This window comes from Patagioenas fasciata, chromosome 3 (genome assembly GCF_037038585.1).
Source record: "Patagioenas fasciata isolate bPatFas1 chromosome 3, bPatFas1.hap1, whole genome shotgun sequence".
In the NCBI taxonomy this organism is placed as follows: domain Eukaryota; kingdom Metazoa; phylum Chordata; class Aves; order Columbiformes; family Columbidae; genus Patagioenas; species Patagioenas fasciata.
The window spans coordinates 94,461,944-94,606,122 of NC_092522.1; the positions used below are offsets into that span (position 1 = coordinate 94,461,944).

General features: G+C 40.9%; 2 protein-coding genes and 1 long non-coding RNA gene across 13 annotated transcripts; all 3 read left to right on the top strand.

The window, feature by feature from the left end:
• The first annotated feature begins 13,924 nt into the window (after positions 1-13,924).
• On the top strand, positions 13,925-35,424 carry ASRGL1 (asparaginase and isoaspartyl peptidase 1). 9 transcript variants are annotated; one of them, XM_065834800.2, is made up of 7 exons: positions 13,925-14,059; positions 15,743-15,985; positions 20,618-20,760; positions 25,410-25,564; positions 29,773-29,891; positions 31,891-32,001; positions 34,654-35,424. In XM_065834800.2, the coding sequence occupies exons 2-7, from the start codon at positions 15,799-15,801 to the stop codon at positions 34,887-34,889; spliced, it is 951 nt and encodes a 316-aa protein (XP_065690872.2). In that variant the 5' UTR covers positions 13,925-14,059; positions 15,743-15,798; the 3' UTR covers positions 34,890-35,424. The 9 variants fall into 9 exon arrangements, with proteins under 9 accessions (XP_065690872.2, XP_071663013.1, XP_065690873.2 ...); XM_071806912.1 differs by lacking the exon at positions 13,925-14,059 and adding an exon at positions 14,102-14,329; XM_065834801.2 differs by lacking the exon at positions 13,925-14,059 and adding an exon at positions 14,103-14,385.
• Positions 35,425-52,510: 17,086 nt separating this feature from the next.
• On the top strand, positions 52,511-119,778 carry LOC136099607 (uncharacterized). Of its 2 annotated transcripts, none has more exons than XR_011738468.1 (4): positions 52,511-52,642; positions 60,108-60,223; positions 88,181-88,360; positions 108,831-119,778. It is a non-coding gene; the product is annotated as an uncharacterized lncRNA (long non-coding RNA). The 2 variants fall into 2 exon arrangements; XR_010651106.2 differs by having other exon boundaries at positions 118,922-119,778.
• A 5,039-nt stretch (positions 119,779-124,817) lies between these two features.
• On the top strand, positions 124,818-140,267 carry OGFRL1 (opioid growth factor receptor like 1). 2 transcript variants are annotated; one of them, XM_065834019.2, is made up of 7 exons: positions 124,818-125,166; positions 127,065-127,151; positions 127,469-127,550; positions 130,712-130,790; positions 130,883-130,949; positions 131,092-131,237; positions 132,784-140,267. In XM_065834019.2, exons 1-7 carry the CDS (start codon positions 124,915-124,917, stop codon positions 133,541-133,543), a joined length of 1,473 nt encoding a protein of 490 aa, XP_065690091.1. In that variant the 5' UTR covers positions 124,818-124,914; the 3' UTR covers positions 133,544-140,267. The 2 variants fall into 2 exon arrangements, with proteins under 2 accessions (XP_065690091.1, XP_065690093.1); XM_065834021.2 differs by having other exon boundaries at positions 127,472-127,550.
• The last annotated feature ends 3,912 nt before the right edge of the window (positions 140,268-144,179 follow it).

The following is a 144,179-nucleotide window of genomic DNA, read 5'->3' on the forward strand; positions in this document are numbered from 1 at the left end:
CAGAAGCACTTCTTGAACATAGGTTTTGATAAAAAATGAAATTGCTATCTTCTTGTTCAAGTGACAGCTCCTGCCTTTGTACCAGCCTTTTAGAGACTGGAAGAGTTACTGTGCTTCCCTTAAGAGTGTTCTTTATAGACATAGATAGATATATACATATGTATCTCATTAAGGGCTAAATACTCTTCACGAAATGTGTATAGCTAAAGAGTTAGTCAGACACCTGAATGACAGGGAGAGTTCCCCACTCCCCATTTCTACACTGCATTCTGCTGTCTCTTACAGATCACATTTTCTTAAACCTTTGTATTTGTCGTCATCCCTCTGGATTCTCTCGAATGGTGTGTTGCCCTGTAGTGGTCCAGTTGATGCCAAGTAGGGCAGGTCAGCTACCTCCTGTGCTTTACATATGATGTTTACTTAATACACCACAGAACCAACTTTGCCTTTTCAACAGCAGCATCATACTGTCAGCTTGAATAGAGTTTGCTGTTCAGGGCAGTTTCGGTTTGCTTTTCTGTGTTGTCCCAACCTACCAAGGAGGCGGAAGGTGGCAAAGGTATCCTAATACAGAGATCTGTGGGTTGCATGAGATACTGTGAAAAAGGAGTGACACTGAGATGACAGTAGGAAATCAAAGCTAAATTAAAAGCTTGATTATTTACTTCACCAAAAACAGAAGTAGATTTTACATTGGAGGAAAATTGCAGATCTCATGCAGTGCTTAGCGTCAAAGGCTTTATACTCCCTTTGAATTGTATCTTTATGCATACTTGCATGAAACTACTCAGGAAGTTTTATTACCATATTGAATAATAGAGTCCAGAGCTGATAGGAACTGAAAGACAAATCTAGTCCCAAGGCAGTACCTATTACATCTGACAGATATTTGTCTGACCAGCTCATAAACAAGCAGGCAGAGAAGCCTCCACAGTCCCAGTGCTTTCAATATGCCTAAGAAAAATAATGTAATGATAATATTTAGTCTGAATGTTTTCCTATGATTTAAGTCCATTTCATATTTTTCTACTCCCATTAGCCCACAGGACAGGTTATTCTCTCTCTACTTTTAAGTCTTTTAAATATTTGATATTTGTCATGTCTCCCCAGCATGTTTACTTTTTTATAGTAACACAGCACTGTTGACTCATACTACATTTTAGATAAGAATACCATCTAAATAAAGGAATACTTTGAATTTGTCCCTGAACTGCATCCTGATTTTCTCAGACTATTTCTCCACATCATTATTAAACCTCTCTTGGGTGTATTTCAGTCCTTCCAACTTTGAATTGTCTATAAACATGAAAAAAACTGTAATCAATATTGAGAAACATAACTTATGGATATCGTGTATCTGCAAGACATGGCACACAGGATATTTTCTGCTGTTTGACATCACTGTGAGACAAGAATAGTCACACCAAGCACATTTATTCATAAATGAAAGACAGTAGAGAAGCGATTCATGTAAGCGACACTACTCCTAAGCAATTCTAATTTATGTATCTTACATTTACAGAACATGGCAGAAATCCATGCTTCCCCAGCTTTAATGATATGCACAACCATATGCAAGCCTAGCCTTAACTATGTTCCTAAATCGCTTTTCTACAGGTGTTTTAGGCATATTGAATATTTTGTACTTTACTGATATTTAAATTCAACAATTAAGCCACTAGTGTATTTTCCAAATACAATCCAGCTAATTACTATTTCTTGTTGTTTAATACATGTTCACATGACACACTAATAGATCACTAAGGCCTGTTCATATCTTCCCCAAACTGAGGTCCATCCCATGCTGCTCAGTTGAAGGCTTCCTCTTCATCTCTCCTACCATACACACACACAGACTCAGCCATTCAAAAATGCACTGTTTAGTCCTCAAACGCTGTTTTGTAGTTTGCACTTACCCTTTACAAGTTTTTATATAATCATCACAGAATGCTTTTACTTTTCTTTCTGTGAGATAACCATGGAGACCTGAAAGGGCTGACATTACTCAGCAAGGAGGAGTAAAGGCACTGCTGCAGAGTCTTTGTACAGAAAGTAATCCAAAACTAATCCTGTTTATTGTAGCAATAGTTGTTCTACAGCCTTTACCAGTCAACATTGTTCCAAATTTTTAGCAGATTTTTTTTTTTTTTAAATCTGGAAGCAGTTCTAAAAAAAAAAAAAAAAAAAAAAAAAAGAGCATTTAATTGTTGTGAACAGCGAGCAACATGATCAGAAAAACTGCAACAGCAGCTTCATGTGTTGTTCCCAGGCGTGTTAAAGCAAGCTAATTTTAGCAATCCTCATGTATTCTCAGAATATGTGTTCATTCTTTATGAAATTGCGGGATATCTTAGTAGAGGGATTTCATGTAAATTATTTACGATTAATCCTGTGGCTTGGTTTGGCTTATGTCCACTCTTAGTGAAAGAACTTTAAACTTCCTAAGTGGAAGCACGATGTGAAATATTAAACAGAAATATTTATGTGTACATTCTCTTTCTATCTATGGATTTCAGACATGAGATAAAAGGTTTCTATTGTTGATTATTTCAGCTCTCTTGGTACTACTGCAGAGCACTCACTGCCGAGCTTGAAGCTACAGCTTGGGGATTTCAAACTGACAGAGCAATGCTCCAAACTAGCAGTCTCCTTTTGATTTGCCAAAAAGTCGTCTGAACTAGCAACTGAAGTATTCTTCTGGTACGAAAGAGATCAAATGTAATGAATCACATTCATCACCCTCTGGAGAAACAATTAAATTTCTGTATTAAATAACAGCAGTTTGTATGAGGTAATGGTTTCAGGAGTCCACAATGGAGTCTTGCCTGTATTATGCATCACTTCAAGTTTTGCCCTCGATAGGGAGATGTTAGCTGACAGCACAGTCAGGTTTATATTCAAAACCAGAAAACTTCTCACAGTCCTTTTTTAACAGATGCACTTAGATACAAAACTTGCCACACTGTCCAGACAGGTGTTATCTTTAAATAAAAGTATGTTTAAAATGAAAATTAATTCAGTAGCTGCTCAAGTAATTTCCATTGCCCTGTTTAATGCACCCTATTACAGACAAATCTTCTTTATGGAACCATACAGTGACAGATTGGTCTTCCCTGTTATCAGGTATCTAGCAAGTGAGCCTCATCAAACAGCTCTGGTGACTATAAATGATGTTCTTGTTCCCCTGGATACACCCTTGTGTCCTTTGCAATTTTACCTTACTTTGTCTTTAAAACAAGAATTACCACAGAGTAGAATTTTGAACTTACCCGACAGATTCAAGGTTGTTTATTGTCTTGGGTGAATGCATTCACTATTTCTTAGGGTTACCATATTAAAGTAATTTTACCATCTAAGCTCCTTCACTGTAAGACAATGCCAACACTTGTTGTTTGTCTTTTGTAACATGTCTCCTTTTCCTCCAGAAAGTCTGGAAACTCCTCCCCACCCCAGGCAATAAGGCAATATCCTCTATCGTGCTGTTTTCTCTCTGTGTGCAATGAAGATTGAGCAAGGCTGGTCATTGTTCTGTGACTTCTCTTCACCCTTCCCTGGTTTTGTGCTTTACCTATAAACGCAGACTTCCACGTTAAAGGAAAGGAAAGGAAAATCCACAGATCTCAACTTACCATGTCAATATGTTCCTAAGGTCTGTTGATGATTTTTCAAACTGTAACAAATTGGTTCAGCTCCCTGAATTTCTAAGCTCTGTACAATCTGCATAAAGCAATATATAATTGGTTATTGTACTTTCAAAGCTATAGTACGGGTGTAGTGCTTTAGGTAAAGCAGCTGTTGACCAACAGAAGGATATAAAACTCACTGGGCTGTTTGATCCCAAGCACTGCATTCTAACGCTCTGAATGCATTGGTAAGTGAAGAGAGCATTGCAGTGTCTGTGCCAGCCAACGGCTTGGTACTCAGGGCCTTGCAGACACAGAAGAGATTAGAATTGTTTGTGTTCCAACCAGAGAGCACACAAAATGAAGGCAAACTTCCTGAGAAAACCAAATGGATTTTGCTGACCACGCTGGGCATGTGGGGGGTGCTCAGTCAGTTAAGTTACCAGAAAAAAAGTGTAAAAACGAGCATACTACATACATTACATTACATACACGCTACTACATTAACACTGTTGAACATACTATATACATTAAGCATGGAGCAGCTACTTTTGATGCAAGCTAAGCCTGACATTCCAAACTATATTTAAAATATATTCAGAAAAATATTCCGCTCTGAGTTGACAATGTATTACTGACCTAAAAATTATGATCAGGAACAATAAGGGTACTAATCACACTGCCCACTTTAACAGCCTACAGCACCAAGCCAGGCTTCCTCCACGGCAAATACAGAGGGATAAATACCCCAGAGGTTATTTCAGAGGATCCAGGCCAGGCAGCAGAGTGAGTCCCCTGGAGGGGAACCTGAGCCCAAACCTCCTGCCCACCTTTGCTGCTCTGCACCGGTCCCTGGAGGTGCCAACTCCTCTCCACTGGTTACAGAAGGTGCCCAGATTCCTTGCTTAGAAACTGACTTCAGTAACTAAAATCAAATGTTGTGAATATTCACTGAGACTTCATAATTTTCAAATTGGCCAAGTGATGGGTTTGAATTAAATATTAATGAGTTTAAAGCTTATTTTTTGTAAGTTCTGCAAAAAAAAAAAATGTATCTGAAGCAGTAATCAGTGGACAGTGAAGTTAGTGTCATGTACATTCCCCTGCAGATCTTCGAAGTCCATGCTGTACTACAGCAGATACCTGCTAAAGACCTTTCAGTATACAAACACCAAGTGTAATGGATTTTACATCCAGTTCGACTGGTACAAAGCAATTTCAATAAAAAGCAATTTCAATAATGGAAATTAGTGCAGAATAAATATCATGTTCATTGTTTCATAATTCTATGTAATGTAAATGACACTTATCCCTTACCAGTGGGATAAAGTGAAGAAACATTTTTTTTTTCCTTATAGATTAATTTAGTAAAAAATAAAATCAATCTATTTATGAAAGATACAGCTGGACAGAAATGCAAGCCCACCTCTTTTTCAGCATGTACTGCAAGACTAATGGTCTTACAGACTTTTTCATGAGGACTACATACTTGAGCCTCATTTCATTGAAAAAGACATTGGTGATGAGCTCTCTCACACATTACTTACCCATCCAGAATTTAGCTATCTAGGGTAAGTTAGTCATCTAGGTCTCCCTCTGTCGTCAGTAAAGTGGCAGGTACTTCCAGAGGGTGAGTCATCTCATCTATTTTAGACATGTATCTTAGAACAGAATGAATCACTTTGAAAATCCCTCTCCCCACGGCTTACAGAGGAAGCCTGGACAACCAGCTCAGCCAGGACACCCAACTTTCAGCCAACTAAGGAAGGTGCCTGATACTTAGTGTAAAAATAACGTTACTTAGAAAAGAGCGTTTCTTCAAATGTAGATACATGTCAACTGATGGCAATATAGAGACACATTCATGCAGAACTACCAGACCATAACAGCATTAAATCAGTATTAGCCTGCCTTGTTTCCGACCTTGAGGTGAAAAATTCCCTATTCCTCTGCCAACATTTTCCACTAACTAATTCACATTTGAACATGATGATAAGGCAGGTGCAGCTGGGCAAATGCCCTGGCAAGCACCAAGCCCATAAATTAGTGACTGGGGAGTAAATTTTTTCTAGCCAGTTCAGGTAGTCTTTAATCCCTGTTAGTTAATACTGCTTATTGGTTTTATATTCTTCTGATTTAAATTCAGACAGGAATGCTTTCATACAAATTGCATTCAAAATATGCAGTTAGATTCAGAAAATAATGAAGCCTTATCACAGAGGTATATGTCTATTCCTTTTTCCCCTTCGAAATGGGCTGGATAGGGAAAAAGAAATCTACTAATTAAATTACAGAATTTTGAAAGGGTCAAAATAGTGTAGCAGGTACCAAGCTCTAATTCAAAGAACACAGGAAGCAGTGCAATTCAGATTTGTCATCCTTTGACACAGATTGTAACAATGTAGTCAGTTTTAGAGAAACACGCATCTTTTTCATTCTTTCTCTCCCTCTGGGGTCACTGCACTGTGATCTATTTTTACACAGGGGGGAAAAGACAAAAAAAAAGTTTTCATTGTTAAAACAAGTTCGATACTCCCATATCTCATATTCCATCAGAGAGCATTTCAGAAAGCCTAGCGTCCTCCTTTCAATCTGCTTTGAAGCATTTTTACTGGCTATATGCATCACTCATCCACACTCTTTTAACCGTAAAAATCTTCATTTTTTTTCAAAAGTGGGGAAAAAATTGAGCTTCCAACGAATTACAAGTAAATGGTATTGAAATATTTTCTTTAAAAATGCAAAAGCTAAAGAAGGAACAAAAGCAGCGGAAAGATAAGAAATCTAACTACATACCCCCAAATTTTTAGGGATACTGATGTCCAGATATTAACTACTTTTCCTTCAAATTCTGTCTTCATTAGGGTTTGTTTAAGTAATTCCTCTGCAGAAATAGCTCACCAAATATGATGAAAACTGGTATTATCGTACGTTCTTGAATTGCCCATCAACTTGAAATACTAAATCTGCAGTTTTTCCATGAAGCTCACCGTACAAAAAAGGAAACTCAGAGGGGGAGAAGAGGTCAGAGAAAGATGAAAAAGGTGCAAGAAAGAAAAAGGCAAGGACAGCAGTTGTCTTGGAATTGTCGATGTCCTCCTGATTACAGCAGGAGACACCTCTGCATTACCAAACAAGAAGTTTACTTACAAAATCACAGATCACATTTTAGCCATGGCATCTTGAAGACCGTGCTTGGTACACGTCTCCTCTCCACACCTGTAAGACTAGAAACTTTCCAAGCTTCAAAATTAGAGCTGTTTGGGTTGGCCTTGCCGCAGCACCCTGGCCACAAAGCCTATTGCCCTTCTCTGGACCGATTCGACACACAGAACTCAGTTTTTGGTTTCATGTTGGAACCTTGCCCTTGAAAAGATATCATCTGATAACCTCCAATGTTTGGTTGTTTTCATGAATATACATGCCAGGTGTTCATTAGATGTGCAGGCATTTACATGAATAAATAAATCATTCTTTTCTGCAATACCAAGCAAAACCATCAACATAACTCCAACATATGAACGCCCTTAACAGATTAAATGATGATTTCCTTCAGACATTTTAATGACATTTTAAACGGAGACTGTGTGATGAAACAGTATTAAAATAAGGACTTATCTGATAATATCAGAGACTGTTCACAAGTGTACAAAGTAAAGAAGAAGGAGAATTTGTGGTTCAGGAAAGAATTGATTTGCAGTTTACAACACCATGACAATCCAGAAAAAAAAGATTTACTACAAAGTGTCGTGTTTGTGTTGTCCTCATTTCTTAACACATATTTCAGTGCTGAAAAAAGCATAATGGTACCAAAATTTTGATCCTTAGCAATGCTCTTTGCTACGTTCAACACTCATCTTAAACCGGTCCTAATTACATGTGTTCATTTGTTTGCTCATGTGTTGTTAGTACTGCAATAGCTTTAGTCTCTTCAGTAAAATATACTGTGAACCCACTCCCATTCATTTATCTTTCCTTAAAAATCAGCTGATGAATTGCGCCCTTCTGTAACTTTAGAATAACACTTATCCTGGGTTTTCATGTGAGTTTAGAAATTTGGTAGCACCAGCAACATGATCAAATCTTGAGGAAGACATCAAGTTTTGCAGGCATCTAGCAGTCCAGTGTGCATGTGTAAGCTGCAATTTTGCTTACTAGAAGGCAAACAAAGTCTTTTGCTTTCAGCAACTTCAAGAAGCTTGCCAGATAATGGTACCAAAAGAAACAATATTCCCCATGTATGATCAGCACAAGTGACACTACAGAATTCCCTGTACTTCTGGTCTTGAATTCTTCTCCAAGTTCTCATGAAGTGATCACTTTCTGTGCTGCAGTGGGGAGTGAATATCACTGCTTCCGTTCCCATGACTGAGGAGAAATTCACCATACTGCTCCCACTTTCAACTAAATCCACTGGTTCCCCATTTGTATTGCAATCAATAAAAAAGCACCTTTTGTTTCCAAAATCCTTAAATGGCTTACCCCAAGATCTCCCACAAAACTCATCACCTGTTACACTGCATTTACAGCATCATCTTTGAGCAACCTGACATCAGTTCTCTCCATAATAATATATTTATATAATGAATGGATGTCTATGAGGCAGACACCAATTACCTATTCATTTAGCATTCTCATTTTAAAATATACCTTTCCTCTTTTGCCTATTATTTGATTTGTTTTCCCTGCCACCAGCCTTATGACCGACTTCTTTGATTCATACTGGAAAATTTTCTGCTAGCATGCTCCTCATGGCCTACTTTGAGCAGTATTCTTGCATTTTATAAATAATTTGGCCAACATCTTAAAAAATCCAACCTTAAATCAGACTTTGAGGTTGCTATGCAACAATATGGTCTTCAGTTACTTCACTAGAATTGGGGTTCTGAGTCAGGGACAGAAGAAAAATAAAGGTCAAGTTTTCAAAAAAAAACACCCTTAGTTCCTGATGTTTCCTTTGTAGTTATTTGTCACATTAAAAACTACAGCCATAATGATGTCTTAACTCTAAGTTTTCCCAGGTTCATTTTTGATCAATTATTATTACAATACTACAGATACCATATTAGTTTATACTTAGGTGGAAATGAAGAGGGAGAAACGCAGTTCCTTATTATTAAAATACAAAACCAGATGTTTGCTCAAAAGCAGCAAAGACATATGAAAAAAAAAAATTGAACTTTCTTAAGAAACAGATTGATGAAAAACTCTGAAGAACGCCCTTTCTAAATACGTCTTTTGAATCTTGTGTACATTGCACACATTTTTTCTAAGCATTTCTTAATGTTAATGACTACATTAGGATATACATTTATTACAAAAAAAAACGTTTTGATCAAACTAACTTGATCGCTTCAATTTTTATGGTTCTGTTACTGTTACATCACAGCTTTGTACTTCATCACACACAAAAATTATTTTAACAAATACACCAAACATTTGAACTAAGCAAAACCATCATGCCTTTATTTTCTTTTCTAATGGCCACACACAGTCATTACAATCCTCTCGGTACCACAGTAACTGCTATATATATGCATACCTGCAATGTAATGCACTTATGCCCAGAAAACTTCTAAAGCTTAATATTTCCCTGCCCACCTTTCTGCAAAATCAGACCACCTCCACAGGGTCAACTGCAGGTAGTGATGATGACCCCCTGGAGCTGCATTTACTAAGTTTTCACTATTTGAACCCCATTTCAAATCATGAAAGGGAATCTTTGATCTAATACAGGAGCCCTCTGTTTCTCTCCAATGCCTGGCAACTTGGTAAAGTCCTTAAGTTCCTAAAAATTAATTATTTTAATTCCATGACTATGCCCCAACTTAGTTTTATTTTATTCCTATTTCATCTCTCAGGTCTGAAGAGTATCTCAAGTATCACACATACCGTTAGTATGTATCTGCCATGCTGATGCGCTTTTATTTCCTGCCTTCTGTGACATACTGCATTTAGGGTCACTACACATCCACACATTTGAGTGACAAGAAGTTGCAGAGGAAGAAAGAACTTAAACAGATTTTCATTTGTCATTTTACTAATTTTCATCCAGCTCCAACTGGGAGGCAAGAAAATCCTCTAGGAATTATTTTGAACTATTTTGTGATAACTTTTCTCCCCACGGTGTTCTATATATTGACAACACTGCCTAAAATCTTTACCATGGAAACTTTTATCGCCCTCAGTAAGATTACACACATGACAAAATACTTAGAACTGAGCCTTAGTTACTGCTAAGGTGTATTATAAATTTCCCTGAAAATTCCTGGAGTATTTGTAAGTTTGAGGCCTATCTCAAGCAATATTTAAGTAAATGTGTTCTAATGTATTTTTAAAAGTAGTTATGGTTTTACCCAAAACATGGCCTAACCTAAAATCTCTATGTTAATTATAGTCTATTGCATGCTAATTGTATATCATTAAACACAAAGAGAACTGCATTTTCCTAATGTAATCAAAATTTAAAGATAAAATAAATGTAAAAGGCGTGTAAGAGAATTACTTTCTAAATAATGGGGAGTTAAGTCCCTGCAATTGGATAGCTCTGGACTTTGCATGTGTTTTTGGCCAAGTGTGTGGGGTTGAACAAAGCAAGTATGGCTCTTGCCAGCTCTGAGGGTACCATCTCTGAACAGATCCATCCAGAAGCCTCCTGCACTTGCTGGGAAGCTGTAAGCTTCTGTCAGACAGACAGGTTCTCCAACATGCTGCAAAGATGTACTATGCAGATTAGCCAAAACAAGAACGTCTGAAAGAGTTTTACAGAGGGAATGTAAAACTTGGAATAAACAGAGAATTGAGAATAATCTCAAAAAATTGAACCTGATCTCCCTTCTTTGAAGTTAAAGTGCTTAGAGGGGAGCAGGCTGGGATTTACAGACTTCACAGGCTGTGGGAGGGACTTCAAAAGCACAGGGGTGATAGATTAACATGTTTTTTCATGCGTGCAGTGACAAAAATGCAACATGGTTTCAGGGCTCTTACAACAACAGATAGAAAAGAAAAACAAGAGGTTCTAATTTTAGTCTCTGCCAGTCATCCATGATGCAGTTTTCTTGCCTTGTGCTTAGGACACTCACCTTCAGCAGAGCACAAGGCTGATAAATACTGATAAATTCTCGGTAAATACATGTGACACAGAGAAATTAACCACCAGGACCATTTTAAAACTTTAGCTTTGAAAACTGATCAAACCCACCCTGTGCTCAATTCAAAATTAGGATCTGAACAGGGATTTCCCATGACCAGAACTGCATCATATACTGCTCCACCTCCTCCCCCAGCACACAAGTTTCTCAGAGAGGTGCCTACTTCTGTCGCCCTGGTAGGAGCATCCCACTGTGTGTGAAATACATAAATACCGGGAACAGTAAGATGCTGTTACCATCTTGTTTGGGACAATCTGCTAGGTGAAGGACATCTGAGTTCTGGGGCTAGAATCTCCTCACAACAGGAAAATTAACCCATCTCCAATTTAACCTCATTTCTGGGCAGAAGGGGAGAAAACATCATTGCCGTTGGTGATTCTAGGCCCTCCACCAAGAAAATATTTCCAGCTAAACTATTCAACATATGACTCATTAATGAATTTGAGTTGATCACATTTGTATTTTAGTGAACATCACATCTACCATTTTCTGTCTTGCTGCTGCACATTTCACTGCTAATCTTACTGGAAAGTAAGTTTAAGAAATATTGCAATTTACATTAAAAAATTAAACTCTCAGAGGAACTGTTGTTTTTTTCTTTTTTTCCAGCTTATCTAAATGGGAGCATACTCTTTGCAGTAAGAATATAGTAAGAGGGGGTTTACAGGCCTAATTGAATTTTGCATGTAAACAAAGTTACTCAACATGCGTAAGTTTTTGCAGAGCATGATCTGATGCCGCAGTGATCTCCATATGACAGTTCTGCCTAACATAAGATCCAAGTTTGCAGAGTTTTTGAATTAGTATGGTGTTTCTGTATGCTTATGACACTTGCTCAAGCAGCCTTAGCCTTGATCCCACATGCTTCTACGATCCAAGTAATAAATACAGAATACTGCTTTCTGTTCCACATCATGTTTTGAAGATTTTAAAATAGCTCAGGGATAACAGACAAGTTGCTACATTAGCATTTACTCAAAAAAGAAAAAAAAAATACTTATTATGTGTGTGCATTAAAAGAGTTACTTTTACAGTATATTTTACTTTGCTTGTTCCTAGAATTAAACTTTCAAGGAGATTCTAGGGGAATTCTTTCTCTAGAAGCAGGAGGGCCTGCCCTTAATTATACAGGTTCTGCAGGAAAATAGAAGGCACAATTATAGTTGTATATTAGTCATCATAGATGCAGAGTAGACCCTACAATATCAGGCTATTCTCACACCCACACGTGGCGAGATTGCTAACTTCCCTGCTTCAGCCCTCTAGCCCTTACTCACCTCTGGTAACACATTCCCACCTCTTTCAGGTATAGTACATTCAGCCTACAAGCAGGAAAGCAAACCTCCGTGAGGCTGCACATGCAAAAGAACTGATTTATTCTATGTATTTTTTAAATTTGCTTCTCTGGTAATTATAATATGCAAAGATCTCTGAAGAAAATTAGCAAGAATGAAATCAATAGCTTTCTACAGTAATTATTTAAAAGTTTATTTATTTAACAGTTTACACAGCTTCAGGACAGATTCCTGATACACAATTCAATATGTTGATTTTTAAAATATCTACATAAGTTATAAAATTAAAAATAATACTTTGCAGCAAGTTTTGAGAAGCTAAACAGCATTATTAAAGGAGCACAAAATGATTTGACCACAACGGCAAAGAGGGCTTAAGGTAGAAAACTGATGTAGAAACAGATTATTAGGTGCTGATCTCTGTGGTGATCAATGACAGAACCCGAGGGAATGGCAGGAAGATGTGTCAGGGGAAGTTTAGGTTGGACATTAGGAAAAGGTTCTTCACCCAGGGGGTGGTGGAGCACTGGAACAGGCTCCTCAGGGAGGTGTCACAGCCCCAAGTCTGACAGTGTTCAAGAAGAGACTGGACAAGCCCTCAGACACACGGTATGAACTGTGGGGTTGTCCTGTGCAGGTACAGAAGTTGGACTCAACAATTGTTGTGGGTCCCTTCCAGCTCAGGACATGCTACAATTCTTTTCCAGTTCTATCAAGTGATGCTTGTTTTTTTGAATTATAACATTATTAGACTAATATTAAAATTTCAGCTTAAGGTTACTATCTAGTGTTCAGCTGTCCATGCAAAAAAAAAAAAAAAAAAAAAAAGAAATAATTCTTCTTCTAAACTATTTAATCTAACATCAGTTTCCTGTTTTGATAATACCTCTGAGAGCAAGATAGATATTCCATACAAACAAGTGATACTCTCAAATGACTCACATATGAAATTTAAATTCCTCTTTGTTAACCAATCAGTGACAATGAAAAACCATCCAGAGTAGTTTATTTCAATTAAGCCACAATAATTAATTTTAAACCAAGCCTCAGGATCAAAACAGACCTTAAATTGAGTGACTGCACGTTGCCGTAAATCCTTGTCCTTTTGCACAGCCTTGTCACCTCAATTCCTTGCATGGCCAGAGAAAACTGGATTCACTGGTCACCCTGCAGCCTTACCTAGAGAAAAAAATGGAGAAAAAAAGAAGCAAAGTGGTAGTGAACTCAACAGGAACGGTGAAGGAAGAAGGCCAGCTGCTTGCTGGGTAGAGTTTGTAAAAATGTTGAGAAATTTTCGTTTATATTTTTTAACACAAAGGTAAGGAACTTCGGAATTATTTTTTTTTAATTAAGTCTATTTTACCAATATTTTTCCTTTTCAGGAAGAATCTTCTCTATCAGGTCTTTTTATAGCAAACAACTGTTCACAGAATCCCAGAATGTCAGGGATTGGAAGGGACCTCAAAAGATCACCTAGTCCAACCCCCCTGCCAGAGCAGGAACACCTAGATGAGGTTACACAGGAAGGCGTCCAGGCGGGTTTTGAATGTCTGCAGAGAAGGAGACTCCACAACCTCCCTGGGCAGCCTGTTCCAGTGCTCTGTCACCCTCCCTGTGAAGAAGTTTCTTCTTGTTTTTGAGTGGAACCTCCTGTGTTCCAGTTTGTTTGTCCCACCAGCAGTCTACAATTAAATAATAATAATAATAATAATAATAATAATAATAATAATAATAATAATAATAATAATAATAATAGCAAGATTATTTGTTGTCTTTGCTGCCTATCTGGGGTAAGCGTGTCCACACACAGCTTGTCGTCCCCTGCTCCACGCCCACCCGTCCGCACACACGCTGTTCCCACAGGCCCTGCGGCTCCTTCCAGCCTCGCCGGGCAGCCTGAGCGCTGGGAACGGGAGTAACCCGGCGGGAGCAGAGCAGAGGGAGCGGCGGGCAGCCGGGACGCACCGCCGGGTTTCGATGTGGGGCAGAGGTGCCGTTTCTCTAGTTTAACACGGGGCAGATGAGGTGGCGGTGGGTCGTGTCACACCGCAGCTCTCGCCTCCCCCGCGCGGCGGCGGCAGGGCGGCCTCGGCCCCTCCGGGGGACTGTGCTGCCGGGGAACGCGCTCCCCACCTGCCTATAGCTCATGGGGGGAACAACGCCGAGAACGGCACAGCGCGGCAGCACCACTGCCCAGCAGCCTGGGCTGAGCCACTCCCGCCGGCCTTGAGACAGCAGCGCCCGGCCCCTGCCCAGGCGGGTGGGGTGAGAATGGCAGCAGGCCGCCATCTTAACTGCGGGCATCGCTCAGCGCAGGTGGGGGCCGCCATGTCTGCTGAGGGCGGCCGCAGCAGCTGCTCCGCCGGGAAAGGGCTGCCCGCCTGCGGCCGCGGTGCGTGTGCCCTGCGGCTGGGCTGGCCGGAGCCGTTCCGGGCTGCGCCGGCACCGCCACGGGAGGGCGGCCAGGGTGCTGCGCTCGGCGGCCGTGGGTAGCTGCTGGGACGGGGCGGTGCAGCTGGGCTCCAAGGCCGGGTTCCCGCTCCCCGCAGGGGCCGGTGAGGCTGAGCGAATGCGGGGGCCCCAGGGCGGGCAGCGCGGTGGGGCGCGGGGCCGGACCAGGCCCGCCCCAGGCTGAGAAGCCGCCGCGGTGGCCGGCAGGCCTTCATAGGCGGCTGGGGAAAGGCCAGACTGAGCTGTTCCGCTCCGAACCACCTCTCTTGGCCCCCGCGATTGAAATAAAAACTTCAGAGGTCTCGCTAGCGGTATCCTGGGTGGGAATCGGGACGCTCCTGCCCCAGCCGGGGCTGTAACGCGCAGACAGCGCGGGCTGCGGGTCTATGCGGGGCGGACCTGCTGCCCGCCTGGCCCGCGGCCCCGGGAGCAGGAGCCGCTCGCAGGGACCGGGTGGTCCGGAGCCCCGGGGGCTGCGCTGGGACCGTCCAATGGCCTGCGTGTAGGATGAGGAGATTGCTGTTGGGTTTTGTTTCTCACAGCCTCCAAAAATAGCTGGCCCTGAGAAGGCGTTTTCAGGTGGAGTGTTTCCTCTGTGAGGTGTCCTAGATTTCGGTGGGAGATGAGGCTGCTTCTCCTTTGCCTTTTCTGGAAGCAAAAAAGTGATTGCCATCACCAAAGGTGTGTAGCAATGGGAGGCTGTGACCAGTAACAAGACACTGTTGGCTGCCAGGTTTGCACGCCTTGTTTTCCTGCGCAAAGTACAGAGTTTGGCGAGAGATCAGAGGTTTGAACGCTAGGCAGTAGAGCTGGTTAAGCTGTGAACTCAGGGCAGGTCAGGCATTTTTTTGCTGGTTATATTGTACTAAAACAATGAGGCTGTTCATCTAACATGAAGAGCAGTTAGCAGGATCAAGAGTCACTCGGATGCTTTTTCCAGTGTAACTAGTAACGTTACCAGACAAGGTTTGTGACAAATCGTAAGATCAGAAAGTAATTTAGGCTGGAAGGTGCCTCAAAGCAGGGCTGACCTCAAAGTTGCACCAAGTTGCCTGGGGCCTCCTCCAGCCCTGACACGACATTAGGAACTCCTGGGTGTGAGTGCTCAGCTTCCTGAAAGGTAAAACGGTTGCAGTGGAATTGACTGTATCAGTTAACTAACCTTCAGGGCTCTCTCCGTGTAGAAGGGAGCAGATGATAAAGGCTCTTCTTTCCAAAACAGACTGATTACAAGTAACCTGTGTGCACAGCTGAAAGCCTTGAGAGAAATTTGGCAGGATGAAGCCTGTCATTGTGGTGCATGGTGGAGCTGGCCGGATCTTTAAAGAGCGAGAAGAGGGAAGTCGTGCTGGTGTCGTCAGAGCTGCGCTGCAAGGCTATGATATCCTGAAACGGGGAGGCAGTGCCTTGGATGCAGTTGAGGAGGCGGTACGGTCAATGGAAGATGATCCTCACTTTAATGCAGGTAGTTTTTCAATAATTGAGTTTAAAATCATCATGTATTTCAAGTGTTTTGCCTTGATGCTTCTGAAAATGCTGGCTTGCATTTTCTTTGAATTATGCACATTGCAGTGGAGTAAATATTAGTGTCACAAAATAGTTTCTTTCTCTGTATAATAAAATATCATGGTATATACCATAGTTTCTTATGAGTACACTTAGGCAGATGAGTTACTCTTTTCTCATTTCTTAGTGTTTTATACCTGCCATTTCATTCTTGCAGTGCCATATTACTTTTTGGTAAATCTTTTCCTGTTACTATGCTGTGTATTCAGTTTTAAGACATGGGCTCCTTAACAGAGTGTACATTTAGTTAACGTCCATGTTTAAGACACCTGAATATAGCTTGCAGCAGTGTTTAAGCCTTAACACTTGACCTTTACCTATTGCTAGAGAAGTACTGTTCTTGGGGATTTGAAGTGTTTTTCTCTTAACTAATGCTTGCAATTAGTGCTTTTGTAAATGATATTACAGAAATAATGCAGTAATGGTATATGTATCATGAATTTATACAGTTAGGTTCATAACTGAATTTCCTAACAGTTAATGTTAATTAATGTTCATGTCAATAGTTGAATATTTTTCTCCTCTTCATATGACCTTAAATTTATTATTTTGATGAATTTCAGTGAAAATGTTTCCCCACTCCCACCAAGGTATGTTAGGAATAAATGTGGAAAGGAAGACCAGTCAGTGTTCACTGTTTTAGATAACATAGCAATTAGTTTTGTGCACATTTAGTTTGAAGAGATCCTTCTGTTCCTTCTCACCTTGCAATTGAGCGTGAGGGAGAGCTCTTATGTCATATGAAACTTTCAGTGTTTTGTTCCTGACTTGGGTTGAACATTTTGATTTGCTAAAAATCAAGCTGAAATAATGAAGCGGACATAGAGATGTGGTGTGTACTATTATATAATTAACATCAGGGTGGCATTCTCATTTAACTTTTACTTTTCTTCACATGTTCTCTAAATCAGTCACTAGCCTTTAGGACTTTGTTTTGTTCAGGTCAGTAAATCAGTCTCTATTTGGCCTTTGGCTTTCTTTACGCTTCTGAGTTATGTCTCAAAATATGTCTCTGGTGAGATAATTAAGATCTACTATTTTAAAAACACCAGCTACTTCAGGGCAGGAAGAAATCCTAATTCTTGAGAAGCATCTCAAGAATGTGCTATCTGACATTAGGTGTCCAATATTAATGTGGAAGTAACTTCAATATAAATTTAAGCTTAAAGATTGTTACATGTCTGTCTTAATCATTCCACATAAATAGTTGCGTACTTTCTTGGTTTCTTATATACTAGTTTTAATGGTTCTATGTTTAGATGGGAAATATATTTTAGTTCAGTGTGACTCTCAGTGATGAAAGCTTACTTTATAATGATCTGTTTAGGCTCATTTATTTCACTTGTACATAACAGTCTGAAGCATTTGCGTCCTAAGTAGGATCACAATAGCTAGCCATATTCTGTCTTTTGCATATAAGGTTTTTTTGACCTTTATGTGGAATTTTGTCACTAATACTGCTAGTCCTGAGCCGCACTCTCTTGTAACATGCCATCATTGAACTGATACTAGTGAGCAGTGTATGCTCCTCTAAAAATCGTATCATTTGAGGATAGGACCTTAAAGTCTACTGTATACAGTGACTGATACACAGTTATAACTTAACATTTTGCTTAATGTACGAAGTGCAATATTGGTTTATGACACACTTTTTCATAGTCCAAGGTCACATTTATCCTTACTGAAATAGATGTTGAATTATTTTTTGGGTAAAGGTGTTTACTTCAATTTTACTAACAATATTAATACCTTGTTTGTATATTAAACGAGGATATTTTTAGCAAAATTTGCTTAAACTGGACTTGAGCCTTAAGCCCTTGTTGAAGTTTGACTACGCTGATCCTAAGTGGCAAGTAGTCTGGTAATCACTTACAGACACATCTAATTGTGTTAACGCTCATTAGACAGAGCTCCTAAAATGAGCTGGAATGGCAAAAATGAGCTGGAAGCCATGTGAAGAGGGCCCTGATTGGAGTGGCTGTTGAAAACTCACTATGTGGCATTTATCTTTGTAGAAGAAAAATCCATTTTAGTGTAATATTTTCTAGGAAAACACAGACATTGCTAAGAGACAACAATGAAGATTGTGAGGAATGGGCGAAATGATCTAGTTGTATCCTTTTTTCAATTATAGGGTTTAGCTGTACTATGTGAATGCGTCTCGACGTGGGCTTGGTGTAGGGACTGAGAAGCTGTATTGTTGTCTAGAACTACCATCTTAGTGACTTCTGCAGCATGTAATTTATAGTGAAGTCATCATGTTCTGCTTGTGATGAGGAAATGGCCATGGTAATATTTCCTTCATGCCGTCTCTTTGATGATTAGAAGTGTTAACTAGCTTGATCTGAATACTCCAGATATAAGAGCTGTCATTCCAGTATAGTGCTCCTTGCACCCTCTTTCCTCCTCAGCCTTTGCAGGATAATGTGTAGATAGAGGGAACTGGGGTGCTGCTCTCAGCACCCCTACTCTGATTTGGCTGATGTCAAACATGCTTATTGTTTATGTCCCCTTGGACTTTCTGTCTTTTGTTGTCTCTTTTTTTTGTTTGTTTGTTTGTTTCTCTGCCTTGGCTTCACAAGTGAGCCGAACTTTTTCTTCTGGTGCTGCTGCCAATGGATACTGTGGCTTCAGAGGCAGGTAGTCCCAACCCATTGTGCTGGAAGGCGAGTGAAAAGACAGTCTGTAACAACAGAAAGAAGGATTTCTCCTGCCTCAGATAACCTGAATTTTAGCATCCAGCCTTGCTGTGATGTACAAGCTTTCATGGCGATCAGCAGAATGAGGAAGGATGGCTGTACAGCTCTCTAAGACAAGGGGGATGAATTGTTCTTAGAGGGCACCTATCTCCACTGACTGTAAAAGGAGATTTTGGTAGGAAGTTGCCTTTGACTACAAGATCTGTCTGAAACTGTGTGCTGCTCCAAAGATGTTTCCCAGGAGAGGTCTCTGGTAGACATAGTATTAATGCAGTGATGAAGGGGGCTGGTAGAGCTTCCCCTGAAACTGTGGTTCTCGTCACTGATTCCTGAGCAAAGGGTACCCTAGTTCTAGTGGGAATTCGGTGATCATGGGCTGGAGGGCCTGCCTTGTCAAAGGAAGCTAAAAGAGGTTTATCTAAGAAAACAGGACTTATTCCTTGTAACAGCATAAAGGAGAAGCTGGGAAACTGGTGTTAACACAGGTGCCATAAGACAGTTACCTGTAAGCTCTTTACAGATAGTGTAGTCTAGAAATTGCCACATTGGGAATGGTGCAGAGCTGAACTCTGGAATAGTTTATGCAGTTGGAGAGGGGCAAAAAATAATTTTTTGGAGGTGTGTCCGTGTGTGGTGGGGGGAGCTCTGGAGATTATAGGAAGATTACAGGATTTTGTTGCCTCTTGTAACAGGATTTAACTTCATATATTTAGGTCTGATGTACATTGGTACGGAAGTCTTGTGTCAACAGTTACTAACAGTGCTTTCTGATCTGCTTTAATGTTGGTTTAACAGAGATAATAATTTTTTTTTCTCTGTACAATGGTCAAGTCTTTCTACCTGAGCTACTGTGTAATCTGCCATATTTTTTGGTTTTGCTTTTTTAAACTTATTTTTAGGATTTGTATTCTCCATCCTTATTAGCAAGGCTTGTGCACTTGATGGCTTACAACTGATTATTTCCCTGTGATAGTTATTTGCTTTATTAAAGAAAAAAAAGCACCTCTTTGCATTGTCTCATTTTGTATCTCATTAATTTTCAATTAGGTTAGTGATAGCACCGATAATTATAGAACAAAATAACTACCCAACGTTTTATTACTTGATTTTTGGTTTTGGTGTATTGGTTTTTTGTTTTTTGGGTGTTTTTTGTTTGTTTGTTTTTGGGTTTTTTTGTTTGTTTTTTTTTTTGTTTGGTTGGGTTTTTGTGTGTGTGTGGTTTTTTTTTTTTTGTGGTTTTGTTTTTCTTTTTTTAATTCCTTTTTCTACTCTTTTTATTTGGTAATGAATAACTTGTTATTTCAAGCTTTTGCTACACTAGTGAATGGATGCTTGTATTCTCCATCTATTTTGGCAGTTTCTTGGGATGCTATGTGATGTTCATCTGTTGACAGGATTGAACACTATTTTGTTGGGTTCTTCTTTTGGAAGAACTGTAAAGGTAAAATAGTTTTATGTGCACTTGAAGTGAGCTGGAGGATAGAGAATTCTGTTCGTGATTGTTTGTCATTTTAACTTTTGTACCTAGTATATCATTTTGGATGGGATTGGAAGTGTGTTTTTCATCTTATAAAAATAAAACTCTAATTTAAAGTAGATGTACTCTGTGAGACTTCTGTTAATGGCTGGATTTTGTGGTTATACTCAGCAATGTTTCTGCTTGTTTGTTGGTATTCAGGAGATACTTTTGATACATCAGACAACAAACTGGGAAGGAGAAAGTTTGCTTGATGAGATACAATAATTGAATCACCTGATGGTTAGCTCTTAATGACTTTCTTCTTTTTCCCTTCCTTGATTTTTTTTTTTTTTTTGTGTGTGTGTGTCTTTAGGTTGTGGATCCGTTCTAAATGAAAAAGGTGAAGTAGAAATGGATGCCATTATCATGGATGGAAAAAATTTAGACTCTGGAGCAGTATCTGCAGTTAAATGTATAGCAAACCCAATAAAACTTGCTCGACTTGTCATGGAAAAGGTATGCTGAATATGTACTTGAATACGAAGCATTTTTTCATTTTGGAACTTCATTCAGTACATTGATACACCTCAATGATGATGTTTGTGTAATGCTTTAAAGAAGGAAAGAAGAGAGAAATAGATGGTAGTATTTGGAAACTATGGTCATGATCATGGAGAACTTCTATTTTAAGGGTTTTTGAGAGTTATTTATTGAAAATAACGTTCTAAGGAAACAGAAGTTCTGCTGTGCAGTCGGAAGCTCAAGGAGAAATTGACCTATATGTGTCGATCACCTGTAGCTCCACAGCTGGTGTTCAAGATTTTAAGTTGTGTGGTTTTTGTTCACTTGTTCTTTGAAGAGATTTCATGCTGTCACTGAGTCTTCTGCTTGATCTTGCGATACTAAAGTTGGATAATGTACTGTTGACTTTGCAATGACATAGAACTTAATTAAATGACCCAGTAACATACTTGACCATGTGACACAGTCTTTTGTTGTTGGCCTTCTCCACTGTGACCTAGTCAGATGATAGCCCTCGTGCAAAGTCGTGGTCTTCCAGCAGTAAAATATTACATTAGCACTGTGTGATGGTGACAGATTTTCCAAGAGAATCAAATTTATAAGGACAGCGACATGATTATTACTTGACCTTCTATGTAAAATCAATCCCACCTTACTCCACTAAGAAGTCCTTTTGATGTCTGTCACAGCAGATGTCTCTCATCTTTCATAAATGGTTCAACTGCTGTGGTTCAGGATGGAATAGGTCATTTGTGTGATATGTGCATCCATTTTACAATTACTAGACTGTGACAGTGATCGAAAAGTTTGTACTGTCTTTGGAGTTTTTTTTCCAACCTGCTAGGGCAGCTGCCTCATTGTTGAAAAGAGTTAACATTTGCAAAACTACTTATTAAAATATGGGATTTATATTTCTTTAACCTTTCAAAGTGACTTTTCAGGAAACAAAGCCTCTTCTGGTGTCTGTAAAGGTAATTGAAATGTAATTCGTCCTCAACAGCCTCCAAAGAAGATAGGCATTATTTTTGCCCTTAACTGGAGGATGTTCTGTTTTAAAATCAGAACTTTTCACTAAAATACTTTAAAAAATGTGTATCTACTAGAAAACAATGTTAAAACTTGTGATGAATCAGCTTTGTTCTTTCATATGGGGTTTGTGCTGTCATGTAACTAGAACAAATAAGTGTAACTGATAGACAGCTTTGCAAGACCACCTGCTTTGTCTTTCTTGTCATAAGGTCTTTCTTGTCATTGTGTGGTGCTTCTGTGGTTCAGAAATACTGAGGCTCATTTTGAAATGAAACAATAAAATTCAACTGTACAGGATCAAGTATAATGGTATAGCTCTAAACCCATGACATTTTATGGTAAAGTGTATTACTCTGCTTAGATTAAAAAAAAAAAACAACTCTGTGTAGATGACAAAGTACAAATGTAAATGTTGGCCTAAATTGCTTGATATGGCTTGAGGTGAGTTTCTGCTGTTTCTCCAGTTGGAATACCAACTGATGTTACTCTTCTGTTAATCTTGGATGGAAATTTTGGGACACCAGCCCAATCCATTTCACAGTACTTCTCGGAGCATATTTTATTTTGGTTTGCTGTGCATAATTAAAAATATCTTGAACTCTCTGACCCATGGGTAATAAGACTGTAGTTTTCCTGGGGTTTCCCAGTGGTTTTGAGATGCCTCACTGCCTTAAGGAATTTTGAAACATGTAGCTCCCAAAACCAGAAAAACAAATAAAGCAAAAAACCACTTCCCACCCATTTGTAATTTTCTGTATTTCTATTCCTATTATGGAACAATATGGGCTCCATCTGGTGGCCAGAATAGCTCTTCTAGATTGTGGTTGGGCACGTTTATCCTGTGTGCTATTGCCTTCTCACTGGGCTCAAACTTGTCCAAATTCATGGGGTAGAAGAAAGGAGGGAACCAGGATAATTTCCATTTGTGATTTAATACGCTGTTGAACACGGCAACTTCTAGAGATGGAAAGCTTTTAGTACGTGAATTAATTAATTCAACAAATCGTTGAGAAAGCATTTATATCGCAGTTGAATTATTCCTGTTTGTATTGAACAAAAATAGAATGATACACTGAAATGAGGGGGTTTTTTGGTTGGTGGTTTGTTTGCTTTTTTTGTGTGTTTGTTTTTTTGTTTTTAATGGGACATGTAATCCCTCTCAGCTCCAACACTTCGTTAGATAGGCATCTTGTGAAAATTAGAATGCTGATTCATTGGTATACATGAACTGTGTGTGTATTTTCCCTTACTATATCGTCCAATTCTTTACATTAGACGCAGGAGGATTTAGCTGAGAACATAGGCTTCTCAAGGCAAAGGTGCAGATGTTTGCTGTGCTCTGTGCACTGCCAAGCTTGTTAAATGAAGAACAGTGATGGTCTGAATTTCAGTCCAACTGCAGAAATTTGAGGGATTTTCTCTTTTTCCCATGAAGTTAACTAAACTTGCCAACATTTGTTGTTTATTAGTAAGATTTCTGGAACCATTTATTCATTTATTTTGTCCTTTGGATTATTTTGTATTAAATAAATGTGTCCCAGATAAATTAGGCACTTGAGAAAGTCAGCAAACGTATTAATGAAACTGTAGAAGGACAAGACAAAAACGTGCTTTTGGGTGGTTTGGCAATGTTCTAGCAGGTCTTTTGATCAACAATGTATATTGAAGAGAAAAACAAGTTCTGTGTAAGATACCTTACCACAAAAAAACAAAACACCACGAGACTGTCATAGAAGTTTATTGCTCTATATTGCAAGTATTGTTTGTGCAGCTCACAAGGTGGGTATGTTATGAGAATCTGCATATGGGAGGGAACATTTTTGAAAAAGTTTAAAGAAATAACTTCAATTTTCTACAATAAAACTTGAGGGTTTTTTTAAACTTATTTAATGGATGATTTAGGGTTTTAATTGCTGAAGAAAGCAAGTGATGGAGGGCACAGCCTTCCTCTTACGGATAAAACTAAAAGAAAAGTTCAATGCATTTCCTAAAAATAAAGCAAACACCAAAAAAAAAAAAAAACCCAACAAAAAACAAAACAAAACAACCAAAACAAAACAACAACAAAAAAAAACCAACAAAAACCCCCACCAAAACCAATTTGGATCGTATGCTTGTGGTCTTGTGGTGGTTTAGAGGCAGAGGGGGGCAGTATTGCACAAAGTGACTTTTCAAGTTAGAACAACAGAAGCAGGTCTTTTATTGTCTGGTGCCCACACTTGGCATGTGAGCCTATTGCCCCCTCTCGCAGATGCAGAGGGCTCCTCCTTGAAACCCTCACTCATGTTCCCTAAGCCTGTACTCTTGGGAACTGAGGACTTAATTTGTCAATAGAAGGACATCTAAATTCTCAGAAATGTTTGATGTCAGGGCCATGCATGCATGAATGACTGTTCAGGAATGTTTCTGAAGTGTAGTCGCGTTTCCTGCTTGTGCAACCATCTGAAGGAGTCAGAGCAGAGGCTGTAATAGGCTGGAGCACAGCTCAGTGTCTGTGGTTTGGGAAGAGGTTCAGCTCAAATCCTTCAAAACAATGCAGTGCTCTGGGTTGGTGTTGGTGGTGATGGCTCGTCATTGCTTTAGAAATCAACAGGAGCTGATGGTTTGCAGCATCTTAAAGCCTGAAACTTTGAGACTGCAAATGTCCCGTGGAATGCAGCGTGACACAGTAATACCCAACTTCTGAGGTCCTCACTTCAGGCTGAGAGTAGAGTAGGTGTCGCTGCAGCCTCCTGCTTGGCTCTACAGGCTTGCTGCCTCTCGCATTGCGTGATTCTACAGTTTGGACCTCTGCCTTTTGGTACTTGTGTGCTGTGCTGCTGCATGGATGTAAAAGCTTGTTTGAAGTTAGCTGCTGTGCTCTGAAATGACTCCATGCCATATAGTCAGACCACTGCAGCTCCAGAACCTTCCTGTACAGTAATAAGCAATTAACAGCTCCGTAGTGGTCCAAGAAGTTGGTGTTTATTTTTGGACACAGATTTCTCTAATTAACCAAGCTGTACAGACTTTGAAGCATGGAATTAGCTAAGGTTGTTGGCTTAAATCTGGTCCAGGTGCTTTGCTATATAAAGGAATCAAAACAGAGCTTCTCCAAATGTTGTTAGAAGAAAGCAAACATTTTTTGTCAAACCTGTGAGAACAATATCCTGTACTTAGATTTGAAAATCTGGGTCTATATGAGTAGCAGCTAGTTGAAGGAAGTATTTAGAATAAAATGGGTCAGCTGATATTAAACACCTTACTGTATCATATTTACATTTATTTACATTACAAAGTAGTGATTTGGTGATTGGAAACAGTACAGAGAAGCTTCATGCTTATTAGCAAAAGCAAATTTACCTATTTTTCTTTTCCCGTTACAATAAGTATTAAATAGATAAATGCAATTTTTTTTATACTAATGGTGAAAGTTTGTATCTGTGCTTTGGAGAGCTGAAAATCTTTTGAGTTAGTTGAAGAGAATATAGGTATAGAAATCTAAACAGTTTAAAGCAAAATTTGAATTTTTTTTTGTGTGTGGCTACTTCTAAAAATAAAGACTGATTATACAAAACTGCTCTGTATAAAGCAAAGTAAGAATTGTCAATTAATCTCTTATCTTTCTTCTGTAGACGAAGCACATGCTGCTGACTGACAGTGGTGCATACCTGTTTGCTCAGGCCATGGGTGTTCCTGAGATTCCAGGGGAGAAACTCATAACCGAGAGATCCCGGGAGAGGTGGAAGAAGAACCTTGAACCAGATTCCAACCCTGAAGAGTTTCAGAAGTAGGGTTTTTGTAAAATATTTTTTTTCATTTTAAATTCAGGTAATTTAATTTGTGCTGTCAGTTTAAAAAGAAAAAAAAAAAAGCACCGAAACTTGATGGCCTGCGTTCAGACTCCAGGCTGCCTCAGTTGCGAGTATTACATGGTTTGATACAGTTTTCAGAGTGTGTTCTTGATGGAAGTAATGAAAAAAATCAAGCTTTCAATGACTGGAACAAACTTGAACGAACTTGTTGATGCTTAAGAAGGACGTTGGTGACTTTGACATAGGGTAGGTTTTGTGGCATTAATGGAGGACAAAATTAAGACTTGATATTGCTCTTAAAATCACCAGTTAGAGAAGTGCATAGAGTTAACAAACAGAAAGCATCACTTTTTATAGCTCTTTTCTGTGGAGGAACTATGATTTTAGAAAAATCTCCAGTCCACATTTTAAAACAAGTCCATAAGAAAAAAAAAAAAAAGCTGATCTTGGTTAAAGAAATGATCAGATTTGTCTTTGAACTGGATTAGGCAGTTAACATCAGATTTTGACCAGTAATTCCTTCTGAGTGCTGATTGTGGCTGTTGATTATTGTAGATATGAATGAAAAAAATTGACCCAGTTCATTGTAGTGGTGCGTGTGAAAAGAGATGCTACTGGATGGAATTGCACAACAGCAAAATCAAAGTAACTTGAAAAATAAGCATGTTTCCTATGAAGTAGAGAGGAAGGTGTGATGGATGAGGAAGGAAGGAAAATCATCACGAGTCAGATATGTTTTTTATGCCTGTGAGACAGGCATAAATACTAAATTGTTTTGAGCTTTTATTTGTATGTCAGTGGTTGTGGCATAGGAAAATACTCTGATGTTTTATAAATGCTGTGTTACATGTTGTTCGTCTGTTCTGTGAAACAGCAGTAATGAAAGAAGCAGAGCTGAAGAATTTGTAGATCAAAAGGAGGAAATTTCTTCTGTGGGCATATTAATTAAAGTCCATGAAATAAGGCCATAAAATACAAGCTATATGTTACTTTCAGGAAGTTGCTAGAAAGAAAAACAAATTTGTGAGACAAGTGTAAATACACTCTTGCAAACAAAGTGATGTTGTTCCTTGACCACGGTGTCTTAGTCGCAGTTCATCTTGTATCCAACAGAAGTTTTCTTTTGATCCATGGTCTATCCAAGGACTATGTGGTATTATAATTCATTACAAAGAATGTTGAGGATGGTGTAGCCCCTTACTGCCACTTGGTCTCCTGAATATGTAAGTCAGAATGGTGTGGCATCTGGGTCTCCATTCATTCTTTATAACTGGAGTTTTGTTTGTTTGTTTTTCTTTTGTTTTGTTTGTTTGAGGTTTTTTTTAATAACACTATTAAGAAAATGGTGAAACTGAAGATGCCTGTTCTGGAAAATCTGATAAAAGAAGGCTTATGTATTTCTGAAGGGCTCAAGACTTTTTCTTATCTTAGCCACGCTGTTCTTTTTCTGACAACTGGTGACCAAAACATCAGCACAAATTCACAAAGTTGAAAATGGGTCTTTTTTTAATGCAAGCCCATTTGTTCCTGTATCACATGTGGAATGTTCTTCTACCGTGTTAAGTCCACAGTGATTATACAGAAACTTGCCTGAGACAAATAGGCAGAAAGTGAAGTAGTATTAGTCAGAGGCAAGATAATACCAGGTCATACTGGAAATTTGGAGGTTGGTGTGTACTTTGCTACCAGTCCTCTGGCCCTAACACTGTTGGAAACCTTGGGGGCTCACAGCTTTCCAAGCAAAGTTTGGTGTTTCCAGAAGAGAGACCTTTCTCTTCTGCTGGTTAGGAGCTTGCATTCGTCTATGTTAAAAACCCGTGATTCCATTGCATGTACATCACAGCATCTTGTGCACCGTTTGCTGAGAATATGGAGTGGTTTATTTTATTTTCAGTCGCGCATTCCAAAGATTCTGACCAGTTGAGAATTACTAGAGACTGTTTGAGAACCCCACAGAAAGGGAGTTGAGCCTGGCCTTAAGGTAGAACTTGGGCTACTAGTCCCTCTGTGAATCATAGCACGAGAGTAACTCTTGGAGGTATTAAATGAAAGGACCCTGACAGCACTTGACAGAAAACCCTACTTCTGATGCAGTGCAAAGAAACAAAATAGCAGATACTTCATTGATTAAATGGGCATAGAATAAGTGCGTATAATTTCATGGGTACTGGACAGTGAAAGATTTAAACAAGAGGGAATGAAGAAATCCAAGTGATCCATTCTGTATTGCAGTATATGTAGTACATAATAATTATCGATGGAGAAAAAATCATTATTACTAATAGTATCCTCTGATATACTACAGGTACTCTGGGATTCTTACTACTGTGGTGACACAGCATCACTAAGTAATGATAGGTAATTATAATATGATATCTGTACTTACACAGTTTTGCCTGCCTTGGCAATATTTCTGAGTCGATTAGCTGTGCAACAGATTGTTTGTATCTTCTTTGCCTTTGTTCTGAAGGTGAACAAACATGATACTGAAGTAATAAAAATGTTTGAAGGGACAGAAAGAAATTCAGTGTAGTTATCTGTTTGCTCTGCAGCAGATGAGGTATGTTGGACACATGCTTTTTGTTACTTATCACTCATTGAGCTCTTGTACCTGAGCAGTAGCTGCTGTGTATGTGATCTGTGTACTTTCATTGTTCTCACAGTTGCTTAAGGTAAATACAAACCTAGGAAAATGTACATCTGGATGCACCTTTCTTAACTTCTCAGAAGCATCTAACTCTGGTTGGTTGAAGGTGCAATGTGAGTGTGCAAGGAAGTATTGAATTTACTAATACTCTTCAGCAAACCATTTGTAACAGATGGATGGGTGGGAAGCCCATCTGCACCATCATATCAGTTTGAGATGAGGTCTGTCTCCACATAAATGTCAGAGCAGTTTGTAAGGCCTGTGATTCATCAGTCAACTTTGAATTGCTGTGAATGAAGTGAAGGGACTGACAGTATGATATTTTCTATAAGCAGGAGGGAACAGGAAGTTGGTTCTCTGAGAAGTCGACTGTGGGTTTTATGGTACACAAAGACTTTATCTGATGTAATTAGCTTAGATTTTGGGAGGGTCATAGACCCTCACCAGTGCCCAGGCAACTTCCAGATGTATTTCTGTTCCAGTCACCTGTTGGGCAGTTCCTTCAGAGATTATTAGAAATTCTTTTCCTGTGTGGAGAGATGTACACTTTTCTGGCATATGTCTCCTAGCCAGATACTGGTTTTTATTCCTACATGATTTGCCAAAATTGGAATATGTGGACAGTCAAATTGTTGTTTCTCAGTCATGTCTTGCTGCTCAGTGCAGCAACTGTTACAGTAAGTTGCAATAGCTTTTTTCTCTGAGTATGAATACATATGTATATTTTAAGGAGCCTATTATGTGTGACTTTTCTGTGCTGAAGAAATAAAGCAGCAGTTGAGACTTCTGTTTTCTTCAGTGCATAACGTTTTTTAAGCTGCTGTGTGGTTTCAACAGATTCTACTGGCCAAGTGATTTAAACCTCAAGATTGCTTAGCTACAGAGTACAAAGACAAAAATATGTATTAATGATGCATTGTGAACAATACTAGTTGAAAGGCACATAAATAACCTTTTTTTTGTGGCTTTCAAGCATTTAGGGGAATAAGGAAGAGGAAGGAGGAGGAACAGGAAGGAAATGATTCAGTGCATTCATAACATGACTCGCCTTTTCTGTATTGACTTGTTTACATGTATTGTCATTAATAATTCCGGTTTACCTCCCATCGAGACAGTGGAGACAATTCTTGCATTTTTGAGTTGCTGTTTAGGGGAAAGTTGTGTGTTGGGTGTGTCACAGCCAAAAAACTATTGCAGACCTATGATGGCTGGAAATATTTCTGCCTTGTGTGGTTTTGTTTTGTGGGTTTTCTTCCTCCCAAATTCCAATTTTCCATGCTAGGAATGTAAATAAGTCATGGGGGGGGGGGGCGGGAGGGGAGTTAACATTTTCTATTCTATTAAATATAAAGCTGTGAGAATTGTTGCTTATTGCTTGTTATTTTTGTAACAACAAGCATGGTAATAAATAGCTTTATGATGAGCAGTAATTTTTTTGCAGTCATCTCTTTTAAAGCTACCTGGAAAATAAATGCAGCATGCTTTGGCAGGTATGCTTTAATTCTACCTAATTTTGTGAACTGTTTTTCTTGGCAGAGACCTTGGAACAGTCGGTGCTGTTGCTATAGACAGTGAAGGAAATGTAGCTTGTGCAACATCCACTGGAGGACTCTCTAATAAACTCGCTGGCCGTGTTGGTGACACAGCATGCATAGGTATGAGGTGTGGGGTCTTGCCTCTCAAAAAGAAAGATGCATCACACACACGTGAAATGAAACATAAGTACTGGACATCTGAAAGGGAGGTCTAACATTCAAATGTATCAAAACTCAAGCTCCTTAACACAACACAGAGATTGCAAGTAGGAAGTAGGAGCAGAGGGGTGGTGCTGTCATCATCTTTTTGTCTGAAAAATGGGGACTGGTGTTTGTTGTTTCTGTCCTTTTCTGGATGCTAAGTTGTTTCAGTTTTTTTGGTTTTTGGTTGGTTGGGTTTTGGGGTTTTTTTGTTTGTTTGGGGTGTTGTGGTAGGTTGGTTGTCTTCTGTCTCTGTGTTTGTGGGTTTTTTGTTTTTGTTTTTTTCTGTGTTTCCTTGCATTCACTCTAATAAAGCTCTGCTTTTGTACATTCATGCTTACAGCTGAATCAAAAACTGTAGCCTGATCCATACTAAGATGCTTTTTTCTTGATACTTAAGGAAAGTGGTGTAATTGTAATTACTGTTTGTTATATGAGTGAGCCAGAATTGTAAAAAATTACTGGCAGCTTTGAGTAAATTCCTGTTCTTAGAGAGCCCTGATAAGACTGCCTCAGAGCCTCATAGATGCGGTGTGGAATAAAGGAAATATTTTAAGAGATCTATTATCCAAATACAAAGAGACACTTAAAATCCTTTCCCCAGACTTGTTCCTCTCACGGGACAGACTTGCCATTTGATTGCTTCAGGGTTCTACCATACAGTTGGGATTTGGAAAATAATTAGTAAAGCACGTTCCAAACTCAAGCAGCACTGCTTTTAGCAGTACATGATTATTACAAAACTAATACTAACTTTCTCTCACAGTCTAAATTGCTATTATTTTGGTATCCTCTGCATTTTGACTATGATTTTCAGCTTCGTTTCTGACTGCAGCCTTCTGACCATGAATACTCCTCTCTTGCATAGATCACGTTCAGGGCTCCTATGTTATGGGACATAAGTCTGTGAAGGACAAGTGAAACTGGGCACTGGTGAGCGTGTTCCTTGCAACTTTTGCTCTTACTAGACATCTGAAGGATTTGATACAGAAATACTAGCTGTTCCTTTAAATATTAGAGCCTTTCGAAAGCGGACTTGGACAGACTGACTGTGGCAGTGTTTTTCCATGTGTAAATTACGGTCCAGTGAAAGGGTCTAATCTGATCAAGAAAGTACAGGAGGGAAGAAACTTTCATTGCTCTTCTGTGCCTCTTTCCCCTCCCCCAGTACCTTGTTTATAATGCTGTGGTATGCTCCTCCTCTGCTCCTGGGAAATATTTTCCTTAGGAGATGTGCTAGAAACTTGGGTGTTGAGCAAGCGGAAGCTTGGTGGAGAACAGGGTGTGGAATGTGCCAGCAAAACAAGGATGGGAGAGGAGAAAAAAAAAGGGGGGGTAGGGAGTGGGAGTTCAACTGAAGAAGCACTCTGCTTGTGGTGAGGACTTGCAAGATCCTTCAGGGGTGCTTTGTTATGCTTTGCTAGAGTCCAGGCTCTTCAAATGTCGTATCTGCTTTTGCTCTTGTGGATTGGCACCCCTCAAAATTTGGTCAATTCACCAGCGTGCTCATGACATCTCCCTTCATATCTTCTTAATCAGTGATGTGTGACCTGGCATTCTTCATCCCATCACTATCTTGCTGATCCTCAATATACTGTCCCTTGCTGTTCTGGAAGATATTTTTGTCCATACCTGTGAAGTGTTGGCCTGCTTCTGCTTCATGTACCACAAGCAAATCACTAGTCTTCTAGCTCGTAACTTGGCAACTGACTTCATCCAGTTGTTGTTGATCTCTTTCAGATATTTTACTTTTCAAACTGAGGCAGAAGTGAGAAAGAAGTTAGTTACTGACACTTTGCTCCCAGAAAAGCCCAGAAGTGCCAGACCTTTAGGAAGAAATGTTCCATACCTATTTTAAACAATGCAGAGCTTGTAAATTATTTTACGGAATATTGCCTTTTTTTTCCACTCTGAAAAGGAAGTGGGGGTTATGCTGATAACCGTTCTGGTGCCACTTCAACCACAGGACACGGGGAGAGCATTATGAAAGTGGTCTTAGCCCGACTGATCCTCTATCACATGGAACAAGGTAAATTCCAAACTTCCTGTAAGCTCAAATAATGAGGATAGGAAACATTGCGTAATGACAAGTTTCAGTTTGTGTACTATCATCCTAGAACAGTTGGCAGAAGAGTTGCTCCCAGGGGTATGTGGTTGGGTCACCTCTCTGTAAAAAACAAAACAAAGTACTGAAGTATTTAAAACTCAAGTGGACAGAAGTATCTGTGCTGCTTGATGTTTAATCATGCCTTTGATCAATGTACGTTGAAAGACACTATTGTCTACTTTGTCTAACTGAAGTTCTAATTAATAAACTTTTTCCCCAATTTTAAGCTAAATTTTTGTCAACAAAGAAATAGAAAACAAGTAAAAGCAAGATACTTTAAAGAAAGCAGTAGGGGAGTGCTAGAGATGGATAATCAGAGCTGAAATAAGAAAGCATAGAATATTACCTTTCCAATAAACTGAAATGGTTTTTATTTTAACAACACTGATTATAGCAACAGAAATGCTTTTAAGATGCTTTAACTGTGATTTAAATTTTTATTTTGTTTTGGAAAATATACTAAACTGGCTGGGTGGATATGTGTCAAACAGCTGACACAGTATGTCTTCTGTGACTGCAATATAATCTGGCTGTGGGATGACCCTTTGGAGCTTTACCTTCATGAGTTAGTCTGGCATCTAAACCCTTGATTATATTACAGCCTGTAAACATAGCCAGACAACATACTTGTATTCCATGCAGTTGAAGAACCATTAATATGGATATCACCATTATTTTTAGAAAGCCATAGCTTTTGGGCAGTACAGTATAACTGGCTTTGAGATCAACCGAACTGGAAGTATCTGAAAAACTTTCAGTTTACATTTTCTTTGGAGAAGCAGTAAGTAGAGGGACAAGTAACAGCTGAGAATATTTTTGTTATGCTTTTCAGAGCTGTTTGCATATAGTCAGTGCATTTCTCTGTAAATCTCTTGGCTACTGTGATAGTTTCAGCATAAAATACAACCTACAGATTATTTCCCAAAGCTGTAACATGTTACGATCTGCCCTTACTCTCTATATTAAAGTCCCCGGCCATTCAGTTTGTGAATGGTCTTCTAAGCAGTATTTATGTATAAACCAATTTATTTTCTGGCTTGAAGTTAACTGCATTGTAAAACCTATGCATTGATAGCAGTTGTCTGGCTTGTGATAAATCAGTATGAAAGGCAAATGAGGCTTTTTTTTTTTTTTTTTTAAGAGAAAAAGAAACAAAGATAACAAATCCACATATGTGCATGTTTAATGGGTTTGCACTTGTTCACCCTGCCCGTGCTTGCTCTACCTTCAGTCATACGGCCCAGAAGTATAACTCAGCTGCCAGGAAAATACGTCAGCAATAGACTTCCCCCCACCACCCCTCAAAGGCACTGAAAACAAACCCTCAACTTATTATAACTTTTTGAGTCCTTGAACAGCCAACTAAAGTTGCAGACTTTAGGACAACTATAGAGCTCTTTCATAATTCTGTTCAATATTCAGGAATTCACATACTAAATACCTTATTTTAGACCAATGCTGCAAAATTGACTTTGATATTTTAGGGGTGAATTGCTTTGCTAGTCTTTTAACAGCTGTTGGAATCTCTGTCTTATGGTGGCAGCTGTCGTCTTTTCGTAAAATCAGACAGTGAAATTCTGACCCTTTGAAGTCAGTGCCACTGACTCGAATAGTCACAGTGCCACCCGTAATGTCAGAGAAAGGAGCTTTATCCTGTCAGTCACCAGTGCTGTGAATAATTCTGACTCTGCTGGTTTTGTTTGGTTTTAACTCAAAATTTGCAGAGAAGGCATGAAGGTCAGTTTTTGTTCCACAACTTAAGCTGCATAACATTACCAGTGGTGTATATCTTGGAACAATTAGGGTAAGCCAGCTGCATTGCTGAATATATATTCATACATCTATATAGTGAACAAATATTCCCCAGCTGTTACAGGCCTGTGTGTATGATGTACACATTAACTTTGATTTATTTATAAAATATTGCTGTTAATATGGATTAATTGTAATGAAAAGATAAAGTTGCTTTGCTGGTCCTTTCTCTGATATCTAGTACCTCAAGTCCTCCCCTTGCCTGATAACTTTCAGAAGTTTCAGGAAGAGTAACGCCGATGTTTGCTTTTTGATAAAATATGGCAATAGGAAATATGTGCTTTGAGATCCATTAGAGCCAGTGGACTTGGAGCATAGATGATGACTGAAATTTTGGATTGTTTTGATGTGGTTTGTTTGTTTTGTTTTGGTTTTTTTCAAATTGTAAATGCTTGAGACCTAGCTTGTGACAAACCTTTGATGGAAAGCTTGCAGAGTGGCATTTTTCCCTTCAAATGCTGGCATAAGAAATGTATCTCGAACATAGAGTTCATGAGTTAATCTATATCAAGCACTGAAGCTGAATTACAATCTGAAACTATTTAAGACCCGTCTTTATAGCAGCACCACACCATAGCAGCTATTAGCAACTGTCCAGAGCCTTCCTACAAACAGTTCCTTTGCTGCAGTGGAAATTTTTTACTAATTCAGTTGAAGGAGGAATAGGATTTGGCTGGCTCCATGGGGAGGGGTGAAACTTAAGGGAATTGAAAAACTGACTTCAGGACAGATACCATGAAGTTACCTTGTTCTTCTTTTCAGGGTTGTCACCAGAGGTGGCTGCTGACACTGCATTAGACTACATGAAGACACGAGTTGGGGGCTTGGGGGGTGTCATTGTTGTTAACAGTTCAGGAGAGTGGGCAGCAAGGTTCTCCACCAAGCAGATGTCCTGGGCTACGGTAAAGGATGATCAGTTGCATTATGGGATTTATGCCGGGGAAAGGCACACAAAATCTGTTGATGAAGCACTTGCATCTGAGAGGGAGGGATTCTGAGAATGAAGAAACATGGACTAAGGAAGAATGAAGATGTCCAGTTTTTGCTGGAGGACGATGACAGTTGATTTCATCTTTCCGAAAGATTTGTACTCTTGATTGGTTCACAGGCATTGCCACATTTACAGTCAAAATGAAACCTAGACATGGTTCTTCAGTGGTCATGGATATATGTATAGCATTTATTAATACCTTCAGGAAGTCAGGAGATCCTTCTGTTCTAGATAAGAAAGAGAATGGTTGGCAGCATTCTTGGTTAGAGACCAAAACAATGTAGGCTACAATATTTCCAAGTATATGTGGACAGTTAATAGGAAGGATATTATTCACTTAATATCTGGGGTAGTAGTAAAGAAGGTCATGATTTCAATAAATATCAATAAACCAGCAATCCTTGCTAATCAAATACAAAGGTTATAGGCACCTTTTAAGTCTAAACACGTTACAGAGAGACAATGATTAACTGGAAGAATAATGATCTGAAATCAAGTGATAAAAGCAAGTTGTACTGAAATAAAATAAAATTGCCTCTTCAGCTTCTTGTGTGCAGTCTGAAATGTTTTCTGGTGAGGTTTCTTTTTAAAAAGAATTTATGTTCTGCTTTATTTCTGAGACAGCTTCATCATTAAGATTTTGTATCTTTAGAAGAAAGAGCAAAATTTCTATTTTCTGACTTAACTGTATTTTTTTCTTGTGTTTAAAACTGTGTAATAATTTTATGGATTTCAGCTGGTGACTAGATTTCCCCTGAGGACAGATTGTATGCTATAATTGCATGCCATTGTACTGTGGAATGTTCCCCTTTACAAGATAACCAGAATAAACATAGCAAAAATTGAAACTACTCGTACCTCCATCGCAACAACAATATTGGGCTGGCTCAGACAGAAGGGTCAGGTTGCCAAGTTGTCTAACCTGCTCTCTACTTTGATCCATGCTTTATTAGACGTTGCAGATGGCTGGATGGGGACAGTGATGGTTCACAAGTAGATGGCTCATGCAAAACACAACCATGGAGTATTTGCATGCTTTGTTGCACAGAAGATAATGTAGAAGACGGCTACTATCTGATCACTAGCAGTTTATGAAACAATAACAGTGTTTAAGATGTGCTCATCTGTAGAGAGAAGTGGTCTTCTGAGTAAAAAATAATTTCCCCTTCTGTGCGTCAGATGCCAACATAACAGGGCCAGACTGTTCTCTGAAATGAAGCTAAAACAATAACTGCTTTTTTTCTAGCATATCAAGGTAATCAAGGTTTTTGTTGTCAAGATTCTGCTTTGTTTACCTCACCTGTTCCCCAGTGCTCGATCAAATTCAGGACAGGCAATAGGAAATATGATCTCCTCAAGTTCTGCCAAATCTCACTCTGCAGCATTGTTTTGAAGTTGTGCAATTATTCTTTTTAAAGAAAAAGAATCAAATGTGATTTTTTTAGAGCTAAATGGTGATACATGGGCATGAATGTAGGTTATACACAAAAGATAATGAATACAGATTTCTTGTCTTATACCTGTTTTATTAGATTTATTAGACTCTGTATAGGGCACGTTCCTAGTAACTATTCATTTGCTTGAAGTAGCTGGAGAGACGAGCATTTAACACAGTATTACCACAACACTTGGTGTGTCATCTTTGTCAGGCTCTGGTTTTGTTATGTTCTCTTAGTGAATTCAAGCCTGTTCCCAGTTGACCAAAACCCAAGTGATGGTTAGCGTAGCAGCAGGCATAAAGCATTGCACCTGCCGGGCGGTTTGTCGGCCAGGGTTTGGCACTGTGCTCTCCTGGACAGTTGGCTTTTGGTAGCTTTGAACAAGTTCACGTCTCCCCAGAAGGCACCATCAACCACAGCAGCAGTACAGATACAATCTCAGGGCTGTCCAAAGGAATGGTAAATGGTTGCTGTGGTTAAGTCACCTCAGCTGTTATCAGGAACATAATGTAATAAATTGCTGACACTTAACAAAGTGTATCATCCTATATAGGTTTTTCTAGCACTCATCACCAGCCTAGCTGGGCATCTTCCAACAGTGCATTGAACAGTGTGACTACCATCTGGTCTGTATGGTTTGTTCTGTCTCAACCGCTCCTTGCTAGCGTGCTCAATATTCCTGTCTTATGAAAAAGCATCTGGTTTTCAAAAACATGCGTGATGTTATGCCTTTCCAGTTCACATGGGGCTGGGAATGAGGAACTGTCCCTTGCATACGGATTGATGGTGGTGGATAATGTCCAGGCTGTGTGGAGCTTGCTCTGCCGTTCAAAGGACAGCAGCTCAGGCCAAGCACGGGTGCCAGCCGTCGGGGCTATCGGCTTCTCCAGCCCCCTGACCAGTCTGGGCTCCTCCAAAGCGATTTCCACATGTAATTAGGATGGCAGGTACACCTCTTCTAGAACAGTGTTCCTCTTCTACGAGAAGGGGGGTTGACAGCAGATGGTCAGGAATGGGGCAGACCTAGCTTTGGAAGAAGTTATTTTCCTTCTCTTTACCCTTTTGGTCACGTTCTTCAGCTGGAGCAGGATGAGACTTTGTTGCTGCTGATGTAAGAAGTTGCTGGTGTTGCACAGGGCTACCTAATTTTTTAATATGCTTACATGTCCCTTGACCCCTGGGAATATTGACAAACTACTCTTTATAATAGCTTTAGCATTTGACAGCTTTTATAAATATTGTTGAAAGACGCTGAGCTGCAGGGGGATACTGACAGCAGGACGAGAAGTTGTGTGCCACTGCCATGCACTGCTGCTGGAAATGAGCCTCTAATCCAAATGGCTGTGACCTGGATATCAAAGGAAAATTAAAGGTCTGTTGCCAAGAAACAGAGTGTCCTTGGCATGTAGCAAAGCAGCAACAGAGTTTTGATTATCTAATTAAAGTGCGGCATCCCGTTATTATATATCATTTAGAGAGCCAGTTGTGGATGTTGTCCTGTTTCTTTCTTACTGCTTGGTAAAAAGGGTCTCTGACCCGAGCAGGTAGCCACAATGTTAAAAAAAGCAGCAGAACTGTGATCATTGACTTTGCTAATATATTGTTGCTTCTGTGCGGGTTTTTCTTCTTAATCTTTGCAAATTATAAATAATAAAAAATGGTTCTGTAGGACATCAGTGTTTGGAAATTTGGGGTTAATTTTTTCAGTGTTCTACTTTGTCCTGCATTTTAGCTCTGTGTCTCTGGGGTGTTTTTTATTGACTTTGAAATCTCTCTTGGCAAAGTTTAATGGCACTCGCTGTTTTGCTTGTTTCTCTTCTGGTCTGCTTTTCCTTTGATATGCTCTGATAAATATTTGCTGTGGGACAGATTTCAATCTGGGTTACGTCAGTATAACAGAAAAGCGCAGTCACTGAAGTCCGTGATTACACTGGAGGAAGTGAAATCAGAGATGGGCTCGCCTGTCCGAAGCCGGTAGCTCTGTGGGTGCTCGAACAGCGTTTGCTGAGGAGGGACAGAGCAGTGAGGGGACAGGAGCTGCTGCTGGCAGCCACAGCGTCATACAGGGCTCTGCTCACCGGCAGCGTCAGGGACAAGATGATGCCCAGTGAAATAGTTAAATTTGCACACTGGGAAATACAAGTGTCAAATTATTCACATAAATGAATCTTAAGATCACACAGACAGGGTGAGCAAAGAGTCATTTTGTTCTAGACATGTAAACCACGGAGAGGAATCTCATTTTCCTTTCCACTGCACTCTTTTCGCTTGGTTTACTAGGGGCATGTAGATACCCCGCAGCCTTTGTGTAAATGAGCTTTGCCAGATCTGGTCACATGTGCTTTAACTTCAATTACTTTTAACATTCTTGCCTTTTGGCCTTTAAAATTCTCCTTGGTTGGAGTGAGGCTTGTTTTCTTGCAGTTCCTCCCTAAGTCCTTTTCCACTGGGGACAGGATGGGTTCCTATGCGTTCTGCATGGGCTTTAGCCCTCCAGCCCTGCACTTTTGACCCTTTTACTGCTACAGCTTTACTACAACTTAAGCTATGTAAATGCATGGTAGCATGCAGCTTATTAAATACTCAGCTGCTTCCAGACTTAATGGCTCTGCCCGGTGCTGCCTGCCTAGCGGCATAGCAGCCTGCCTGCTTAGCAACCCTGGCTGCCAGGAGCACATCACCCCCCTGCGCTGCTTCCCCTACTGCCTCTCCACTCAACACAGAAATTGTATTTCAAGCTTATTTTGATGGTGCCGAAAACCTTATCTAGGTTCAGGGGTAGCCATCACCTGCCAGCCACAGCCTGCACTAACAACTGTTTTACAACATCACCATGAGGGCTGATTAATATGGGAGGCAAAGTGATTGTAAAATATACATACCAGTAAATGAACACCCTATTGTTTTAGTACTTGCTTTTTCTTAGCAATTTCCAAATGTCAGCTCATAAACAAGTTTCTAGAATAATTAACAAACTGCTTCTCTTTCAGGCTAGAAAAGTTCACAATTTGTTGGGACGTAGGTACTCTCCTGTACTTGGGACTCATTTGCTGCATGGAAGAGGGATGCAGCTGGGATTTCTCTCCTTTCCTAAATTATAGTAGATAATTTGTGGTGGTGTTGGTTGGTTGATTTTTTTTATTTCATTTGGTTTGTTTTTTAAAAGCTGAAAAGGCTTATTGTGTCCTCACTCAGGAGTTTTTACCTATCTTTTGTCTCACCTCAGCTAACCCTTCTAAGAATGAGAATGAGTGCAGCTCAGCTAAGCCTCTAGTAAGATAATCACTTAGAAATGGTGATATTAGGGAAAATGAGTGGAACACGAAACCCAGCATGTTTTCCAGAAGGAATCACAATTATTATCTAGTCTTACTTCCCAAATAAACAGGCCATAGGTCCTTCTCTCTGTTATTTCTGAATTAAGCAAATAACTTCTGTCGAAGTATGGTCTATTCCTGCCACAAACAGAATGAAAATGAGGACACTCCCTGAGAGAAAGCACCTGAACCATTTCTTAAATAATTCTGTTTATTGTTTTAACACATTGGGGAAGCGGAGGGGGGGGGGGGGAGCAAAAACAGAAACAAAGAAACAAAACAAACAAAAGAACCCCACACCACCACCACCACATTATCATGGCAGACACCCCAGCGGCTTTTTGGTTGCCACCAGGCTGCGCTTCAAGTCTCCATGGGGCGAGGGCATCTCCGGCATCTCCTAGAAAACAGACCTGAAATTTCCCATGCGGAGATACATGGTATGTATTTTCCTGGATACAAACCTCCGGAAGTCCTGCATGTAATGGTAATATTTACATAACAGTTCAGGTCTTCAGAGACCTATACAGAAGCTGTGAACTGATCTGCACAGCTCTTCAGTGGAGTTTATTATATTTGAACTGTTTTATCTCTGGTGAGCACGCAGGGAGATTAAACAACTACTCCAGGGCCACCAAATGCATCTGAGGCAGGGCCAAGATTAGAATATTGATTTCTGGCCTCTGCAGTCCCAGGCTTAGTTCACTACATTATGTTGTTTTTACAGATAACGTTTAGACAAATAGATCTTGACATATCAAAAGCTGAGTAGCCTCTCAGTAAATTGAGCAGGGCTTTAGCTGTTCAATTCCTGTGATTTGTGCATGCCTCATGCTTGGTCCCAGTAATCTCAATAGCTATTGTATATTTACAGTGAAACTCACTTCTAGCCTGAAGCATACTAGACTTTTTTTTCCTCTTAGAGCAGAAATAAGCCTAATTATGATACATTTTCTTCTTGTCAGATTGAGATCTGCAAATATGTTACTTCAAAGAAATTCTGCTTCAATCCTCTTTAAAAAAAAATAGTAGGAATAAAAAAAAGAAAAAAAAAATAAAAGAAAACACGTTGGTGGAGATTCTCAGTCCTAACCAACAGTAGTTCGTCATTCTTTCTAATTCCTTTTTTGAGTTAGAAGCCAGGAAAATGGGAAAAGTCCCACAGACCTGAAGTTCAAAATCCGAATGCTTTTAATGAAATCACCACGTGCCACCTGAGGATACTTGGTTTCTGAAATCTGAATGCCAAACGAAAGGCAAGTATGTACTTGAAAGCTGAAATTAATTCTACGCTGAGGATAAACAGGTACATTAGTATTAGGAAACTTGTCTCCCAATATTTACAGTGGTATGAGCATATTGCCATTGCTACAACCCAGGAAAAGTCCAAACTACCTGAGCTTGCTGAGGCATAGACTAGAACCTTTTTTACACATTTCTGAACTCCAGGTATCTCATCTGCAGCTAACAAAGGACACTGCTTGCTCTTAGAGAGCCTACTTGAAGCTTGGCAGACCTACAAAAGCTGTACTGGCGTTTCAAACACGTCAAGTTATCTAACAGCCTTCTCCACCCTTCTTTGTTCCTCGATGCAGTAGCACGATGTCATTTGTCAGAGTGCCAAAACTGGAGACAAGCTGAATATGTGAATACCAAGGAAGTGGTTTCCTTAGCAATAACAGGCATGTGAAAGTCAAAACTTCCTTTCCTCCTCATGTGACCTTTTTCAAAGCAACTCAGCCGGGGGACAATAGGAGTGAATTCCAAGCACCCACAGCGTTCCTGCGCCGCTGGGCAAGGATCTGACAAATGGCAAACTTATCTTACCTTTTTATTAAGGTAAAATTATATTTCTCTTTAGATGTTCCCCACTAGGGATTTGATGTGTTTATATGTACAACATAGTGTTTCCTGAAAGCAAAATTGCCTAACACCATAGAAAGAAATATCTAGAAGGTAAGTTATTTTCTTGCTAAGTAATTTTCTTGCCATTGTGGACCAAAACTTTTGTTATGCATAAAATCCAAAGTCCTTTCTCTGGAGAGGAAACAAGGGCATGAAAACTCTTACCAGTCTGTTTTAGTAGCTGGACATCCCTGATGTCATTCTTCCCATTTCATATAAGGTCAATATCACCACTCCTTAGGAAAACCCCTAAGGAAAAAAAGGAGAGACAGAAATTATATATGAAGTCAAATAAGAGGAAGGTGACATTCATCTCACCCATCCTGCACACAAATGCAGTATCAGTCCTTTGTTGCTATCCTTATCCTGAATATATGGTACAGCCTCTCCTCATCCTAAAGAGACAGGAGTGATAGCCAGAAGTACTTACACGAAGTCTCCTGTCCAAGAATACTGAAGTATTTTCTAGAAGCAGCTACTAAATTTAAACCTGAGCTTACTATCGAGTGAGGGAACTATTCTTATTTTTCCAGCTGGGGAGGTGATACAGCAGCTGGTTGTCAAAAGGGCAGAGAGAATTCCTGTTGGAGCTGGAAATAGTTGTTGAGCATCCTTTCTGTATTGCAATATGTGGGAGATGGGCTTGGATTTCAGAAACTCGAGGAAAGCTCTGGTGTTACAGTTCTCCCCAGCTCCAGTGTTTCTGGGCCACCCATGCACAGGCCCTTGCCAGCTGCTTTGCTGCTCACCTGGCCTGCACTGGTAGTTAACAGAGATGGGTTTCTCTGGTTCTTAGGGACCACCAAATTTTCATCTTGCTTTTAATCACCTGCTGTGGTTTGAGGTTTTTTCACCCCAGCTTCAGCATTTAATCTTAAACTCTAGAGGACTGGAAGTTTTTGAACATAAATGATGCAATGTGAGTAGCCAAGGTCGGAGCCTGTCCTGCCAGGCAGGAGAAAAAATTTGACAGGAGACAATTCATCTGCAGCTTTCTGTGAATCTGGGGAAGGAACATGGCACAGATTTGGAGCCTTAATGTCTGGAGGAAAACAGGCGAGCCATCTGCTCCTGCAGGCACGGGCACATTGATGCTTTGTGCCAGTTACACCAAGGCACAACTTATTGTTTAGCCAAGCGCTGATGTCCAACAGAGTGTGTAAGTACCTGCGGTGAGTTGCCTTATGAAATCCCAGTCCACTTTTGGCAAAATGTCATATCGAGCATGTCCACATTTAATGCCTCTCTGGATACAAGACATGGCCCTGCGCAGGGAATGAGGAGCGGCAGAACCAGGACCGTGCTTCTCAGGGGAAAGCAAGGGAGCAGCGGCCCAGTCATGGCTGCAGCGGCACCACCGCGGCTTGGTGCGAGGTGGAGGTGGGCTTTTTGCCATCAAGAGGCTTAGCAAGCAATACCATAAGCCCAAAGTGCCGTGTTACACAGGCAGTGTGAAGTAGGTACAGACTTGGGACAGTGGTGGAGTTGAAACCAAAGGCAACCATGTGCTCCCAGCCAGTGCCTTGGTGGAAGAAAGGACTCAGAAAAAGGCCCCTGCCTTCTTTTTCTTTTATTTTTTTTTTTTCTGGTGTGGCAGAACAGGGTCAGAGAAAAGGTGCAGGAGCAGCCCAGCAAATGTTCTCCAGCAGAGAAAAGACAGCAATGGGCTGCCCACAAGTCGCCCTCCAATAGTAATGGTATAGACTAGATCAAAGTCAAAGTAGGCAGTATCTTGGCACTCTAGTAATATCCAGTAAACTATTGCAGCACCAAACAATGCTGATATTATTATATGCCAGTGCCTGAACAAGTATTTCAAGATTTATTCAGCTACCTCCGTGTTGCTCCTGTGTGTGCAGCACTTCCCCATCCCCCTGTTACGCATGAGGCCTGTGGGAGGCAGGGGCCAAGGGCTGCTGCTGGCACTGTGGGACTGGAAAGGCACTGGGAGATGCTGGGATGCAGGTGGGCAAGGTGAGGTTTTGTTGGGGACAGGGTTCCTGGCAGCCACGGGAGGACACAGGGCTTGAGGGGGATGGTCCCCTCCAAGCAGGGTTGGAGCAGAGCAGAAGTCCCTCCAGCCCACAGCTTGCCCCACACCAGGGGATGTCTCTAGCCAGACTGGGGATTTAGGAAGGTACAGAACAGCAAGGTGAAAAAGCAGCTTTGGCCAACAGTTCAGCCTTTCAGACACTGCCGGCCCACCACCATCCACGTGTCTTGGTGTCAGCACATGAAGCATTCAAGCACATTTCAAAGGCTGGAGGTCTGCGGGGGGCTGGCTGTGAGGACCAGCTCTGGTGGGACGGCAGCACTGTGCACTGGTGACCCAGACTCCGGGAGGAAGCACAGACTGGTGCAAGACCACAACAGCAGCAACAAAATCTGAAGGACAAGAGGGGGGTGTGCCTGGAGCATGAAGCCTTAGAGGAGCAGAGATGGCAAGGGAGACCTGGCACCAAGCTGCCTGCCTGCAGCGCTGACTGCTGGGGATGGGGGAATCGCTTTCCTATCAAGGACTAATTTGAACATACAGGCTCAGTGCATTATAATTACCCAACTGAAAGCAGACTGGAAGTTGTGTGTCATGTGCTGTGGGAGTGGGCACTACTTCCAAAAATGCCATAGAAGTGTCATAGGATGATACTCTTGGCTACATGTTACTATTTTTTTTTCATTCAGTTTTCCTTTGTTCATGTTAAGACAGGCTTTATTTCTCTTTCTGTATCATTTAGCTTGATAAATCTATTTGAAAAATTACTTCACACATATTTAAGCAAAGATTCTCCCTAAGTATGTGTTCCTTTTGGAGAAAATCTGGCCAAATATCTTCTGATCTGTTCCTTCATAGGAGAGATAATACAGTCAGGATATGCCAGTTCCTCCTGCATAGTCCAGTTATTTTTTTCCTTTCACTCTTGCATGTTTCAATTTTACAATTGCTCCCATGGGTCATAATAAACCAAGATATAAAGAAAATATATTCAGCATATTTTGAAAAATAACAAGCTGCATCCTTTACAGGAAATGTGGGTTGAGGCATACTATGCAAACTTTTGTCATGTCCTTTAATCTCGCTTAACAGGGACATAGTTCAGCCATGCTGTTTTCTCCAGAGCATGTGCAGATACGATTTAATTAAGAAATCACATTTCAGATTCTGTGACTGCTACGAAATGTTCAACAGCAAAGTAATTTTGACTGAGCTGCCTTTCAACATATTATCCTTCTGCTGAAAGATCCCTCAATGAATCCAGTATTTGTCTCAAGCACTGAGGAGAGCAGTGACCCACTATAAGGAGCACTGCCTGGCAATCACAGCTTGCTATCATCAAGTTACTGCCACAGCAGCTCATTCCCAACCTTGCTGAATAAACACAGGTATTAAATCATTCAGCTGATGGAAAAAAAAAACCAGATTCCATTTAAATTTGTGTATTATGATGATTCTAGACTTTACTTTTGAGTAAGTGCATTTTAACAAAACTCAGGCTTCCAGAAAACAGGAATGTAAGCTAAGGCAGTGTTATATGCCTTAGTCCAGAAATTTTCCAGCTATTTCAGCACAACAGTGCTGTCAGTTTAGTGCACTTTTGAAACCCGCTATGAAAGCACTATGAAAATAATGAGAACCAAGCAGATTGTGCTGGATCTTGGAAGAGCTGCTCCAGGTGAAACCCCAGCAAAAGGGAACCTTCAGTGACCAAGAACAAGCACAGGATGCAGAGACTAGGGTGGGATGTGAAAACAAGGGTGGGATGCAAAGATGAGAGTGGGATAAGGGCCTAAGCAGACATGCAGCTCAGGTGAAAGGAGACTTTCACCAAACACCGGTTGCATCCTTCCTCCCAGCACAGACACACAACCTTGCCTCTCCACAGTGCACCTCTAGGCCCTGTCTGAGAGCCATCAGGTGCTTACCACGTCGACTAAATTAAAAAGCATCTCTGCAGAAAAGCAACAGCATGTCTCAGAAATTTTCTGATGATTGACTTGCAAACATACAATTGCCCATGAAGCTCATTTTCTGTTGCAGACAATGGAAGGACACAGGGAAATTCAGAATCCCTGCTATTGCAGCTACCGAGACCTGAAAAACGGGTTCATTACCAGTTCTACAGATGTAGCGGGAGGATATGGATCTCATATCTTTGGTTTCACTTCTTCTTGGTGCCCATCACTTGACCAGGCAGAGTTGTTCCTGTTTCTGGTTCATTCCTCCTTTGCTCCGGTCTGTGTTCCAGGCAGTGTTTGGGAATAGCACGTCTCTCCAGCACTGTTTTGCACCGGCAGATCTCTAAGAACTAGACAAAAAGAAAATAAATGGAAGGAATGAGGCAGATCTGGGGCAGTTGGCAAAGGCAGGTGGTTGGGGAAGCACTATGGATCAATGGCTGGTGTTTGAGAGGAGCTGGTGTAACGGTGTCATGTGAAAACACAGGGTGGTCAGTCCTGGAGTGATCCCCATGTTCCCTAAGTCTTCTGTGGCTGCCACTACTGCTGGAAGCCAGTGAGCAGACCTGTTCTTGTCCTGGTCCACCTACAGAGAGTAAGCTACTGCTACAACAAACACAGGCTGCTTCGAGTGGCTGTGGTTTCTGTGGGGAACCTAAATGTTTTGGCCCCATATGCCAATGTCAGACAAGTATTGGTATGATGCTTTCAGTTTTTTTTCCTCCAATTTATTAAAGAAAATTACTTGTAAAAGCTACATTAAAAGAAAGCCATAAAATCATGCACTCATGTTACAAAATGTAAGAATTACAGTTTCACTCTTTAATTCAGCTCTTTTTTTGTCCATGCCTGGTACAATCTTTAATTACATTCCGCCAGCTAAACTCATAAGAAAAATGCTACTGATTACTTTTACTGGTAATTTACTATAGAAAATAACACACTAACATGAATGACATGGTCAGTGATGTAATATTACCAAAGTAATAATGCAATAAAATATTGCGGTGCTACTTCTTTGCTCCTCATGCTGTACTTACTGCACAAATGTTTCAGTGAACAGCACAGAAAGCCTGGAGCTTGAAAGTATCTTTTGGCATAAAGAAAAAGAAAAAGACTTCTAGTTGATGAGAAAAGTTATTTCAGAAAAAAAGCAAAGGGTGTGGACTAATTACTTAGCTTTCTTGTCCCAGACATTCAGACATTCAGCTAGAGAGAAGAAGCTTTACACACCTCACGTAAGTGTGAACTGAGAAGCTTGTAGTGCAAACCAGAACTGTTATTTTGTGCTGTTTGATGGCACCTTCCCAATGTACACAAGGCCCTGGTCCCTAAAAGCTCATGCACAGCACATCTATTAATGTTACACACATTTACCATCACAAGACCATCCAAAAATAAGTAAATCCCAGTTCTTGCAATACAGTATTTCATGTTCTCCTCTCTTTGTTTCTGTATTCACCACTACTCCAAATTTTAATTGTTAGGAAGTTATACTTCCAGTATGTTCTGGTCTAGTCCTGTAGAAGGTGCAAAGAGCTACAGACATTTACTGTCCTCTTACAATATCACAAATATAACTTGGTCTGAATTTAACTAAATACGTAAGATCTTGTACAAGGAGAACTGCAGTCTATGTCTTCAGATACATTTATTAGAAAGTTAACTAGTTACAACATAATTGTTTGCCTCTGAGTGTTAGATTATTTTTGCTCTTTACTAATATCAAGTGGCACGAACTAAAAATTGTCCTGTTGTTGCCTTTAACAAGATGACCTAAGGAGAAAATTCCTCTGATAGCAGAATGGCGAAACTGGGCCTTTCGTTCTTTAAACAATGATTCAAAGCCATGTTGCCCTTATTGTTGGCCTTCAGTACTAAAGCTTTTCCTCATGCCTGGCTTCACTTTGACTTCATGGCTAAGGTTTCAGCTAATGATGCTATCAGACAACAGCAGAACACAATTCAAAACAACTACTGGCAAAATCCCTACCCTCTTCCAAAGCTGTCAGGTTAGGACAAAAGAAGAGCTGTAATACCCACCGTGAAGCAAAGACAAGCATTGAAGCTGTCAGGCCTATGGCTGTATATAGATTTTCTCACAACACATTTAGGGTTTTGTTGTTTCAAATCTAAGTTGCAAATGGTTTGATAACACGGCCTGAAAACAGAGCGTTTGCAACTTTTAAGAATTCACTACGGTCCTTTTTTTAAAAAAAAATTGTTTTATTTTTTTCAGCCGCAGCCTTACTCTGGAATTAACTATTGCGCTGTCCAATGAAGCTCACCAGAGACAGCAAGCATATGCCATCATGGTCAATACATCATGTCTAGGCATTTTGTTAGGGAATTTGTGTCTCTGTTGCTAGCGTATACTTCTTTTACTACGCTGTCCAGTGTTAAATCACGGTATTAATTATGGAGACAGAAGAAGGCAACTGGCAATACTGGGGATACTCTGGACATCCCTGTGAGTCACTAAATCAAACCATATCAGTCAAGAGAAATATTTTGTTACAGCTGAAATCTGAGGTCTAAAAGTCACTTACTATTACATTGTAAAAGTGTGTTTTCTAAACTGTGTTAATTTTACTTTGAAGTCTGGAGCAGAAAAAATGCAAGACAAAATTCCAGTTACTCTGATGATCGTTTTTGAAGGTTGAACACTACACATCACTTCCTAACTGTAACTCACTGTGCGCATGGTAGAAGTATTGAGTTGAACATCTGCTGTTGTCCTCTTTACTGGCCAGGCCACTTCAAAAATCTCTCTGTTGTGCTTTCAAAGCAACCTGTCGCTATTTCCCAGCACTGAAGGCAATAGTGGAGGGCAAAGAACTAACTCCTCTTGCACAAATGTTATATGTTACACCTCCTGCAGATGAGAAACTGTCATGTAAAGGAAGAAGAAAACAAATTTTTGAACACCATATTTTTCCAAATAATACTTTCGATCAGAAATGAAGTGGCAGAACTGCCCAATCTCAGTATGATTTATTAAGCAGGTTCATTATGGTTGTATCTATCAGCCAACCCGCATCAAATCCTCTTGTGCTAGACATTATAAAACCAAGAGCTGTACTGAAAGTTGGACTACGCAAAAAATGATTTTGTACTGCCGAAATGTGTTGCTTGGAGAAGTGATGAACTTTATGACATTCTAGCACAAACATTTTTGGAGTAAGGAAAACGGCATAATATTAATTTCACCCAAAAGCTTAGACTACATAGACCATTCTACTCAACAGTGGAACATCAGCCAGGACATGTTGCTTGTTTGTGACTGGAAACAGCCAGAGAAGAGGCAAAGACAAGCAGCCACAGCTGCAAGGTAAGGGTGGAAGATGCAGCCTGACAGAAACATGAGGACTCTTTCTTTCTAGTAGAAAAAAAGACTGGAAGAAAGCTAGGAGTACTGAATAAATATTGGATAAGGTATGTTCTTCTACAAGGCTGCAGAACTTTGCCAGTGACACTCCCAACTTTACCCTTGACTTGGTTTTCTGGTGAAAATAATCTGTGAGGCCATGACTATTGGCTCAAAAGGGATTTGGGCCACATTTCATGAGTTTGGATCAGAAGAGACAAGAAGATATCACTGGTTTTGGCCTTAATGTTGCAGTGTGCTTGTCCTTCATTAAAAACTAAAAGGAAACGACTGTGCTTTTTCCTCCTGCAAGCCTCCCACACAGCAGCTCTGCTGCAAATCAGATGCTGGGTAGGGTAGGTACGTCTTCTTTCCAAATGTCTTGTTTAAACTCCTCCTTCCCTTCTGTTCAGCTGCTCTTATAGCACAATAAACCCCAGGCTTTTTCCACCAGTTGTGTGTAGACATTAAGTCCACAACCTTGTTTGTAGTTCTGATGACCTCTGGGGAGAACATATCAACACTTTTTCATCTCACTAGAGCAATGAAAGTGAGTAAAACACAGTTGTTTTGTCTTTGAGCAATGGATTTGATGAGGAACTTACTTAGCTTAGTAATTAAAAAAACCCACCCACCCCCCCCAGACCCTGAACGGCTTCTCTATTAATCACTACAAGGACACCATTGACTTTCTGTATTCTTGAGAAACATGCCCACAACAAAGTAGATACAATGTTTTCCTAATTCAAAGAGCATTTTATTTAGCAGAGTAATAGCTTTCCCTCACAGATATTACACTAATAAACTGTGACTGAAAAAAAAGTTAGCAAATATAACACTGCACATCTTAAACATGTGATTGAACTTTATCTGTTTACCAAACTCTTCTAAGTGTAAAACAGTAATTCTCAGCTCTCCAACAGTCAGCAATATTGGGCTAACCCAGTCTTCTGATCAACCCGCCTGGGCACTACAGCCTGCTGAGAGCTCACCATCAATGGAGTTACCAGACACCAGCCAAGCAGCAGTGCTCATCCCTGCTCTTAACCCATGGCGAAAGTGAGAAGTGATGCTAACATAAACCTCTTCCCCTGTGAAAGTGGCTTAGGAAATGTTTTTCTCACATTTGAAAGAGTTTATGAGCAGGAACACGGCAAATTACCACAGCTCAATCGGTGGCAGCTCATAAAGGCATTGCAAATCACCGACATATTTGTTGTGACCAATGGACATCTTATTTTACCCACATATCGGGAAGCTGGACATAGCTACTGCAGGAGGGAGATATGGAGTATAGATCAGAAGGACTCCAAAATTCTTGCTCTGCTCTGCTTCTGAGATTTGGCTGAATGGTTAGATAACTATTCGATGTGTAAATACTAGATGTTCCTTCAACATATCCTGCATCTTGTTCAACTTGAGCTGTGGATTTCTGGGGGCAGAACTGTCCTTGGTGGGATGATTGTACCACAATGTCATGACTGGGTTCTGTCCCTGGACTTGTGCCCAGCTGTGACAGAAATACAAACCTTACAGACACTAATAATGCCTGAACTTCTGGGTAAAATCCCCAGACACCAGAAAGGTACCAAGTTGGCTCAGCAGATCAGATCTTAATCAAGAAACAGAAATGCAGCAAAAAATGTAAGCTAAGGCTATGTTTTGAGATGCACAGGAGAGGATGCTAGCACCAATGTGCTTATGCATTGATAACTCAGCCCTCAAGAGAAAAGGCTGAGAAAGAAGGACCTCTATGCCACATATAGGATTGAAATCCAAGTTCAGCCAAATCTGTTTTTGTTAACTGTGATATTGTTGACTCTCCTATGGCCACAAGACACAGTGTTTGGCACACAAGCTGGAATTACCCTCTATTTTTCTTCTATCTATGGCATGGGACTCCTACTATGGCAATCCTCATCAAAAGGCAAGAGTCACCAATGTTCTTCCCAGGCAGGAGGCAGCCCATGTGGGGTTGCCACCAGTGTGCTCTTTTTGCCAGCATTCAAACTCAGCAGCAAGCAAACACAGATTACTTGTCTGCCACCATTAGTCACTAAGGGTTGAGAGCAAACATATAAGGGAAATGTAACAAAACAAGTGGAAAATGAGATAAAACGCAACAGGGCTTTGCCAAAGGTAAATCTTGAGAGGCAAGCCCAGTACCTTCTGTGAGAAGTGAGGTTCCTGACTAAGGAGAAGGCAGGAGATCCATCATGACTAGACCTCGAGCAGCATTTGGTACGTGACTTCATGGGAAGCTGGCGTGGGTAAGAAACTGACAAGGGGAGATGCCACGGAGGGAATGCTCCCACTGAGAAGGAAGCTGCAGAAGGATCAGGCATTACACCTACCTAAAGTCTGACAGATTAATCCACAAACTTGGCACTCAGTTATGGGGCACACTGGTGAAATTTCCTGATGGCGTGGTTGGGAGAGAAAATAAGGACCAGGATAGCCTAAAGAAAGATATGCCTTAACTGGAGGACTGAAAGAACATGACGCAAGTTCAAGCAACAAGGTTATGTATTTTGAGATTAAACAACAGAACCACTGGGTTTTGGGGTGTGTAACTGCAACTTGTTGGGCAGGACTGAGAGGAGTATACTTATGAGCATAACATAGTCGTGGGATACAGCAATGAGACCCCACAACAGCGGCTTTCATCTCCAAATTGTTATTTTTTTATTTCTTCTGCTTAGTCCTTGGGTATACGAGGGAATTTGTCCTCTTTAAACTCCGAAACTGACAGAATGGCTAAACAGAGGAAGCTTTTGTCCGCGGCACAGACAATCACAGACAACACTTCTCAGCCTGGAGGCTGCTCCGCTCTGCACCGACTCGTCTCTCGGGATCTCAGGCGGGATGTCACTCTGCTCTGCCGCAAGCCCTTTTTGCCTTCTATCCCTCCCACCTCACCGAAGAGCACCCGGGGAGGCAGGGCTGCCGCGCCGGGGCGCTGACGGGGGACAGCAGGCCCTGCGGGCCTGCGTGCCCTCCGGCCACGCCGCTGAGGGGACAGCGGCCAAGGCGCGGCGCCGGCCGGTGGGCCTAGCAGGGACGCGTCGCAGTGGTCCCGCGCACGCCAGGGCTCCGTGAGCCGCCCCCGCCTCTCCCAGCGCCGTAGCCTCGAGCCGGGCCCGCGGCGGCGGCAGCGCTGACCCCAGCGCCGGTACCGGCCGGCGAACACCCCGGCTCCGCGGAGGCGGGCCTGCCCGCCGCTCCCCGCACCATTGGCTCACCCTGGGGGACTCTCAGAGCTCCCCGGCGCCTCATTGGCCGGGGCTGCCCCTTTCCCCCTGAGCTAATTGGCGGAGCAGGACGGGATCCCCTCCGGCCGGGGGGGCGGCGCTCGGCCGCGGGGCGGGGGCGGCCGCTCGGTCACCTGCGGCCGGGGCGGCCGCGCTGCTCTGGCCCGGCCGCGGCGGGAGGGGGGGCCCGGCTGGGGGGAGGCGGTGCCGCGGGGCCCGCGGCCGCGAGGGGAAGCGGCTGGGGAAAGCCGGAGAAACAAAGAACATGGCGAGGGGAGGAGGAGCCTGCGCCCTCTCCCCCGCTGGGAAGGGCGCCCCGGGGGCGGACAATGCCCGGCCCGGCCCGCCCCGGCGGCGGCTCGCCTCCCCCCGCCCCCTTTCCCCGCCCCTGTGGCAGGGCCCGGCGGGAGGCTGGGCCCGGCTCCTGCCCCGCGGGACGGGCTGGAGGCGGCGGCCGAGAGCGGGCCCGCTGTCTGCAGCAAGTTTCGCCCGGAGTCGGAAAGTTGGGTACGGCGGGACCCGGCCAGGTAAGGAGCGGGCGCGGCGGCCGGCGGGCCCCGTGGCCGGCGGGCCCCGTGGCCGGCACCCAGCGTGTGCCAGGCGGAGCGTGAGCGGACCGGGGCACCTGCGGGAGGGACCCCGGGCTGGGCTGCCCGCCCCGCCCGCCGCTGCCGTGGCCGCAGGTGCGGCGGGACGGAGGGACGGACGGAGCTCTCGCAGCCGCCGGGTGGGGGTCAGGCAGCCCCCGCCTCTGGGAACTTTTTAGAAACTTTGAGTGTTGCCCGCCCTGACCCGTCGCTGTGGGAAAAGTGCCTTCGTGTCGCTGCCTGGGGCACCTGGCCCCGAAACCCGGCAGGGTGCCGGGACGGGTGCCTCCCGAAATACCCTTCTGAAAATTGCGTGGTTAGAAGCGCTACCTGTGGAGAGGTGCTGGGACCGCTGCACTTGCGCTCGGAAAACTCTGCAGCCCGTTTTCTTGCAGCTGTACAGAGCGTGTCTCTCCGCTGGTCTTTCTCAGCCTCAAATCACTTTTTAGCTCTGATCTTGAATAAATACCGCCTATGTCAAAATGATTGTAGTAGTGATATGAGGCCTTGGTCAGGGTTTTGATCCTTTCACTTTGTACTGAGATGGAGACTTTTTTTTTTAAAACTATCTCGTGGTTTGAGCATCCAGTTTGAGAGACGATTTAAATGGATCTGTACTAAGTGTTCAGCTTTTCAGCATTAGTTTTAAGATGTCTTGAGCTAGTTACCTGAAGTTTGGATTTCCAGAAGTGTTCAGAATTGAACAGACATATCTCTGATCTGACTTAAACCATTATTAATGTGTTCATAATCAATTCTGCAACAGTTCCCCCTGCCCCTTCCTTCCCTAGTTTTACATCCAGGCACCTCAATTGCATATCAAAAGCCTCTTCTCATTTTCACATAGTAAATTATTAGACTTGCAAACTGTTTTAACTTGTTTTCTTCTCCCTTCACTCACACCCTGAACAGTTGAAATGAAATTTTGGGGAGAGGAAGAAGAGTGTCTTCTTGTACCTGGTTAGACATAAGTCATAAAAGAGAGTTTAGCTGTAGGAAAGCCAGGAGCATAAATAGCTATTATCTTCTATCAAAGGTTAATTAGTTACCACGTTTATACCTGCACATGTAAGTATAGGATGGGTAGAATTTTAAGGCGAAAGTGGCACAGCAGCTTTGGAAGGTACTGTTACACATCGCCCCAACTTAAGAAGAATATCTCTTTAAAATGTGTTGACATTTAATTGACCTTTGAAAGTTCATTCTGTTAATCATACTCAAAGCGCTAAAGCTATGGTTGACTGATCTGGTGTTCGTACATTCAGCTGTGCTCAGCATATAAATTCTGCAGCATAATTGCTACTTATTGAGCAAGACTTTCCTTTCTTCTCCGAAAATGAGAAAGTTTTGCTTCGCCTCCGGCTGGGTGCTACGGGTAGAATTGTGAATCCAAATGCTTTCCTGCCATCAGTTGTTGTGGCGGGTGTGGCCTCCAGCCAGGCAAGAAATTCCTTTGCTGAAACTGTGTTTTTCTCCTTCCTGAGGCCGCAAATAGGGCAAGGTAACCTTGAAGGTTACTTCTGTGTCTACTGTGAGTCAAAACACAATGGCTCACTTTTCTTTTTTTCTTTTAAGGTCTTCTAAACTCCAGCTGTTTGGGTGGAGAATGCTGAGTTTGAGTAGGTTAATTGTGGAAGATAACAACCCTCTCCAAAGAAAACCCTTGGCTTTTAAAATCAACTTAGTACACCCGTGTTACAACACATGCTGCCTGCTTTATGGCTGTTGTCCATGGCTTTGTTGTAACCAAAATTCATACAGGTACTGAGAATGGAAGTGCTACATGGGAGGTTGCTGTTGAAAGATCTGGGTAAAAATTGATTTCTGTTATATTCACTTGCCAAAGGATAGGTTTCCTGGTGAGGTTAATACTGCCAGTAGTATTTTTGTGTGTTGATATCTCTTGTGCTATATGTGGAATTTATAAGTCGATCTGTTTCCTTGTGTGAAGTGAGGGAAATACTAAATGTTAAATGGAGCGTCTGGGTTTCCTGATAGATCATTAGCTCTTTGCTGTTACCATTGAAAACTAATTAATAGCTCTTACTCTTAATTATAAATCCACTTATAAAGTTAGAGCCCTGACAGTGCTGCTGTACTTTTCTAAGCTATTTTCTCAATGCTGCTTTTGTAGCTGGAATCCCCTTCCCTAACCACGAAGTCAGATGTGATGTTCAAGCTGTGTTTGCAGGCAAGTAACTGCCCTGCCACTCCATAGGGTGAGGAGCTTGCCCTGGGGCGGGGGGGTCATCTGGGGGAGCGTTTTCATGGGGCTGCCTCCACCAATGCGTGAGTGCTTTGAATACCAAAAAGAGATCCTGTGGTTGAGTTTAGTTTATTTTAGTACAATAGATACAAGTGCTGCACGTGATTCGTTTCACTGAATCTTTAGAAATCTATGATAAATATGCCAACAGCATGTCTGTACTTTCTGTACAGCTGACAGAAGGAGGAGGCAAAACAACTCAAGGTAGCCTAAGGGCTGGAGTGTGCAGATGCCCGACTGCAGCTGCTCTGATGCTCAGCAGCCCAGAGCTGGTACCTGCTCCGTCCATATGACTTACAGGGAAAGGCCATGCAAGGTGTCCTCTGGCCAACTGAGAGAACAATGAGCAGAGTACCTTAGCTGGCCAGCAGGACATGTAGAGAGAGATCTGCTGTACAGGTCAGCTTTCATAGAGGCTCAGGTCTTGGGTCTAGCTGGGTGGAGGTGTCAATTCATGCATTATTATTTGGAATTGCAAACACTGTCCTTGAATGAGATGCCTGATCAGGATGCCCTTTAGGGCTGCTTTTTAAGTTGTCTTGGTGATTTGCAGGAGTGATTTGAACGTGTTGCTCTCCTGGGTGGTAGGAGCTTCTGGGCTGAGCCTCTCCCATTGAGATCACTGGACAAAGCATGGATGGCACCACCACAAGGGCATAGGTGTTCAGCTGTGGTAACAAAAGCCAGGTGTTGGTTTGTGACCTGAGACACACCTAGGGGAGATTTCAACTTGAATGCTTCTTGTCCTAATATTTGTATTGTACAAAAAAGTTTCTGGTGCAGCTGGTCCATTCCCAAACTCCTGATTTTATTTGTGTGATAAAGGACAGAACTGCATTTTGAAAAGCTCATTCCTGCATTATGGCAGTTGAGGTGGGACGGGGTGAGCAGGGGTTTTGAGAACCACGTGGAGGTTTGGATGTGTGGTACAAGCAATGTTACAAAGACTTTAGTGTTAGTACACGTACCCACTGGCAGAAAGTTGTGTGCCTGACGGCTAATAGCAGCTGAGCGCAGATGTTTGAAGTTTTATTCATATCTAAAACTCTGTCAGGCACCTAAACCCTTGAAGTTGAGAGAGTCTTAAGACGGGAATTGTTGATGTTCTTTGTATCTGCATTACTAGATTTCTGAGGAGGTTACTGTGAAGTCATTCACTGGAGATTATGGCATTGCATGAAAGGAACGTAACATTGGTCCATAAATCAACAGAAACAGGAAAGCACGTTCTCTTATCTGGTTTGTTAATCCAACTGTTTGCATATATAACCCTTAGCACCAAGAACTTGTACTGCATAAAAGTACCTTTTATAATAACAGAACCTAGCACAGCAAGTACATTTTGCAAATAATATTCCCCCTTTTAAATTCAAGTGTGTAGAAAGTAAGTTTTACATTAATCTCAAAGGCTATTTTTACCTTTAACACTTTGCGCTGAATGAAGCAGGTTGGTAGCATGGTCTTGATCATCATTAGTCCCACAGATGCCTTTCCTCTGTAACCATTTGAAATTTAAAAGAATCACGAGTTGGAGTGCAAATGCATACGGGTTTAGTTGCATTTTAACATACTTGCTGTCAGGGTGAGCCCAAGCCATCCTAATGTGACATGATTGACATAATCCAAAGGGGATTAGTTATTAATACCTTTGAAAAATAAAGACTGGTCTTGCTTCAGTGTTTTTCTTCAATGACAGATGTTCAAAATTAAAGCTTTTGTGGCAAGTTGATTATAAACTTTCTGTGAGTCTAAGCAACTGAGAGCTGTTCTTGGACCTGTCAAGTTACGTTCTAATAGCTCTAATTTTTAGCTGACTACAGAAGCTATATTTATCCACTGGGGATTTTCTTTGCTAATAAACATCAGAAAAGATTTTTTTGTATAGGAAACCATTTCCTGTCCCCTTTTCTGTAACTTCTGGGCAATTATTTCTGCTGATCAGGAGCAAAACAGAGTTACAGCACTTGTTTGTGTCTGTAGAAGGCTGTGTAGATGTAGTACTTAGTCACTCTTTGTGACTTGCACTGGAAATTTTGAGGTGAAAGTGAGGAAAGAGGATAATTTTAATTTCCCAATGCCAGAAGCTAACAGTAGGGTTTCTCTCTCCTTGTGCCCTTTTCTTACCTGTCTCTGGGCTCTTGCGTGAGGCTGTGTTCTAGCTGTTTCAAACCGGGGTTCAGTCCACTTTTTTCTCTTGCAGGACTTCACAGTGTGTGCGCTCTTTGCTATGTCAGTGTTGATTTCTGTGTAGTAGTTATTGAGCATTTTGATGCTTCCGCAGTGGCTTAGCTAGGACATTTTTGCCGGTAAGCCCTCTCCCATTCCTTAGGTGGTCCATCTAAGGCTTTCTTCTCTCTTTGTAGGACTGAACTGTTTTTAACTTGGTGGATGTTTTTTCCAGGTACCTATTAGCCTCTTGCAGCTTCTGCTTCTGGAAAGCTGGGAGAAAAAACATTTTCACACTGATGAGAATACAGGTTAGGAGAAATTTGGAAGTGTAACATTAACAGGATTCAGGTTCGTGGCCCTGCCAGCATGATGTCAGCATTTTATCCAATAGGTCAAAGTATTTAATTACAAACTGTGGGAACAAGCAAGTGTTTAACTACCTTGAGGCTGATGTTCAGCCTCATTCTATTCCCTCATGCCATAGGCCTGGTCATACTCGGGGAAAGGGTCTATTGGAAATAAATGAAGAATGAAACTTGAGTAGGTGCATTGCCCTGGTCTGTACGTGTGCAAAGGTTAATGCATTTGCTGCACATGAACTCTAGTTTTGTTCTTTAAATGTTGCTGTTATGCTTTACTTGTGTAGTGCTATGAAGAAACAAGCCTTTTCTAAATTACTTTAGTGCATGGTGTTGTTAACGAAAGTTACTTTCTGCACACTTCTAGTGGATGTGTTACTTAACATAGTACCCAGAAGGTCTCTTGCATCTAGCACTAATTTCTAGAAATGTTCAAGTACCTTTGGGACAAGAGTAATCAATGCATTGGACAACCTCATAGGCAAGAAAGTGTAAGCAGAAGCCTTGCAGACTCTTCTGCAGCATCTGGGACTTCTGCCGTTCACTATGGAGCACACTAAGTAAAAAGTTTGTGGTCTGAGGCTGTATTTTTTTTTGATCTATTCAAGATGAAAGACAAACATTATGATTGTGCTAATTATTCTGAGAGTCTTTATGTCCCCATTGTGTGTTTGAGCTCTGTACAAGAGAAGTGATGGGAAGAGATGGGATGGGTGCTGTGTCCTGGCTATGGGCAAGCAGAACTGATTCCTGCACTGATGACCTGACCCTGGAATCAGAAATATGAGGGTAAACTTGTAGCATGGGAGGTGTGGTTCACGGCACCAACACAATGGTCAGAGTTCAGGTCCCTGCTTTTCTTCAGGAATACAGAGGGTATAAAATACATTCCCTAGAGATATGACTTGCAAGAAAATGACGTGTTTTGAATAAAGGACATAAGAAATGTGGGTTAGGAGGAAGTTTGCAAAATACAGGACGAAACCATCCTAGAAATTATTGGGGGATGTTGCAGCCAAGTTTTGTGTTTGAAGATGGTTCTGGTCAGCCCAAACAGCTCCTGCATGCAGGAATCTTGAATATGGACTACCTGCTGCCCATGTCCCTTGTGCCAAAAGCTTGTTCTCACTGCAGCTGTATTTTGCCTTCCCTTTAAATAGGGACAATAAGATTGAATAAGATGTCTACCATAGGTGGTTTGTTCACCATGTTAAATTTAAGTAAATGTTCTTTGCTAAGCTTGGAATCTGGTGTGTTGAGCTGTCTTTGGTCACACTTCTCCCAAATAACCATGAAGTGTTATTGCCATTGAGGCTGTTTTCTTGTCCAAGATGTGCTCTTTATTCTTGTGTTGGCCCAGTACGTGGTCTTCATGTTTATCTGAAATGGAAAACCACTGACTTAAGTCCTCTGTGCTGGGAACTGACACAGTGATGCTTACTTACGCACAGTTTTGGGCCGATCACCTGCTTGACTCCGCGGTGGAACAGCAGCGCGCACAGCGCTCGGCTCTGCCAACGAGCAGAGTGATGCTCTGAACCCCCTGGATGTCACCCGCTTCTGCCAGCAGACCTGAAAGGACAGCTGAGCCTGTTGCACCTTCCGTTCTGGCCAATACTGAAGGTTTATGGGCTTCACAGTGATGCCCTCGTGACTCTGAAATGTGGAGTTGTAAACACTATATAAAATAAAATAAGACTATTGTTCATTTATTCTATAGCAGAGCATAAATATCACTGATATCCATCCTTAACCTTCACTTGTTGCTGGAGCTGGTTGATTGGCAGAGATGATCTGTTTGTCAAAGGCATCCTCATTTCATGTATTCACATACAGAACTGGTTTAGGTACCATCAAAAGGTGTCAGGAGTGCAAATCAATAAATAATATATTTTGAGTAGATATATTTCAGTTAATAAGCCCTACCTACTGCATTTCTTTTGTTTTTGTGGTGTACTCATAACTGAGATTTTGGTACTGTCGTGTGTATCCTTCTGCTTCTAGAGGTTGGTTTACTTTAGTTCCTCTTGTGTTGTTTCCGTGCTCTTCTTAATATCTCTCTGTTTCTTTGATTTTTCTCCTAATAGTCTGGTTCTGACTTGTGGGTCTCTCCATCCATCCATCTGCAATGGGGTTCTGTATGTCCCTTTTCCTCCAGAGTGATTGCATGAATAAATCCCTTCTGCACCTTAAAGGCTTAACTAGGAGGCCTCTGGGGTTTTTGCTTTCTGAAGTGATGCTCAATCTCAGATTTATGGTATGGTTAGTTTTCCTTGTGTAATCTGTGTGTTTAAGACAACAAAGAAGAGAAGTTGTTAAGCTTGTCTCTGGTGGGAAATTTAACTACTTCAATATAGGTTCTGAATACTTATGCTGCCTTAGCAGTTAACCTTTATCTCCTCTAATTGAGAAACAGCTGCATTCAGGAGTAATGTGTCACTTTAAACACATTCTGAGTTTTAAATGACTATACCAGAAAAGGGCATGGTTTTAATAATGGTTGTTAAAAGCTATCTGACTTTTTGCAGACAGTCCTAATAATTAAAAGTACGTGATCTGAACTACCGAACTTCTGGAATTACAATAACTTCTGTTGATGTGTGCATTACAGATTCCTGGAAATCTGAGGAGCAGTTCTTTGGCAGCTGAAGAATGCAATTCTCTCCAGAGGTGTGGGTATCTCGAGTGAAGGGGATGACTGAAGTAGCATCAGCTGGTACCCAAGAAGTAAGTTCTTGTTTTTTCCCCAGATGTTTTTCTTCTGAGGTGCATCGTGGTATTCATTCACCTAGATGGATTAAAAATTGATTTAAGGTCCCCAGTGATCAGACAGCAGGGAGAGACTCTTGGGAAGAGGTTCAAGAAAATGCACTACACATTGTTCATACTTTTTACCAATATTTTTGACATGTCGTTCCCAAATGTTTGGTGTTCTGTATCTTATTCTGTGCGTAATTTCAACTGGTTGTCTGCAACTGCCTACTCTGTGCAGGGGAATCCTGCTCCCTCAGGAATTTTAGCGTGAGTTCAGATGCAGTTGGGAGAACCGGGTTCATCGGCAACAGTTGGAGATACTCATGCGGTGTCATAACAGCTGTGAACTTGAGTTCATATAAGTAATATGTGCTTAATCTTCCTATGCTGCCAATGACGGGAAGAGGAGGAATAATTTTTTCCCATATTTAATGATGATCTTAAAGATTTGACAAGCAAATTTGAAAATGTACACTACAAAGCAAGTTAGGAAACAATTGCCATCAGTTAAGTTTTTTTCAGGTTCTGTGCAGCTTTGAATTTTCACTTTTATATGCTGGTATTCCGGTGTTATTCTAATACGATTAAAAACTAATTTACCTGTCTGAGTTTGCACGTCACCTCATCTGTGTGGAAGGTAATGGAAAATGCAGAGGCCTTGTTTTTGAATTCTAGAAGCATTTGGAAAATCTTGTTTTAGTTGCTTTTTTGTCTTATTTTTTTCCCTTTTTTTCTCTCATTTGGCTTGGAAATTTCAGGAGAGTGAGAGGAAAACAGTTGGATTTTTATTTAACTGAACAATGCTTCAGTACCACCACTTTTTCCTTTTTTCCTTCTGTGACATGAACTGTTAATTCATGAAAACATTGAAAAGTTAGACTGTTGTTCCTTTTTTCTTACCTGTATTTGTTCAAAACATTGTCAAGATCAGTGTGTATTGATATTTGAGGCTTGGACACTTCATTCCTAAACACTCCTATAAGAATGCTGTACAAATGAAAAAAACAGCAGTAAAGATAGCTGACTGCATTCTCTTGCCATACCGTGTGACAAAATGCCTCACAGTTTTAGACTGACCTTGCCTTGACTTTCATACAGATATAATCTGTTTGATGTCTTTTAAAAGTGGAAAGGAAGCCATACATGGAGTGGAATTGCACATTGTTGCTGACATAATGTCCTTCATCGAATTAATTCAAAGCGGTAGGATTTTGTAGTCTCCCTACTTTTTTCCCACTGTAAGTTGTAGATTTTAGGCTGGTACACTTACAAATAAAAGGCTAGTTTCTGCACTTTTTGTTTCATGACCAGGTGTAATTAAACTGAAATATTTTCATTCGGCAATTACGGATCTAAGGATTTTTTTGTTGCCCCCTCTTTTTTTTTTTTTTTTTTTTGTTTTACAATCCATACAGATTGACTTTTTGTGTTTTTCTTAGCTGTCTTGTGATAAACAAGATGGAGGTTGCCGGAAGAGGAGCTATTTTTTTGCTCTTCTTCGAAAGTGTCATTATGAGGAAATACGTTTTCTTCCCCTCGTGTCCTTCAGTAGACCTCACGCAGGGATGTCCGTACCTCCTCGTATTGGCAACTCTGTGAAGTTGGGCACCTTGCTGCGAGTTTCATAGCTTGTTGCGATAGCTCTGCTGAGGAGAGGGCAAGTGGATCCAGTGGCTCTGGCGTGGTATATAGATGCCAAGTGCTAGGAATTCCTGGAATGTGGAGTTGTGCGGCACTGATAAAGTTCGCTTTGTTTCCTTAGTGACTTGACCCATTGAGAAAATGTGGTTCCCTAGGGAAGCTTTAATAGCTCAGAGTTGGTACTGAATAAAGTGAAAGGCCCCAACATAATTCTGCTTGTTTTCACCTGCTGCCTGAAAGATTAATTTTCTTAACCTTAGTATAGAAAATATAACCCTGAGTTTTGAAAGTGATTTATAGCAATCCTTTACACTAATCAGTTTGAGTGAATGCGCTGCAGGCTTCTGCGTTCCAGCTATGGTCTTTTCATAGCCTGCTCGGTTTACAGTGCGGTAATTTCATTTGGGGACAAGAAAGTTTTTCAAGGAAAAAACACCTTCTAATTAGAGTGATATAATCACCCTGCTTGCCTGCTGTGGTTTCATATGACTTCAGAAAAATAGTTGAGTGATTAATCTTTAATTTTCCCCATCATTAACTTAATAAGGAAACAGGAGATAGAATGAAAAACAAACAGCAGAACTGTACAACTAGGATATTATTATGCCAAATCTTTTTGGCTTTTTCATTTGGTGAGAAATGCCGTTCTGACAACTATGTGAAGAGTAACAGCAACTGGTTAGCTCAGATAATTTGTAGAAATCTTCCAACAGGTTTGAACTTTATTGGAGCCTTTGCAGAGCTTGCTATGCCACTTCCTACCTCTTCCCCACAATGCCCTGTGGGCTGGGTGGTTTTTTTCCACGGTTTTATTTGGAAGCAAATGTTGCATAAATTAACTTCTAATATCAGATAATTCCCTTGCATCCACTTTTCTGTGGGGAAGAAAGACATCCCAGACATTGTAGTGAAATCCCCTTGTAAAGGGTTTGGTTCTATTTTCGTGCCGTTTGCTATCGTTAGTCACTGTGCTGCTGATAAGTGAACTTAGTTGTGGAGTAGAGCATTTTTTTGTCATGAATGTGACAGGATTGCTGTAGTCTCCTGGAGAACAAAACTATTGCAATGCTGGAAGCAAGCTGCTCTTTTTCGTACATCTTTATTTTAATTTTTAGCGGATGTAAAATAGGCAACATAAATCTAGAAGTGTAATGCTTGAACAGAAAATATGCTTAGCTGTTTGCAAATGTTCCTCTGGAAGTTGTACTTAATTTCATGTGTAAATACTTATGAAGACGGTCCCATGTACATCTGCTGGCAGCAACACAGCAACAGAAGTTGTAGCGATCTTGACTAACCTGCTCGGAGGCCTCTGCATGTTAATAACATAAAGTAAACAGCTGAGGAATGTGTATTGCTGTTGACAGTGAGCGACTGTAAACATCCTCGACTGGAAGCTGTGAAGCAGCAGATGGGGCTTTCAGTCGGATGTTTGCAGCTGCCAACTGCCACAGACGTCAAGAAATGTTTGACACCTAAAGCATAGTTGTCTGTTTAAAACTTCTATTTGGTGTATCACAGGCATATGAATTTAGGCCAAACTTTTCCATGTGCTGCTTCATCTTTCTTGTGATGTCTGAATATCTAGAAGTCACCTAGTCTATGGCAGAAAAAAGAGCAAAAATGAAATCAATTAAGTTGTATTTTTAACTGCAAACTCAATTCTAAGTTTTCAGAGGTGAGATTTCGTGCAACTTGCTTGGCTTCGTTTCTAGACTCTGCTACAAAGTTTTTACGAGATTATCACACACATTTAGCATCTCTGCAATGGTTCATTTAGAATTTGAAATCTTAAGCCTTATAGGAAGCAATCGCTTACAGGAGTTGTGGAAACTAGAAATGTACCGATTATAGCAACCATGGAAAAAAATTTAAAAATTCCTGGAAGAGGCCCAACCATGCAAACGATGAGGAGGTCAGGGAGATTTCATGCAACTGAGTTCACCTCTGACATATCACAGCCACTCAGCTGTTTGAGGTTCAGTGATCCTCCTTCTTCTCCCGCTCCTCTTGTTCTCCTTCCTGCCTCCCTTCCAAAAAAAAAAAAAAAAAAAGGCGGAAGTGGTAAAAGCTGATTCATACTTTTTTACAAGTTAGTTGAGACCTTTTTAAGACTCCAGCCCTGCGAACTTGCTTTATGTGTGAGTGGACCCCTGTGCTTAAATATGACCCCAGGACATAGAGAACAGCTTCTGTGATTTAACAATGATTGTTATCCTACCAGAAAAAGAGCAGTGAGGTTGGAGCACATAACTGATTTAAGTTGATATGGAAAGCACTAGCGTACTCACTCTTGAGAGAAGATATGCATCTTCTTGGTATATATGTTAAATATCTAGCCTTTGGTAAAGAGAGTTTTGTTGTTAACTTGTTTTTTCTTGTAATCAGTACCCTTCTCTCTCAAATACGTATATATGTTCATATAAAAATGTGAGAGGCTATAATCTAAACAATCTGTCCCATTACATTTCACCTAAGATGCAAATAATTTAAGACTCTGGAGTTTCTGACTTTTTTTAAAGGAGCTTATGTCCTGGTCAGCATTCTTATAAAACATCATTGACGTGTAGGTAGCTAACACAGTATCTGGAATGTCAAGAAAGCATGCTCTGTGTTTGAGGAAATGTCACTAATCCATGCTTTGCAGATAGCTTTTGGTGTAGACTTGTACATTTGCCATAGATGCATAGTATATTGTATTTCAGTAGTGCTTGAAGGCTCCTGTTAGTATTAGCACTGTGCGTCATGTTGTATGCTTCACTGTTAGTAGTAAGGTATGAGCTCTCCCAATGAAGAATTACAATCTAATTGAAGACAGTGGCATCAAAGTGGAATGTAGATAATGTGGTCAGAGGGCAAACGGGAAGAGTGAGAGGAAAACCACCAGGAGGACAGAGGGTTGGGCTCAGTAGTAAATGCCTGTGTGTGCAGGTGGCTCTGAGTTGTTTGCTTAATTAAAATGGAGGAAGACAAAAGACGTATCTTCTCGGCCAGTTGTTTGTCTGGCTATAAATATCTTGAAAGATGATGGCTTGGTTGGATGGTATGTGGATTTGAAGTTAGGACAGACACTGATGAAGCCATGTTTTTAGGTTGATGTAAGAGCGAGCAGATAAAATGGACAGAGGTTTCCAAAAGCCTTTTCTTGCAAATCTAAGAAGCTCTGAAAAGCTTGTCATGAACTCAGAAGAGTCAATATGAATGCAATATTTGACTTAAAACCATTGCAAACTTAGTGACATACTGACCAAGTTCAAGGCCAAGATAGATGTCAGAGTTAGGGCTTAAGTTCATTGTAGAAGCAGCTGAATTTTTGTGATTATCTATGGCAAAAGACAAACAAGAATTACTGATGATAGTCAGGTTATATTTCTGAGTTATAGAGATGGGTGTTACTGTTGACAAAGTAGGACAATAATAGAGACATGTGGTTCAACACATAGCAAGTTCTTAAGTGAGTGCTCCTGCAACTTTTCTGGGTTTAAATCTGCCTTTATTGCCAAACCAGAGAATGTTCTAAGTGACCTTGTAATTAAATTCATGAAACTTGGACACACTTGCGAAACACTATCTAGGCAGAGGATTCTTGACATAGTCTTCTCATCTGGAAACCTTTCTATATATTGGAAGAAGAGGATTGAGCAATAGGAGAGAACTTGCATAGGCAGAGTATTTAATATCAAAAGCATTAAGTACCTCCTGTGAAGATTTACATATTGATAATATTTGTGCTTTGACAGGAAATTCTTTCAATACCCATTCTATTACTCTTCTTCCTGAATTACGTACCGTCTCGAAGTTCCGCGTGTTTCCTCTTGGAAAATGCAGTAGTATGTTTGGACTGTTTTACTCAGCCTCTAATCTTACTACCTGCACATGAGGAGTTTTCTTCCAGAAAAACAGCTTCAGACACATAACTTGCCCTTCTGCCAGCTATCTCTTAAAACCCACTAGGGCTAAACTTCAGCAGAACGTTAGAGCAGTGATCCTTAATTTCTGCCTGTGGTCGAAGCTGCTTGCTGGCCTTGTGTTACCCAAAATGCTGGTCTATGTTGTCTTACCTAGTACTTGTTGAGGTCACTTTCACTTGGAAAGCAGCCCTTTGCTTTTGGGCCCTGGCTTCCATATTTGGGTGGGTCAAGTCAAGCCCTCTACACCCCTCTACTGAATTAATGGAAGTATTCTTAGAAGGGCCTCTTCCCTCCCTTGCCGTGTTTGAAAGGGAAGAGCAGTTCATGTCTGAGCGGTCCCTGTTTTGACTCTGCTGGCCAGGAAGGAGGCAAGAAAAAGGGCAAAGTCAAGCAGCACCACTTACCCATGTATGCTGTTAATGGAAATCATCATTAAAATGACGGAGCAGCTGTTGGAAAAGGCACAATCCATCTGCCTACATATGCACTTGTTATGAGGAGAATACAGTTGATGGTGTGAATAGAAAGCTTTCAGTACTGAGCTGACGTTCCTACTCCAGCCACACTCAAAACAGATATGTGCTTTAAATCTTTGCTTAAAAAGTGACAGCGTATAACAGCCACGCTTCTTGGAGAGTTTTTTTTTTAATGATATGTGAAATAGGCGTTACACAATGTGCTTGTTCTGTTTAAAAACACAGCCGAAGAAGATACAACGAATCTGAATTGGAAAGGATGACTTTTTTCGAAGTGAATTTGACACATAACTTTTTTCCCTTTAAGCAATAACTTATAAATTTAGATGCATGAAGTAATTCTCTTTTTTTCATTGTACTGATATATGCAGACTGTTCTGTTTTTTTCCTAAAGCTTCAAACAGTTATTATGAAACAAACAAATGAACAAAGGATATGAGAAGGAAGCCACGTGCCGTGCAGTGACATAGTGTTTTTCCAGATGATGGCTTGAGGCATCTTTTTAGCTGTGGATGTAAACGTAGCTTCTTTTATTTAACAATGCTTCTCTTGATTTAATATGGATAGGCAGCATTTTGCCTCAATTCAGACTTCCTGTCATTGGTACTTGATTTTTTCTTGTGAGTAAATTGGAGATATTTTCAGTAACTTTTCTTTGTTGCTGAAGACTTTTTTTCTTTCCCCCTGCCCCGCCCTTGTATGCCCTTTGATTAAATACATACCTCTTTGATAATGCAGAGCATAGAAAATTAACTCCAGAGCTTCTGCCTATAGCAAGGCAAGAAGATCAGTAGAAGAGAGGGACATTGCTCAGAGGTGGGTTTTTTGCAGTCTCTTCTGGGCATCCAGGTGTATTTCAGTCAGCAGTTGGTCTTTCAACGCCTGCGTGCCGGAGTTCTGAGCCTCTTAGTTGCACTCCTTTCTTTCTTCTTGCCCTAAGTGCAGAGGATTTGCGTTTAGCTGTCCAGAATGCTGTGCAGATCTCCTGTCCCTTTGCTTTCACCAGATCACTCATCTCCTTGCTTTCCCCTGACTCGCCTTTCTTTATTCATGAGATGCAACTTAAACTGCATGCTTTTGTTTTCAAGGCCATCACAGCCTATACATGTATTAACTCTCACATCCAGTTGTCCTGTAATGTTATTCTCCCTTACCAGCTTGAACTTTTTCAAACTTTTCAAAGTTTTTTGCTCGATTTCAGAAATAAAAGGCTAATCAGTCAGCAACCTTTCTAACTACTTTGCTGTAGTAAAAGCTTTGAGAAGAGTTTGTGCACTCTTGTGAAGGCCATAGGCTGTTCAGAGATCTTCTTACAATAATGTTTATAATACTTTGTTTTTTCCCTTGCCCTCATCACCTTCTGTATCCTTTGAGAGTAGGATTAATATTTTCTTATTGCAGTGTTGACTTTGCAGAGTTGATAGCCGCATTTCTGACATGTGCTGCCATTTCTGGGGAAACTGCTTTATCCTCTGCAGAATGGTGAAAATATTTTACTTCTTCCAGAAAGGTTTTAACCAGTGCAACATGTATATCCTTTATGTTCCTTTATATATATTTTTATATATCTACATGTACTTGAAACAAATTGTATCAAGAAATTCTACTATACAAGGCTGATAGACTCTGCCCTGTATTTTTGTGTGTATACACACACACACACGTGTACATGTATTGGGGAAGAAGAAAGAGGCAAGGGAGACTGTGCAAATGTCTCAGGTTTTTTTCCACCTGTTGCCTTGATGTGCATGCTCAGCACAGTAAACCAGCCTTGTGTTCTAGAATTTCTTAATACAATTAGTTTCAAGCACTTTAGCTGTGTTTTATTTGTGACATCATTCCATGAAATATGTACTCATCTGAAGGTCTTGAAAATTATTGATTTTAAAAAAAAATAAAGCAACTAAATATCTAGTCTGTTTACATTAAGAACAAGTGTTACTGTTCCTTTAGAGCAAAGATCTTATTAGTGTGTCAGCAATTTAATGTATGTAGGCTAGATTGGACTGCGAAGCTCCTGTTTTGATTGTTGAAAGCTATGTAACCTTAAATCCTTTCTGCATGTCTGATGCAATGCTGGGATTCGTAGCAGTGATTAATTCTATAGCTATAAATGCTCATCAGCAGCATCCTGAAGTGTTTTCAAAACATATGGGTTTTTTTAACAACTTGAACTAAGTGGTGAAATAATGGAAAGCCTATGCGAGACACATTTAGAACAGTACTTAGTATCTCCTAGAAACTATACCTGCAGTGAGGGGTTTTGGTCTTTAGTATGGATAGTGATGCCCTTTGAGACATCATAGCTGGTAATTGAAGCTTCTGTGTAATGCGTGGAAAGCAGTGAAGGGAAGGAAACTAACTTAGATCCTAGACATACGGGGGAAGAACCCAACTACAAGCAGTGGGGAAAAGAGCATGAAGTAACACTCAAATGGCTCTGCAGGGTTGGCACAGTGTCCTGTGTGCTAAACCTTCTCCAAGAGTTTTGCATGTGCAGCAGCATCTTCACAAATACGTCAGAGACACAGATCGAACACACTGGAAGTGGCTGTACATATTCTGCAGAGCTTGTTAGGTGAGGCCCAGGGCTGTGACCCTGCAGGTGTACAGCTTTGACCAAAGGTGACCTTGGAAATGGTATAGCAGCCATTTGGGAGGTCACATAACTACAGGTATCTGTGAATCAGCTAAGTACCTCAAATATGGTTACTTGCTTATTTTCTGAGCAATTAAACTTCTTCACAAAGAAACAAATAGGAATTAACATTCTGAAAGTAAATATGGTTGTGTTTTAATGTGGAAGAAAACGCTAGATATGCATTTTCTTTGTTCCACAGTAGGTATGTGTGGTTGCCATTACCTTTGAATACTCTGTGAGCATCTAATTGTTCCCGAAAGTTGGTAGGAAATACCTATGAAAAGGATTCATATTGCTGAACTTACTACAGCTGTGCTGTAGTTAAGTATGTCTGAGATGGACTGTTTAAGGCTTAAGTTAATAAAGAAGGAGAGGCCCTTTTACAGGATAACTTATATAATTTATTTTAGATATGTATTTAGGAAGAGGATGATTTGTCCCCAGCCAACATGCTTATTTCTCTCCTTTATATTCAAAGTCAGTCCAGGATAACTAGTTCAGGTGTGGGTACCATGACTTACAGAAGTCCCTATGTGGTCGGATGAATACAGTCTTTTTTTCTCAAAGGAGGAAATTCAAAAGGTAGAAAGCTTTTGAATAACACAAGGTGAAAGATGAAATATGAACAGAAAAAGCGGAGCACTTTGGAATGGCTTAAAACAATGTTAAGAGTTGTGGAAGAATCCACAACCAAGGGAGACAACAAAGATAAAATGTCTGAGAATAGAGGTGGAAACTGCTCTTAAAAATATTCTTTCCCTTCCTTCTGCCACCAGAAATCTATAAATAGATGGCTGTCAGCTTTTATTCCATGAATATAAATTATCAGATAATGAAGCAATATATAAAATTAGTAAGAAAATTACATGGATGGAGGGAGGATAGCTGGACAGTCAGAGAAAGAGAGATTTTTATTAGAAACAAAAGTCACTTTAATGTTGGTGCTCCAGGTAGAAGTCATAGAGCAGTCCTTCAAGACGACAGTACTAAATAGATTTGCCAGGTATGTGGTTACAAAGCTAGATTTTAGTCAGATACAAAAGTTGATGGTGTTCTTCCCACTTTAGCAAGCCAGGAGGATGTTGAACGGCAGCTTTTAAGATATGACATAATTTAGAAGATGCAAATAACTTGTATCAAGGAGTTAGAGAGGAGTAATGTGAGAAACTCTGTGGACTGCTACTCTAAAATTAGAGTACTCCAGATTACAGATAGGAACTAAGTTGTGCCAGGACTTAACTGAGTAGAGTACACAATTTCTTATAGGCTATCAGCTTGGTATGGTTTTGGACAGAAGTACTGAAAGAGGACTTGAACCAAAGTAGGTGGGCGGAGTAAAGAATGCTGGGAAATGGAACTCATCTGCTGCGTCATCTTTTTATTTTATTTTGTATTAAGTCAGGAAGATTAGCAGCCTCATACAAACACTAGCCTTTATGATGTATTTCAGGGTATTTGGCAACACAAACATCCTGATGGAAAAAATTGAACTAGTAAAAAGTCTAGATAAGATGTATCAGAGGGATTAAAAGTTGGTGAATGAATTTAAAACTACGATTATCATTGAAGAATTGTTATTGAGTGGTATGTTTCCCTGGGGTGGAGAGAGGTAGGCATTGATTCTTTATCTTCTCTTGGTTTATTTTTTTTTTTGTTGTTTTATCTAGAGAAAACCAGAAGTATTCCTGTTAACTTGGAAGTGAATTAAATATTGGAAAGGTACAGTGAAGAGGGGCACAGGTCATACAGTGGCCTACTTGTATCTCTTAGGAAGCAAGCTGGTACTGTTCATCTTGAATGCAACCAAAATGTATATATACACATTTAGAAATCAGAAATTTAGGATATGTTTATCCTTGATTTTTCTGTTTGTGAAAAATACATTGTCTTCTGAAAATCAGGCCTTTAGGATTTATCTCCACACAGTCAGCAAAGAGTTCCAGTTTTGTCACAAAATGTAGTTGTGCTCTTTTAACTCCTAAAGAGGATCTTCAGGGTCATCTCGCAGCTTGTGTTGGATGATATTTTTGAAAGGAGTAGAACTTGGCTATATAAAAATAACATGTTAAAAGTGTTGTTTGAGAGTTCAGGGAGTTGTCTGGTCTCAGACCTGAAGTAGCTGAGCTACAGGTCAGTTTTAACACTTTAACCCCTATGAACTGAGGGTAGCAGATCAAATTCCTTAGTCAATCAGTCTCTGATTTGTTTTTTTCTTAAGTGTTGTTCCGGGTGTTCAAACTAGCCAAATTCTCTACAACAACAAATGTTTCTACTCCTCCGAGCATACTGAACAAGTAAATAAGTCCAGTAAAATCCAAATGCAATCTGACAAGCCAAGATACTGGTGGAAATACTTGCCAAAATGGCCTTGGCAAAAGCTCTTCTCTATTTTCAGTAGATTTGGAATGAAATCAGACAAGATCTCAGCTCTCTCTCCATGGGAATCTTGTGACTCTCTTAAATATTCTTACTACTGGGTGAATTTCGTGTAATGAGTATAGTTATAGAAGCACTGGGAGCAGGGTAGTTTCCTTGCATAGAGCGTCCCTCATCTTTGAGCTGTGAGAACTGGGTTTATAGCTACATTAGCAGAATCATTCCAATGCTTGTTAAATAAATGGGAAAGGAGAACCATGTGTGATTGTAAATGTTACAGTGAAGGGACAATGCTTTCTCTGGTGTTTAAAAGTTAGTAGCGGTTCTGTCCAAGTCTGGCCTTGGTGAAGGTCTGTAGACAGCATGCGTCAGGAGGGTTTCTGGGTTAACAGCCAGGAGATTAATGTTCTTCTCTTGGAAAAATATCCCAGAAGGTGGAAGAACCAAATAATAATGGAAAGAAGTCTATACTAATACCCTCTAGTGTAATTTTTTTTTTTCCTTCAAATTTCCTGTGGTGCTGGTAGTAGCACAGATACATTAGATTAGATGCTATTGTTTCAGTTTCGGCTGTTTGCTAGCCGTCGGGAGCAAATGGTTTGGGGCGTTCATTAAATTTTCCAGGTGTACATGACAATAAGAACCTTTAGGGTAATGGGAAACAGCATTTTTACACTTTGTTCCAACAGTAAGCAGGTAAAGAAAGATAGATCGATAACAGCAAACAGTAGCATTGGGGGCAGGGGATGAATAAATTGCAGTCTAAAGAGAGCAAGAAAACTGCCATGGAATTTGAAATCTGTCATAGGTCTTGTTTCCTCTCCTGTTTAATTTCTAATTTTGTATTCCTGACCTGACAGTAGAATATTCAGGCTGTGGCAAGATGCTGGTGTGCCCAGTAATGATGCCTAAGATGGATGTTCTGAGCAATTTAAATGCAAAAAATTAGACAGCATCTCCCTCTGGAGGTCTTTAAAGGCATCTCTTGTCTGTGCAGGGAACTTTGTACTTATTTTAGTAAGACTACATCATTAAGTTCCTAAACCTTGGAATTATCCTGGATACTGTAGTCACTTCTACCCCACTCAGCACGCATGTTCAGTAAAAATGCAATATATGGCAGAACCAGACTGGTCACAGGCTGGATGGGAGAACTAACATGTTCTGTATGAGTGGGTTTTATGCACTGTATTAAAGAAAAGGTGGTTAAGAGAGTTCATGCAGGCAGGTTATATAGAAGACTTTGGCATAAAGGTTCTAGTCTAATCTTCTGGCAACTGAATCATGGATCTAGGCAAGAAATTACATGTGGCTCCTTCTTTAGAAGATGGGACCCCAAAGAAGTCACTGCAAAGGCCAAACCTCTCACATAGCAACAAAACCCCAATGATGAAAAGCCTAACACTATTCTACAAGTGATAGCTATATTCTTGTCACTTGGCAAAAGAATAAAGGATGCATTCTGTTCATGACTGGTGAAGAACATCTAAGTTTTATACTTCTGCACCGAGTTTCTATGTTCTTTCTCTCATCCTAGTCAGTGAAAATTTAGTTGATAGAGTCAGTGGGGCCTGGATACCAGTCCTCTGGTCACCTGCCTAAACCTAGTGCCAGTTAGGATCTCTAAACCGTTAGTAAAAATTGCATAATACTAATGGATACAACCTGGGACCTGCAGGGTTTACAACAGAGGCAACTTGAAGTGAGGTGGAATGCCCAGGATGTTTAAACTGACAGCAGGTACATGTCTAGGTACCTGAACCACATCCAAAGTGTCTGTTGTAGTATAAGCTGAATCTTTCTGTAGGCTTTTTGACTGTAGGGGAAGTTTGTGTCTTTATATGGTTTAGATGTCTTACAGAGAGTTGAATCCTACCCTAAATGTCTTTGTCTTATTCTTCTCTACTCTGTAAATAGCCAGGCATACCTGTTTGGATGAAACCTTTGTAAGAAGCTCCTGGAAGAATCAGAATTTTGACAGAGAATGTCTAAACAGTGTATTTTTTATAAGTCTATGCAGTGTTATTATACATTGTGGTAAAGTGTTGACAGTGTTCAAAGATAATCTGGCATTTCATTCCCAGAGTAAGTCTCATTTCCCTTGAGTAAGTCTCTCAGGATATAGTATGGCTTTTATTATTTTTGAAACTATATTGTCCCTCCTGTCTGTTGTCTAATCCACATGGAAGTTTTTCCTCTAGATGTATGTAGAGCACGTGGGAGCTCTTGTAAAGTTGCTGATGCTGTGTTTGTCCTCTGCCATCTGACAGCCTGAGAGAGGAAGCTAAGGGGTTTCAATTTCAAGATGGATCAAGTAGAGCATATTGGAAACCTATAAACAAGGAGTCTGATCTCCTATCTTTTTCCTTTTAAGTCTGCACCATAGCAACTATCTACACAGAAGGATTTCATGTCTTACAGGAGGAAATCTGTAGAGAATCCTTGTTCTTTTTTTTTTCATTTCTATCACAAAGATATGTTATATGAACATTATCTGGTACTGTCTTGGAAAGTTAGGTGTTTCATTCCTGGGAGGAACTGACTGCAGATATCAGCGTGGTTAAAAGATCTTATTTTTATGTTATGCTTCCCTCCATGTCAGTATACTGAGTTGAGAATCCAATGGTAAGGGACCTGTGAACTCATACTGAAAGGTAATGTGCAGGTTTTCTAATATAAGCATTTTTCCTTCTCAATGGGAAGATCTGCTGGTTTTCCACGTTAGTTGAATGGAAGTAAATTTGTAGCTTTAGGAAAAGGAGAATGTGAGTGTTTCAGTACAGAGTTTGAATAATTATAATTTGAAACCGAACACATTTTTGCCTTGGGCTTTTTGCAGTTGTTACTTATGAGGACTGTTATTTTGGAATGATTTGGATCTTTTGTCAGTATTGCTGATTTAGGATTGGTTTAGCCCTTATGTTGCCAAGTAGATATATGTTGAAGTGAAGAGGGGCAACTGTTTCTCATTAGGACACAGACAAAAAGCTTCAACCATAAAATAAAGGTATGGAAAGCATCTTCCTTGCAGTAGTGTCAGCTGGACCCAGTTCTAAGCCTGTCTGTCTACTGCCTTCCTGTGGTTATACATGTGGGTTTGTTGGTTGTTTGGTTTTTTTCCACTGCCAGCTGCCTGTTTGGTGTTGGTGAGAGTGCTTGCACAGTGGGGCTGAAGCTTTACGTATTCCTGCCTGGGTGCTCACCCTCAGGTGCACGTGGTCTGCCTGGTTTTCAGAAGTGCTTATTGTCTACAACTTCTCTTGACTGAGTGTACTCATTCGTTGTAGCTTAAATAGGTTTAAAATGCTTCTAGGAAGGGTATCTGGTGCTTTAAGCCCATCAGACTTAGGGCACATGCTGTCTGATGTCTTGGGACATGGGTGACAAGACTTGGTTGTAGCACTGTCAATGCTTCTCTTGCAGAGAAGCTTTCTAAACCAGTGGCAGACTACACTTGCTAGGTGTATTGGGTTACGAGGTAGTGTTATAGGCAGATATGCATTCCCCTCCATGAAAGCTGTAGAACAGCCAAATGCTCCTAACGGCACCTGAAGGGTGTCTGCTGTCTGTTTTAGATACCAGTGAAGTGTCTTTGTTCCTAGAGATGCAGTAGGTCCTAATAAAACTCTCGCTGTTCAACCTCTAATGTATGACTACAGGATTTTTGCTTTAAAAGTAAGTAATTTTAAACTTTTTGAAGATGTTTCCACGGCTGCATCAAATCTGTTCTGTCGTATGAGGTGAGTGGAAACAGCATGTGCTAAAAACTGCATCATGAACTAAGTCTGGGTTGCGACATACATCATATAGTGAGAAATAGTTTGTATTGAATTTTGGTTGCTTACCGAAAAGGACACCTGAAGGTATAAATCCTCTAATTTTCATTGTAAGGAATAAATAATCTCTCTGATTTCCTTGCATTTTGCCAACATTTTGCCTTATGTTTTCTCCTCTTAGGAGAGAACTGTCAGCTGGTGAGATGAGAGTTTTTTTGAGCCAACCGAAAGGTATCTAATGTACCTTGAATGCAGTAATTCTTGTAGGCTAGCATATTATGTTTTTCTACTATTTGTTTCAGAGCTCATTTTAAATTTCCAGTTACTTTAAACTGAATGAGAGTAAAATGTTTGCATTTTAGAAAACAAGGTGTATGCTTTCAAATCCAGTCAGAGAAATTACTATTGTTGCAGTAAATTCTGCTGCAGAAAATTTGTATCAACTCCTTACTTTTCTAAAGAATCTGAAGACACATGATGTAAAACTGAACATCATTTGTTCTTCACTTCCACATTTATAATTTTAGGATGGTGGATTTTGTTGTTTTAAAAATTAAAATGTGCACCTAACTTAACTTTCAGCTTCCTCTTCGGTTCCCATTTTAGCATCTCTTGACATTCCTCTTGTCCTGGTGCCGTGTCGAGAGGTGTCGTGGTGCTGGGCTCTCCAGAACAAAGTTTCCTGCACTAGAATGAACAGCACCAGGACAGATTTTCTGTTATGAAGAAGGGTGTATATGTTACCATGCTGCTTAAATTCAGTTTTTGACCTCTGCTGAAGTGGCAAACGGTGGTGACAGAATTGTTTCTGATACTGTCCTGCAGTTGCTTCAGTCAGTGCCACTTGTGCAGCGTGATGGAACTGTGAGCAGGCAAATGTCAGTCGCTGCAACTTTGAAGAGGTTGTCTTTGTACCTAGAAACATCAGAATAGAAGGAAGACATCATGGCTTTTTTAATCTCATTACAATTATATTTAGTGTAGAAGGTAAAAATCAGGATGTTGCTGAACCCTCCTGAACATGTTAGTTGTTCAGAAAAGACCCGTAGAATTGCAGCACTGGTCAAAAATATCTCCAGAAAGGAAGTACCCGAGCTGCTTACGTCCCTTTCTTCTCACTTTAATATTTGGCAGGCTTTCACTTAGCTTGGTCAGGAAATTAATATGGGGTGGTAGCTGGAGAGGTCACTTACATCGAGCAATCTGAAATACTAACTGCCTGCTCTCATCTTTAGCCAGGAAGGGCACAGCCAGAACTGTAGGCGGTCACTTGATTTTTTTTTTTTAAATTTTTTTTTTTCCTATGCTGCTTCTAAGATTCCTGAGTATTGTAAGACTTGGGAAAGAAACTGCTTAATATCTTGCAAATTACTTTTAGTGAGAAGTAGTCTGCTAATTTTTACAGCAGGGGAGAAGCTCTGGAGGTGAGTGGCATCATTCCAGGTTAACACGATGATTCACAGCCCAGAGCAGGGTAACAGGATGCGATTTAGCAGCCTCCATGGGGGAGGAGGTATGGAAACTTCTAAAAAAATTATTTCCATTGCCAGGCCATTTACTTAGAAAAATTATGTGCCAGAACCTGTCTCTGCTCTTATCTTCTGCTGCTGACCCTTGAGTTTCTTCCTGCTTCTTGGATGCAGTCGGGATGTCCATGTTTGCTCTGACTGATGCTTCTTTGCCTCTTGCTTCCTAGCAGCCATGTGTGTCACAGTCGGCAGTTGGGTTGTAGGGCTGAATGAGGGAATGAGAAAAAACACATGATGCATTGTTCTGATTTCAGCTGGGTTAGACTTGATTTTCTTCCCAGTAGTTGTTACAGTGCTGTGTTTTGGATTTAGTTTGAGAATAATGCAAGTAAACGGCAGCGTGTTTAGCTGCTTGCCAGGTTAAACCACGACATGGATTTTTCTCTTATGCCTGCTTGCCTTGTCTTACACATTAAGATTTACAAGTCTGATTCATATGCAAAGTGCATGCTGAGAGCAGCTTTCTGCTTTACTCCTGTGTTGGTAACTGAAAGATCAATCACCAGATGGACTGGGTTTCCCAAAAGTTATAATTCTCATGAACTTTGTGAAGCTTGGAGTTTGTATTTATATATCCTACTCTTGGATTATAGTTGCCTGTATTTATTTGTTTAAGTATGGGTACAGCGTGTACTATTTTCATGTACTATTTTTGATCACTGTATTGTTCCACTTCCTTAAAATAAATAAAATAAAAATAGACTAACACTTAGCAGCATGCTAAGTGCTGAAAGGTTGATGCTAATTAAACAGGGTTGTAAAAGTGCATGTATGAAGAAGTGCACGTGGTGCTGAACCTTTCTAAATACTTCAGCTACTGCTGCCTTTAGGCTGCCCAAACTTTTAGAAAATATAAAGTATTTCAGTGCATTAAAAAAAATAATCAAAAAAATACAACAAAAAAGTGTTCCTCTATTTTATATTGGCCCTGCTTGGGCCTCTCATTTGTACATGCGTAAGTTAGGCAGCAAGAGGAGAGGTGGGGATGGAAATATAGAACTGTTGCTAAATCGGTACCTTTCAGTTCCTTTGTTCAGCATAAGATTTACTTCACAGTAAAATAGATGTGGTTTTTAAAGAAGCCTCCATATAAAATAACTAAAAAAAAATCAACATGTGACTAATGCTTAATTTACTCCTTTTTCATTAAAAAAGAAAAAAATTGCCTTTTTTTTTTTTTTTTTTTACTTTCAAACTATTTTTGTTCCAAAGTATCTGAAACTCTCATATTGGTGACATTGCTATTTCTGTAAACACTGTCCCTGGGCTGGCTCCGGGACTGTGTTTGTTCAGAGCGTGAGTTGGGAGACTCCCTTCCAAGGGAGGAAATGGGCCGATGCGCTCAGCTCTCGCTGGAGATTGTTCACATCCACAGGAGCTGGATCCTCTGCAGGAAAACAGAGCTTGGAGCTGTGCCACAGCGTGTCCGTGATGTTAATGAGTGGGAGAAGCCATGTGCTCATTGCCTGCTTCAGCAGTAATCTGCTAATTCAGGGGAGGAGGGAGAAAACAAAGTGGAGTTTGACAAAATTTAAATGCGATACCTAATCCTGTTAGCACAGGGAGGGAAAAGCTTTGTGTTGCGACGGTGCGGTAAGATAAGCTATTGAATTTACCTGAAATCTATGCATTGGGAAGAGCCAGATCAAATGGGATCTGGATCCATGCCTTGTTTCAAATACATCGTCTCTGCCAAACAGAAACCTCAGCTGGGTTTCTGTAAAACTGAAGCCCTGCTTGTTTTCATCCCGCAGCAACTGTTGTTTAATACAGATGAGCAACTTGATCTTCTTGGCCTGCTCACATACCATAGTGATGAGCCTCACCAAAAGACTAATAAAGAAGTTTTAAGCTTACTGCCTATTTAGGAGAAAAGAAAGTATGTTCAGGTGAGATCTGTTACTATCTTTACGTTCAAGTGCAAGTTTATATCCTTGTTTCAGTTTCAGGCTTGCTACTTCAAGTAATACCTATTACTGCTCTTTTTTTTCTTTTTTTTTTTTAGATGTTGGTAATTTGGTAGCCTGATCTTAAAATGTGTTGGCTGAGTGTGTAAGCTGTCAGTCAGGTTGCTGGACGTGGCTGCAGCACGTGGTGGTGCTGGGCACGGTGGTTTGTGTGAGCTCCCTGGTGGAGTTTGGGATCGCAACGGGTGGGTGCACTGGGGGGAACACGGGGCAGGGCAGCACTGGTGGGTCTGGTAACCCAGCAACACCAATTTGTTGCTTAAATCTTTTTCTGTAGGCAGTGTGAAGAGGAGAGGAGGAAGGAGGACTGTGAGGGAGGCTATGGGGTTGGAAATTGCATTTAAGACAAAATGTAGAGGAAAGCACAAATGAGGCTTAATAGAAAGTGTAGCGAGTGGGGCAGAGGCTGACATTGTGTTGACTGGAAGTAGAGAAGATGTCTTCATCGGGGGAAGGATTGTTGTAGACCTTGATAGGCCTAGACCATGACAGTAGCTGCTGTTCAATGCAAGTGAGAGAGGGTAGCCATAAGAAGTTGTAAAGGGGCGACTTCTGGCAGTAGTCTTCTGAATGTGTTACAGTCACAGCAATATTTTTGCTTTTCCTTCATTGGAGAACGTTGTGTGAAAAAGAACCTGGAAGAGGAAGAGTCACCGGATGGGATGGAAATGTAAGGATCACTTGAAAGGCCTGCAGTTTAGATTTTCTGCATAACGAATCTGTAGGACTGGGTGTTTGGCTGGTTCTGTGGAGTTGCAAGTATTAATGATGTATTTGAGTTGGCAAGCTTATTTTTCTTCGAGTGGAGGAGAAATGAAGAAAGATTTCATATGTAACAATGGACAGATTTGGAGTAGAGGCAGTTTTCTGGACCGTGTTCACAAAGGTGGCAATTTTTCTAAAATTGAAAAGTAGATCACCCAGAGACTGGATGTCCAGAAGAGCTTTTCAGGATCTCTGCTATAAAAACAAATGGAGGATCTTCTGATAGAGAAGAAAACAAACAAACAAACAAAAAGTAGCTGAATAACAGGACTAGGTCTGGACTGTTACAGAAAAGATGACCGACAACTCAAAATGCAAGGGGATGAAATAGTGCAAATATGTTTGGACTTTGGCAAGAACACTGTTAGCTAAGTTAACCTGAAGAAGGTCTAGGGTGGAAATAGAAAAGTGAAACTTGAGGCAGCTACTGTGCTTAGAGATTAAATGAAAATCTGGGTGGTGAATGAAGAGGTAAGGAGATTGAAGGATCTAAGATGGGGAAAGTAGCTGAAGGATGGAAATGCCCTAATAATGCATACTCTTCCATAAAACTTACTTGTAAATCCTTAAAAAAGGGATGTCATTAAAAACACATGAACCAACAAAACTCTTTTGCCATTGTTATAGTAACCATAAGTGTTAAGCAATGCAGGAAGCATTTCCTATTGCTAATTCTTGCTCTGTGAGTTTGGTAGCACTCTTAAACCAATAGCAGCAAGAAAAATTGACTGTATGAATCCTTTAAGCATTGTGCCAAACCTCATTCCTGGTTGTCTATGTAAAAATGACAACAATTCAGGTCGGCAATTTCCCTTTTTTTAAAAGCATCTTTATCTAGAACTTCTTTTCAGTAGAGGAAAAGAGATGCAACCATCATATTCTGCTCAATCGTGCAAATACTGTCTTGTAACTATTGAACTGCCAGGCTCTATCAAAGTCTCACAGCTTGGATGCCACTTGTCGCCGTACATTCAGCAGCAGAGCTGGCTGCCTGGTGGGTGCGGAGGAAAGGGCAGAGGCCAGCAGAACATAGCGTAGGTAATTTAGAGAAAGGTGCAAAGCCCCTTTTGATGCCGAAGGCTGAACTTTTAATTTAAAGATTTTAGGAAATTAAGTTGTGCTAAATAGTAACTGACTGTAAGCTGCTTTCTATTCAAATTTTGCTGCTGATGTGAAGTAATAAGTAACTTTTAAGTACAGCTTTGCAGCTTTGTTCCTGCAGAAGCTGAAATTCTTCTTCTTAAAACTTTGATTTTGAAGAGGTTACATTTCCTAGGGAAAAGGGGCCAGCTATTCTGTTATTCTGACGTACTGTGGAAGCTGGCTGTTGAGTCATGTACTCCTGATGCTAGTAATGTTCTTGAGATTTACTGAAGACGGGATGACTGGAATAGTACTGGTCACCTGGATGTATCAAACTCAGCCTGGGCGAGCAGTGTGTGTAAAACAGAGGCACTTGGCTTTGTTTTAGCATGTTTTGAATGTGCAAAAAGTGGGGGGGAAGGACTTGCTGTCATAGAAACAAGTGTTTACGCGTAGAAAATTTGGGGGAGAGAAGTTAACAGAGGGAAACTATGAGCCTCGAGGGTCTTTGTTACAATTAGAGCCAAGATTCATGAATTAAAAATTCCAGTTTAGAGAGTGCTTATAAATTACCTCTTGTTTTAACCTGACAAAGACTTGCGAGTTGTATGGAACAAAATAGGAATTGTGCAAAGGTTTCCTGATGAAACTCAAAAGCAAGGTGAAACATGCTTGTAGGTTTTATATTTAATTAAGCACTTAGTCAGATTTGCAACAGAACTTGCCGTCCCTCTGGAGTCTGTGATCAGGCTCCTCGGAGAGAAACTCCGGAGACTACATTGCTTGTCTGAATCAGAGGGAGGTTCCAGGGCTTAATTTAGGTACAAAGTTAGAGGTACTCTTCCTTCGGACACAATTTTGATACTATGGGGGTTTCCTGTGAAGCAATATACTTCAGATTCATTTTTTGCGGTTGCTGCTGCTCAACAACTAAGTAGTTTGTACTTCATCTCCCCTTCAGAATTATAGAAGGTGAATCTTCTAGGGTGTTGCCTGCCTCTCTGCTTTTTATTTCTCCTTTACATAGTAATATCCAAGTTGTCCAGCATTTATATTAAGAAAATAATTAAGAAAATATAAATGCTCCACAAAAGTCTCTGTGTATCTGTATTTTTGCTGCTCTTCCAATTCTATTCACCTTTAGATATGAAACCATGCAAAGGAAATCTAAGAGTGTGGTAGGCTTAAAACTTAAGTTTAAGCCTCAGAGCTGTACTAAAATCACCCTGTAAGTCATGACAGAGGTGTTTCAGTAAATTTGCTTCCTGGTCATCAGCCTAAAAAGTTAATTTTCTGTTCACAGGTTTTAACATAAAGTTTCCTTTAATTATTTCATTTTCAAAGTTCTTGACATTGGACTGTAAGAATGTATGTGCACTGAGTTAACTGCATTTGGTAAGAAAATCGAAGAGGTTTTTTTAAGGTCATGCAATAAGCCAGTATTATGACCATAAACCTGGTTTCTTGTATTACTCTTGTTCCTAAGAAACGAATTTAAACCAAAGTTCTCCTAGTCTAAAATTGCATAGGTCATTGTATGTCTATTGCTTTGCTTTACCTGCATATTTTTCACAAAACAACAGTCAAGATGTCACCAACATCCAGGGGTTCTGTGCTAAGCAAAAATGACATTAGATAGATTTCGTAATCACTTCATAATTCTTTTATTCATTTCTACAAATTCAGGTGTTCTCTTAATACCTGTTTTTGTTTCAGAGTGAGACTTGTAGATCGTGGTAACACAAAAAGTTCTATCTACAAACTAGCAAAGCTGAAAATTCATGCTAAAATTAAATAACAGAAGTTATGTTTGGGATGGGGAGTGGTTTCATGTCTTAATGTTTTTATCTCTTCACTAATGGTCTAAAATAAGTCCTACCCTTTCTTTAAGTAGCCTGTGAAAATTTTCTAGTTAGTAGCTTTAGTAGCAAAGTATGTAACTGAATTTGAACATTGAGCCCCAAACACGTGTTGTGTGATGTCTGTCTTGCTTGAAACTACTTTGTACCATTAAGAAGTTGTAAATTTTGAGATTTATTTGCATGAACAAACGAGATAAATGCTACTGTTAGAATTTTCTGAGTAAAATCACGTCAGCTGGAGATGATCCACAGACATTTACCTTACAACTCTTATCAAAAGTCAAAGAGACAGGGAGAAGGTGGCAGGAGCCTCCAGTGTAGCACAAGGACAATCATGCTAACACTTCTTTTGCAGAAAAGCTTTATTTAGCTTAGCAACCTCATTGCTAAATATTCCCCAGTGCTTTGCAGTGTAATCTAAAGAGACTAAAGCTATTTACAAACAGAGGGAATGCAAACATGGGGCAAAGATGCATGCCATAGCAAGAGAGTTGGGTGAGCATGAGGGAGAAAGGCATTGAACCTTAATTAGACATTATGTAATATCAAGCTGATTCTTGATGTTGTGCAGCAGTAGAAACTGATGCCTGTTCTTACAGCTTTGTATTTCAATTTTTGCATATTGATAACATGCAAATGAGGTCATATGGAAAGTCTCGAGCTGCTTCTCCCTATGAAAGTGAGACTTTCTGTTCTGTGTGACTCCTTCCATTCAGGACTGACGGCAGGGCTGAATTTGTGTACCCGGACAGCTGCGGAGGTGTTAAATAAATATCCTTATCAGTCTGGAGTGCAGGGTTGAACTGGCATTTCTCTAGGCTGTACTGACATCTGGTGGTGGTTTATATATTTATATAGAATTTGAAATGCTTTTCATTCAAACATGGGGCAATTACTTATCTACGGTCTACTTGCTTTTGCATTGTGGGCTGTTCCACTCTATTTTGTGGCTTCTCTTTGGTGGCTGTTCTCCCACTATCTTGCTTCTGACTCCTAGGAGAAAAAAAAATTAAAAGGTTTAAAACTGCTGAAACTGTCTCTTTCAGCTAGTTTAACAGTGTATTCAGAACTTTCAGATTTTTTTTAATTCTGTGTGTGTCTTGTAGCAGGTACATGGAAAAGGAAATGTTTTTATCATGTTTTTTCCCTCCCTTCAAAGTGTTGCAAGGTGACTATTTCATGAAGGAAATTAATGGAATAGTTTTCTCAGAAGGCAAAGGCACATACAGTTGCTAAAGGAGAGCCCTGAGATCCACCTCTATTTTTAGGTCTTTACCCTCAGACAGAGACCCTGTGGTTCATCCTTACATACCCACATGTATAGAATCATTTTGGTTGGAAGAGACCCTCAAGATAAATGCATGTATCCAAAAACGTAACACAGAATGATCAGGACAGGAAGAATCATAAAATTCATTTGCGTTGGCTTGAAGTAATCTTACAAATGTGTCAGGGGGTTTTGGAGAAAGTTGATAATGAATCGTTGTTACCGTGACCAGAATTTGTTCACTGAAGTTGTGCAGCCTTCCAGGAGCAGGCAAGTGAGAAGAAAATCTTGGCAATTTTGATGAAAATGCTGCTTTGTGTAGTAGGAAAACAGCAGAAGTGAGTGATTTGTGGTCTTCACAGCTACTGCCTAAGGATGGAGACATACAACAGGAACTCCACCAGGCTCTAACTAAGTTCTAAGGATGCCTGCCGCTTTGCCTGCTCCTTCCCAAGTCCAAATCTCAATTCCTGCTTCAAAATGACACAGCTGTTGTACTTTAGATGTTGCTGGTTGCTTTTTGAGGGGTGGCAGGTCAGTGAAAGAGGTAATTTGGGATATATCTCCAGATGTAAAGACCACACAGCCTTTACTCCAGTATTCCGCCAGGCAAGGAAGGAAGAATTTGAAATACCTTGAAGTCTTCCCTGGACCTGCTGGTTTTTAAGCTGTGTTGAGGAGGGGGATACAGCACATTTGGCCCCTCAGGTGGGTCACTGCAAGTGGCTCAGGGCACAGAATCATAGAATGTCCTCTTTGTAGGCTGATTAGAATCCCCATGTGCATTGTACGTTATTTTTGAAGGAGGTTTTAGAGACTGTTTTGAACTTTTTTCATTTATATAAGAAGGTTTGCTATGTAAATAGTGCCTCATTAGTTTTGCTGATGCCATAATATCCGTAATGTTCAGTGATACTTTCCCCTCTTTTATTGGTGTGTCTGATGCAGAGGTAGCAGAAAGATAAGCTTTTTCAGAGAGCCATGAGTACATGGAAAGTAGCAGGATGTCAGCTTGTATGACAAAACTGTAAAGCTGTTACACCTGACACTATATATAATTTTCTTCCTATTTACAAACTGAGGGTCATTTTTCTTTATTTTCTGGCCATCTACTCTTGGGTGATATAGTTGAGTGGTTCTTGACTGCAACAAATATTCTGCAAAGTGAGCAGTGAGTAATTTGTGTGTGTTGGCACCCAACTTCTTGTCATCACAAGAAATTAAATACCTAACTTGCTAAAGAGAATAAATTTTCTTTTCAGTCCTTACATCTAGTGCTTTGTTGTGAGATGAAAGCAAATGAACTAGTGCGGTCTCTTTATTGTGTGACCTGTATTGTCCAGTACAGAATCTGTTGCTTCCAGGTGACGGCAGGGCAGTGCTTCAGTTGGGGTTTGGGGTTGCTGGGTTTTGTTATTGCACTACCTTCTTTTAGAAGCTGTTTCTTTCGTAAGTCTCTGTATTATTCTTTTTATGGTCATATTGCTCGAGTGGAGAACAATGAAGCTGAGGGGGAGAGAGCAGATTCTAGGGTCAGCTAAATAACTGTTTCACCAACACTTCGCCTCTTGGAGATCCAGGGGAGAAGACTATTTTTGCAGCAGTTTATCCTCACTGTTGTGATAGCCACATGGTGATCATGGTCTCGGCAAAGCTATCGGTGCAGGTGGTGCCTTCCCTTAATTCCTTCAGCTGCAGAATTTCAGTCCAGCTTTGTGCAGGACTTGCTGGCAAATCGCCAGCTTTGTGTTTTCTCTGGCACCTGTAGAAGGACATGCTTTGCAATGAAAGCTGCTGGTTTGTTTTTCTGCTGCTATTGGGATACCTAGACAAGGAACTGTGCCTAGCGAGTGGTAGGCATCTATTTAGGCAGAAGGATGTGGTGTAATTTCCTACCCCTTCCCAAGAATCTCACCTTAGAAGCATCATTCAGACTTAATAAATATTGGCTAAAATAAAACAGTCAGTTCAAATGATTTGGAAGTCAGTAGCGAAGCACTGGAAACATACTGGACCTGGGCTTAATGTAGTTATTTCATTGGTGTCATGTTCTCCTGTTTCTTGTTTTGAATGTAGGCCCTTCAGAATAGGAATTACTGTGTTGAATATAAATGCAGTTCTTAGCAGAAGACTTCCTTAAATTGTTTGAAGTTGTTGTAACTATCTGGTGGGAACCATATCTGAAATATATATACAAAACGGGCTTTTAAAGTCCTAAATCACTTGTATCATTCAAATGCTGAAGCCAAAGATTGTATAGTAAGTCTCAGAAGTGCTTGGGATTCCGTAATAGTATGAGACAATAATACATTGCTTATTTTTTATTCTGTTCTGGATTTCTGGATTGTTTTTCCTTCATCTGTTTGAGTTTTTCCTTGTCACTGCATCATTTGCCTTAACAAGTTTTCTTCCTTTGTGTGCTGACAGTATGTTGCCTGGCTCTCATAAATCTTTTAGATATGAGGCCAACAGCTCCCATAGTTCACAGGCTTATTTTGAAAGCAGAATTCTTTGTTGCTATAGAAAAAAGCCAAAGGAGACATTTTGAGTTTTTTCCTGCTACTTATTTTTTAGCAAAAACAATATCCATATTCTCTGAATTTGATAGCTTGGGGTTATTTGCCTTAGGGATGTACTGGATTACTTGGGGTGAGGCAGTTTTTTTGTTTTCATTTAGTTTCCATTCATTAAACATGGGAAAACTGTTTAAATGTTAGACAATCTAACATAGGTTAACATTTTCAAAGTCAACTGTCTGATTTTAAGCCCTGAAGTTTTAATTATACGGGGAGAATAAAATAATAGTAAATAGAAGTAAACCAACAGTGATAAGAGATGCGAATCAAGATGGCATCATGATTGATCACCCTTAGATGGTCAAAATAGGATCTGTTAACAATAGAAACGTCTGTCTGCAAAAGGTTGAGAGTACTGTGGTAAATTTAATCAGAGACTTACACAGTATTACTTTTCTGCCTTCTCTTTTAAGAGGTTGAAGTGACTTCTGCAAATTGTACTTAATCTGGAAAACCTTGAATGAGCAGTATAAGGTCTGTAGCAGCTGTTCGTGTGGCGCTTTGAAGCTGTCCCTGCCTCTGGCAGGGGCTGGGACTGGATGGCTTCCTGAGATGTGTTCACACCTGGATTATTCTGAGATTTACTCCTTCTGTGTGTTCTGAGGATGCAGCTCTGTGATTTTCCTTCTGTGCTTTATGCGCTTGTTCGTCCTGCTGGATTTGTTGTGGAGCCGATGCCAGGCTGTCCTGTGCCTTGCAGAGTTACCTGGCACTGAGCAGCTGGGTTGCTGGATTAAAGGACAGGGATTTCCCTCTTCTGCTGTGTGTGTTAGAGAGATCCAACCCATCGCCCCGGTCAACATATAAAATTGGTGGAGTGTTCTAGGAGAAATACATCCTCTGGGCATGGAACTAGGGTAGGTTGTTCAGCTGCAGATCAGAGAGATGATTTCTGCATGACGGACAGCTTGAGGAGGAAACCCCTTCTTGCAATTTTTGCCGCCTTTGCCCTTGTGGTTTATATTATTTTATAGAGGACTGGAATGTGAAGGTGATCTGGACCTTCAGATTTATTTCAGCTTTTCAGGCTCCTGCAAATCTCTAGGCCTTCTAATGAATGGTGAAGTGGGGCATGCCATTACACAGTCCCCATCTTTCCCTCTCCTGCTGCTGTAGTTCTTTGTCTTGACCAAAGGGATCCACACTGGGGACTTTTTGTGACTGAGCTTTTAGATATGTGGCCTGATTTTTCAGACATGAATGAGATGCAGGTAACAGTAGAGGAGAAAATAGTACAGTAACTTGGGTCCAGTTGGAACATACTTCATATCCAAAGGAAAGCTGTTTCTTCAGAAAGCCTGCCAATATACTGGGCTATAAATGGTGTTCAAATAATGGTATTGGGCCAACCCTTCTATGAATTAAGCTCTCAGATGAAGCTCCTCTGCCTTTTCAATACCAAATCAAATTTTCTTCAAGTACGTTGCTGTGATTATCTAATACTATTCAGGTCTCCAGTCACTTGCACGTTTTCTTGAACTTACATGTGTTTTTTTTTAAAGTAGAAGCTGTTAATAATCTTGTCCCAAAGTGTTTCTTATGTTGTACTAAAACCTGTTTAACTGGAGTTTTTGATCTTCTGAGGATTTTGGCTTTTGTTCTACATGAGAAAAACCTTTTTGTTATTTATGACTAGATTTATATATATATATACATATATATATATATGATTTTCTTTTACTTTTCCCTTAGTGGTGGTTTATTTAAGGAAACTGAATACTTAGTCTATTTGTGAGGGGAAAACAATCTCAAACATACCTAGACTGCTGTTAACTCTTAAATTTACCAAGGTGTGTCTTTAAACATATGCTTTGCCTCACAGTATTCAAAGATGGCCCAGAACCATAACTCCTCTGATAATTAAAAATAAACCAGATATTGTAGGCATTCCTCTAAGCCAGCACTCTTAAGATGTTGCTTTAAAATTGTGTTAAAATTTCCTGTGGAAAAATTACATGATGGTTTTTACTTGTGGAATGCAAATGCAGTTTTTCTGCTTGATTGTTTGTTCATGTATTTGTGTGCACTCGTTAAAATGGTGAATTCTCTCTTTTCTGCAGGCACAACTTCAAGACAGTCAGGAGTGCTTTGGAGCGAACTGTCAGGAGGCCTTGCGGTGCCCCGGTGGCCATAGCGGTGGCTGATCTCTGGAGATGCCAAAGCTGCTTTCTTATGCCTCCCAGCTCGTGCACAAAGGACTTAACGCTGCTTTGGATTCATGTGGTATAAAATAGTAATGGGTATGGGTTTTTTCCTCCCTTTACTTGACATCTGCATGTTTCTGGCAGTAAGTGATGAAGCCTGTACTCGGTCTGCTGACATTTGGCCTGTTTTTGAGAGCTCTGAGTGACAGGTACTGTAAACATCCTACACTCTCAGCTGTGGAAACTAAGAAAGCTGGGAGAAGGCTGTTTACTCTCCCTGCCTTGGAAATCATCTGGAGGACAAGGATGGAGTATTGTGGGCTCTGTGTTGATTGTATTTCTGACAACCTGTATTTTATAATTTACGTTATGGTGTCAGTAAGTAAATAGTAGCATTATATCATGTCAAGTCTTGTGTTCTAAAGTCAGAAGGGCCTTGCAATATGCTTTAGCTGCACTGCTGCCTTGAGGAAAACTTAAATAGTAGCAATAATACATTACAATACTTTCATCCTTAAGCAGTGGTTAAAACAGCCCTGTCCTGCTGTTTATTTAGAGGTGGTGTTATGTACAAGTTAGAGTGTAGACAACCTCAGGTTGACACATCAGTAATGTATTTAGTCAAAATAATCCTTAAATGTTTAGTTCTTGCTTTCTAGGAGCCACTCAATTCTCGTTTCCCACTTGAAAGGGCTAGAAACAGGAGTTAGAAGACAAAAAGGTTCTAGGAGACTTCAAATTTGAGTTTATTTTCAAAGAAATTCAGAGGTGCCAACACTTATTAACTCCACCTCCATATTAACTGAATTAAAGGTACAAAGGTATTTAGCTTATGTTTTCCATTTAAAGTTCCCTACCACTTATCCCCACCCCCCCACCCCGAGACTGTAGTGGTCATTGTACTTTGTCCTGGCAATCCTTTTCTTCCTCCTCTTCCTTGTATTTCTTTCATTCTATTCGCTGTTAGACAGGTAGAGTTTCTCTTTTAAATGTAGAATAAACTTTACTGTCATGATTTAAATCCTTAAAGTGTAGTTTTGCAGCTCTGCTTAAGCAGTGACCTTGGCAGAAGGGATATGGTTCCTCTCTTTTTCTCTTATTTATGGGAGAGAACACCTTTTTTGCTCTCTAAGAAATTTTTCATAATACAGTTGAATGCAAAGATCACCATCTAGCTCCTTTTGCAATAGCATTCTTCCTACTTCAGATCCTACTGCTTCAGCTTTTTAGCAAAGGCATTTAAATATAAAATCTTTGAAATAAGGGCTGTTCTAAGAGATTAAATACCAGGGTTTGGAAAGGGATGGGAGTTGGAAGATAACAGGAGAGTGGTAAAAGATCACGTAAGGATTTGAAGTAGTGCTGCTACAAGACAAGAAAGAATTCAAACTGTTAGGCAAAGCTAAAAAAAAAAAAAGGTAAATTATTTGAAGCAATAATTATTTTTCAGGCTCTGGCTTGCCTTCCTTTTGGAAAAAGGAATTGGAGGGTAAGCCAGAGTCACAGGGCCTGTTAGATTGCTGTGGCCAAGAAGTAAGTTGATGAGTGAAAAGCATATTGAGGTCTGGCTGTGCAGGAACAACCACCAGCGCTTCAGGTTTGTGGGGATTTAACGCATGATTTGTGTCGTAATTTCTGAGAAAAGCAGAGTTGGCCTCCTAGAATTGTCATGTTAAGGAGACATTCCCTGTTCAGAGTAGTCAAACGATAGAGGGTAGCATTTCCTAATACACGTGGTTCCCTTGGCAGAGAGAGATCTCTGAGGGTGGTGGAGCACACAGTTACATCCTCCACTATGTGATAATACTGATCATATGCTCTGCTGTCAAGGAAATACAACCTCCTGAAATGAGGTAACATCCTGAATTTGTGTGGTTCGATTTTTATGTTGTTCCTCTTTAGATTAGCTTTAGATTTGGAATTGTTATTTTGTGTCAGTTGGAAAAACTTCTTGATATTTTGCATTGCCTGTTTGTGCATTTAATAGAGAAATTCCATCTTCTGTTTCATCAGTGGAAGTTGGGACTGCTGGAGTCTTTCTTGTACATTCTTCCTCGGCCACGCTTTCCTGCCCTTTTACTTGTGCTGACATTAATGTTTGTTTAAACTGCAAGCTTGACCCCACTGAAAACTAAATAAGCAAAACAGCTTTTATGTGGATCAGCTGAATAGTAGCTTACTCCACCACTGTGCTGTGGCCTAAAGTGCTTCTGAAAATGCTCATTCCTTCAAATATGGCCACTTTCCTGAAGAGCTAGAACAGAGTTTATTCTAAATGAAATCTTAAAACAAAATAACTGTGAAATTATGGGATTTTGGATATTTTTGTATTTTATTTGATATTAAATTATTCTGTTAGTGCTGTTTGAATGCATTTGCAAGCATACTGCTAAAATAAATTCAGATAAATTGTTTTAATTAAAATTTTTCATTTTCTGAACACCATTCATGTTTCTCTTTGAAAGTTTTGTTCATAAAGTCTAATAACTAAATTGTGTGATAATAGAGAGCAACCAGTAATTTTGCTACCTCCAGCCCTTTAATTGTAAAGGTATCCTGGGGTGTACTTGCACCATACTGAGCGCTGTATAAATTGCATTATTTCTAGATCACAGAGTTTTTTTTCTCCCAGGTATCACTTGCCAAACCAAAGGCAAATGTTATGTCATTTTCTCTTGTTAATCTCAGACTTCAAAGAGTTTAAGATTCTTTACAGTCTATCAATTGCATATAGAGCTTTCCCATTGTGAAAAAACATACAGGGCTGTTTCAAAAGCGTGTTGCCAGTAATGAGCTTTGGATTGGGTCCATGGAGAGGTAATGTGGATGGCTCCCACAGCAAGTCTTCTGTGGGAAATTGCTGATTGTAGGCATGGGCTGCTTTTTTTCCTTTCTCTCCTTGAAGGTTGGTTCTGCTAAGATGCAGAAGTGACTTGCTCCAAGTGATTCTTGGCAGCACCCAGGACAATATCATTCTTGCATATTAAGCTCAACATGCTGTATTGCTTATGTTTTTATTGGGTTTTTTTAGCAAGGAGGAGCAGGATAGTTCTTGTTATCATGTTGCCTTACTTCTAATCTTAATTTTGGTACTGTAATTTTCTCCCTGTAAACTCTTAACACAGAGGAAAAGGAAAATTTTTCTTCCCCCCCCGCCCCCCAGTTACATTTTTGATTACATAGTTCCTCTAGGTAATTGCCTAACATGCAGGTTTGGTAATATATGGAGTGACTGTGATAAGAAAGAATGTGTGGAAGTTCTTGGCCAGAGCTGTTGCTTGTTTGGAGATTGCAGCCTGACCTTGAGGTTTTCAAGTGGAATATTAGAAAAACATTATATTAAAAGTTTCAGAGAGCTGCTGGTGAGGGAAACAAGAGGTGAAGGGGGAAGAGAGGTGACTGACTCGTCATCCAAAGGGGAAAGAATAATATACTGTTGATTTTAAGTGTAAACACTTCCTTGATGATGCAGTAAGAGAGCAGCAATTGACCTTGATGCTTATACAAAAATTGAGTTTTTATGCAGAGAATCTCACTGTCACTGATTCAGATTTGGTGCAGGAGAACTTAAAGATCTGTGACAACCTTTTCTACTTTGAAGACCTGTATCTAAATTGAAAAAAGACGGGAAAAAAAGAGTTTGTTTTGAATGAAAGGGAAGAAAAACACAGTATTTGTACTTGGGTCATAACTGCCCCTGAAATGACAGCATGGGTTCCAGATTGGAATTTTCTCTATGCTGTGACTGAGGAAAAGAACCATGTAAAAGCAGCTGTTGTTCTGCAAAATGCAAACAGGTGTGGAACATCTGTAATACAAATATTATGCAATCATATTCAAACAAAGATTTTAAAGCTTAAAAATACATTAACTTAGTTAAAATCTGAGCAAACACTTTTTCTTCAAGCTTTCTTCAGAATTAAGCTCTGTTTTTTAAAAACGTTTTTTGTAAACTGATTCTCTTAAAACTTTTAATTAAATAGAATGCAAAAGCTGAAGCTGCTTTTATTCTTGTAGGAGACTTCACTGCTTGTCGGCCCTGGGTTCCATCCAAGACCTACTTAGCTACAGTTAGGCTTTTGTTTCCTTAGTTTTGGCCTCCGGTTTTAAGGATGTTAGCATGAATTAAATGAAAGTACGCTTTTGTAGCATCCACTTTATATAATATAATAAACAAACTTCAACTAAGCATTGCAGTCTATAACTACAAAGTACCTCAGAAGAGAAGCCGAGGGCTTGCTTATTTTAAATAGCGTAATATGATAGCTAAATTATACCTTATTTAACTCTCTGAAAGGGAGAGTAGAGTAAGGCTGTGTTGAGTAAGGCTTACATTTGCAACACTGATTCCACTCCATAAGGGGATCCGGTTTTGTTCCTGCTACAGTTAATAAGGGATTTTTGTTGCTACCTTGCTCCTGTTATTAAGCTGTTAAAATAATATTGCAGAAAGATAGACACTAATCCTGGCTTTGGACAGAATCTCTGCACTTCTTCCTTTGTGAAAGAAGATGACACTCCCTCTGTAAACACAGAACCCCATGTTGTTTAGGAGTCTCTCTTTTGCAATGAAGCACGTTACACAAAATCACGCCATCGCAAGTCAGTTCGTTTCGTTGTGCTCCAGCCTTTCCCTATGATTTAGATGGATTGCACTGCTGGGGATGTGGAAAGGGTGTGTTTATTACATGACCTAATGCTGGGTTACCATCAGGGCTGCTATTAAAGCTCTGTCTTGTGCTTCTGTTGTGCTGCCATCCTCCCACAGGTGCCAAACAGGCACACGGCACCTCTTTGAGTGGGGGTTTTAAGTGTGTGCTCACAGGGCAGCCCAGGTTGGACAATCACACCCGGGCAGCCAGGGCAGCACAGAACTTGGCTCCAAGCCAGCCTCACCTTGCTTTCTGAGACCCTGTGTGTATTCTTAGACTACAGGAGGGTCCAGCTGACCCCATTTCATTACACAGATCAGCAGAAATACAATGAGCATCTTCACCAACTCAGGACTTCTGGGCTTTCCATCATTTGAAGGCTGCCTTTCTCTGCTGGTTTCTGTACAGCCTGAAGCACCTGCTGGCTCAGCTGTTCTGAAAAAGTGCTGCTAAAATAATTCAGCTCTGATGGTCAAGGGATAGGTTGATGTTGACAAATGAAATAATTCCAGGATCTGTGAAATTCATGTTCTGTTCCTTGGCTAGAAATAGACAGCTCTGTACAACTGTGAACTTTGTAAATAGTTGAACTTTGTTCAACCTGACTGGCTTGCGAACAATTTCAGTAAGGATGTTGAGATGGCATTAGATTATGTTTAGTTCACAAAGTACAGTTAAAATATGTACAGTGGTAGATTATTTTTTTTTTCTTAGCAGCGACCATACTTACTGCATTGATATCAATGGAGCTGCTTATTAAGATCCTGCAGCTTGACTGTGTGCGTTTGATGAAATGCTACAATATTCTTTGTGCTGCCTGCATGGAAGAGCAGATCAAATCTAAATTGAAATACATCAGTTACCTTAGGGTAATTGTGTGTAGCATACACCCTTGGAAATTAAAAGTGACAAAAGCAGTTGTATCTGTTGCCACTCAAAGTAGGTGTGTGTCATAGTGTATACGTCTGCAAAAACAGGAGTTATCAAACTTTTCTGCCTTTCACTGAAAAGTCTGTGCACTCGTGAAAAGTCCCACAGCCACTCATGTTCGTGGCTAGATCCTGTTGTGTTGACTCCTAGGGACACTGGCCCTTCTGATGACCATTGCAGTAACTCCCCTCAGACCACAGGAAAGGGCTCTCCTGAGGATGTTTCTCACTTGCGTTCCTCATTGAAAGTATAAGCTGCCTTTCATGATCGGCCTTGCTGGAGTTTGCATACTGTGAAAGTTCAGCAAATATCCAAACCGAGGGATGCTTGGTGATAATAAACCTTATGAGACAAACTCTGTTGCTAATGAAGGTCTGTTTTCTGATACTTCCAGTGGCAAACTTTATTCTGACAGCGTTTTCAGCTAGATTTAATGTTTTGTCTGTCCTGCAGAGATGTGTGCGTGTGTAAGCCCAAATGCTCTTCAGTGGGGTTTTGCTGCTCTTTTGCTCAGAGGTTTGGTTAGAACTGTGTGAACTCACAGCATTGTATGGCTTTGTTTGGATAGGAGAGGAGCAGTTGGAGGATGAAAAACATAAATGAAAAATATCTGGTAAAATATTTTTATGCCTTGCTGAGCTCTTCCAAGCGAGGGGAGGAAAAGGATCAAAAATGAAGAACATTAAAGACAAACTTAAGTTGGTGTCTGAACTGTCAGTTCAGGAAACTCCAGAGACAAACTGAATCGAAAGTTTTCCCTGAGGTCCCCATGGAATTTTTAAAGACAAATCTAAATGGAGAACAGCAAGGATTTACATCTTTGACTACAGGAATGGAATAATTATTGGCAGCCAGAAAAGAAACTCTTGTTTCTTGGCAGAAGAAGAAAGAGGTCTGGCTAAAAGACTTGAACTGAGTTGATTTAAGGTCTTTCGTGGGCAAATGTAAGTTTTTTATATGTATGATAGAACAAATCTGTAGAAATACCGAGATGGGAAATGAGAAATGTTGGTTAGGGCTTGAAAATATGTATACCTATATCTGATTTCTCTGAGTATTTTTTCAAGCTGCAGTGATGTCTGAACATATGCCAAATGCATTGTTTATAACAAGGTAATTACCTATAAAAGAATATAGAAGTTCCTGCTTCAGATTGTGGTCTGTCGCTGAATTTTAAAAGCAAGACTTATTTTGAGTATTTTCACAAAAATGCAATTTCTATTTCACATTTTAATCTAAAAATGAGAGGAAAGGTGGTTGATGCTGTCATCGTCTCCCAGTTTGAGCAGTCTGGAAAAGATATTTGGATTGTAGGTGTGTGAAAGTTCACAGTGATTTGTTGATTGCTGTAAGTGGTTTGGTTTGGGTTTTTGTTGTGGTTTTATTTTTCTCATAGATCATGCTGCTCTTTTGATCTGTGTGATGTTGCTGGAATTGTTCAAGGTGGTGTTAGGCTGGGGTTACTCCTCTCCCTTCCCCTCTCTCCAGTCTGTATTTGTGTCTAGTGAAGATGGGAAAGTAAGAATTTAGCTTTCGTACATTTGAGTCAAGATTTCTGTGCAAAGATTTTTGGTGAGGCCTTTTTAATTTTAATTTTTAGGCTTTTTAATTTTGCTGGTGTAGTACCATCCTTTTGAGGTCCCTTTCAATCCCTAACATTCTGTGATTCTGTGATCCTCTAGTTCTGCGGTGAGGTTAGAGAGAGTCACAGACTGGGTGCTCTGGGGCTTGTACAATGAAATCCAGGCAGAACAGGAGGCTGGATTTCTGTGTCCTTGGAGCCTTCCCCTCCAACTCTCCTGCTCAAGTTTTGCTATTGCTACTGCTTGGCTTGAGAGGACAAAAAGTCATCTGTAAAGAGCCTGGTCTGTGGTGGTGTATTCCTGTGGAAGGAGAAGGCCTTTGCTCTGGTCACTCATAGCCAGAGCCCCTGCACCAACAAAGGAAGGTGCTGGGGACAGCAGGGAATATGGCCTGATTCTGAGAGGGAGACTTAATTCATCACAAAATTATCTTACCCAAACCACCTGCATCAAATCAAGCTACTTTGAGAACTTGTCTTCTATCAACAAGTGATTTTTGGAAGGCCTCCATTAAACATTTTCCTCCTCCAGAGCAGCATTTTGGAAGTAGCTCTGCAGCATCTATAAGGTTCATCGAGCGCTGTGGTACAAAATGGGAGCTGCGTGTCCCTGTCGTGGCTGATGTGAGGTGACCAGAGCCAGGGCTGCAAGAGCAGACTAGAAAGTAAATTTGATAATGTGGATTTATTTTGGGGGATTTTTTTTTTCTCTTGCTGGAGGCTGCATGGATGACAGAGGCAGGGGGCTGCCTCCGAAATGTTAAATAATAATAATAAAACAGTCTTCAATGCTACTGCTGGCCTGGTATGACACAAATTTGCTTCTCTCCCTCAGCACTCTGTTCTCTGTCCAGCTGAAATACAATCTAAAATCCCTACTCTGAGAATTGGAAGAAATTGTTTTCCTCAGTCCTCCATGGGGCCTGTTGGCTGGACTGACGCTGGTAGGAGGCCATCGCTGAGGGACGCGTTCCCCGGCCCAAACACGTGAGATTTAACTGTCTTAAGCTACCTTGAGGAGAAGCTGGAAGTAGTTAGAGGTAATGATCTAGTAATAAAGGCCAAGTCTTAATGAGTGAGGGCATAGCCTGGCTTAATAATTCCTTTTTCCTGACTGCCATTTTGTGTTTCAGGACAGGAAAAGTGATTTTTGTGCTTTAATTCAAGATGGATGCTCTATTCTGCATTGTCTCCCTGCTCATTCAGGATTTAGGCAATAAATCTGAAATATTTTTGCAGCTAGCTAGTCCATGAATTACAGCAGATTTGGCTTATTTTTGGATGGGTTTGAGGCAGAGTTGTTCACAACAGCTTGTAGAAAGGATAAGACTTGCTTTGTAAAATTCTCCTTAATATGTTAGCATCTGGGCACCTCAGTCTCACTGATAATCAGACTGTAGCTTTCAGAAACGTGAGGGTTTTTTGCCTGTCATGTCTCTTGTTTCTGGAGATGGGGAGAGGTGAGGCCTTCAAACCTAGCACAAAACTCTTGTTTGTGTTTTCATATGGAGCTCGGGCTCCAAGCTGCGCAGTTGACAGAAGCCAGCTATGGTTGCATCTTACATCTTGCTAGCTCTTTTCAGTTGATTTGTGTCAGCCCACAAGAGCCACCTTCTCTGTCCCACTGTATTCCAGAGCAAATCTTTGAGGGAAGATGGCAAAGAACAAGATGATAACATTACACTATCTGAGATGGCTTTTTAAGGATGGTATGAGAATCTAAATCATTCTGTTGGTTTCTTTTGTTCAAAGAAAACCCGGGAGATTTAGGAAATAGTTTATTTCACATTTTAATTTTGCTGATTTAAGACAATTTTTTCTATCAAATTTTCTGTATATAATTGGGTGATGAAGTCAGTGTGCTGGGGAGCTGTGGATGGCTTCACTTTCTATGGTTCTTACAAGAAAACATGAGGAACTGGCAAGGTTTGTTAATTTGCTTTATGAGAAAGCCCAGCGTACCAGCTTGTGTATCCCTGCAGTATTTCACCCATCTGCCAGGCTTTCTGTCTTCATCTGACAGAGCAATGTGGCTGTATTGATTTCTGCCTGCACCACAGGGGGTTTCATTGGACAAGTATTACCTTATTCAAGGTCCAATCATCTTTATGACATGAACAGGGGAAAAAAAATTCTGAGTGTGTGCCTGATGTCTGCTGACATGCAACTTGTCCTGAAACCAGTGGGAAAGCATGGCTGAGTCAGGCTTAGCACCGTGGTCCTACTGCATCTTACAGCACAAGTACTGGGTTTTATTGGCTTTTAATTGTAACTTGTGTTTGTGCAAAGGTGCTAGCTTGACTTTTTTTTTTTTTTTAATTTAAATTACTCTTGCAGGAGCTCCAAGCTTTTGCTTAGGATAAACAACCAAACTGTTCTGGTGAGTGCTGCACTTTAAGCCTTCGCACCTGAGTATGGTCATACTGATGAAATGACCAGCTCTGCTGACAAAATCTGTCATCTTGAGACACTTGTAACTAACAGAGTGGTTAGACAGTCATATTAACCTTGTGCCGATGTTAAGCCAACTATAGGACCAATGAAATGAGCATTTGCAACTTGAGAAAATCTGGAATTTCAAAATGCCTGCTGTATCATCCCAGGCATGACTTGGAGGTAATTGCTGTAGAATATCTAAATTAAGCAATGAGGTTTCTATTGTGGCAACTGTTAGGAAAGACTTTGCAATGCACATCAATTCCTCCAGGACCCAAATGCACTTTTCTTTTCAAGGGGGAGTTGTGGGCATTCAGATCCTTGCAGGCAAGCTACTGAGGCCCTAAATCAGCCAAACGCTTTTAAGTATATCCTCAAGCACTTTGTGGATGGAGGGGAGACATAAGCTCTCAGCAAAACACTTTTAAGCATATCCTTAAGCACTTTGTTGATGAAGGGGAGACATAAGCTCTTAATTATCTGTGCTGAACAGGGAGCTGGGAGGCTCCTTGAGTATCTTTTGAAACACTTATACGCTGGCTGTGCCCTGAAATGCAGAGCCCTAGAAGCTGCTGCCTCACCCTCCAGCTGCGCTTGTGTTCTGTGAATGTGCTCACTAACCTTCAAGTAAATGGTGCTTTACATCTCAGCTTTGTGGGAATTTTGCCTGTCCTGAGTGCTTATCGGTTTATAAGAACTGGCATAATGCTGTATTCAGCTTTAACTGCAGCACTTTTGATAACAGTCCATTTTATCCAAATAACTGCTGAGTGTGGGATTATTAAATAATCTGAAGGACAAATGGAGGATGAAGCCAGGAGAGGAACTGACTTTGTCCTTTATATGTTTGCATCTGTAGCATAACCAGACATTAGCAGATACTTGAGCCCTGTCAGTGCAGCCAGCACTTTGGAGTCCTCTACAGGAGGCAGAAAAAGAAATAAAGTAACCCCCCCATAACTCCCCCCAACACAGCAGGCAATTGCAGCTGTTCTCAAGGAGAAGGTTTGTGTCAGCAGATCTTACACAGCTATGCTCGGAAAGTTTGTGTCAGCAACCATAAAGCTGGCCTGTCAGCATTTCTGTTTTGTTCCATACACCAAATGGGTATTACTGAACAATTATGCGAAAGACCAGGAATATTTCTTGATAACGCAACTTGGAAGTAGCGTCTTCCTGTGGGAGTGATTCCTGTCACGTGCCACGGAAATCTGTGCGGGTTTAGATGCAAATCCTTGTTGCTGGTCCTTACTGTAAGATTGTGTTGGAAAGCAAGGCATTTGGTGTTACATCCTGGCCAAGGTAGTCTTGGCCTGACGCAAAGTCCATGCAAATTAGTGAATTCCTGGTAATTACAATGAGCTTTCAATCATGCCCCACAAAACCATATTCATTATGAAGCTTGGTGATGCTCAGATTTTTGCCCTCCAAATTCTTCAGAGAATATGTAAACTGCATGCTGATTTCAGAGTGCTATTGGGATCTAGCTGCTATAAAAGGCAGGACAGAGAGCTGGGATGAATTTTAAATATGGACTAATTTACTGCATTAATATATGCTTATTGTTCTACCTCAACCACCATTTAACTGTGTTTTGGCAGTCTCCATTAAGAAAGATATTTTTATTCCTCCATTGTTAGAAGTCACAGTTCAGAACAAATGCTTCATAAAATAGTAAGTGGAGAAACAGAATTAGGTTTTAATTTCACTTTTTGTTCAATGAACTTTGCTTTTCTGTCCTCATCTCTGCTTACTGACAAGCACAATTTCCTTAAGAAACAAACAAAAACACTCAAGCAAAAAGTCGTGCTTGGACTAGTTAAGGAAGCAGGAGAAGAGGAGCATAAAATCCCCAGACACCCATTGTGAACTTGATCTTTGTCTAAATACAGGAGCTTGACTAATCAATGACATGAGGCTTCCAGTCTGATTTCTGAAACTAATACATATCTCTGTTGGGACACTGGTGATCCAAGTCAGCGCAGAAATCGCTGTGACACTGAGATCTACCTTGCCCACTGCCAGCCTCTCCGCCGCACAGCAGATTTTAGAAAACCTCCTCTTCTACACAACCTTCAGTGGGATTTATGATATGTCTGGATCCCTGTGCAGAGTAGTGAAGGGAGCGCAGGATCGGTGTACCCAGAGGTGTGGTGCCAGATGCGAACCTCTGGCTGGGGAAGGGAGGATCACCTAGCAACTTAAAAACCAAAAACCACAGCAACAAACTGGCACCCAAACAACAAAAGAAACAAAAAACCACAAACAACAACAACAAACAAACAAACAAAAGCAAATCCACAAGCATGGTGGTTTCCTTTCTCTTTCTCCTTTTCCTTTCTCTTTCTCCTTTTCCTTTCTCTTTCTCCTTTTCCTTTCTCTTTCTCCTTTTCCTTTCTCTTTCTCCTTTTCCTTTCTCTTTCTCCTTTTCCTTTCTCTTTCTCCTTTTCCTTTCTCTTTCTCCTTTTCCTTTCTCTTTCTCCTTTTCCTTTCTCTTTCTCCTTTTCCTTTCTCTTTCTCCTTTTCCTTTCTCTTTCTCCTTTTCCTTTCTCTTTCTCCTTTTCCTTTCTCTTTCTCCTTTTCCTTTCTCTTTCTCCTTTTCCTTTCTCTTTCTCCTTTTCCTTTCTCTTTCTCCTTTTCCTTTCTCTTTCTCCTTTTCCTTTCTCTTTCTCCTTTTCCTTTCTCTTTCTCCTTTTCCTTTCTCTTTCTCCTTTTCCTTTCTCTTTCTCCTTTTCCTTTCTCTTTCTCCTTTTCCTTTCTCTTTCTCCTTTTCCTTTCTCTTTCTCCTTTTCCTTTCTCTTTCTCCTTTTCCTTTCTCTTTCTCCTTTTCCTTTCTCTTTCTCCTTTTCCTTTCTCTTTCTCCTTTTCCTTTCTCTTTCTCCTTTTCCTTTCTCTTTCTCCTTTTCCTTTCTCTTTCTCCTTTTCCTTTCTCTTTCTCCTTTTCCTTTCTCTTTCTCCTTTTCCTTTCTCTTTCTCCTTTTCCTTTCTCTTTCTCCTTTTCCTTTCTCTTTCTCCTTTTCCTTTCTCTTTCTCCTTTTCCTTTCTCTTTCTCCTTTTCCTTTCTCTTTCTCCTTTTCCTTTCTCTTTCTCCTTTTCCTTTCTCTTTCTCCTTTTCCTTTCTCTTTCTCCTTTTCCTTTCTCTTTCTCCTTTTCCTTTCTCTTTCTCCTTTTCCTTTCTCTTTCTCCTTTTCCTTTCTCTTTCTCCTTTTCCTTTCTCTTTCTCGTTCCAACCTGAAATCAGGATACTCTCAGAAAAGAGAGGAAAAAAATAAAATGATTATGTAAACAGTATTTTCTGGTTGTATTGTTGGTTTTTGGTTTTGGTTGGTTTTGGGGGTTTTTTTGTGTGTGTGTGTGTGTTTTTTTTCCCATGGGCCTTCTAGCAGTATTGTATTCAGTCAAAAAAAAAAAAAAAACACATTAATTTTATCCATGTCAGAAACAATTTGACATGCTTCAAACTCTGACTATTCTCTAGCTTAATATCTTTTTACATATTTTATGTATATAGGGTTTGTTTCCACCGAATGTGAACTATTTGTTGTTTTCCCTTGTGAGTCTGAGAATTGTTCCATTAATTTCATTGAGAAGTACGTAGGGCCTCTGACCATGTCCTTTTCAGGGCAGCACTGATCTCTTTTTGTGTTTTGGAGGGAGGTGAATGGCTGCTGGAGCTCTGTTTAACCAGAGAAGCCAAGATTTTGTGCTTGCAGTTCATTCCAGGACATCTTTTTCAAGCATTACTTATCCATAAATGCCAACCTGTTGGTGGAAGGGGCAGGGAAGGAGCTGTATACTCTTGTGGCAGATGTACTGGGGAAGCGAATGACATTGCTTTCCCTAAGGTTAATAACAGAACAACAGATTTTGCTGTGTTGTTTGTGTGAGAGAATGACCCAGTTATTAATTTTCAGCCATATATGCAGACACAGTCCTGTTCATCTTGAAAAATGCGAAGAAATACCCTGAGGACTAACTGCAGATGTTTCTAACATCTTATGAGCTTATGTATAAGCTAGAGCAGAATTCTTTAGACTATAATCTCATCTTGAATACCTCCCCACCACCTAGGGACTTAGTTGATAGTCGTGTCCACTTTCTATCTGGTTTCTCAAAACCTCCTCTAGAGTGGTACCTTAGCAGCATGTGTAGGGTACTGAATGCCTTCTCTCATTCAGGTTCAGAGACTCCTGCACTGCCCAAGTACATTGGTAGGTACCACAGTCTTCTTTATCTTCAGCTGTCTGCATAACTTCCTGCAAATCATCTCTTATAGAAGCTAAAATGTACTCTGCATTGGTTAATGGTATCCATGAAGTGGGTGAAACTGGAGGAGAGAAGCTGCTGAGAGTTTCTAATCCTGTAATTTTTCAACAGTTCAGATAGTTCCAGTGACTCATGAAAAGATACAAGCGCCAACTGTTTTGCTTTTCCTTTCACTTTGAGAATCAGATAGCAAAACCCAACAAATTTGGCCTGAAATGGCTGAAAAGCACTTCTGATTGCCCGTGAGGAAGGAAAGGAAGAGCATCAGTTGGTGCACTTGAAAAGCAGTCACAAAGTTTCCTCTCTGTCCAGCACCGTAATGTCTTTAAAACCCTTTTTTTCTGATACAGAGCTTAAACTGAACTTTTTCAGCTTTAGCCCTTTACATTATTACAAACAGTCCCCAGTGGAAATATTTCTTTTCCTTTCATTATCATTTTTCTGTGAATATTTATGTTTTCTTTAATTCTTCTGCCTTTAGGCCAAGTAAACTTAGTTCTTGTCATCTTACTTTCAAAGTTGTATTTTTAAATAATAAAGCAGTGTTCATATATTTGAAAGCAGACAACATAATGTGCCTGAGATTTCACAATGATTTAGGCTTTTGGAGACAATAGCATCCGTTTTACTAAGACCAGTAATCCAATATTATTAATTAGTCCTTTGTCAGAGGTTTTTGAACATTTGAAATAGTAACTGTCTTTTAAAAATAATTTACTGTGTGTTACTCGCATGTAACAGCCTATTGTCAGACTTTACATAAATTCTCCATTCTGTTTTAATACTAATTACAATGAGAACTTGAATGCTTAATTTTTAAACACTGAATTGATTTTTTTTTTTTTCCTTTGCTTGTTAAAACACTGGAAGCTCTTGTGACATCTGACATGGGACTTTACGGTGCCTGTTGAAAGTGTTCCATGTTTCCCCACATACTGCTCTGGCAATATTAACACTACTCCTTCTTTAACAAGTGGGACTGGGAAGAAGTTGAGGTTTATCTGTCTTTTCCTGGGAGAACTGGAAGATCCAGATTATGGGACGTAGAGATTCTTAACCTCGTAAGCATTTGTTTGAATTGCTAGTAACTGAAAAGTTTAATATAGTGAATATATTTGCCGAGCCCCTTACTTGTAATTTGTATACCAAATGGTACCCTGCAGTAAGCTTTTTAGTGGGCACTCTTCCTGGAAAAATCACATAGAAGTTAACAAGGATGCAATGACTGAAATTTGACAGAAATAAGCTGCTAGCTTGATATATCACCGCCTATTTGATTTGTTCACTATAATTTTTACACATGCAGTTGCTAAGTCATTACCTTGTAGTATATATACATCTTCTGATTAGCTAGGATTTGTAGATACTCTGTTGAAATGAAAAGTGGAAATGATGAGGATTGGAGGTTTATTGCTGCATCCTTGCTGAGATCTTGACTACCACTGGTTAAAACTTCTGAGTGCACTTCAAGGCAGAGTTACCGAGATGACTGCACCAAGACTAAAAAATGCTCTGAAGATAGATCTTTTTAATGGTTTGACCAATAATTTGAACTTTGCGAACTCATGCCTTTGGCTTCAAGCACTGGATATTTTAAATCAGGCTCATAATGAGCGATAGGAAGTTACCTTTTCCAGGTGACACCACAGATGCATTGCCAATATACTGAGTTTAAATTTACTAAGCAAGTAAGCAGTAAAATAAAGTCTACAGAGGTATATAAAACTAGAGTTGCTTGGATTTACTGCCAACAGATACATGATGAGTATGTTTAAGAGGCACTCCATGCTGACTTTCTAATAACTCTCTGCTAAAATATGTATTTCAGGCAGTTCTGTCACCTTTATTGTTACTTTCTAATTTTGGTCTAAAGATTTTTATCAGATGTGAGTGCTCCCTTTGGGGATTATAGGATGCATAAATTTCTCAAGATGAGAAAGTTTCTGTGATTCATTTTTCTTGGGCTCTGTTGGTTAAGACGACACTCTTTACCAGTGTCTGTAGTGTTTGTTTTTGTACTCTGAATTACTTTCTTAAATCTTCTGTTTGATTTAATATTACCTATGGCATAGAAGAAAGTTTCCTTTCTGTATGACTGCAGGAGGTTGGTATACTGGTTTGAATAAAGGAAACCTTATTCTATTCATTGCTGAAAAGAAATTGGGTTTGAATTCCCATAGTTTTGTTTGTATTACAACTACGATCATGCTGAAAGAAGCTAGAAACTGAAGCCCTCTGTGAAAACCTACTGCCCCAAAACTAAATGTTTATTGTTTTATCTTTCAAGATGAAAGTGATTTAACCCTTACATCTTAAAAAATATATTAAAACTATGTGCATCTTGCCTATGAAGTAAATGTGGTTTGATTGTCCTGCATAGGAACCGGCTACCCTAGGCCTGTCTGGCTTCTTGCTTCTGATCCAAAAGGGCACTGGTGTTTCATGAATCTGGTGTCACACCCACTAGCCCTGTGCAGATGTAACTACACCAAAGACTGAAGAATGCCTCTAATGTATACAAAAGACTTTGTAGAAGGAAAAAAAAATACTGAACTTCGCTATTTCTTGGAAGCAGGTAGATGAAAGCTGATGCCAGTTTTCATTTAATTTCTTTTAAAATGCTTTGACTTTCCAGTAACAGTCCATGGAAGCAACAAGCATCTGTGGGCTCAGTTCAGATCCCCAAGCACCGATATCCAGTTCTTTACTAGATATCTTGCCTGGCCTCCAGATGCTGCTCCAGAAGTCGCTGAGTTTCTGTTAAATCCTGTGTCCTATCTGCCAACCTTGTGTGGGTGTTCTGGCGGCAATGGTGTCTGTTGTAGGTCAAACTGAATCAATGTCCGGGGTCTTTTGACTGTGTGTGCCTTGGCTTTACAGGTAGGTCACACACCCAGCTCTCAGGTAGACACGGTTAGGTGTCCAGTGCTAGCCAAGATGCCCTTGTGGCCTCCTCCTGGTTCCCAGCTACCGCACCAAAAGGACACTGGTCTCACAAAGTCTTGTGTCATATCCGCCATCCCTTCCTGGACATCTCAGATAGTCCAGAGTGTCTCATTGGTGTTAGGCACTATTTCATCTAGAAGTTGGTGCCAAAGCAGGTGGCCCTGCTCTATCTGTTACCAAACAGCCACTGCAGTCCTGTTGTCCTTCTGGAGAAAAGACTCAGACATTCAAACTGGTATCAGCCCATTCCATTTCCTTTAGGAAACTCTGTCTACTAAGGAATGGGATTCATTTCACCCAACTTTAGAGACAAAACTCTTAGTCTACAGAGGGAGTCTAGATAACTAGCTTAGTGATATAAACACCTTGAAAGGGTTTTGTGCTGAGGAGGAGCCTGAGATGAGCAAGATGATGGTGCCTGCTTCTTTCTTGTGACTGGAAAAACTAGATGACTAATTTGAACTGCAGCCTCAGAATGTATATCTACATAGTATGGTAAAGAAACTATGATTAGACTGTAGGTGTGCATTTAGGCACAGCCAGGCATATTGTCCAGATAGCCTAGGAACCCAAGTGTACAGGGTGCTTTGTTGGCATGTCGGTCACTGTGCTATGACAAGCATCTTGGGACTGTCTGAGAGACAGCAGGGGAAGGAGGTGTGTCGTGGTTTCAGCTGAGATAATTTTCTTCCTAGTAGCTGGTATAATGCTGTGGTTTGGATTTAGTATGAGAAGAATGTTGATAACACACTGTTTTATTTGTTGCTGAGCAGTCAGTGACTTTTCAGCTTCTTATGCTGGCCTGTCAACAAGAAGGTGGGGAGTGCACAAAAGGTTGGGAGGAGGCACAGCCGGGACAGCTGAACCCAACTGACCAAGGGATATTCCATGCGTATGACGTCATGCTCAATATATAATTTGGAGAAAGAAGAAAGGGAGGGAGGACATTTGGAGTGATGGTGTTTGTCTTCCCAAGTAACTGTTACAGATGATGGAGCTCAGCTTTCCTGGAGAGGGCTGAACACCTGCCTGTCAATGAGAACTGATTAATTAATTCCTTGTTTTGCTTTGCTTGTACGCATGGCTTTTGCTTTACCTATTAAACTGTCTTTATCTCAACCTGTGAGTTTTCTCACTTTGACCCTTCTGATTCTCTCCCCCATCCCACTGGGGGAATGTGGGGGAGTGAATGAGTGGCTGTGTGGTGCTTTGCTACCGTCTGGGGTTAAACCACAACAAGGTAGAATGGACCATGTTCAGGGCCACCCGGGAGAGGACTCTTTCTGGACAGTGTAGGTATGGCTTTAAGACATTGCCATCAAAGATGTGAAGCCAGCTCTGTAGACATACCCAGGTCCAAATCAATACCTGCAGTGAATGTGGCCCAGGCTGTTGCTGACTGGAGGCGTGAAGGGCTTGAAAAACTGCAGTTAGATGCACTCTCCCTTACAACACACACCACTACAGCCCACTAACCTATCCCCACCCCATTTCAAACCCACCAGTTGATAAGCTTGATGACTATGTGAAGCCGTTTTATGTGAAATTCAATGTGGATTAATTGCTTAAATATTTACCCAGTTTCTCAAGGGATGTTATGGCACATGCCAAGTTCCACGTTGCTGCTGCTACACTACAGTAGTACTGAGGCCTTGAGGTTAGTTGGAGCTTTTCTAGAAGGGTTGCACTAAGCTTGCAGTATAGACATAGCTCCTTCACAGGGAACTGCTTGTACCTCTTAAGAACCCCCAGGGGCAGCTGAAGACACCTGCTTCCTCTTTGTGGTGGCTGAAGTTCCCTGGGGAAAGTCCTGTGGTGCTGGCCTGGGGCTGGCTAACCAAGCGTGCAAGATTCTTGCCTATGAGCACATGATGAACTTCATTGTTGTATGATGGTATGAAATCTGACTACTTTTTTTGTTCTCTTTGTCATCCTGTCATCCTACTATGGATCTCTCTGTGTGTGTATATATATAAAAAAACCTATATGTATATACACACACAGACATATACACACACACAGATAGTCTAATGGGGAATGTGTGTGGCTGTTGTCATAGTTGTACTTTGGAAAGCTAAAACTAAGCTTTTGTTGTTAAAAATGGTGTAAAGTGGCCAGAGCAGTGGTTCAGCTTTGCCTCCTCTTGCTGTTTGCTCAGTAACCATAGCAACAGCACTTTCCTTAGTGGGAGCAGATTTCTCAGAGATTCCTTCTTGTAGAATTACTGATGTAATCACTTTTCAAATACCAACAGGAAGCTTCTGCAATGAAAGTCCAGTCTTTTCTATGGACTTCAGCCTGTTTGCTGGCCTAACTGCTCAGCCTGTGACCAAAACCCGCTCCTGGTTTGCTCCATGCTCAGCTCTCCCCTGTGTGTACCTGTCACCCCTCTACTGCTTTTGGTTGACAAGAGCACCTGACACCACCTGTTGCAACTCTAAAGAAGATAACCAGTAGTCCTGGCTCCTGCTGAGTATGTTGATGCTCAGCAGTAAAGCTTAATAGATTAATTATCCCAAATTGTTTTTACTAGTTATTGGAGGTGCAAGCGTTAAAAAAGTACATGCCTCTTCACAAAAAGCATGCAGGGATTTCAGGTCTCCTGAAAGAAGAGGCAAGCTAGCAGGGGAGAATAAATCATCACAGTCACTGTGGTACTGATGATTTGTGTTCTTGTAGCACCTATTCTTTAGTCCTGAACAGCCACAAAATAAAAGTCATTCCCTTGCCCTGAGTGATGGATAATTTTGGCATAACAGCAGGAAAATAGCAGATGGATTTAGATGCAGGGGGGAATACAGCCAGCCTGGGTCAGGATGATGCCAGTCTTGGCTTAGCAACTGTCTAACTTCACTTGAATTTTTGAGGCATTATGACTTTGGATCATTTCAATGGAGAGATATGACATAAAAATGACTGTCATTGTGCTGTCATAAAAGAACAAGAGGAATATTTTGTAACATTTCTAATAAATAAGGAAAGGCACTTTTTTGTTGTTTTGGCCAACAGATGCCTCTTTTGGGTTTTAAATTCAGCAGAAGCCTTGTGTCATATCTTGCTATACTCGATGTCTTAGATTCCCATGGACATCTCAGACATTACCAGACGCGTGAGTTTGCGCAACTGAATCACACCCTACCTGCTGCCTGACACTGAAGAAGTCTGCTCAGAACCTGTGAGCATGGTGTAGATCTTCATTTGGGTAACCTCAAGTGTTGGTGTACGAGTAGCAACTGAAATAATGGCTTAATAACTAGCTCTTGCCCGGTGTTGGAGGAATGCTTAGCCTGGATATATGCAGAGTTAACATCACACACAGACAAAGAATTCAATATGGGTGTGGAAGAAAGCTGATTTTCACTAGCTAGGCCAAGTAGGTAGAGATCCTACACAGCATGTTCTCAGTTAAATTCTTGAGGTTACCATGGCATTTACCACAATACTTGCTCAATGCCGTATTCTTGTTTTGAATGCCTTGTCATCTATGTTACATCAACTGAACTCTCTCTTTGCACTTTGTACCCAGAGACTCAGCATTGCAGGGAATAGATACAGCAGGAGCTGCCCATCAGGGGACAGTGGTGTGGGCATCTCTGTAGCCTGTGCTGGTGTTAGCCTGGGTGCAAACTTTCTACCTTGGCAACATGCAAACCCACCTGCAGCTGTAGGAGGAGGAGGCAGCTCTGCTGCCAAACTCCCCTCTCTGTGCCCTCAGAAGCGCTCTGGTGGTGATGTGCACCTTCATGTGTTGTAGGGGAACAGCGTTGTGCAAGCTGGGTGATGGCATCTCCTGGATGTTTGCTGATGATGCCTGACAGGAACTTGAGGTAAACCCTGGGGCCGAGAAACCAAGTGATCCGTCCCCGAGTCCTGCGTCTTCTGCTTGCAGCCCATCGAAGTGAAGACATGCCCCTTTCTCAGTGTTACCCATCTCATCCACCCTCCAATGCTCTCTGTGTTGGGTTTTCACATCACTTGGTTGCATTTTGTCTTAATTTAGAGCTTGATTTGCTAGTGAACTGTGCCGCCGTACTGCCATATGCTATATGACTTTCACAGCAACGCTTACATGAGCCGAGATCCCAAGCGAGTTACTCACGGTCATGAAACAGCTTGCTGTGGCTTTGTACAGGGGCACGGCACAGTAAATCCTCGATTGGGACCAGTGGATGTTAGTTTAATACAGGCAATAAGAGGTTCATTTACAAGGAGAATGTGAGTGACACTGCTATCATGAAGGGCAGGCATGAGGAAGGATGTAACTTTTTGTTCACAGATGAAGCTGTATGATTTTCTCTAAATTGTTATATTGCTTAGCTTTGCTAGCTGTCTCCATTCCTGCAGAAGTAAATGCTTTCAGTAGAAGAATTCTTGGTTATTGTAATGTACACATCCTTTGCAAGTGAATGGGAAGGGTTAGAGAATGAAGAAGCAGCGTTACATCAGTGTGTGAAACCATGTTATACGCAGAGACACCCACAGAGGCCAGAATTGTCTGTCTTGTTGCCGTGCAGAGAAGCTGCAATTGTATTAATGCCTGATTTTATTTGAGTGAAAGCAGGAATACCTTTGAATTAAGTTCTCAAGGACTGATTTTTAAATGTCTATTTTTAAAGAACATTAGCTATCAAGAGATGTATTAAATTATGCCTCTTCAGTTTTGTATATAGTATGCAAAACTGAAAATATTACGGTTCCTTGTAGAACACTACATTTATCTTTTATTAATCTTCTGTGCTATTCAGGAAAATCAGTGCAAAAAAATTTGAATTTTATAGATGTAAAGTCATTCTACAGACATTTTTCCATAACACACCTATTTTACAGAGCAAACAACTGATGAGAGATTCTTGTTCTGGTATACCTCGAGAAGGTTGGTTTGTTGCGTCTTTGTTGTTGTTTTGGGGTTTTTTTGTTTTTTTAAGTAAAAGATATTTTGATCCTTTGGTAGCAGGTTTGCTATGATTTTACTTGGAGTAGCCTTCTCAGGAAAACTCAATTTTAACCAGATAATCAGATTGAACTATGAAGGGTTGAAACAGTTTACTAGTCTTAAAATAAAAGGAACAATGGAAACATGCCAAATCTATTGGTTTTTTATTTAGAACTATTAAAGAACAAAGTATGCAAAGTATATATTTTTTTTTTTTCTTTTTCCTGAGAATCAAACTGTCCATTTGTTGACAGGAAGGATAAAGCATTTTGTAACTTCCCTGAATGTATGCAAATACATTGCATGAGGAAGAGCTTTAAGCTTGTGAAGCAATGAAGGTGCTTGTAGGTCACGTCACATGAAGCAATTCCTGCAATGATCACTTGGAGCAGTAGCTCCAGGATGTCACGGTCTGGCTGGGACGGAGTTAATTTAATTCATAGCAGCCCCTATGGTGCGGTGTTTTGGGTTCATGGCTAAAGGAGTGTTGGTAACACACCAATGGGCTCTTGGTGGGCAACGCTTGCACAGTGTCATGGATTGCTCTTTTTCTCACTGTGCCCCTCAGCGAGTAGGCCGGGGGTGCACAAGGTGTTGGGAGGGGACACAGCCAGGACACAAATTGGTTAAAGGGTTGTTCCACACCACATAGCATCATTCTCAACAGTAGAGGTAAAGGACGAAGAAGGGACAGGCGTTGGCTTCCTAGGTGGCCAGTATTCAGAGCCTGGCTGGTCACTGCTCTCCCTATGGCAGATTTCCTTTGGTTCGCTTGTTTTTTCTTTACCTCTTGAAACTTTCTTTACCTCAACTCATTATTTGTCTCACCTTCCTTCTTCCTGTTTTCTCCCTCTGTTCCACTGGAATGGGGGAGAGAGCAGGCAGCTATGTGGGTGCTTGGCTGCTGTGCAGAGTCAACCCAACACCGTCCTTTCTGGCACCCAACCTGGGGCTCGAGGGGTTCAAGATAATGACAGTTTTGATTGGAATGTGTCAGACTGAGTTTACAGCTGTTAGAGCTATTTAGCTGTCACTTGGCAGGCTGGTACTTGCTCTTGCTGGTCCAAATGATGGCATATTTGCTCCCTTACTTGCACCATTACTTGCTCCCTTTCCTGCTGCACATTGAATGCCAGGGCTTGTTAATGGTTCCTTTCAGCTTTTGCTGTTTTCTTTGTTGTTTATCACTTTGTTTTGCCTTGCCTGGGAAAGCACTGGCTTTGAGCCTCGTCTGCTATTTGGCCCCTGCATCGCTGCTCTGCCACTCTCTGGAAAATCATTTCATGGAGACAGCAGCATTTACACCTTCCTCCTCTCCTCTGGGAGCCACTTTGTGGGAGAGTGAAGAACAGCACCTCCCGCATCTCCAGGGTGGATGTTTCCAGCCTTATTGCAACAACCACTCAGTTTCTTGAGCATACCTACACAATCAGAGCTCTCATACAGATGTGGGCTGTGAACCTGATTTGTTTTCTCATAAGGGTAGCCAGCTGGCAGGGGATGTGACATGGGGGTCTGCCCTGAGGCAGCTGATTCCTGGGTGGCAAGGTGTGGGGCAGAATTTGGGCAGTGTACTGGTGTGGCTAGGGTGGAGTTAACTTCATAGTGGGGCCATGTTTTGGATCTGTGGTTAAAACAGCATTGGTAACTCACCAAAAACCTCCATCACCAGGTGTTCCAGTGCAGTGTCCCATCTGAGTATTGGTCCAGATCTGCCTTTTCCAAAAGTTGATCCAAAATCAATCAAAATTCAGGACTGCCTTTAAGCTGTCTCCAGTATCCTTCAGGCCAACTTGGTAGAGCCCTGGTTAGTGGTGCTTCTCATCAGCTTCTGGTACCAGCTTGCAATGAAAATATTTAAACTACAGTATATTCTTTTGTATTGAGGCTCCGGTAGAGATCGTAATACTTGATTATCAGGTGTACTTATCACTGGAGTAACTGGTGCACTAGTTAGGCCAGTACTGCTGGAAATGGTCTTTGTGCTTTGTTTTGCAGTTTGTGTTCTTTTGCAGCCACATTAGCTGGTAGGTAAGAATGTCATGGTTAGTTTAGTACAAATTATGCTTGGATGAAGTCCTGAAGCTGTATTGCTATAAACAAAATCCCACTAGTAGCTGTATTTTGAATTTACTAGACATCTCAGACAGATATACTAACTCTGTAAGCCTGGAAGAGTAATTGGTAATCAGCAGGTATTTTGCATCCTCAGTTAATTCACTGCCTCATGCCCTGTGCAGGACTTGTTTCAGCCTATGTTTAATGGATGTTTTCCTTTATTTAAACACTAGATTTGGGAAAACTAGCTTACAGTCCATTTTGTGGTTATTCATTTCATTCGCCTTTGAGTATGCTAACTTAGCTATCTTCTCTTCCTAAACTCCCCCAATGGTTAATGGAGCGAGGGACTCTCCCAGGGCCCTATATTCACTTCACGTTACGTTAGCAAGTAGTGCAAACCAATGGCAGATCTGTAGAACAAACCAGACAGTTCTGAGGACGTGACACGCACACTATAAACATGTTAGGGATTTTTTCTTTTTCACAATAGTCCTAGGTTGGTCCCGTGGACTGAATGCCCATTATATCTGGGCATTAGGTACACTCCTGGACTCCATCTTGCAGTTTACTTGGTCTAAAAAACAAACACAACATCATCTTTAAAAACTCTCTTCTGATCCAGACTAAAACACTAACATAGATGCAACCTCAAAGCACCAAGTCAGATTACAGTTCTAAATTTCTTGCTGTAGGAGTCTCTGTTTTCCTTCATTCCCCACAGAGCAAGTCCATGGAGACTCAACAGCTACTTTACTGCAGCAAAGCACGGCAACAAAGATGATTAAGGGAGTGGAGCATCTCCCTTATGAGGAAAGGCTGAGGGAGCTGGGTCTCTTTAGCTTGGAGAAGAGGAGACTGAGGGGTGACCTCATTCATGTTTACAAATATATAAGGGGTGAGTGTCACGAGGATGGAGCCAGGCTCTTCTCTGTGCCAACCGATGACAGGACAAGGGGTAATGGATACAAACTGGAACACAGGAGGTTCCATTTAAACTTGAGAAGAAACTTCTTCTCAGTGAGGGTAACAGAGCACTGGAACAGGCTGCCCAGGGAGGTTGTGGAGTCTCCTACTCTGGAGACATTCAAAACCCACCTGGACACATTCCTGTGTAACCTCACCTAGGTGTTCCTGCTCCGGCAGGGGGATTGGACTAGATGATCTTTTGAGGTCCCTTCCAATCCCTAACTTTCTGTGATTCTGTGAAAGCTGGGTCCTGAGAGTTGCACTGTGAGTTGTGTGTGACAGCGCTGCAGTGCAGAGCTGCCCTCCTGGTGGGACCAAGCTTTGTAAGAGTCCTTCACACCAGCTGAGTTCGTTGGTCATTAGCCAGATGGCCAGGCAGAACAAGCTCAGCCTGGTAAATTAAAATGTGTCTGGGTACTGAAGATGGGTTTCTTCTTGGGTAACTTTAGGTATCTTCAGTCCAGATGTCTACATGTAAGTTAGACAGTTGCTCTCCCTTTATAAAGAAGACAAAGAAGGATGCACTTCATCAGGCCTAGTTAAAATGCCTATGTTAGGATTAAATGATTCGTGACCAGAAGTTCTAGTTATTCTCCACTGACTGTAAGGAGACTCTGAGCAACCATTTAGAGGCATCCACGCTGTAGATGTCCAAAGCATGAGAAGCCCACTTCTCTTTTCCGTATCTGAGCTAGACTTCAGAGATGTACTGGAGGATTCCTCTTAAGTGTTGAAGGGTTGTTTTTTTGTCAGATTGAACTACTTTTCTCATTTTCTGTAATTTTCATCCCCAGTGTGCTAATGATGACTTGTTTCACATGTTTTAGTCAGCTCCTGTGTTTTCCCTGGCCTGAAGTGTCTCACAAACATATCAGCCATTACTAGCTTTCACTCCATGATCTGAGCTCAAATCCTATTAAATCTAAGGACTGCATACAGAAATACTGATGCTGGAACAAGGTTTAATTCACATCTTGGTGGATTGTTGACAGCCTGCAGTGCATTAACATACTGAATTATCAAGCCTCTTAAAGGAATAATGAATACTGCTCGCACTGACTTTCTGCCAAAAACATTCCTTTGTAATGTAAATGAAAGAACACACCGAAGTGGTTAGATACACATCCCACTGCTGTGTCTGCTCAAACTGGCAGTGCTGAAGAGAGCTGTTCCTATTATATTTTTTTAGCCCTAACGTGATGCTTACACTACAATGGATGCTTTTCTTTTTTCCCTCTGGCATGTCCTCAGACCTGTTGAGTATTCCCCTGCTTAAGGACAGCTAGGAGTGGTATTAGAAGGTGACAAATTTTATAGAAATGAAAAAATCATTATTTTCATCTGGACCAGAACAGGGAGATGATCATTACATTCTGGAAACACCTGCATGAGGGTGAACTGCTTGTGCCAGAGTTTCAGCCAAGTCCCTTAAAAATCATCCAGAACACTCAATATAGTTACTCATGCATAGCTGGCAATCTTTATTTTGTTTTCATCCTGGTTCCTTTGAAGAGTTCATTATAATGAGCACAAACATGCATCATGTTTTTTGTTGTGGTTTTTTTGTGTGTTTTTTTGTTTGTTTCTTGGTTGGTTTGTTTGTTTTTGGTTTTTTCTCCCTCATTCCTTACAATGTTAATGTTATCTCCTGACCTTTGTTGTAGCTTCCTGCTACAAATAACCACCACAAAGCATCTCAAGCCAGGAAATGACATCGCTTTAATGTTCTTAAGACAAAACAATTGGGTTTTGTCCTTTTTAACTTCAGTTTCAAGAATAAAAAATGCCTCTGGTTTGTTAGCCATATATTTCTGTTGTAGGACGTGTATGGGGATTTTTTTAGGCAATGACAATGATGAAGTTTGATGATGAATATTGATTAGTTGCTCTTATCCTCTTGGTAAGGGTCCTCCAGCCCTCTGAACAAGCCACATTTACCCAGCAAGGAAGCTGCTCCTTGCTTCCCATCTCTGGCCTGGATCAGTCCTTTTCTCTTTTGGCTGAGCTCAGCTCTGCCTGCTGAGTCTGGATTGGGCCGTGCTCTTTTGCCTGTGTCCTGGTTTGTGTTTTGCTTTGTAACAACCTTTGTTTGACAGTGTATTTTAACAGCTTTATTCACCGTTAATTCTGATTTTATCTGTAGTTCTGCTAAGAATGTGGGGGTTTTGTAGTTTTGCTTTTCGTGTTTTATAACAGAGCCATTGATTAACACATGTAATTTGCACTCCCTTGTTCATCCCCAAATCCTGAAATTTCCAGGCTCACCTTGGTGTTTGTGTTTTGTTTTGGGTTTTTTTTAATGACAAATTGACTGCTCCCAAATCAGACTGCAAGCAAACTCCTGGATATGATGTACTGAAGGAGGACAAAGCACTAATTGTATTTTAGCACATTATCACCAATATTTTGCTGGCCCTCTTTGCCACATGCAGGACAGTGATGTGCTTGTTCACTCATTCATTCAGCCTGGTCAAACACCGATGTGAAAGAACAGCGATGTCTTTCCTGAGCACATCTAAGGCTGCCTGTATGCCAGGTGGCTTCACGCTGTAACACGGCATGTTACCAACTGAAACAGGCTAATTCTGGAATACTGCACATGCTCACTGTGTTCAGATAATTTTGGTCACTGCATCAGATTCCTGAATTTAACATTTGTTACCATTATTTGTTACCACATAACTCAGATTCTCCATATCAGGAAAAGATCCTCCCTCTGCTTTGTTAGCTCTCCAGTGTCACTAGAAGCAGAATTTGATCTCTTTAAACTTAATGTATTGGTGGCACTGCAGATAAAAAGGGGGAGAGGCTCTATTAACATGTTTTCTTCAGAGCAGCAGAACACAATAGCATTATGAAGAGGCTGTCCTGCAGTGATCTAAGGAAGCCTGTGACAGGGAATGTTACAGAGGCAACAAGTAAGATAAAAAAAAAAATCACTCCTCTCATTCCAGAATCCATGTGTACCAACTGCTTACAGAGGTTGTTTTTGAAGCTCACATTATGTAAAGTATAACATGCTTCAGTCCCATCTCAGATCAGGTTCTTGTCACAAATTGTGGGCCATTTCTTGCTCCTCATCACTCCAAAGTAGTTGAATTCTTCAGCTGTGCAGTCTTCTCCCTCCAGCCTGCCCACCCTGAATCATCCAGAGCTTGGCAGGGATGGGGAAGGGTCACTCTGAGGTGCCATCAAAGAGTTAGGGGCAGGGCTGATGCAGGAGACAGCTCTGCCCCGGTATGGCTGGGGACCTGGACCTGTGTTTTAATGCTGTGCTGCATATTTTAACTAAGTAAAGTAGCTTAATGATTGTAAAAATCCGTGGACCTGTGATAAAGAAAGTGAAAGTCACTATTGTTAGTGGTTTCTGTTTCTGGTTGTGTGTTTGCTTGCTTTTACATCTGAGCCCACGTGTGTATGCCTTAATCACAGGGTAAAAGCCCTGTGGAGCATCAGTGGCCTAATTAAAAATGGCTTCCCTGATGAACTTCTTCCCTAGTTTTTGCATTTATATAGGTTTTCTACAGATGACATACAAAGCATGATATGGAGCAGAATGAAAAGCAGGTGGTGGCAGAGTCACTGCCTGCAGTTGTCCCACTTCTGGTATTTGGCCTTGTGCCAGCCTCTGACTGGAACTAACTGCTGAGGAGTTCAAGATCAATGATTTTAGGCATTTTCAAATCATCCACAATCATCTGCCCAAAAGCAAACTACAGAACTGCACAAATGCATACTTGTAACATGGACTTTTTTTACTCATAGGGATCTATGAATCGCATGAATCGCATCAACTCTGATGTCAATGAGATCTTTGAAATAGCTATGCTGCACCATCCTGACTACATAAATTCTCACAGTCACATACAAAAACTCAGTTAAGAACGAACAAGCAGAGTCTGTGCTTTACTGGCAGTATCTTCTACAGGGACAGCATAAGCTCCTGTCTAGTCAGACTGAGGTATTACTTCTTATGCGTGCTGCTCTTTCAGCTGTCAGAGGTGGGTCAAATCTGTGATGGCTGCACACTGGTACTGCTGGGCTGCACTCCCAGGGGATGTCCCGGCTTTATGTCGCCTTAAAGTCAAGCCCTTTAACTCGAGCACAGCAGGGCAGGATTCATTATTGCCTTCTCATTATGGATGTGGAAAGAGCTCTACACAACTTCTGCTGTGTTTAGGCGAGGAAATAAAGCACAGCATCATGACGTTATTGAGACTGTATGATGCTATGATCTCTTTCTATGCTATCATACTTCTCTGTTGGTCATGGAGCCAAAGACTGACCATTCAAAGACCCAGGAGGAGGCTACTTTCTTGTTAGTTTCCTAATCTTCATGATCTTGTGCATAAGAAATTCAATATAGTGTGGCAGGAAGGTTAAAGCCCTGTCTGTTCCTAAGGAGATTTGAGTTTTACATCTCTGAAAACAGATACTCTGAAACAAGGGTCCTCTCAGTCTCTCACTGGAAATATATTACCTGGTTACAGATGCTCCTCATGTCAGGGAAAGGGGTGCTCACCATAAGTGCGGTTGGCTTCCCTCTCCTCTTCCTATGGGAAGCTGGGTATTCTATTCAAAATTCAATAGCTTTAGAAAACCTTAAGAGTGTGGGACTGGCTCATGTCATGTAATTTTTGCAATTTGAAAGTCTTTGTCTAAACCTGAGTTTGGCTAGACTATGCCTTCCTTTATAATCAGTAGATACAAAGAACTCTTCAGTGATTTAGTTTACATATTTAAAATACCTGTCTTAGGATGATACAGATCATCCTCTGGAAGTGCCTGTTTTTCTCCATTGACTACACAAGGAGTGTTGTGTAATTAGCTCAGGCTTAGGAATCTACACGTTAATGCCTCAGGGTACATATATCCCCCAAATGAGAAGCCTGCTGAGGCTCAAGAAGGATGTCGAGTCTGTGTCTATGGTGCATGTCGCAGGGAAGACAATCACACAGTCTGGGGTGAATGGGGTTTAGCCTACCCTGAGAATACTGCCTACATGCAGCACAGGTAGAAAGTGCCATTCTGGAAGTTCAAGACAGGAGATACTGTGTGCTGTCAGATCAGAAATGTCCATTTACACATCCAATAGCAAAGACAGTCTGTAGGAACCTTCCCAACAGAAATATGGATGCTCAGGGCTATTAGAGGCAGGATCGAGGTTGTGATAAAACACCTAGATTTAGTTGTTTACACATAGTTGTATGCGTAAAAGCTAACTAGAGGGTTAAGTGCCCACTAGATAATGGAGCTCTGGTCAATACAGTTCATGCTGCTTTCAAAGTGATTGAGCCAATCCACCAGTCATGTATACGCATAGTTGGGCTATGCCTGTATGCAATAAGCACACACCTAGTAGGTGTATTGTTCCCTCTGAGATGTCCTAGAGTAGCCAAGACATCTGCATGGGGCTGGCAGTTACACTGCGGGACCTACCAAACCTATGGAGCACCAGTGCCCTTCTGCAGCAGAAGGTGGACACAGTAAGGGATCTCCAAGGATGCTTGGATGCCTACATTTGGGCTTCTGAATCATATTCTCTGTCTTTCAGGGAGAAAAAATATCGTTTTAGGTTCCAGTGCCAACATTACTAGCTTGCTTGGTGCAGTCCAGAAGCCCTATAGCAATACTTAATGGCATCACCTAATCCTGTGTGAATTTCGGGCAAGTAAATGTCATCTCTTATGGGTGGTGTCGGGCAGCTGAGCTGCTGATGCACTGTAGTCAAGCCCTGCTGCAGGAAAGCTGAGCTTGCTAACCCAGGCAGCTGGTTTCAGTCCATCAAAAGGGTGATGTAGGACCCTAGCTATAAATCAGGGGTTGCTCCGCAGAAGCTCATTTAGACCATGTTGCACCCTACAACTGGATTAATTTTCTCTCAGGAAACTGGCTGCAACCTTGTGCCACATTTGAAACACCAGTCTGGGAAGCAACTGAGAAGAATCTTGGAAGCTTAAGTACTAGACTAAGACTACTTCTCTGACCACCAAGACAGACCATCTTAAGGTAATACACTCTTTTATCAATTTGCTCTGGACTTACCTTGGCTGTGACCTTTCACAGAGCCCTAGTGTGACATACTCTAATAAACAGGGCTTTAGTTAAGGTCTTCAGGATTATAATCATAGCCCAGCAAAAAAAAGGGAAGAACTTCCACTGGCTTAATACACTGATCTGTATCATCTGGCATGACCTATGTGAAGTCTTTTCTTCTCTGCAAATTAATTTCAGATTTCAATAGAAACAAATTTATGCAAACATAAAATCTGACTTCTGAGTTTCCAGTTAGTTAATAATTTCCAATTACATTCACTAGAGGAAAATTCTGGAGAATTTTATAAATTAGATTCACTTTCTATAGATACAACATCAGGCTTGGCATTTAGCAATCTGGGGCGTTACTGAACTAAAGAAGAGAATTAAAATTCACCATAGTCAGATATTCACTGAGAATGCTTAGTTCCTTTCAAAAATGAGCTAACAAGATAACAAATTCTGTTACAATACCAGTCAGCTACAGCTATTGCACACAAACTGTTGTGCCTGTCTGGCTTTGCACACTTGTCCAAATATATGTTAGTGTCCAGATATATTCAGACCCTTGTCCAAATGTATGTTAATAATACTGTAGCTCCCAGATATTTCTGTCATACTGCTGCCTTTCTGCATTTCTAAAATCTACCTTTGTATATTGAAGTATCTTTGTATCATTTTGTATCACTTTGTATCATTTTACATTATCTCGATTAAATTTCGTTTTACCAATGTTATTTATTTTGCCTGCTTCTGCCATTTATCAAAGCAGTTTTGAAGTCTATTCATATCCTCTAAGGTTGCATAATCCCTCACAGCTTCATATCACCTTAATATTAGGTTGGTAAGACTATTCACAGTTGTTAATTGACCTCTCTGGTATCCTATTCAAAACGTCCTCCCAAGATAATGAAGAAGTATTGGAATTACCTCATATTTAATTTTTAATACAATTTTACAGTTATCACACTGATATACATGCAACATTAGCTTCTAGAAAGCCATGTGGTATCCATTTTAAGTCCTTATAAAACCATAACCTTGTGGAAAAAAAAATTAGTAATCTGTGTTGTTTAAAATGTATGTAAAAATATATAACCAGAAATCAAATGCTTGTTTTTTCATCATCGTTATGAAAGTCAGTATTTTATGTGATAGTGGTCTGCATTTTCCTAGAGCTTCTATCACTCTTCAGAAAGGCGTAGGGTAAGAACTCCTCTGACCCATGTTATGTGCAAGTCAGGCTATTTGATGGAAACAGGTCATCCTGGCTTTCACACTTGCTCATCTTCTGTTGTACTGGAAAACTTTGGTGAACTTTAGAGCAAAAAACTCACCACCTTTTCAACAATGACTACCAATTACAACCGTGGCATAACTTTTTAATTTTTTTAAATTAAGATCTGTCTTGTGGGGATCTGTTCAAGCTCTCGCATACCACTCTCAGAAGCTATGTAAGGTGCTAGAGCCTCTTCATGAATTCTGACTGCCTCCAGATCACAACCAGAACCAGCATAAGCTGCAACAGTAAAGAAAGCATTGTTCATGTAAAAAATGCACACTTCTGTCAAAGTGCAGATCTGCCCCACCACAACCAAGGCTTAGAGTATTCTTATCTCGAAAAGTCAAACACGTGTCTTTCTGAGCAGCTGAGAGATGATCGTGAGTAACATGATAAAAACAGCAGAGAACTCTTTCAGGGAAGGAACCCTTCGTTCCTCACTCAGATGCACAACAGTGCAGCCGGGTCTCCATAGGCACAAACTGCATGTCCCATCACTGTCTAACCAGCGATTCTTGCTGGATGTTGATCTACATAAGAGCTCTTCCATTTTCCTTCCCTGAGCAAACTCACTTAGAAACTAGCCACTGTCCAGTGATAAGCTAAATGATGAGAATCAATTGTGTGAGAGCTCAGTCCAGCTACATTGTTGTATGGGTATTTGAAACATTTTGAAGGTTTGCATCATTGGTGCCACTGCCTCTTTTTAAAGTGCCATACCAGCAATCACTCAATTCAGTTTCTAATTTGAGAGTTCTTCTAGCCTACCTGCTGATAATAAGCTCCTTTATAGCAGTGAGTAATGTCTTCTGATATTTCTGGTTGGCTGGGAAAACCTGCACCACCCTGGCAATCCATCAGCCTGCAGCCAGCCTCGTTTCTGTCACGTCATGTGTAGATTGCAAGCAATACGGTATACCTAGTTATCAACCACCAAGAAACTCCAAAAATACCTCCTAGTACTTCAGGGAACTCCATCACATCACCTCAGCAGCATGGACTGTTGTCAATAAGTCAAATTGACACTGGCTTCCCATAACAATTCCAAGTCAATTCATTTACCTCCCAGTTTTTATCAGTGGTCTGAGAACCAGATCCTTTAAAAATCCTCCTAAAGCTCTGTGATGAGATTTGGCTGATATCCTTGCTCTTCAGGTAGAACTGAGCTTTCTATAATAACCTGTGGTTATTTGCACAGGAGACAGAGCTGTCTTGCAGGAAGATCTTCAGTTTGTGGGATTAATTGCCATGCAAACTAAATATCATCAAAACTTTCAGCTGATTTTTGGATCCATGCACAAGGCCTGCTTTTGAGGCTCCACTATCTCTAGTATAAACACAGTCAACGTGAGGAAGCATTGACAAAAGTTGTATCAGGAGAGGGGAACATAGCTGGTCTGTACTGGGACCAGCTGATTTTGGTCAATGGAAGGAGATAGTCAGCAGGTAGTCATGACATGAGTTCTAGGCAGCAGAATTTCTTAAGTCAGTTCCTTCAAACTGTGCCAACAGCGCAGGAAGAGATATTGCAGAAGCAGGAAACAGATCTGCCTTTCCCCCAAATAAGACCAAAAAAGACAGAACTCTCCAAAAATGTGAGACAAAAGCATGAGTTTTAGAAAAGGCTACATTCCCCCAACTGGAGCTCTAGCATCCAGTCTTATAACCTTGCTTGGCTGTTCCTGATGGGGATTTTTTATTCCACACTAAAACACTGTCCACTGGCAAGAATGATGCTGAATCTTCCTGTATACTGCATCCATTCCTGGATATCACATTTCAAAACTGTTCCAGTAGAGCTCGAAAACCTACAGGAAAAGGTCACAAGGATGATGAGAGGAATCCAATGGCTCTCATGCTAGGTAAGACTTGCATCCTGGAAGAAAAACAATTGGTATTGAAGTGACAGAGGTCTATAAAATTGTGAATAGCATAGAGGCAAATAGGGAGCAATCATATACTGTTGCTCATAAAAAAGAACTAATCAGACTAATATTATTTTATATGACAACATATATACTAGATGACATGTCGTTAAACTGTATAACATTGTCTCACCGTGTAACAGAGGTCAAAAGTATATGTAAAGAGTATAGAAACAGGTCCATTGTTGGCTATTAAAATTAAGACTCAGATTCAACCTTTTGTTCTAGAAGTTTCTAAAGCTTTGATTTTTCATAAGCTGGGAAGACATGTCAGGGTAAGACTGTTAAGTAAATATCCTGTTTCTTAAATCCTTCAGTAAATATTGCTGAACAATCTTTTCCAACACTAGAAGAGTAGGCAAGATTGATCAATTCAAGATAATCCTGTTGTCCCATTATTGTGGAACAGAGACCACCTCCAGTACTGGGGCTAAAATAGATGCAGGGGTGTTGGGTTGAATGTCAGGGTGGAGGATTTTGGCTGGGACTACCAGGTTTGATCTTGGACTGAGTGGGAGTAGCTGGATTCTGAGGAGGGCAGCAGCTGGAGTGAGAGTGACTAAAGGGTGTTGGAAAGGCTGGACGGGCAGAGGGAGGGAACTGTCTTGGTTGAGGCAGGTGATGATGGGGGACCCAAAGCTGACTGAGCCGTAGTGGGGGCTCATAGCTCAGCCACGCAGCTGTGGCTCCACCCAGATGAGCTGCAACTGCACATAAGGTTGCTGAAACAAGGCCTGACAACAGAGTATTCCCAGAAATTTCCCATCCTTGGTGTCAGTGTGTGCAGCTCATACACTTCAGACAAACCTGACAGAGAGTTGTGTGAGAGTGGTGAATGCATCTAAACATGCAGCTGTGGCAACTTGAGCTAAAGTCATTTTTCAGTTTATAGGGAGTGGATTGGGAAACAAGAATATATAGATGATATCATCTCTACACTGATGATCCTGATGCCTAGTTAAAATGTTGGTATCTGCACTTGAAGAGGATGCTAAAACATTGAAGCAGCAGCAGCAGAAAAAAGGCACAAAAATGAGTGAGGGAATGAAGAACGTCATTTATGGCAAGAGGCTGAAGACACTTGATCCGTTTGGTTTACCAAAAAAGGGACTGAGATGACTTGATGATAGTGCACATCTTTTGGAGCAGTCAATGCACTGGGCACCACAGAACCGTCTTTAAGGAAAAGGCAGAAATCCGTGAGTGTGCACTGAAGCCTGACAACTCTGGTTAGAAACAAATAACACATTTTTAATCATGAGGGGGAGAGCAGCCACTAGAACAATGTACTAAGCCTTCAGCTCATGAGGTCTTCACTCCAGGCAGTGTTTCTGTCCGAAAGGCATGCTCTAGCCAAATACAAAATCCACTGCCCCTGCCAAATCCATCCTTGAATGCCATGCCAGTTTTATCCTCAAACTTTCAGGGGGTTTAGGAGCAGCTGAAATTGGCTGGGTACCACACTATTCCTCCCTCTGGCACCTTTATATTCCTCAAGGTCCATCTGACCACAACCCTTCCCATACCTAGCAAACAACCTGCACTTGCACAATGCTGCTAACGTGGCTGCTTCTGGTACTAAATAAGTGTCTCCTTCACATACCACTGCTCTGGGGCAGCTGCCATCCCTACTCTTCCCCATAAACACTCACTTGCTTTGTGTGTAACCCTTTAGGGGACAGCAAGGTTTCCTTCAAGCTGAGAAATCACAGAACCACAGAAAGTTAGGGATTGGAAGGGACCTTGAAAGATCATCTAGTCCAATACCCCCGCAGGAGCAGGAACACCTAGATGAGGCTACATAGGAATGTGTCCAGGCGGGTTCTGAATGTCTCTAGAGAAGGAGACTCCACAACCTTTCTGGACAGCCTGTTCCAGTGTTCTGTTACCCTCACTGAGAAGTTTCTTCTCAAGTTTAAATGGAACCTCCTGTGTTCCGGTTTGTATCCATTGCCCCTTGTCCTGTCATTGAGAAGAGCCTGGCTCCATCCTCATGACACCTTTAACATATTAATAAACACTAAGTCTCCTCCAAGCTAAAGAGACTCAGCTCCCTCAGCCTTTCCTCATAAGGGAGATACTCCACTCCCTTAATCATCTTCGTTGCTCTGCGCTGGACTCTCTCCAGCAGTTCCCTGTCCTTCTTGAACTGAGGGGCCCAGAACTGGACACTATACTCCAGATGCGGTCTCAGGCCTCCGGAGTGCACCCAGGGGACATTTCCGCCGCCTCACCGCGGACGCGGGTTTCCCCGGTGCCGTTCCAGCCCCGCGGCACCGTTCCCCGGCGGCCCTGGGGCCCCGCGGCCGGGCGAGCGCTGCCCCGGGGCGACGGCGGGCGTCACTGGGACGCCCCGCGGTACAGGCGGCCGGTACGGCCGGTGCCCGCCGGCGGAGCTGGGCGGTGCGGGGCGGGTGGGGGACTGGGCGTGCGTGTCGCCTGTGGAACTCCCGGAGCCTCCAGCTCCGCCCTGCGCCTGTCCGTGGGCTGTGGCCGGGCGGGGGAGCGGCCCCGGCCGCCGCCCCGCCCCGCCATGCCGCAGCCGTAGGCAGCCCGCGGCCGCTCCCAGCCCTCGGCCTCAGCGGCCTCCGGGCGGCGCGGCGGCGGCGGGCGCGGCCCTGCCCTGCCCTGCCCGATGGGCAGCCTGCTGAGCGGGGTCAGCTTCAAGGAGCCCACCACGGTGGAGGACTGCGACTCCACCTGGGAGACAGACTCGGAGCCCGAGGCGGCGGAGCCGCGGCGGCAGGAGGGGGTGTGCACCGCCGCGGGAGGCGGGGAAGAGCCGGCCGAGCTGCCCGCCGCAGACTGCCGGCCCCAGGAGCCCCCGCCGGCTCCGGCGCCAGAGGAAGGGGAGCGGGCAGAGGCGGACGCCATCAGCCCCGAACAGGTACCACCGGCGCCGGGCGCGACCCCGCCTCCCCCTGCCCGGGCCGAGAGGAGCGGCCGCTGCGGGGGGGAGGAAGCGGCGGGGACGGCGACACTTCGCGGCGGCGTCTGCGCCGTGCGGCGCCGGCTGGGTGCTGCTGCCGCTGCCCCGCCGCGCTCCCTGGCACCGGAGGACGGGCGGAGCCCCGCGCCGTGCCGGGGCAGCCCCGCTCGCTGCCGCCCTCCCCGCTCTGCGGCACTCGCCGGCCGAGGCGCCGCGGCGGGGGCAACCTTCCCGGTGCTGAAATAGCGGCGGTGGCTTGCGATACACGAGCCCTTGATCTGAAATAGGAATGAGCCGATTTGTTCTCCCCCCGTCATTATGGTAACCTACTCTTGGGAGAAAATTGAGGCCTTGAAGTCACTGTCAGTCCCTCTGCTGCTGTTTCCAGAGAAGGTTCTGCTTTAAACTAAATGTAGTCTTGAACTTGGCCTCTTATTAAAATGAGTTAAAAATCTGAATGTTGGGTCCCACGTGGCAATGGATTTGTGACTCTTCCGTGGGTCCGAGGTGAGGGATTTTCAGAGCAAGTTTCTGCCTTTTAGGACCCTTTAAAAATGCCGACCCTAAGGAAATAAAGGGTTGCTTTGCCAATTTTTCTATTGAAATTAGAGCTGATCGCAGGGTGGACCAGCCGTGTGTTTTTTACCCAGTTAGATGTATTATTTTTAAATTTGTTTCAGCAGCTATGCTAAGTAAATAAGTATAAGCATTTTTTCCTTTTTTGCTTGATATGTGGTGATACTAATGCCTGATAACTGTAGGTCAAGGGGTGTTGCTTGTTCAAGTGTCTTTTGGCCGTGGGAATGATCAAAGCTGGTATTGCAGAAGGAAGAATGAAAACAGCTGCTTGGTTGCCATTAATGTGCTATTGATAAGAAGTGAGATGGGCAATAATAAAGGCAGATGTTCAGTGCGGTCACTGGGAACTTCCCTTTTTAGGCTTTGGCTTTAACCTATTACACGTGTATTCCAAAGGAGTGGTGTGAATTTTTTTTCTTGTTTGGCCTTTGATTTTAGTGTGGTGATTTATTTTATGAGATTGAAGAATATAAGAATACAAAACTTTGTTGCAGTATGGTTATAAAGAAATGACAAAATAACATTGATGGTAGCAAGTTGAAGTCTCTGTGCACTAATGCTTCTTATTCTGCTTTTCTTCAATGCGTGCAGCTTTTGCAAGTGCTCTCTGAAGTCAGTGGGATGATTTCCGTTGACCTTGATGTGCTCTGGTTGTTTCAGGTCACAGCTTCTGAACAAGCTCTCATATATGTGTATTCTCTCTAAGCAGGCTTCTGTTTTGGATTTAGTGGCTTTACATTGAAGTTCTGAGAGATAATAGAAGATGGTTCAAAAAGGTCTTAGAACTGCAATGTAGCTTGTCCATGACTATTCGTTTTCTTCCACAGGATGCAAGGATATCAGTTAGTCAGCGTACACATGACAGATAGTCTTCGCAAGTAGTGTGATTTCCTGTTCAAAATGAGTGGTGTTTCTGTATTTTCATGTTCAGTTACTCATTTCACCTTGTGCTAGCACTTGCTAGGTTATTTTGAAGTGTTGCATTTGGCAATGACAATCAACCTGTTGATTTAAGTAAAATTCATTCTCACTGGGAGGATATTTCATAGTCTTGCTATTGCGTTTTATTTTATTTTTTAAATTTAGGTTTAAAGTGTGTGGTGTTAAGTATTCAGCAGGGAGATTTTCAGTGTGTGACCAAAGAGTAGGCAAATAAATGCACTCATTTTTGTTTATGTTCCTGAGGTTAATAGTGAAAAATAGTTATTATAATATTACACGAATTTGCTATTTAATGTGTTTGCATATAGTTATTATCTATTTTCTAACTGTTTCAGAGTGGTGATGGAACTGAGCTGACGACCAAGCCAAAACGAAGCTTCTATGCAGCAAGAGATTTATACAAGTACCGACACCAGTATCCAGTAAGAATATTTTATGGTTTAAAATTGTCTTTTTAGTAGAAGGCAGAACACAACCCAAACGTTCCTGAACCTTTGAGATTGATGTCAAGGTGCTGCTATGCTGGCTGCTCTGCCTCGGTAGGAGAAGATACCAGCCAGAAGAAATTTGCAGATCCCTAAACTGAGTCTTTTAAGTGCATGAGTAAAAACTCTGTAGTTCCTAAAACCACAGAGGACAATTTTTTTGTCCTCCAGTTACTCAAAGAGGATAATATCACTTTCTGGATACTCTTGATAGGTTTTTGTAGATTGATAATTTCCTGTTTCTTTTCTTTTAGCAGAACTTTAAAGATCTTCGATATCAAAACGACTTATGCAATCTCCGCTTTTACAAAAATAAAATCCCGTTTAAACCTGATGGTGAGTAGTCTGTGGCAATAATAGTGATAACAAAAGAATGCTCACTAATAATAGTAACAAAGTGAAACTGTAGTGGTCATTGCAGTGCTGCAAAATTAATGGTGGATAGTTATACATTGTATGACTTGAGCCTCCCATGTTAGAGTAGCATGTTGATAACACACAAGCAGGTTATGCTTAAAGCAGAGTTTGCTTTCACCCTAGGGAGGTGCTGCTTTTCTCTTGCATTTTCAGCATGATGTAGTACAGGGCGTTGTTTGTGCCCTGGATTTACAGTAGTGACACAACCTTTGTTTAATAAAAGATAAAGTTGCTCCACCATGCTGCACAAACTCTTGCTGCTGGAATAGGAGTGGCAGGGATATGGGTGTTATCCCTAGTGCTGTGTAAGGGAAAAAGAATGTGTTGTAGCTACCTCATTATAATAACAATAATAAAATAATTTCTAAAAGTCCCTAGTGGCTCTGGTAATGGAGTGGGAACCTCATATGTGGGGTTCTGCACAAACACAGGATGAGCTGGAAGGTGAGAAACCCTGCTCTAGAAAGAGTTTGCAGCCAAAGTATGAGAGACAAGAGGGTAGCAGACAGATGGGAAAGCAGAAGGAGGCAATAGAGCAGCCTTGGTTGGAATGGTAGACAAAAGTGTTGTCACATGAGAGCTTAGCCATTGGCAAAATAAATTTTGCAGGCCAAAAGTAAGCTTTTGAGAGTTTAGAAAGAATGATGAGGAGGTTACTTTGAAGGTGTTTGCAGAAAGATCCTTTCAGCATGAGAGCAGCCTGGGAGGAAATATTGAAGTGGACACTGGAGTACAGAAGTGAGATGTGGAGGCTGCCATTGGGCAGAATCCTGTTGGAGGCAGGATCAATCTCATAGCAACAAATGGATTCTGCTAAGGTAGGAAGGGTCAGGTCACAAAAGGCTTTGGAAGTGAAGGCATATTATTTTTGTCTGATGTTCAGAAAAGGGCTTCACAATGGAAGAATGCAAAGCAAGGAAAAAAAAAAAAAAGCCTTGCTCTAGAAACATGCTCTTACCAGCAGCATTCGGGGTAGATGTGAGTGTGACAAGAGGACACTTTTCAAGGTCAGGAAAGAGGATGTTGAGATGTAAAGTGTTCAAATTCTGATAAGAAGCTGGATGGGAAGGGGTGTTATACAGAAGGATGTAAAGATGTACATGTAGGAAGGTTGAAGATGAGAGCTGTTTATAGGCAAGACAGTGATAGTATCCTCAGCAAGTGAGAAAAACAGGTTATGTGAAAGAAAGATAAGACCTTCATTTTAATCATCTTGAGCTTTATCTAGGTATCCACAGGCAGATGCTGGAGACTCTGTTCTTAGATTGGCTGGAAGAAAAGAACTGTGAATTACCAGTACGGAGGTAGCAAATTCATGAGATGTTACACAGAGAACAGATACAGAAAGAAAGAAGGGCACTGAGGACAGTGTCAACCTAAGGACCATATGACTCTGAAATAAAAACTGGAAAAGGTTGGGGGGGTAATCTTTTAATGGGCAAAATGAAAAAGGAATTCAAGAGGCTTGACCAGGAGAAAAGAAGCAGCTAGAGGAGGGCTTCCCTCCTAAAATTTGTAAATAAAATAATCTAAAATTTTAGGTGAAAACTACAGTTGGTGGTGTCAAAAGTAGCTGATAGTCCAGGGAGGCTGAAGTGTTGGTGGCTGTGAGCTCTGGTTATGCCAGAGTTTTATTGAGACTGGGGAAGAGTAGCCACCACCTTGACCTAAGTCTGAATCTGTGAGAGCGTTCAGGGGGAACCTAAGCTACCACGTTAGGGACTGAAGTACAGTGGAATGTTATTTGAAAAAGACATTTCTAGTGCAACACTAGATCTGAAGTTCAGTTCCATGACCTACAGATTTAGCTTGTGGTTCCAACTCAGAGTTTGCCTGACTCTCTGCCCTGGAATTGAACAGCAAGTTTTCCAGTACTTGAAAGGCAGTTATTGTGAAAGCTGGACACAAGTTGGTGATGGGAAGATGTTCTTTTAGGGAGGTCCTTTTCCAATGTTGCCTATACTGGAAACCTATCTTCTTAGCAGCCCCTTTGACTGGCTGCTTTCTCTATTTCTCAAAGAAAAGTTCTCCCTTGTAATTCAGACCCAAGTGGAAATTTTCACTGAGGAGGGAAAGAGATCTGATATGTATAGCAGGAGACTACCTGCATGGAACTTTGGGCCTTGTAGGCCACTCCTGCGCTGTTTGACTTTGGGAGAGGCTGTGTAGAAGTGATAATACTGTTGTTGGCTTCAGACTAGAAATAGGCTGACACTGAGCATTCATTCATGGAAAGAGACTGGTTTGGAACAGGGACTGTCCTTTTATGTACTTCATGTATTTGTGCAGTGCCTGGAAAGGAAGAGCCCAGGCCTGTGACTGAATTTCATGGGTATGGTCTCAGTGTGAGGAATGATTAATTTCCTTTTACATGTACTTTGTCCACTTTTTCTGTCACTGTGTTTCTTGCAAGAGGAACTGACTGAACTCCACAACTGTCCTGAGACCACTAAAAGCTGATATGGTCATTTGTTGAGCATGACCTGAAGCTTCATGGTCAAACTCATGGCAATGGTATCAAGACTCCTGGCCACACCTAAATGGGAAAGATTTCCAAGTCTTAACATTGCAGCTGGAGAGATTCATGGAATGGGAGATTTCTCGAAGACTTGAGGCTTTGCTCTACCAGGATGAGCTATATATATAGATACATATGCAAAGTTTTTTCATGTTAAAGCAATGGCAGCTGATTCACGATCCAGTAGTATACCAAAGCGGTTTGTTATTAATAATTGCCAGTCAGTGTGGTAAAGGGATCTAGGACATGAGAACTTTTTGGGAAGTATGTTTTACAGAGGTTACTGTCACATGCCCTCTACTGGAAAGTGGCTCAGTATAAGTAATTTGGTTTTGTTCATATTAAAATTTGAAAAATATCTTATTTTACATTAGGTTTTAGTAATTAAGTTATTTTTAAATTGAAACTAATTTATTTATGACTGTAACAGACCTTATTTCACATAGTATGTGCAAGGGAATTAAAGCATGCATTCTATCATTATGTTAACGTAGCATGTACTTATGTAGCTGAATGCTATTTTTGATGACTACCTAACAATTTTCAAATTATTTTTATGCAGGGGTTTATATTGAAGAAGTCCTAAATAAATGGAAAGGAGACTATGAAAAACTGGAACATAACCACACTTACATACAGTGGTTGGTCATTTACTACCTGTTTCTGTCTCAAAGTGTTAATTTGATTAAGTGTTCATATACTGTCAGCCATAACACACTTTTTCTTTCAACAGGCTTTTTCCACTGAGGGAACAAGGTCTGAACTTCTATGCTAAAGAATTAACTACATATGAAATTGAGGTAACACAAGTTGAGCTCAATACAAACCATCACATTAATTTTGATACATAACTGCTTTTTGTTATGTAGAGTTGTTTTATACAATGCAGAAGTACTTGCTTTAGTGCCACTTAGAATTTTGGACGTATTCTTTGTTTATTAGGAATTCAAGAAAACAAAAGAAGCAATTAGGAGATTCCTTTTGGCTTACAAAATGATGTTGGAGTTTTTTGGAATAAAACTAATTGATAAAACTGGAAACGTAGCACGAGCTGCTAACTGGCAAGAAAGATTTCAGCATTTGAATGAGTAAGTAATGACATGCACTCCACTCTCTAGAATTGCCACAGAATCTCTTTAGCCTTTTGTTTTCTAGAGAAAGGAAGGATGTGTTTTCCAAAGGTTGCCAGGAATAAGAGAAAAAGAAACAGTCAGTGCCTGGTTTGCATCTTTATGTGTATGTCCTCCTCCCCCTTTTCTTGGTTGCGCTCTTCACCCATTACCAGTCTAATTGACATCAGTGAATTCCCTGAAAATACATCTTCAGATGGTGCTTAAGAAGATCACAATTGCAAATTAATTTGTCATGATACTGAATGTGTTTTCACCTGATCCCAAAGCACTGCCTCTCATTTGGAAAGAATGAGTGGCTTATCTTTATATTTGTATTTCTTTTTGAGAAAAATCAAGTTCTCCCCACCTATATAGAAGGTAAATAACAAGATTTCCCTCCCTCCTCAAAACATGAGATATTATGTATTTAATACTTTTTAATGACATGCTTAACTGGAGAGGTGTAGACAGGCATTAAGTCAAACCTGAGCCAAACTTTCAGAGAATTACATCTGTTGCTTTTTATCAGCTTTGTGTGAACTGCAGCTTTGCACTGAATTTTGTCCCATGCAGATTAATTGTATCAAAATCTCTTTTCAGATCTTGTAATTGCTTTTATAATACCTTGGACCTTATAGCTGAAGAGTGTTTTCTTGCAGTATTTTTTTCTCCTGTCCAAATGAAAGCTTGTAGGTAGAATTGCTGATGAATTATTTTAGGTGAATAATGAGAATAACTTGTTATTAATTTTATTTAAATGTTGTGTGAGCCAATATGGGTGTGGGTTCAGACTTAGATCACAGATAAAACAGGGTTTCAGGAAGCCCAGATGTTACTCACTGTATGTTTTTACATTGCAATTCCTATATTTTCACCAGTGAGTAGCTACACAGTTTTAAGTCAGGGATTGGGGCTCTTTTTACCTAATTTTACCTGTCTAAAATTTAGGCATTTAAGTTTTGCTGTTTACTTAGGTGTACTTCATAAGGAAGAGAGCTCTTCACAAGGGCTCTAGAGGACAGGTCGTTCCATTTATCTTAGACACTTCTTATGACAGTGGGACTTACTCTCCAGAGGTGCCTGTTTTTCTCCCAGCACTGACTGTATCAGAAGCACAAGTAGTTAGTCCAGACAGGAGACCCAGCTTAAGTGAAGTGCAGTGAAACCTGTTCTGTAGCTATATTACTGCAATACACTACAAAAATCTGTATTTTAGAAAGTGACTGGTTTTCTTCTCAGAAAGAATATATGCAGCAGAAGGAATGAAAATCACTTACACTTAGATTATTTTTTTCCAGCTTGTTGCTTCAGTGCATTTTACAGACACTAATTTTCACTCACAACAACCTAGCAAAGGAGGTGCTAGCAAGCTTAAGCAGCTGTGAGAAATTAAAGCACAGGAAGCCTCAAGTACACACCTGGAGTGATAAAATTGAGTGAGGAATTGCAGTTCCAGCTCTGTATCTGTAAGGTATTTTTTCTGATTCAATGGATTTTTTTTTTTCACCCTTTTCTTCCGAAGGTCTCAACACAATTACTTGAGAATCACTCGAATTCTGAAAAGTCTTGGTGAGCTTGGATATGAGAGTTTCAAATCTCCCCTGGTAAAATTTATTCTCCATGAAGCTCTTGTGGAAGATACCATTCCCAACATAAAGCAAAGTGCTCTAGAATATTTTGTGTATACTATTAGAGACCGAAGAGAAAGGAGGAAACTCCTGAGATTTGCCCAGCAACATTATACACCCTCAGAGCATTTTATCTGGGGACCCCCAAGAAAACAGAAGTCTGAGGGAAGCAAAACAACTAAAAAAACAGCATCTCCAGTTTCTATTAACAATAGTTGTATTTCTAAGCATAAGAAATCAAAAGAGCCTAAGCATACATCAGCGGGTGGAAGCTCAGCTGGTAAAACAGCCGAAGAAAGAAAGGTAGAACTCGCAAAAAACGGGGAAGACAATGACCAGAATGAACAAGAAATGAACTGTGATACCGTTAGGCAGAACAACGGTGAAAAGAACAGTGATACTGATACTGGTCCGCTTTCAAAATCGGAAGAAATTCATAATACTTCAGACAGAAAGGAGGACGCTTCTCATTCCAAAAGAGATGATGAAAATCTGAACAATGACTGTGGAAATCACCCAGGCACTATAGAGAAGGATTTATGTGACACTGAGAATTTGTCAAATAACACATCAGCAGATCTACCAGATAACCTTGATAAGGATATGCTTTCAGGGGGGACCGCCACAAAAAACAAGGATGAGCTCAAATCGTGAATCTGAGGTTAAAAATCATTATATTTCATATTGAATGAAGCAAATTATTCATTGCTCCTTCATTTTGGGTGAAATTTCCATCTAGGCTAGTATAAAATATTCATGAAACTATCCTTATTGTGAATGCAGCAGGATAGGCTTCTGTTAGGTTAATGAATTTTGATTCTTTTAACCTCAGTTTAACAACAGTCAGCGAGGTGTGGCTCTTTAAAACAACTGTGGGAGTTCAAAGCCTAGAAATTAATTTTTGTTTCCAGACAGTTTGCATAGAAAACCTTATCTATTTTTTTGCCATTAAATTAATCCAATATTAAAAAAAAAAAAAAAAAAGGTGTAACTTACTAGAAAGCCTTGGAACAACAGAATTTTAAAGTTTCTTTTAATATGCTTTAAACGTTGATTTCTTTTTATGAAACAACAAAATTATTTAGAGAGCACAGTTTTTCTGTAGTGCGTTTTTTTTTTTAGGAGCTATGTTAATGTTTAACAGCAGTATTTGCACAGTATCTTTTACCTTAGATTAGCATCCTTGTCAGAGGGACTTAGTAAGATATCAGAGTGTCCTATGCAGCTGGGTATCATTGCACATTGAATAAAAATTTAACTTATACTGAAACTGTATCCACAGCTTTTGGGTACAAGGGAAGTTGCACTTTAGACTACTTTTAGTCCCTGTTAAGTTTTTTATCCTCTTGACTCATTTGTTACTGCTACTAATCTGGGGGGAGTGATCTCTTTGTTCACTCACATTTGGTCTGAAGGTGGAAGTTCTCTGTTGATCAGCTGTAACAAAACAACTCCCCAGCTGGGTTCAGCAGCTGGAAAGCCTCTGGAGAGCTGAAAAGCAGTGCCTTAAACAGAAAGCACTGCGTCGTCGTCCAAGCCATTGGAGGAATGTCACCAGGCCTGTCCAGCTGGATCTTACCTAAACTTGGATCTTCCTTGGCCTGTTTTGGGTAAGCTCTGCACAATGCTGAACCCCCTGTTGCTGGTCTGGGAGAAGAAAGCAGCCCTGATGCCCCCTGCCAGCTGTCTGTTTCCTCCCTTTGCTCTTTATCAGAGATCTTTCATGGTTTAATGTTATTTTGATCATAGGCTGAAACCTGAGACAGGCCAGTCTGCTGGCCCAGCTGGAGCCCAGCAGGTGGGAATTTCCCAGTTAAGGTCTTTCCCCAGCTTTCTTCACTGAAGGGCTGTCTGCCTCTTCTGACTTCATGCCATTCAGTCAAACAAGATAATACCCAGCAAGTTACTTGTGTAGAATATGAATTAGAGAATAATGCAGGCAGAACTCAAACTTTCTACAGTACTAAAATAGTCTCAAATTTCTGTATGTATTTTCTGTTTAAAAGTGTATATATTATCCACTGCCATTACTATATTTTTGATGAAATGTTATAAGGCGAGTGGCTGACTCCAGTCTGAGTACGAGAGTGCTACAGGACTTTGTTCAAGTCTTATAACTCAAAATGACAAAGTTTTCAGGGGTTTCAGAGCATAGACAAAATGTCTTGTATTGTTCTGTTTTGCTAATCCCCACCATGGAAGTACATCATCCGTTGCTTTCCCCAGGTAGCATTGTACCCTGTACTTGAAGAAAGATCCCCTTGTTCATGTTTGCCACTGTCCTTCAGAGCAGAAGGGGACAGGGAATGCTGAGATAAAATTGGTCTATATGATTAAGGACTCTAACCCCACACATATGCACAGGGGTGACATCTTTATGTTCTGCCTGTGACTTTTAAAATCTTGAGTGCCTGACCGTGCCAACTTAATAGCATTGTTTTTACATAGTTATTTATTGAATTGCACAGGGTAAGCTTACACGCTGTGTTTGAGGAACATAACTATAAGGTAGGTAGTTATACAGAGCCTTCAATTTATGGACTTTAGTATTAAGGTTAAACACTTTAAAAAATGCATAGTGTTCAAGTGAAATCAGAAATGCTGGGAGTGTTATGTTTATAACTGTAATTTGATTGAACATAGGACTAAGAAAGTGATCATCCCCATGTACTCAGCACTGCTGAGGCTGCATTTTGAATCCTGTGTTCCGTTTTAGGCCCCTCACTGCAAGAAAGAAATTGAAGTGCTGGAGAGAGGTAAGAGAAGGGCAATGAAGCTGGTGAGGGGTCTGGAGCACAAGTCTGATGAGGAGCGGTGAGGGAACTGAGGCTGTTCAGCCTGGAGAAAAGGAGGCTGAGGGGAGACCTTATCACTGTCTACAATTACCTGGAAGGAGGCTGGAGCACAGAGGGTGTTGGTCTCTTCTCCCAAGTAACAAGTGATAGGATGAGAAGAAATGGCCTCAAGTTGTGCCAGGAGAGGTTCAGATTGGATATTAGGAAACATTTCTTCATGGAAAGAGTTGTCAGGCATTGGAACAGGCTGCCCAGGGAAGTGGTGGATTCACCATCCCTGGAGGTGTTGAAAAGATGCATAGATGAGATTCTTAGGAACATGGTTTAAACCAGAAAACTCCTGGGGTGCACATCCCAAAGATGTCTCTGCAGTATGGTATTCTGTTATTGTGACACAGCTTTCACCTATACCTGCTTGCTGGTTCTCCACTCATAGTTGTACTTAATGTACTTTTCATCTGGCAGGGCTGTCTGCATTAAGGGCCCAGTGTATCTGAAAATACAATCAAAAACTTTGGGACTCATGTCCTTATTAACTCTGCAATTATTTTTTAAATCTGCAACGCAGTGTATTTTTATCAGTTTTCACAGAAGTGAGAAGAGTAGTGGTGTGCCAGTTGCCTACGAAGAACTTTGGGGATTAGGTACATGAGGGCTTTTTTGTCAGGTGGGCTCCTGCACTCTCTGATCTTTGTCATACAACCTTATCAGCAGAATTACTCCCAAGAGACACTTCAGCTTTAACTAACAAATTCTGCTCTATGTAAAATGGGATGGTTTATAATTCTTTTCATGGAGGAGTTGTTTCTTCTGATTTTGCAAGTGTTCAGAAGAAGGGTTAATTGCAGGGCAATCACGCAGTGTAGCATCCCACTGAGATCTGTGAGGATCAAGTGGGTGCACTGTATGCATTTTGTTACAGGCATGGCCTTAGGAGCCAGAAGCACCCTGTGCTTGAAGTTTCTGAGTATTGACTTTCAGGTTTACAGTACAATATATGTTAAAATGATTGTTTTATCATAAATGCTAGTACTTCATTATTTATGCATGACTTTAGAAACTGAGGATGTACAAAGAAAGGACGTTTGCTCACTGTTAAAATTGGTTTTGTCTCACTACATGCTTAAGTATTCAGGAGTTTCTGTGTAGTTACTTCAATAATGTATTTTGGCCCAGTGTTTTACTAGATTCTGAGCTATCAGTTTATCAGTTGAGCAGAATCTCCTATACGGGGGTTCTTTCCCAATAAGTAAATTTGATTTTAAATATCCTATGGTGAGGGAAAATGAATATGCAACTTGACAAAATGTTGCTGAGAAAACAAATTCAAGTGAAGGCGATCATACAAATAATGCAAAAATGCTGCGCTTTATGATCAATATCAGCTCCGTGCTCTGCTGTCCAGGATGTAACTGTGCCTTGGTACCTGAGACTGCACTGGCGCAGGGGGCTGCAAGCTCAGGTACGTGATGTGAAGAGCAGTTACGCCTGTGCACATGTCTAGGATCAGAACTGAGCCCTTAGTCTCCATATTGCTCGTATTTAAAGGCGTGGTCCTGAAGGATGCTAAAAATATTTGCAATAAGCCTTTCAGAGCTGTTCCCTGGCTTGGTCCGTTCTTCAGTTTCCTGCTCTAAGATTACAACAGTATTAGGTATTGGTTCAATCATAGTTAATATTGAATGTAACCTAGTGTAAGCCTCCCTGAATTATTCCAGGATAATTCTAAACATCTGCATATACTTGTACTATAACCAGAAAGTTTACAGACTTCGGAATGTTTGTGTAATTTTGATGGGTAATCCAGTAAGGTAAGTCAAGGGAGATTTAATAGGTTTAAATGGAAAACAGCTGTTGTTTGTTTTTAAATAAAGTTTATTTATATCTATTTAATTTAAGTATGTTTTGCACCATTCTTTTCCTGATGGTAGTGATGATAATGATTTGTAGTGGCTGAGAAGTGGGGTAGGGGAAAGTCTGTGTTGGGAATCAAAGGGTGAAACCAGACTACTGGTTCACCTGTTACAAACGAACCACTTAGTAACAGCCTTTTGTAATTATATCGCTGATACATGTGTAATTCCTAAAAATGTTGATGGAGGAAAGGCAAGTCCTCTTAAATAAGACATTGCCCAAGAAAATACCACAGTATTTAGGAAAAAAATAATCTTGATCAAAATTTTTATAGAGATGGAAATAATTTTACTTTTAGAAGATAGAATATTGCTTATTCTTATTGAAAAGAAAATCGTCACAAATACATTAATGCAAAACTGATCACAAATTACAGTAAGACATATATGTTTAAGTGAAAATAGTATATTTTATAATTATATTATTATATAATATTATTATATACTGTTGTTATGCCGTATTTTTACAGGTAACATATAATGTTGAATTTCCTTGACAAAAGCTCTATTGATGAATAAGATGCAAATATGTGAAACAAATTTTGTGACTCATAAGAGTGTGACAATATCATGCTAATGATGGACATTGTCCTAAGAACTGCCACTGTGGATCAGAACGAAAGGTGTTTCTAGCTTTGTATCCTGCCTTCAGCAGTGACCACCAACAGATGGTGTGAAACAAAGAACAGATAAGGTGACCTCATTTTTCTCCAGGAATTTTGGCATTTTTGAACACGTGGTTTCTTTCAGCCTCCTCAGTCCCTCATGCCTGTGAGTTCCATGTTTTAATTGTGTTTTGTGCAGAAAAAGTAATTTCTTATGTGTCTCAGATCTGTTTATTCAAGAATCGTTAGTGCATTTGAACACAGTTGCTAAAAATACTGTAAGATGAACAGTCATCCACTTCAAGTCAGTTTTTAAAAGCCTTCGGAGATTCTAATGATAAATAGCTACTTAGGCAGAAAATGTCCTATATTTCTGTCCTTAGGCAGATGTCTGCTTAGGCAGAAAACTTGTCCTGTGTTGATGACAGTATTATCTTACTTGTCCCTTCTAAATAAATTTTTACACATAAATCCTTTTGTATGAAGTATTAAAAGTCAGATTCCAACTGCAGAACAGATTATTTTTTTCCTGTCAGTGCAAAAACAAGATTCCTAACCCACATCTGAGTGAGGTACCTCTGGGTTTGGAGACAGCAGCACCAGTGGGTGTAGCATTGTGATTGTGTAGAGGATGGACATACTATCTGGGGTGTTCTATGAACCGTACTCTTTATTCCATATTTTGGTAACTGCAATTGGAGTAACTGCTCAAAAGGTGGTTTTGATGGCCATTGGAGCCTGAAAATGAAGGATGGCTCAGAAAGGCTTAAGCATGGGCAACCCACTCGCTATTCGCATCGTGGCCAACAACATAGATTCACTCCTAACAGCTATTTAAATGCAGCCCTCCAAAGAGAACGCGAATTGTGTCTCTAATATTTCTGTGCGCTGTATTGCCTACGAACTGTTTCTTTTCCTATAAACTGTGTTCCTTTTACAGCCCACGTTATTAAGTATGCTTACTGAAGACCATTGGGGAAAGCAAGAGTTTATTTAAAATAAATATATTTAATACGTGCCGTATCAAATAGACTTTTAAAATATAGTTCAAAAGCTATAGAGATCAATTAAATAGAGACCTCCTGTGGCTTTACACTTAAAACCACCTTTGTTTTCAAAAGCATTAAGCAGTTCACTATAAAAAAACAAACGTGGGAATTGGGAAATTGTTCTGAAAGAAATCTCTTCTTAGAAACTTGGCACTTTTAAATTCTACCACACTTACAAGTCTAGTGGCATATTCATCAACTAAAGTTTATTGTGAAATATACTGAATGTATTTACTACTGTGGCTAACTATGTGAAAATAATTGTTTTGCAGTAAAAAAGGTTATGGCACTTATATTTTTGGGTCCTGCTGAAGCATGTTTGCTAATCATTAGTTGCTCTTTTTTTCTGTGTTTTAACCTATTTCATGGTTGTTTGCCCTTTATGCAGTTTAACTTCAGTGACAGACGATGAGGTATAGTTTTGCACTGATAAAATTTGGAAATATCATAGACCTCATTGTTAAAATGTACTCTAAGAAAAAAGTGCAGCAAAACCAACTAAAACCCAATGATTTTTACTTGCAAAATGAAACAGCTACATGTCAGTTTTTATGAATGGTCCTGCTCTCTTCTCTGTATTCCTTTGCAGTGTTTTATTACAGAATGCTGTGCATGTTTGGTAGTACCAATACCATATGTATGTGGTAGGAGTGGTAACCAGTTTCTGGATTTGTAATGCACTATAAAGATATATTTTATAATTCTGTAATTGTATGGCAGTGTTATGCCAAAAAAAATGTATAAACATAAAAAGCAATAGTTTATGTTGCTTACTGCTATATTTTAAATCGTTTGTAATATGAAATACTTGTATTTCCTTTCAGGTAAATATATTTTTAATAACAGCAGCCAAAAACTCTAATAAAGCTTCTTCATTTAGCAGCATTGTTTTAGCAACATGTACAACTATTGTGTAGCTCTAATGATGTGAAATTGCTGTTCAGCGCTTGTTTGTACAGTCTTCTGTAAATGTATTAACACTTAAAAGTAGGGCATTAAAGGCTCTGGTCCTCCTTTTTTGTTGTCAGTGGCAAAACCACCATGGATAGCAGAGGAACAAGGGAAGGTCCAGAGTCAGCTTTACTAAAATTTTGGGGGTCTTTTGGTGTTTTTTTTTTTCTTTGTTTGTTTGGTTTTTAATCTAAGAAAAATATATACTATGAAAACACTGTTAACATTAAAGGGTAGAATATCCATGGCGATCATGTGGGTAGAAACCCTCCAGAGCAGTGCCAGCAGCTGCCTGCTGCTGCTTAAACTTGGCAGGGAAACATTTAACCTGCTGGTTGTATTTATCCTGCGCTGACACCGCAGAATTGGGCGGCTTCAGCTCCTTTCCCCCTGCCCACCCCCAGTTTTGTAGTAAGCTGTTATTGACATGGTGGGACTGCAGATTTATGTAGCTCTATAAAGGGCACAGTGTGTTCGAAGAGTGTTTCCTATTCTCACGCATTTCTCCTCAAAGCCAGGAGAAGCAGGTGCTGCTTATGCAGCAGGAGGGCTTCGTGGATGGTCTGTGTTGTGAACAGGCCTTGGTATTAACATGGCTGGATTAACTTCCATGTTGTCAGGTCACCCAGGGATGGAGTGGAACTTGTAGGCAACAACATAATGTGTTAGTGTGTTTGGTTCCCCCCAAAATTCAGGTACAGCTCCCTGAGCCAACTGCGATGGTTCATCTGCCACTTGGCAAAGATTGACTGCAAGGCAGTTACCCTCTTCTACCCTTGGAGCATAAACTTCAAAACTTAAGTGTTATTGCCTGTATGGGCACGCACAGATATGTTACTAGCTGTTGTACCAGCAGCTCCAGACTTTGATCACATCTGCAGTAAAAAAGATCCTTCCCGTGTGAGCGCTGACCCCCAGCGGCACCACAGCCGCTTCTGAAAAGTTTTCTTGGGGCTCATTGCAAGGGTAGGAGCATAAGCTGATATCCCAGATTTACCTGTCCCTAGATAAATTAAGATGGATCAGCTTCTGGAGGAGGTGGGACAAGGGGGTGATGGGCTCAGCACCCCATGCCTTGCCTGCAGCCTCCCCCAGCCGAAGCGGCAGGTGCCCACTCAGGAACACGGTGATGCACTGTCGGTCAGTGCCTTTGGGTCAGCAAAAGAGCTCGCTGCTCTGTCCCCACATCTGTGAAAATAATGACGGTGGGTGGAAGTGTATGCAGAACGCTCAGGGTGAATATTCACCTGCTTTTCTTTATTTTGGGGGAGTGAAATCTAGGAAGTTTTCAGCTGTTGGGGTGACATGGGGCATGCAGATCCTGCACCTGTGCTGCTGGGGAGAGCAGACAGCAAGGAAGGATCCAGATGACAGCGCTGGCATTCTGTGTGAGGAGAGTTGGGAAGCACTTTGATTATGCACAGAGCAGACAAGTGAAATAAATCTCAACTACCTTTGTTGTTCAGGGAGTTAAACCGCAAGGTTTTGCTTTGATTTTTTTGTTTTGCTGAAATATTTTTCTAACTGAGCTGTGCCATAAAATTGGGATGAGAATATTTTATTTTGACATACACGGATGATCTTAAGCAAGGCCTAAAATGTTTATAACAGTCATATTAATTGCGAAAGTGTGATTTAGCTAAGAAAACCTGAGAATACTCTACTTAAAATTGCATTTTAATGGATTTATTTTTCTTTGTTTGTCTGTGTTGGGTAATAAAACGGAAGACAAAATATTAAATATCTTTACTCCGTGAGGTCAAACAGGTCAAGTATTATTACTTCAAACTTTAATCAGCAAGTGCAACTGGTGGGTATCTCCAGTTTAAAATTAATCCTCCAAAGAAACAGCAAAAGTATCTATGCATGTATTTTGCAACTAGATAAAGATATATAATGACATTGCTTTTAAAATGTTAGCTTCACATATCTTCTGAGGTGGATTATGTGACAGGCACAACTCTAGTATGACTTTATTGCCTCATTAGTACCCAGTATGAAGGTTGCACTTCAGCTCCATTGAGCTCATTCCTTACAGAGTGGGTTCCTTCAGTGGGGGCTGGAAGGGTGGTTGTTCAGAAACAGCAGGGTCCCTGGTTTTGTTCCCGCACTGGAAGGCTGTCACTCCTGGCTGGTACGGAGAGGAGATCAGACAGAGTCTGGGGTCAGGGTCATAACACAGCCCTGCTCCCTGGCCCTCCAAAGATGCTGCAATCAAACACACCTCATTTCCCCATCAGGAGATGAGCTGGTTTGTTCTTCTCAGAGCTGGCCTGGGATCTGGGGCTTATGGGCTGGGGCTGGACAGGGGGTTGTCTTGCCGCATCGCTGGGGTCTGATTCCTGCAGGTCAGCTTAGGAGCCAGGTGAATTTTCTGACCTGCCTTAGTGCAATTACTTGCAGTAATTGCAGCTCAGACCTTTCCCTACAGTTAATCTTGAATTGCATATTATGCGGTGAGCTTAAAAATAAAATTATTTTCCAAGAATTCTCCCTATGTAAAGTCAGTGTGTGAAGATTTAATTATGCCCAAGTGTTTGCCTTACCTGATAAACTCTTGAAATGCTTTAAAAATATTTTTATATAGTATATGCAATGCATTAGACATTTTTGCAGGCACTATTCTGTAGATGTCATAATTTCAAGGCTTACTGAATGTAGGAAGAACATTTAAAATTCAACTGGCTCTTTCTATTTTTATTTAATGTCTAAATCAGACATAATTCATGCATAGTTCCTTCCAGGTTTAGACATTTATTGAGCACTATGTATGGTTATAAACATTTTGTGGCAGCTGTTTCAGATTTCAGAATAGAAACAGAAAGAAAAAAAAAAGAAACCTCACATTTTCACTTCTCCAATTTCCTTTGAAAGCTTAAACAAGGAAGCTTCAAAATTTGAGCTTCCAAACTGGCAGCTGAAATTAGGGCCTTGAATTACTTCTGAGAACTAGGAATTGGAACCTTCAGTCCTACATGGGACTCTCAGTCAATTGAAGGCAAATCTTTAGTAGTTAGTTAACTGAAAATGCAGAAATACAGTAGAATTTTTCAAAACTGCAAGGCACATAATGCTGATACTGAGTAAGTGCTCTAAGGAAGTCTATGAAGAGTTTCCCTGCATCCAGAGGAAGTTCAGGAACAGCCTAATTCTTCAGTCAGTTTTGGAAAGGTTATCTTGAAACCCCACATTTTAACTCTTCACTTAAAAGTGAAGAGTTCTCTTTTTTGTTTTTTTTTTTTTTTCACCTTCTCTTACTGTAAGGACACAGTGATAATGGCACCTTTCTATGATTTAAATTGTAAACCAAACCCTTGTTATGCTAACGTGCATCAACACCACCACCCATACTGGTGGTTGCTTCTTACTCATTCTCAGTCAGCGCCATTGCACGCTCAAAGCTGTCACTGCTTGGTGATTGTCCCCAACGTGAGCTGTGACTGCCCAACACCACGGAGCTGACCCATGGAACTATAATAGCACTGGTGGCCACAGTCCCTCACGTTCTCTGTCACTGCAGTAGAAGCGATCACAGCCACCTCTTCAATGAGGAAAGCTGGATTTGAAGTGGGGATCTGCTTTCTTGTCACCCTCTCTAAATTTGGCCCTTTTATAAAGCAGTTGAATTTTGAGGCAATTCCCAGCCCCTGACCTGCACCCCAGGCCACGCACTGCCTGGTCCTGGGGGGGACGTTGCTTTCCAGGCTGCAGCAGGAGCCTCACCTGCGGCTGGGCTGTGCTGTCCCTCGCTCAGCTGCTGCTCCCCTTCCTAAAGCAGAACCAGGCTTTTCCCAGCTTTCCAGGCTGCACTTTTTCAGTGATAATGTAGTGTCAAGGCAGCGCAGTCTCACTGACAACAAGGAAAGGCCACCATCCCTTGGGAAATGGAGAGCCCACCTCAGGCCCAGCCTGTGTGGAGACCACCCTTCTTTTTAAGGAAAGACACATGTACAAGTGCTTGCAATTATCCTTCCTGT

Excerpts from the sequence above, each read along its gene's own strand:
- OGFRL1 (XM_065834019.2), top strand. The coding sequence starts at position 124,915 with ATGGGCAGCCTGCTGAGCGGGGTCAGCTTCAAGGAGCCCACCACGGTG. Across the intron at positions 127,152-127,468 it reads AGTACCGACACCAGTATCCA|CAGAACTTTAAAGATCTTCG; the intron begins GTAAGAATATTT and ends CTTTTCTTTTAG. Across the intron at positions 130,950-131,091 it reads TAACTACATATGAAATTGAG|GAATTCAAGAAAACAAAAGA; the intron begins GTAACACAAGTT and ends TTTGTTTATTAG.
- ASRGL1 (XM_065834800.2), top strand. The coding sequence starts at position 15,799 with ATGAAGCCTGTCATTGTGGTGCATGGTGGAGCTGGCCGGATCTTTAAA. Across the intron at positions 15,986-20,617 it reads TGATCCTCACTTTAATGCAG|GTTGTGGATCCGTTCTAAAT; the intron begins GTAGTTTTTCAA and ends GTGTGTCTTTAG. Across the intron at positions 29,892-31,890 it reads TGGTGACACAGCATGCATAG|GAAGTGGGGGTTATGCTGAT; the intron begins GTATGAGGTGTG and ends CACTCTGAAAAG.